Source organism: Lutra lutra, chromosome 16 (assembly GCF_902655055.1).
Source record: "Lutra lutra chromosome 16, mLutLut1.2, whole genome shotgun sequence".
Classification (NCBI taxonomy): domain Eukaryota; kingdom Metazoa; phylum Chordata; class Mammalia; order Carnivora; family Mustelidae; genus Lutra; species Lutra lutra.
In genome coordinates this window covers 4,874,314-5,014,238 of record NC_062293.1, presented here as the reverse complement: position 1 = coordinate 5,014,238, position 139,925 = coordinate 4,874,314, and the positions used below count along the sequence as shown (strand labels likewise).

The following is a 139,925-nucleotide window of genomic DNA, read 5'->3' as shown; positions in this document are numbered from 1 at the left end:
GTACCAACCCACGCTGATCCACTCTAGGTTGGGCCAAACCACGCTGACCTGCACCAGGTTGCACCAAACCATGCTGGTCCATACCAGGCTGCGCCATGCCAGGCTGACCTGCACCAGGATGCACCAAACCACGATGGTCCATGCCAGGCTGACCTGCACCAGGTTGCACCAAACCATGCTGATCCATGCCAGGCTGTGCCAAGCCAGGCTGACCTGCACCAGGTGGCACCAATCCACGCTGATCAATTCCAGGCTGCGCCAAGCCAGGATGACCTGCACCAGGTTGCACCAAACCACGATGGTCCATGCCAGGCTGACCTACACCAGGATGCACCAAACCACGATGGTCCATGCCAGGCTGCGCCAAGCCAGGCTGACCTGCTCCAGGATGCACCAAACCACGATGGTCCATGCCAGGCTGACCTGCACCAGGATGTACCAAACCACGATGGTCCATGCCAGGCTGACCTGCACCAGGTTGCACCAAACCATGCTGATCCATGCCAGGCTGTGCCAAGCCAGGCTGACCTGCGCCAGGTGGCACCAATCCACGATGATCAATTCCAGGCTGCGCCAAGCCAGGATGACCTGCACCAGGTTGCGCCAAACCACGATGGTCCATGCCAGGCTGTGCCAAGCCAGGCTGACCTGCACCAGGTTGTGCCAAACCACGATGGTCCATGCCAGGCTGTGCCAAGCCAGGCTGACCTGTGCCAGGTTGCACCAAACCATGCTGGTCCATGCCAGGCTGTGCCAAGCTAGGCTGACCTGTGCCAGGTTGTGCCAACCCACGCTGATCAATGCCAGGCTGCTCCAAACCAGGCTGAGCTGCGCTGGGTTGTGCCAAACCATGGTGATCCGTGCCAGGCTGCGCCAAGCCAGGCCGACCTGCGCCAGGTTGCACCAAACCATGCTGGTCCATGCCAGGCTGTGCCAAGCTAGGCTGACCTGTGCCAGGTTGCACCAACCCACGCTGATCAATGCCAGGCTGTGCCAAACCAGGCTGAGCTGTGCCAGGTCGTGCCAAACCATGGTGATCCATGCCAGGCTGCGCCAAGCCAGGCTGACCTGCACCAGGTTGCTCCAAACCATGATGATTGATGCCAGGCTGTGCCAAGCCAGGCTGACCTGCGCCAGGTGGCACCAACCCACTCTGACCAATGCCAGGCTGCGCCAAGCCAGGTTGACCTGCACCAGGTTGCGTGAAACCACGATGATCGATGCCAGGCTGTGCCAAGCCAGGCTGACCTGTGCCAGGTTGCACCAAACCATGCTGATCCATGCCAGGCTGTGCCAAGCTAGGCTGAGCTGCGCCAGGTTGTGCCAAACCACGGTGATCCGTGCCAGGCTGCGCCAAGCCAGGCCAACCTGCTCCAGGTCGCACCAACCCACGCTGATCGATGCCAGGCTGTGCCAAGCCAGGCTGACCTGCACCAGGTTGCACGAAACCATGCTGATCCATGCCAGGCTGCACCAAGCCAGGCTGTGCCAAGCCAGGCTGTGCCAAGCCAGGCTGACCAGTGCCAGGTTGCACCAAACCACGATGATCCATGCCAGGCTGTGCCCAACCAGGCTGACCAGCACTAGGTTGCACGAAACCACGCTGATCCACCCCAGGGTGCGCCAAGCTAGGCTGAACTGCGCCAGGTTGCACCAAAACACGCTGACCCATGCCAGGCTGCGCCAAGCCAGGCTGACCTGTGCCAGGTCGCAACAAACCACGTTGATCCATGCCAGGCTGACCAGCATGAGGATGCACCAAACCACGCTGGTCCATACCAGGCTGCACCAAGCCAAGCTGACCTGCACCAGGTTGCACCACACCACGCGGGTCCATGCCAGGCTGCACCAAGCCAGGCTGACCTGCGCCAGGTTGCACCAAACCACGCTGATCCATGCCAGGCTGCGCCAAGCCAGGTTGACCTGCGCCAGGCTGCACCAAACCACGCTGATCCATGCCAGGCTGCGCCAAGCCAGGCTGACCTGCGCCAGGCTGCACCAAACCACGCTGATCCATGCCAGGCTGCGCCAAGCCAGGCTGACCTGCTCCAGGTTGCACCAAACCACGCTGATCTATGCCAAGTTGGACTGACTCATGCTGATCTATTCCAGGTTGGGCCAAATCACTCTGACTTATAACAGGTTGAACCAAACCACGTTGACCTGCACCAGGCTGCATTAAAGTAGGCTGAACTGTGCCAGGCTGGAACAAAACACGGTGATCCATTCCAACTTGGACCAAACCATGTTCATCCATTTCAGGCTCCACCAAAGCACGCTGATGCATTCTAAGTTGGGCTGAATCTTGCTGACCTATTCCAGACTGTGTCAAACCAGGCTGAACAGCACTTGGCTGGACCAAACCAGATGGATATACGTTGGGCTGTACCAAGTCAAACGGATATGCCACAGGCTGTCCCCAGCCACTGGGATATGCACCAGGCTGTGCCCAATCAGGTAGATAAGCACCAGGCTGGACCAAACCACTTGGATCTACAAGAGTCTGGACCAAACCATGCCGATCTGCGCCAGGCTGCACCAAACCACGCTGACTGGCTCCCGCTGGTACCAAACCATGGTGGTCTGGCCCAGGCTGTATTATATCATGCTGATCTGTGTCAGGATGAGTGAACTCAGATGTTTCCAAGCTGGGCTGTACAAAACCTTGCCGATCTGCAACAACTCGTATCAAAGCAGGTGATGCCAAACCACGCTGATGTGTGAGGTCTGGGACCGATCCTTGTTGATCCATGCCAGGCAGGACCGATCCTTGTTGATCCATGCCAGATATTAAAAATCCATGCTGATCTGCCGTCAAGGGCACCAATCCGCGCTGATCCGCACCAGGCTGTTGGGCTGTGCCGTACTGATACGTGCCAAGTGGAACCGTACCAGGCTGAACTGTGCCAGGTAGCTCCCATCCTTGCTGATGTGTGCCAGGTACCACTGGTGGCACCATCCCATACTGATCCAGGCCAGGTGTTACCAAGCCCCACTCATCCGTTCCAGGTGGCATCATACCAAGCTGACCCATGGTGTGCGGTACCACAGCATGTGGGTAAGTCCTGGGATGGCTCCACGCCGGTGGGTCCATGCCATGTGGTCCCAGTCCATGCTGATCTAGCCCGGGCTGGATTCGACCCTGGCTTGCATCCACCCCCCAGTGCTGATCTGGGTGTACTTGATATTCATCTCCGGCCACAGGGCCTGAGGATAGATCCTGTAGGGTGGGACCAGGCTGTGCTTCTCGCTCCTCTTTTCTTAGATGGACTGAGCTGTGCGACGGCAGCTCTCTCGTCCTGGGGCGACCTGACTCTACTCTGGATTGGGACGCAGACAGGGGATGGGCCTTTGCCAGGCCAGCTTCGTCACGGGCCCTCGGGTGCTGTTCTCTAGCAGGGAACGCGGTAGCGGAGGCACCTCTGCCTCGTTCCCTGGTGACCCCTTCAGAGGGGTTTCTTATGCCACCGAGTCCTGAAAAGGTCTGATCTGAGCCATAAGCATGGGGAGAATCCACAGCCCGGTCAGCACTTGACCGCTTGATGGGGACTCCGCCTTGAAGTGTGTCATCTGACGTTGCGGAAGCATGCCCTCTGCGTTGCGGGAGTCCCGTCGTTGTCTCTGAGCCCTGGTTGAAGAGGAAGAGAGAGGTCAGCAGCTGCAGGTAGAAAGGACTCCCTCACGCTAAGACATGAAGGCAAGAACATCCGGGACATTGGACTAGGGTGACTTGGGGCTTTTGGAGGAGGACACCCTCTGGTCCCCAAAACTAGGCTGGACACAAAAACTCTGACATTCTTGAAGGATACGTCTCCAAGGCTTTGAGAATCTGCACATTCACAAATGGCATCATAATATGTCAATTGCCCTCGTAAAAGACAGTGGGAAAAGGGGCGCCTGGGTGGCTCAGTGGGTTAAAGGCTCTGCCTTCAGCTCCGGTCATGATCCCAGGGTCCTGGGATGGAGCCCCGCATCAGGCTCTCTGCTCAGCAGGGAGCCTGCTTCCCTTCCTCTCTCTCTGCCTGCCTCTCTGCCTACATGTGATCTCCGTCAAATAAACAAAATCTTAAAAAAAAAAAAAAAAGAAGACAGCGGGAAGTACCGGACGATACCAGCAATCTACTATAACTATTGCTCTGCCTACAAATAAAGCACGAGTCATTTATTAAGTTCACAACATAAAGTTTGTCCCATCATTGGCCCGTTGTTGATGGCAAAAGTATCACTGCCAGGCAAGTGAACCATGTATCCGAAATGTAAACGCATAAACTCTGGGGCCTGGAAGTTCCGTCGCTGAGGTCTCCGCTATGGACTCTTACAAAGGGCTTCCAGGACATTTGTCCAGTCTGTGGCACCGCTTATACAAGCAGGTTATCAATAGGGGACTGACAAATGTAGGGGGCATGCCCACAGAGCACAATACTCACAATCCGTTAAAAAATGATGGACTATTTCCATTTCTAGTCCAAACAGAGTAACAGGAATGGGACTTACCCTCCTCCTGTTTGTAGCAACTCAAAACCAAAAGCCAAACCAAAGCCAAAAAACCCCTGAACTATGAAACGGTGGTTTTCTACACACTGGATATGAGCTAGTGAAGGCCAGCCATCCCTGAGAAATGGGGAGACAAGCTATGGGAGCCCTCGTGTTGCCTCGGCTTGCTGCCATTTCAGTGGAGTTTCTAGGCTGTCGTCCCAGGAGAGGGATTCCCTGAGTTGAGGAGACAGACCTGACCATTCAGGCAGACTGAGGCAACAAGAGTTCACACGACAGAGTATCAGAAAGAAAGGAGGTGCACGGGGACGCCTGGGTGGCTGTTGGTTGAGAGTTTACGACTCTTGATTTCGGCTCAGGTCATGGTCTCAGGGTCCTGGCATCGAGTCCCGTGTCAGGCTCCACACTCAGTGGGAAGGGGGAGTCTGCTTGAGGATTCTCTCCCTCTTGCCCCTTCCTTGGCTCATGTTCTCTCTCTTAATAAATAAATCTTAAAAAAAAAAGAAAGAAAGAAAGGAGATACACATAGAGAGGATTCAGGAGATCTGTAGTGTTCAGCACAGAAATGATCAGCGTGTGTATGTGAGGAGACTACCCGAGGTTGGGACAAGAGCCATCTGCAAGGCTGGAGGGAACAGTGCCAGACTCTCACAGGGCTGGGAACAGTGCCTGTTTCTGTCAGCCAGTTTGGAAAAACCTCAGTTCAGGGGACAGTACTGAGAAAGGTGTTGCCTCAGAAGTGGAGAATCATCAGCTCTACACTAAACTCTGCTTTCAGAGCCACTAAAAAAACCAACCACGGGCGCCTGGGTGACTTGGTTGGTGAATCATCTGCCTCTGGCTCAGGTGAGGATCTCAGGGTCCTGGGATCAAGCCCCGCATGGGACTCTGCTTCTCCCTGTGCCCCTCCCCCTGATTGTGCCTCTCCCTCTCTCTCTCTCAAATAAATAAGACTCTTCAAAAAAATCACCCAAATGAAACATACAGTAAAAGAAACAACAAGGGAATTAAAACAGTCCCCTAGAATATACTTATTTAACACGAAAGAGACAAAATTGAGGAATAGAAGAACAGAAAAGACATAAGACCTATAGAAAACAAAGAGCCAATGGAAGATGTAAACCTACTTTATCAGTAATTAAATACTCCAATCAGAAGTCAGAGATTTGCAGAAGGGATTTAAAACCATGACCCAGGGGGCCCACGCTCACTGTGTACAGCCTTTTCTCTTCGGGCCTGGAAGCCCATGAGACCCTCTTCAGGGACGAGGCAGCCATGGCCAGGGAGGACCTGGTAGCAAGTACCAGCGTGGGTGTCCTGGTGGCAGGAGTGCCATTGGCTCAGGACATATTCAGCCTGAGAGAAACATGAGGCAGAAGCCTAAGATCATTGGGATCCCTATATCCAAGCCCTCCATCTCTGGATATTGCTTGCTGTTTATGCTGTTGTCCTAGGACAATCAAGAATGCAAGAACCCGGGGTGCCTTTAAGGACAATTGAATAACCAAGAAGTGATGAGCCAAGAATCTGCTGGATGTGTGAAAATGAGGTCAAAATTCCCAAAAAGTTCAGTTCACGTCAAGAACCCCATAAGAGAAGAAATGACCTGTGGTCTTATCAAAGAAGGACCTGCCACCCTTCAGATAATAATAGACTTCGGCATGACACTAAGTATATTCTCCTACAAAGGGAAAGGATGCCCAACATGTCATAATTATCATTGACAATCATAAGCTGGTTACAGATGGAGGCCAGAAAGAGTTACTGCAACTAAAGGACAAAGATCATGCTACTAAAGTTGATCCTGTTCCTACAACAGAAGTACCCTTATGTGGTAGAACCGTACCCTAACTCACAGGGTTTGCTTGTTGAACAGGCTCTACTGAAAGCTAAACTGAAAGGAATTGTGGCAGGATCTGATGTCTGTTCAAGGAAGGTACGAGAATGTCTTTGATAAGCTCCAACAACACAGTCTCCCTGTGTTCAAATTTTCAGCTGGCGTGGGTGATGTACTAGAAGAAGTTCTCCCTCAGCCTGGTGTTGATCATCCAATTGTCAGAGTCATGACCAACTTCATGGATTTTGATGAAAATGGGGTGTTCAAAGGACTTAAAGGAGAACTAGTTCATGAATTTAACAAACATGGTGGGTCTTTGAGCAACACAGAACATCTCAAAATCAATTGTTAAAGACAGTAACAACACAGTTCTGCTGGAAGACTCCCAAGGAGGCTTGAGAATGGCAGAAAGATGGGCCAATGTGGAACACATTCTGGAAACTGGATATCAAATGGAGTAGAAGAGGTTTTAGAAAAGTACATGGATGCTTATGATACTGTTTTAATAAAAGATGAATCATTGGAGGTAGCCAACGCTGTCTTACGGAAGATTCTGTAAGCAAGCCTTCTTTGAGTCCTCTTTCTTGTGGATACAACTGATAGAACTGTTTATCCATTCATCTTGCTTAAAAACTCTGATTTGTAATATATTCTTGCCCTTGAAATTTTCCTTTGCATTACCGAATATCTTGATACATTGAACCCACCAACTGGAAGCTTCTCTTTCTTCACCTCTCTCAATACACCCCGACCATATTTTTTGACAGATTAAAAAACAATAACAACAAAAAGAACCTTCAGAGCCAAAATTTGAAAGGTAACTCCTCTAACTTTTCCAAAATGTGTTTTGTAGTTTATGTTATTGCAAAGTTTTTTTTTAAGGTTTTATTTATTGGGGAGAAGCAGAGGGAGAGGGAGCAGACTCCCCACTGAGCAGAGACCCCCGATACAGGGCTTGATCTCAGGACCCTGGAATCATAACTTGAGCCAAAGGCAGAGGCTTAACCCACTGAGCCACCCAGGCACCCTGGAAGATATAATAGTTTTAAAAATATATATGAACCAAGCAACAATGTCCTAACAATCATAAGGAAAACCTGATGGAATTAAAGGGAGAAACAGTTCAACAGTAACAGTTGCAGACTTTAAGATCCTACTTTTGATAGGGATAGAACAAAGAGGCAGAAGATCAACGATAAAGTAAAAGACTTGAACCACAGACCAACTGGACCAGCAAACATCTGTAGAACATTCCACCCAACAAGATCTGAATAAACTCTCTTGCATGCACACACAACATTTTCCACAACAAACCATGTATTAGGCCACTAGAAAACAAAATGAAACACCAAAGCACAGGAAAAATAAAGGTGTTTCAAACATAAAAATACAGGCTGAAATTCATCAACAGCAAGACTCAGACAAGAAATGTTAAGTGAAATCCTTCAGGAAGAGAGAAAATGATACCAGATGGAAACCTGACTATACAACAAAGGGGTCACAAGCACTGGAACCATTTTTCTTGACTCAAATCCCTTTGGAAGATAATTGACTGAACAAAACAAGAACAATGTATTGTAGGGTTCATAACAAATGTAAAAGTAAAATGCAGGACAATAGCATAAAGCAGGCTTTAGCAAACAAGGGCCCATGGGCCAAGTCCAGCCCATCGTCTGTTTCTGTAAATGACACTTTATTACGACACAGGCAAACTCATTCATTTATGTATTGTTCATGGTTGCTTTCACACAGTAACAGTAGAGTTGAGCAACTGTGACAAAGACTGCATGACCCACAAACCCTAAAATATTTACTTGGCCCCTTGACAAAAAGTTTGCTGACCCCAGAAATAAAGTCCCTTGGAAATACTTTATTGTAAAGTCCTTATACTATTTGTGAAGGGGTAGAATATCACTTGAAGGCGAATTGTGATGTGTAAAAGAGGTATAAATCTATAAACCCTAAAGCAACCACTCAAATAACAAAGATGTATAGCTAATAAGCCGACAGAGGAGGTTAAAAAACAAAAAACACTCAAATGATACAAAAGAAGTAGAAAAAGAGGGAGAAAGGAACAAAAAGCAGATGGAACAAATAGAATACTAACAGCAGGATGACAGGCTCAGTCCTAATTATATCAATAATCACATTAAATGTAAATGATCAAGACAGACTGATTAAAAAGCTGAGATTGGGAGGGGCACCTTGGTGCCTCAGTTGGTTAGGCATCTGACTTTGGCTCAGGTCATCATCTCGGGGTCCATGTTGGGCTCCCTGCTCAGTGGGGAGTCTGTTTCTTCCTCTCCCTCTTCTTCTGCACAACCCCTGACTTGTGCTCTTACTCTCTGTCTTAGATGAATAATACATAAAATCTCTTTTTAAAATCAAAATTTGTCAGAATGGTTAAAGAAACAAGACCAACTACATGCCACTTACAAGAAAAAGACTTTATATAGACAGACACAAATAGGTAAAACATTAAAGAACAGGAAAACATACACCATCCTCACACTTGAAAAAGAAAAAAAAAAGCTGGAATCACTATACTAATTAACATAGATTTCAGAGCTAAGAATATTACTAAGGATAAAAAGGTCATTTCTTGGGATATCTGGGTGGGTCAGTCAGTTAAGTATCTGCCTTCTGCTCAGCTCATGATCCCAGGGTCCTAGGATCCAACTGCATGTCAGGCTCCCTGCTCAGCTGGGAGCCTGCTTCTCCCTCTCCCTCTGCCCTCTCCCTCTCCCCCTGCTTATGCTCGCTCTCTCTCTCTGTCTCTCTCTCATCACAAATATATAACATCTTTTTTTTTTTTTTAAAGGTCATTTCTTAGGAGATCAATTCATCAAGAGGGCATAACGTTCCTAAATGTCTCTGTACCTAATAGCAGGGCTTCAAAATATGTGAAGCAAAGCCTGATAGACCTACAAGGAGATAGGGACAAATCCACAGCTAGAGTCAGAGGTTTCAATACCTTTCTCTCACTAATTGCCAAGTAAGCAGAAAATCAGCAAGGACATTGTATTCATTTTCTGGAGCTGCTGTAACAGACTGGGTGACTTGAACAACAGGAATGTACTGCCTCCCGGCTTTGGAGGCCAGAATTTCGGGATCCGGGTGTCAGCAGGCTTGGTTCCCTCTCAGGTGGTGAGGGATAATCTGTTCCATGCTCTCTTCTGGCCTCTGGTGGCCTCAGGCATTCACTGATGGCTGTCTTCTCCTAACCATCTATGGATGGATGGCCGTCTTTTCCCTGCATGTGTCTTTCTGTCCAAACTCCCCCTTTTATAAAGACTCACTTATATGGGATCAGGGCCCACCCTAATGACCTCATCTAAACTTGATCGTCTGCAAAGACCCATTTCCAAATAAGGTTGCATTTACAATGGGAGTCAAGACTTCAACACCTTTTGGGAGGGGTGGAGACGGAAACACAGCTTAACCCTAGTGGATACAGTAAACTTGAACAACACTAGAACCTACTTGACCTGATGGACAGTTATAGGATACTTCCCCTAACAAAAGCAGAAGACACATTGCTCTCAAGTGCACACAGAACATTTACCAAGACAGAACATCTTCTGGACCATAAGATATACACCCATCAATTTAGAAGGAGACAAGTTGTACAAGTCTGACTACGGTGGACTTAAATTAGAAATTAGTGACAGAAAGATCCCTGGAAAATCCCCAAATATTTACAAAGAAAATAACAGACTGCTGAATAGATCGTGGATGTGAAAGAAGAAACCAAAAGGGATATAGAAAGTGTTCTGAACCACACACCAGAACGTGAGCGATGCTGCTGGAGCAATACTTGGGACATATTTAATATTTATAGCACTAAGTGCCAGTCCCGAAATAGAAAAGCCTCAATGTGCACTTCAGGAAACTAGCAAAACAAGAGCAAATTAAATCCAAAGCAAGCAGAAGAAAGGAAATGACGAAGATCAGAGCAGAAGGCAATAGACAGAAAACAGCAAAGAAAATCAATAAAAACAAGGTATTTGAGTACATCCATGTAACTGATAAAGCTCTAGACAGACCGATGAGGAACAAGACAGAAGAGACACAAATTGCCAACACCGGGGTGTCATCAAAGCCACGCAAATTACAACAGGACACCACTACACACCTGTTAGTACGGTCAAAGTCTGGGACACGGACAAGACCAGACACTGGTGAGGATCTGAGCAGCAGAAACTCTGCTCGTTCATTGTTGGTGGGAATGCAAAATGGTGCAGCCACTGTGGAGGACAGTGGCGGTTTCCTACAAAACGAAACATACTCTTTCTATATACCAGCAATCACAGTCCTTGGTACTCACCCAAAGGAGCTGAAAACGTACGTCCACACCGAAACCTGCACACGGATGCCGAAAGCAGCCTTATGCATAACTGCCCAAACTCGGAAGCAACCAAGATTTCCTTTAAGTAGGTGAACGGATGGACTAACTGTGGTCCAACCCAGGCCACGGAATATTATACAGCGCTAAAAAGTGAGCTGTATCGCATCATGAAAAGACATGGAGGAAACTTAAATGCACGGTGCTAAGTGAAAGAAGCCATCATACTGTATGATTCCAACTGTACGACATTCTGGAGAAGGCAAAACTGTAGGAGACAGGGAAAGGATCAGTGGTTGCGAGTGGGGAGGGAGGAGTGAAGGAACAGAGCACAGAGGACTTTTAGGGCCGCAAAATTACTGTGCATGGTGCTGTCTTACGGCATTACACCATTGTCCAAACCCATAGATTATATAACACCAAGAGTGAACTTGATTAAAACTACGGACTTTGGGGGCGCCTAGGTGGCTCAGTGGGTTAAGCCTCTGCCTTCGGCTTGGGTCATGATCTCAGGGTCCTGGGATCGAGTCCCGCATCGGGCTCTCTGCTCAGCGAGGGGCCTGCTTCCCCCTCTCTCTCTCTGCCTGCCTCTCTGCCTACTTGTGATCTCTCTCTCTCTGTCTAATAAAGAAATAAAATCTTTAAAAAAAAAAAAACTACGGACTTTGAGTGACATCATGTGTCCATGTGGTTTCACCAGCTGAAACCACGTACTGTTCTGGTGGGGTCCTCATTCGCGGGGAAGGTTATGTGTGTGTGTATGGGCCGAAGGTATAAGGGAAACCTCTACACCTTCTACTCAATGTCTTTAAATGTATTTTTAACTTTTTAAAGATTTTATTTATTTGAAAGAGAACAAGCAGGGGCAGGGGCAGCGGGAGAAGCAGATTCTCTGCTGAGCAGAGAGCCCCAACACGGGGCTGGATCCCAGGACCCTCAGATCGTGACCTGAGCTGAAGGCAGATGCTCAACCCACTGAGCCACCCAGGTATCCCTTTAAATTATCTGTCTATCTCTCTATTTATAGCAAGCTCCATGCCCAGTGTGAGGCTTGAACTTACAACCCTGTGATCAGTTGTCACTGCTCCACCAACTAGGCACTCCTCTTCCTTCCACTCGGTTTTGTTGTGAGCCTAAAACTCTAAAAACAGAATCTATTTCTTTTAAAAGTCAATTTTTAAATGTGTGTGCAGGGGGAGATGTGTCTCCATGAGCCACAGCCAGCAGTCTCCCCACTACCCTCTTTTAGCGGCTCACCAGCAGCTGTGCTGTCATCCCCATCGCCATCCTCTTTCAATGATTCACCTGCTCCCAATGATTATAATCTTTTTTTTTCCTTGATTTTTTAAAACATAAATCTCTACGTGGGACTCCAACTCACAACCCCAAGATCTAAGAATTGTATGCTCTACCAACTGAGCCAGCCCGGCACAACCCTGCCCCCGCCCCAATGCTTCTAATCTTAAATGTCGCCTGCAACTTGCTCCCCATCTCTTGGCCCGCCTCCATAAAGCCACGAACACATGACTGCTGGCAGGGAACTATGGCCAGGGGGACGCAGCCAGCACCGCAGGGTGAGCGCGTACTCCCCGGACACTGAAAGACCTCGAAATCTCAGCAAAGCAATTTCCTGCTACTCGCAAAGAACCTACAAGATCCCAGGAAGCAGGAGAGAGTCACAGCCTCTTTGGACCTCACCCAGCCCCGGCCTACCCAGCTTGGGGGCACAGTACTTCCCTCTGAGGTCCAGAGCTGCCTCCCTGGTAAGACGTGATGGCCCAGCTCTGCGACTCCTCGATGTTGCCCCAAAACCACAGACCAAAAATACACTAGTCCAGGGTCCTAGACTCATTTTCGACTGCTGTAGAACACGTTACCACGAATGCAGACGTCGACAGCCACACAAGGTTATGATCTCACAGTTTCCATGGGTCATGAGGCCGGCCACGTTTTATCTGGGTTCGCTCTCAGGGCCTCAGCCTGCAATCCAGGTCAGGCTGCGGCCTTCTCTGAGGTTCAGGGTTGCTGCCCGAACTCAGCTCCTCTTGGCTGGAGTTCTTGGCTCTATAGACCACTCTCAATCCCAGCCACGCGGCTCCCTCCACGGGGGCCATCCTCTGGTTTCACTTTCTCGAGGAGGGCTCGCCTGATTAGGTCAGGACCACCTGATCCCTCCTGTGATTAAACTCAAAGTCAATTTATTAGCGATCTTGTTACAGGAGAGATGTCCCCCACTCCCGCCCCCACCACCCGCCATATCTGCAGGTTCTACCCACACCCGAGGGGATTGTGTGTGTGCACAGCAGAGGGTAGGAATCCTGGCAGCCATCCTAGGGCTCTGCCTATCATGCAGAAAGGCCCACAGGACTGAAAACCAATCACTGCAAACAACTGCCACCAAAAAAAGAAAGGAAGGAAACGGACACCGCGCAGAGATTCTGAAAGCAAGCCCTGAAAAAGACTCTCCAGAGGCGAGTGCTGTGGACTTTGTGCCCAGGTTATTGCCAGCGCTCAGACCCAAGAGCAGCAGAAAATGGAAGGAGTTCTGCTAAACCGCCCAGCCCAGCCAATCATCCACGAACCGCCCCAAGAGGAAGCAGGGCGCTGTACTGTCCTGTCCCACATGGCTGCTGGGACAAATTACCCCACAGCTCAGCGGCTTCCACCAACACGAATCTGTTATGGTAACAGTTCAAAAGGTCAGAATTCCAGAGCCAGTGGGTCTGGGCTGAGGTCAAGGTGACGGGCAGCGCTGGCGATGCTGCAAGCTCTTGGCACAACCCGCTTCCACATCTCCTGCCGCTTCTTAAGGGTGGCTGGGATTCCACCCATGGCTCATGCCCGCGTCGCTCCTGTCTCTGCTTCTGCAGCCGCATCGCCTCCCCCTCTTCTGTGGTAGAACCTTCTGCCTCCCTCTCACCAGTACCTTTGTGATCGATGGGTTCATTTTGAGGCAAAATACGGTTAAGTCCCTCCTTTCTCACGAACCTGTTAGGTTGTCATCTGAACGGTGAGGTTGTACGATGAGCTCTTCTCCACGCCCGATGGATCCCACACTCCCTCCTGAGCCAGAACGTTCTATCCTTCCTGCCTTCACAGGATCCCCCTAGGTATGGAACCTGCTATTCCCATGACTCCAAGATGTCCTAAAACGTTTATTTCTATTTCCCTGGGGATGTGCTGTGGTGGGGGCAGGTAGTTGGAAGTGGGGTGAATCCTGTGCAGCCCCTTCCTAACTCGCTCCACTGTTTTTCGGGTTCCGAAGCCCAAGATATCTACATGGCAATCACAACGGAACAGGGGGAATCACCTGCCCTCAATGGAATCCTGAAACGAAGTTTTTAGTTTTGGCTTTTCTACGTGATAAAGTAGAGGCCACACAACTTCGAAGAGAAAATGCCCTTTAGCTCAGACTTGCTATTTCCACGCAAGAACGTCTGTGCTCAAGGTCTGCGGACCCGGTGTAATGGGTCACTGGAAGGTTCTCCCGTTGTTACGCCCATGGCCACGGCTCTCCCGGGAGACTCGGCTGCGTCTCCTTGATGACAGCAAAGTGAAGAAGCGTCTTCCTCCCTTAAGCAAACTTTGATTAGCACGACAGGGCTGGCTCTTCCTGGATTTGGTGACCTGGTCACCACGGGTGACCACAGGGTATGGCTCTTCCTGGTTCTTTCTGACCATTAGAGGTGCTACGAGGAGCAGCAGGAGGCCAGGCAGCAGGGGGACGCGGGGAAGCATCCCGGTCATCCTCGCTCGATCTGGCGAAACTGCGGAGAAGGCCCTGCTGCCCATCCGGTACGCGATTGGAAAAAGCACTGGCCCGTGTCCTCGCGTTCACTCACATCCTGGGACAGGCGTCTTCCACTGCTGTTCTGTCTGAGCTCCTGAAACTGCAGCCTTCCTCCTCCAGGGGGAAATACAACACCCTCCTCGGCCGCGGTTTTGCTGTGTTTTCTCCGCTCCAGACGGGGAAGTTCTCTCCCGCGCTTGTGATGCTCCGTACAGGGGCTGAATGTGTTCTGTTGCTTCTCAAAAATCTTTTAATATTTTTATTTATTCTCCCTTGCTCCTGGGGCTACCGACAAGCATGAGCAACTGTCAAAACAGACACTTTCTTACCTCTGGACAAGCGGGAGTGTCTAAAGGGGCTTCTGTCATGCTCATTTCTAGGTGTGGCAGGTGTCCTGCTCGCACCCGAAAAAAATGTGTCGTTCACTCAAAACAGGATACTGTTACAGTTCAAGAGCTTTGGCTTAAAAAAAAAAACAGCGAAAGCAGAGGCAAACTTTTTCTAGGCCATTCCTTTTGCTAGCAGGTTCCTCTTCCAAGTCCTTCTGCTGCTGCTTTCCTCTGAAGATGCCCCTGCCCCAATCAAAAAGCAATCACAGGTGTCTCGTGTACCCCTGTACTATTTGACATGCCCCAGATGGCCACTTGGTGGCGCCAAAAGGTCCACTCTCTTCCGCCTGTTGAGGTGGGTACTGACATAGGGAACTTTTTTGAGTAAAGGGAGGGGCCCGAAGCCAGAAGGGGAATACCCAGACCAGAAGGGCAGCTGATCCTTGCCTCGATGGCCATTTGATAATTGCCATTTTATTCAGATGGAGAAAGGGTGGGGATCGAGAAACGATTTGAGGCGCACCTGGGTGGCTCCGTAGGCTAAGGGTCTGCCTTTGGTTCAGGTCATGATCCTGGGGCCCTGGGATTGAGCCCTGCATCTCGCTCCTTGCTCAGCAGGGAGTCGGCTTCTTCCTGCCCCTCCCCCTGCTCCTACTTGTACTCTCTTTCTCTCTCCCTCCCTCTCACTCTCAAATACATAAATAAAATCTTACAAAACAAATAAATAAAAATGATTTAGTTATCCTGGGCACTGCCTGGGGAGAGACGCATGCACACATTTGTGTGTCCAAGTCATCGCCACAGGGCCCCTACAGACATTTTATTTCCAAAGTCGGTCATCTTTGTCCACTAAGCATGAAGGGACTCAGGCATTTCAGACCAGGCTATAAAGGAACTTTGAAAAGCTACAAAAGCAAATCAAAACTACAGTCAGGGGCTGCCTGGGTGGCTCAGTGGGTTAAGCCTCTGCCTTCAGCTCAGGTCATGATCTCAGGGTCCTGGGATCGAGTCCCACATCGGGCTCTCTGCTAGGCAGGGAGCCTGCTTCCTCCCCTCTCTCTCTCTCTCTCTCTCTCTCTCTCTACTTGTGATCTCTCTCTGTCAAATAAATAAAATCTTAAAAAAAAAAAAACTACAGTCAGGTACCATTCTTCCATCCAACTGGAAAAAAACTGGGTACAGACAGTGCTGGTGGGGACTGGAGAACCAAGCTCTCTCCCACGTTGTAGGGAGAATCTAAATTGGAGCCCTATCTGTGGAGGACAGTTTGGCAAAAGGAGCCAAATCACAAACCTGTATTCCATTTCTTAGGAATGCACCCTACCTACGAATATGTTTGCACATGTGAAGGTTACACGGGCGCACGGTTTTTTCTAAGACTGGAAAAAACACTTAAATAATAGGAAGCATGAAATTAGGAACATCCACATAATGGAACACTGTGCAGTAGCAAAGAGGGAGAAGTCCGGGGAAGCCCCACCCAAAACCAGGGCCCAGGTCCCCAGTTTGTTCACCCCTAGTGAGGCCCTCCAGCCGTCAGTAATGGCTTGCTCCAGCTCCTCCCAGGTGACCATGGTGACTTCTTCTCCAACAGGCATCAAACTCATCTTCCGGCCTACGAGGTCCTGACGGTGACAGACAACATGCAGGCAGACACACACACAAACACCCCAAGTTTAATCCCAGAAAGCTTTAGGAACAGAACTGAGCTAACAGAATCCACAGCCCTAGTCCCAAGGCAACATCACTGTCCTTCAAGTGACCAGTGAGTCCTGGGCAGCCAGTTCCCTGTCCCCTGAGGACCTCTGGGGGAACGCTGGGCTGGGATGGGAAGGATTTTCCCCCCATCCAGGGGCAGCACCCACAGGGGCAGAGGGCCTCATCCTATTTCGGAGGGACACAGACATCTGGGGTGGGAGCCTGGACATCCTCCCCTACTCCCCCTTGAGGGCCCTTTGTCACAGAACTCGCCCATATTACCAGGAATTCATCCCGTTCTCTGACTATCTTCTCTAGAGCATCGATTCGCTGGATGGCTGTCTGGAAGAAGAGTTCAGAGATGGAGGATCAAATCAGCCCCTCCTGTGGACCCTACACGCACGCACACGTGCATAGATACGCATGTGCGCACACGCACATGCGTACACGCATACATGCACTCCTAGAAAAGAAAGGAGGTGTGTGGATCTTACAGGAGAGGCGGGTAGAGACAGGACCACTGAGTCAGCTAAATCGTTTTCTTTCCAGCCACCAAGAGACAGGCAAGTGAGGTGTGGCGGTCCTGGGGGACACTGTGCCAAGAGCAAATGCAAGCACAGGGGTGGGAACCTTTGGTCCTGGATTCACTTCTCCTCCCCTCGAACAGAACATTCCCGCACTGCAGAATGATGCTGACTTTGCCCCTCAAGGACAAAAATGGTCCGGCGCTTCAAGGCGTCTGAATGGCTGTGTGGTTTGAAGAGAAAAGTGTCCCCAAAGAACCGAAACAAATTGCTAAAACTTAAGTTGTTCTTTATGACCCTTGCAAAGCTCCAGAATGTAGGAATCTAAAGGTGAAACAAGCCTTTGGTCTGAAAAAAACATCTAAAAGCCCCAAAACACCACATTTCAAAAAGAAAAGCTTTCCAGAGCAACGGTGAGTCCCGCTTGGGCCTCAGGCCTGGAATGAGGGGCAGAATGGGGTCAGGGGCCCTGAGGCCTCCCTGAGCCTCTCGCTGGGCGTCTTCTAACTGCCCCTCCTCCTCCTTCCAGCGCTAAGTCCCTGGGCGGCTTCCGGAGGGCCTGAAATAGGAGCACTGCCTAGTACTCTGGGCCCCTACTATCCATCTGAGGGGGATTCTAGATCTTTCTCTGAGAGAACAAAGATCCGAGTGAAGGTGTGGCTGCCAAGCACCTGCTGGTGTGACCGCAGAGCTCTCTCCATCCCAGCCCGCTCTCCTGGGCTCAGCTCTTTCAACACCCACCACCCCACTCCTTTATTCTTGTTTAAAGGAAATCCGCTCGAAGAATATTCTGAGAAGTTGTCAGCTCCCTCTCTTCCCCCCATCCCCGACCCGGTTCGGATCCGTGGGGGTCTGAGAAGGGGCAGTGGCGTGGCGAGGGACAGGCCCTGCATGGGAAGGGACGACTCCGCGATCCTCGAGGTGGGGTCCCCGCCGTCCTCACCGCTGGGAGCTTCTCCGCCTTTTCCTGGGCTTCTTTGAGGGTTTTCACGTCCTCCACGACGTCGCGCAGCAGCTCCATGGCCTGCAAGGTGGGGGCGCGGCGGTTCGGAGGACCGCCCGCCCGCGCCTCCCTTCCAGCCCCGGAGCCGACGGTGGGCCCCGGCCCCCCAAGCCCCGCCCCAAGCCCCGCCCCAAGCCCCGCCCCGCGCCGCGCTCACCTGGGAGACCTGGGAGACCTGGGAGACCGTGGCCCGCTCGCCCTTCGCGATTCTCAACGACCCTGCTCGTGCCCTGGCCGGCGTCGGCTGGGCCGTCTCCTCCTCCAGCCAGTCCCGGGCGTCCAGCTCGCTGATGGGAGCCGTAAGGTGCTGCACGTGGCTCACGATGCCCTGCACCTGGCTCGTGACGGTCTTGAGCTTCCTGCTGAGGTCCTGGACCTGCCCGCCCAGGCCCTTCACCTGGCTCTCGAGCGTCGCCGCGGCCGTCGGTGGCTCCGTCGGTGGCTTGGTCAGGCCGCCGCGCGGCTTCTCTTTGGACGCAGCCAGCTGCCGGGCGCTGAGCGCGGCCTGCGGGAGCTCCAAGGTGCGGCTCGTCTCCGGCGACGGCAACGGCAACGGCGACTGGAAGTCGATGCGCACCTCCTGCAGGTTGAGGCTCCGGAGCATGGCCACGATGAGCGTGTGCAGGGCCGTGAAGTTGACGGCGCCCACCTCCGGGGTGCCGATGGCCAAGTCCGCCAGCTCCCGGAGGGAGACCATGGTGGTGGCCGCCGTCGCGGGCTGCATCGTGCGCCCTCTCAGCAGCGGTCCGCGCCCTCGGCTGGCCAGGCGGCCATGTCCCCCTCACTGCCCACTGCGCCCCCGGGGGCTGTCCAGGGCATCAGTCACTGGAGGACGGAGGCGAAGCGCCTGGCCGCCGGGCTTCCCACCCTCCGCTCCTGGGGACCCGCGCCCGCCTCACCAGCGGGGTCCGGACAGCCGCCAACCCTCCAACCCTCCGCGGTCCAGTCGTCCGCTCTCCCAGCTACACCCTCCCCTTGCGCCGGCTGCGGCCAGCGGACGTTTGGAACCGAACCGACGGCCCCGTTCACTGCCCCGTGGTGCGGGGCCCCGCGCACGCGAGGGTTCTGACACCGTCCAGCGGGCACCCCGCCATGCGGGACCCGCCCATATGCGAAGTCACACACCCTCTCCCAACTTGCAAGGGGATCCTATCTTATCCGGGTCTGGGGAAGCCTTGGGCATACCCCAAGGCACCACTGTTACTATAAGTAAACGTTCCCAAAGGGGCTATGAGGCTGTGTCAAGGGACTGCTATGGGAACTCAGCAGTTTGGGAAGGGAAGGGGGGGCTCACCTAAGTTGCAGCCCTCACTTAACCTAGGAAGGTCTCCCATGCACTCAGCCATTAAGAACGGACAGATTTAAGGCACACCATGTGTGTCCTTAGCTCGTTCTATTACTCAGGGCAGTGGCACATGTCTTAAGGGATGCAGTCCTGAGATCTTGGCTTTTTGGGGACAGCTCTCCTCTCATTTTGCTTCATCAGAAAGGAGGGTAACTTGGAAAAGACCACTCGCCATCCAGGCAGCTCCAATCAGCCACCACATGACAGACCTTCACTGAGCCACCCTGGCCTAGTTTATCTCGAAACAGACTCATCTGGTCAAGTGCCAGCATTTCAGCCCGTCACAAGCCAGGATTAGACAGGACTAGAGGAATCTGGTGCTCTCAGCAACTGGGGCTTGACTTCCCCACACCAGGTTTTTCCAGAAAATGTGAAATGTCAGTGTTTACATTCAGGAAAGCTAAGGAAAACCTGAGCACAAGTCCTTACCGTGGACTCCTATTTTAACTACTTCTCAAATTCAAATTTTTAGTCTGAGCTGGTAAAATGTAACTGAAACCCTTCACGCCTCTCTTCCCCAGGTGTTGCCTGGGAGTGGAGTTAAATACCAGTCTAGAACCTACAGGAAGGTTAACACCCAAGGATTCTTTTTCACCGTCATAGCCCCAGCACCTGACACTCAGTGGGGGCCTCCCGCTTCCTGAAACCATCAAAAGAACAAATTGTTAGCAGCCTTGTGCATTTATGTTTTCACCCTATAAAACAGAAGTCTGGGTCACCAAATTAAAGCCTTGTGATGGGGCTTCCCCTGTCCTAGAGGGTGTGGAACGTGAGCTTCTCAATTCTAAGCTGTGACTTTCCAGAAGGATGTTACCCCTGCTACCACTGGCCAGAATCTCGGCTCCCTGAGTCCTCATGATTTCATCTGCAGATCCCTGAGACTTGGCATCATGCCAGACACAGGTTAGGACCCACTAAATGCCCATGGAAGGGCTGTATATGAATATATTCTAATTCTAATCCCAGGAAATATATTCTATGAAGTAAGTACATATAAACACCTCTGTTCTTACAGACATAGGAAAATAAACACCAACTGGATGTATACATGGAATTTTGGAGTTGAAAAGATCTCCCTCAGCTGTCAGTTCCAAACCTCCCTTTTTAGATCTGATGAGACCCAGAAAGGACTAGTCATCTGCAGGGTCTTACAAATAAGAACCAGATCTCCTGAGTAACAGTCCACAGCTCCGCCTCCCCCACCATGCTGCTGATAATTGAGTTCTTGCTCCAAATTCCCCTACTTGGACTATTAACAGAAGGCAACTTGTGTGCTTGAAAAAGCTAACGTGCTTGAAGTCTTGATTGTGGCTTGGGAACTTTTCAAGTCATTAGGAAAGGGATAAAAATGTCAAGGAAATGTCCCTGCAGAGAAAGACAATTGTACAAAGAAGCGGATTGTCCTTTACTATCCCTCAGGAACAGAACCAATTCCAGCTCATTGCCCAACAGACAGATTCTGTCCTTCCCATTACATTCAGTCCTGCCCAGAGCAGGCTGAAGGTCTAAAAGACCTCCCTGACAGATGTGTTACAATATAGAGTAATTTTAATTGCTGGGTAGGAAGACCATGAGCAGTCCTGAGAAATGCCATCCACACTGTCATCTATCACACAAGAAAAGTATAATTTGTTCTGTTTTTTTTTAAATTTAGATTTATGGGGTGCCTGGGTGGCTCAGTAGGGTTAGGGCCTCTGCCTTCGGCTCAGGTCGTGATCTCAGGGTCCTGGGATCAAGCCCCGCATCAGGCTCTCTGGTCAGCAGGGAGCCTGCTTCCCCTGCCCCCTCCTACTTGTGATCTCTGTCAAATAAATAGATAAAATCTTTAAAAAGAAAATTTAGATTTCTAAATCCATTATCCCAACCAGGATTTGATTTCGATGCTTAGGAAGGGGATGGAACGTACCGGTGGAGACTCCTGTCCGGGGTTTAGGACCAGCCCCGGACCTGGACTATCCTTTATTTTGTACCCGTTGTCTCCTGCACTGTCTGGACAGGAGTCAGCCACCGTGAAGGCAGGAGAGCAGGCGGTTCTGCAACATAGCCAACAGACTTGCAAGACAACAAACTCTTTTATTTGCCATTGAAGAGCTTCGCAGGGATCCAGAGATAGGGGGCTACTCTCTAATCTGACCTCCTCGCTGGGGTAATGCCACAAAGGCTTTGTTGTTCGGTGGCTGTAGGCACGGCAGCTTCTCAAAGAAAAACAGGGTTTTCTACAAAAGATGTACGTGAGGCTGACTGGGGAGAGGACAACTAGACTGGAAACAGCACCAGGGCACTCAGCTTCCCTAACCAAGTTCAACGTTGACACACATTTCCCTGCAGTGGAAATAGGCCAATATTAAAGAGCTCGGACCATCTGCCCTTAACTCCTTTTCAGTATCAAACAAAATTTGGGAATTCTTTTCAGGAAACTAACTTTTGTTTAAGGACCAGGATGGTGATGGCAGACATTTAAGGCCGTTTATCCATCAGCTCTGTCTTCCCCTTGACTATCTTAATGGCTCCTACCTACCCAACTGGGTGAGACAGACTGTCTGACTTCAGGCTACTTCCATGCCTCCCTTGAAACACTGTGTACGTAAGTTGATGGCACGGCTCTCCACACGTTTTCCTCAGGAGTTCGCGGTCACGGCAACGGCGACAGCTAGTCATCCACGGTGATGTTTCGGAAAAGGTATGCCATGGACTCCCCATTGTGGATTCTCCGAATCGCTTCAGAGAGAATCAGACTGATATCCACGGTCTTTATCTTGGGACACTGCAGCTTCTGCACCTCGTGAGGGACCGTGTTCGTCACCACTACCTAGTCATTGCAGTGACGGAAGATAAACACTGTTACTGATGTGTCCCTAAGACGGCCACCCAGAAAAGTCTGTCCCAGCTTTAGTTCCCACAGCCCAAGTTCCAAACTACAAAACCTTATTCCACCGAGTACAGTTTTTACAAACTAAACTTGATGGACTTTATACAAGAGAAAGGTTACATGGTTCAAAACATAAGGAGTATGAAGGTCATGTTCTATTTGGGCAGAAACGGTAGGGTGAGCCCCGGCACTGTGCAAAACTGGATGAATCCAAGTTGTGAGAGGAACGTTCCCACAGCACCAAACTACACTGAAGTATGAACCACATCCAAGTAAATAAGCTGAGCCTTTATGGAAAGAGGCATTCGTTCCTAACTACACATTTGTCGCAACACCCTGCTAGCCACCAAGGCTACTTCCGAGGTCCTCCAGAGAGGGGGTTAGGCAACAGTGATGGGGTCATTTTACAATTCACAGAAAAGAGAGCAGCAAATTCCAGGCCCAGTAAGTGCAGACAGACCTCGTCGATGGAGGACTCCTCGATGAGGCGGGGGGCCTCCGCTGATAGGATGCCGTGAGTGGCCATGACGTAGATCTTGTAAGCACCTCTCTCTTTCAGGATCTCTGCAGCAGCAACAAAACTTTCCACATCGTCAATAATGTCGTCCTGGGGAGACACCAGAGGTGGTGTTAAAGTGCTACCCCCTGTCTCTATAAACACCTACCTCTCTGCTCTTCTCTGCCCGTCGTTTCAGGAGATCTCCAACTGGAAATCAGAGCCACCTGCCTGGGCCCGAGACAGAACATCAGGCAGTGGCAACAGCCGTGTGGACCACACTTTGTGTGGCTGTCAGTACAAAGAACAGCAAAGCCTGACGGCCACGTGTGACACGCGAAGCTAGAGTTCCCAACTGCCAAGGCTCATCATCCTGTCCCACATTTCTGATTCATCCGACATAGCTGGTGTCCCATTTACTTTTTTTCAAGACCAAGTGAGATGACAAGAACACAGAAATAAAGCAAGCCATTGTAATCAGGCCCAGCAAAGGCATTTAGGGCTGGGAGCAAACAGCTCATGCTGAAATGCAAAGAAAAGACACTTGTTCTCACTAGTGAAAACGGAACCGCTCATCTTTGGTTCCTCTTGTGGCCCTAAAGCTGAAGGTTGAGTAGATCAGCGGCTCTGATAAAACAGAAACCCCTTCAGATAAAGGTTATTTATTGGGGTTGAATTTTCTTATGGGAGATCCTGCACTTTTTTTTTCCATCTGTAGGTTAAAGTAACCCCTGTTCAACTACATAAAGATTTCTACTAGTCCTGAAGGAGTTCAGGTGAGAAAGGATAGATGGATCCATTTAACTCCATCAGCTTTACTAGAAACATAATCCCAAAGAGGACAACCTACGAAGAGGCAGCAGGGTCAGCTGTGCACACGAAGGACGACATGACCATACCACTATGATCGCGATGCGCCCGCCAACATCTCCGACTACAGTTATTGGTGGCTTCTCTTTGGCCATCATCACTAACAAAACAAAACAAACAAGGCCCCAGTTAGTCACATGTCACTGAATAAATATAATTGCAACCCTATTCCCTGGAAGTGGTGAAAAAAAGAACATTATTAAAAAGCAAAACAAAGGGCAACCCTCTTGGGTCCCCTAGCTGCTCGGGAGCTTTGTACGATCATTTTTTTTTTTTTTTTAAGATTCTATCTACCCACTTGACACGGAGGGAGATCACAAGTAGGCAGAGAGGCAGGCAGAGAGAGAGGGGTGAACCAGGCTCCCCACTGAGCAGAGAGCCGGATGCGGGGAACGATCCCAGGACCCTGAGACCATGACCTGAGCTGAAGGCAGAGGCTTAACCCCCTGAGCCACCCAGGCGCCCCTGTTCGATCACTTTGCTAACGCTCAATAAACCTTTTCTGCTGCCACCAAAAATAAATAAATAAATAAATGAAAGGGGGACGGGGGATTCTCCAAAATGAACCTGGGGCTTCTCAGAAACAGACGGTCTACAGCAGTGGTTTATTTGTCAGAGAGAGAGAGAGCACAAGCTGGGGGAGGAGCGGCAGGCCGAGGCAGACGCAGGCTCCCCGATGAGCAAGGAGCCTGGGATCATCACCTGAGCTGAAGGCAGATGTTCAACCGACTGAGCCACCCTGGTGCCCCAAAAATAAAATCTTAAAAAAAAAAAAAAAAAAAGAAAATTCAGCAAACAGAGAGAGAGAGAGGGTATTTAAGAAGAACAGGCTATATAGTCTACTTTTAAAGCTTTTTATTATTCTGAAATAGTAAACCAGTAGTGGGAGAGGGACATAAGAATAAAACTCAGAATAACTCTTGAGGTTAGCAACTATCCGCAAACAAACCGTGTTAGTCCTAGCTACGGGCTCTGTGAATCTCCAAGAACAGGTGTGCCTTTCCCCATACGGCACACCAGCCAAGCTGAAATCCGCCGCTATGTAACTGATAAATTTTACTCAACGCTTCCTGATTTCTCATCCCCGAAACAAGGCCAATTTTTTGAACCTGGGCAGTCAAAAACCTCTGCATATAAATATCACCTAAAAGAGGGAGAAGATACACCAGCATTAGGACTGGCTTCCCTAAATTCTATCTTAAATTAAGCCCTGTGGGAGGTACCTGGGTGGCTCAGCCAGTTAAGCGTCTGCCTTCGGGTCAGGTCATGATCCCAGGGTCCTAGGACTGAGCCCCCGAGTCCAGTTCCCTGCTCAGCGGGGGAGTCTGCTTTTCCTTCTCTCCCTCTGTGCCCCATTCTGCCACTTGTGGTCTCTTTCAAATAAATAAAATCTTTTAAAGTATTAATTAATTAATTAAACCATGTGGGTAGATGGCTGTGTTGACCTACCCACTTCTCAAAGAGATGGGGCCTCTCCCTTTCCTTGACCATTTTCCTCTGTAAAAAGAGGAAAAGACTGCAAGCCAGTATCCCTCATCGAAGACCAATAAACATTCAGCTCTAGTTTGATGAGGGAAACATGCCACTAATGCTCTTGTTTACTTTTCTGTAACTCTGCATCTCCCAAAAAGCTTCTATTAGTTTGGAATGTAAAAACACAGGTCTGGCTAGGATAGAGGCTTAAAAGGCTTTTAAAAAGCAAGCATCTCTCCCGGTAGGTTCCTTCTCTGCTCATTACCGGTTTTAGGATCTGGATAAAACTGAACATACAATTTGGTAGCTACTTAAAAACAAAAAACAAAAAACAGGTTTTATTAATAGGATCAAGGGAAATGAACAGTACCTCACAGGCTTAAAAAAAGTCCCCAATTTTCTAATAGTTGCCCCCCAAAATAAAACACTGAAAATTCAAAATTTTCAGTAGAAGTAAAGAACATACTGGAGATTAAGGATAAAGGGTGCTAAAACTACCCAATATTTAAGGTTCTGTTCCCTTTCTTTATTTTCTCAAACAAAAACCAATCTGTTTAAGAATAAAATGAATTGTGCACTATTACTTACGGCCAGAAATCACAAACCATATTAACTTATTATAGTGGAAATGTCAATTCATCAAATGACCTCAAATCTTGAAGTAGGAAAATATCTTCTGGGTTTCCCAGCATTTTCCACGTAAAAGAATGCTGCATTCACAAGCATCATAAGTTTTACACACTCTCTTTTACTCTCTCCCCAGAGTCAATAAACAAACCTTCCTCTGGTAGAATACAGGACAGGAGAGGACCAAGAGGAATTAGTCATTCCTTATCCATTTTGATTTTGGTCTATTTGTAGTTCAATGGAAGGTCGAACTTTACTAACAGATTGACCCTAAAAAGAGAGTAAAATCAAGTCTCTGGGAGGACTGGAACTGCAGTTATTTTCAAACTCATGACTCTGCCCACACTCAAGCAAGTCAAAATGTACATTTAAGGATGCTCCAGAGGAGCTAACGTCTGTTTTTACCTTAGTGGTGAAAACCACATCTTCACTTATAAAATTAACAAGCCAGGGAAATCAAGCCCCAAAAGGTGACTTTCTCTCCTTTTTTTCGATCCAAACTCTTCATTTTCACCACTGTGGCAAGCACAGAGCAGTGTTCAGAGAACCACTGACACGTAATCCTTTCAAGTTCATGAGATGCCCTTGCCATAAGGATGGAATCGATTTTATCTTCTAGAACAGAAGACTTCATACAACTTCGCTTTTAATAAATTATTCTGGGGGTGCCTGGGAGGTTCAGTGGGTTAAAGCCTCTGCCTTCGGCTGGCGTCATGATCTCGGGGTCCTGGGATCGAGTCCCACATCGGGCTCTCTGTTCAGCGGGGAGCCTGCTTCCTCCTCTCTCTCTGCCTGCCTCTCTGCCTGCTTGTGATCTCTGTTTGTCAAGTAAATAAATAAAATCTTTAAAAAAAAATTACTCTGAAGCAGGGTTTCTCAGCTGTGGCACTACTGACATTCTGGACTAGATAACTACGCGGTACACTGGAGCGGTGTCCCCCAGCTTCTCCAGCGTCTGCTCACAAGACACTGGTGGTACCCGGCCCCTGCCCGGTGGCCGGACCAGAAAGGCCTTCCTTCGCGCATTGTGAAATATCCACCAGTGGCTGGGGCACAACCATCCTGGTTGAGAACTCCTGCTGCTCTCAAAGAACGGGTTCCAGAAAGATAAAAGAGTTCATCTTTCTACAAAATGCAAAGATTTGGAGAGCGAATACTTTGATCCTGTCCTAGCAGGGCAGTGTCTTCATCCCCATTACTCTTTTATTGATTTTGAGAATAAGAGATAGAGAGTGCGCATGCGTGCGGGCAAGCAGCGGGAGGGGCAGAGGGAGAGAGATTCTCAAGTGGACTCTGGGCTGAGCTGGGAGCCCAACCTGGAGCTTGATCCCATGACCTTGAGATCATGACCTGAGCCAAAACTCAGAGTCGGTACTGAGCCGCCGAGGTACCTCTTCATTGTCTTCACTGTTTTTTGGAAGATTTTATTTACGTATTTGAGAGAGGGCGCGTTCGCATGCATACAAGCAGGGGGAGGGGCAGAGAGAGGAGGAGAAGCAGGGACCCCGATACAGGACTGGATCCCAGGACTCCGGGATCATGACCTAAGGGGAAGGTAGATGCTTAACCGACTGAGCCACCCTGGCGCCCCTCATCCTCATTATTATGAAGTAAACTATTAAAAATACTGGAAGCAGAACTGATATATAAATATAAAGCATATTTAATTTGGAAAGTACCATTACACAAAACTAATATATTTTTTTAAAGCATTCCCTTGGTCAAATCTGTAAGAAGGAATCAGAGAATGACCTATGGCAACTGTGCAAGTTGTAAACACACCAACATGTCCCCGAGGGAACACACAGCTGCACACCACCTTATAAAGTATTACATTAATCTGGCAATTATCTATCAAAATTACCTTTGACCCAGTGATTTTATTTCTCGGTCTTTATCTTTTAAGTTCACTGAGTCTCTTATGGAAGAACGTGAGTCGAAGTTAGTCACAGGGAGTAACGTGTGGTGGCCGAGTGCACACTCTGGGACCGAGTCTCGGTGGTGAATATCACTTTCCGCTAAAGGAGCTGGGGCTGCTTGCCAGAATGACTGATTCCAGGGCTAAGGAAGAGCAAGATAAATGTGGAACATCTAGTGGTACCAGGAAGTAAGGAAGTATCAAAAAATGCTAGGAACACATCAGAAGAACACAGGGAGGGGCCTGAAGGGGCTCCCTTTGGCCAAGTCTAAGACAATTTGAACATTGCGATAAACAGTAGCGAAGAATGAGAACACCCTGAACAAATTAAGATTGTATGACTCCGCTCTGATAAGACTGAATGAACAGGGAAGAAGGGGAACTGGAAACATCACCAGCCGGTCACAGTCGTAGTGGTAACTGATTCAACCTAATATGAAGAAACAAACACGCCTCAGTAAGGGATATTTGTAGAACAATTCCCCTATACTCTTCAAAGTATCAAGGTCAGGGGTGCCTGGGTGGCTCAGTGGGTTAAAGCCTCTGCCTTCGGCTCAGGTCATGATCCCAGGGTCCTGGGATCAAGCCCCGCATTGGGCTCTCTGCTCAGCAGCAAGCCTGCCTTCCCCTCTCTCTCTGACTGTCTCTCTGCCTACTTGTGATCTCTGTCTCTGTCAAATAAATAAATAAATAAATATCTTTAAAAAAAAAAAAGTATCAAGGTCATAAGAGACCAAGAACAGAGCAGTCGTTCCAAACTAAATGAGACTAAAGAGAACGGTCAGCTGAGCTCAGTGTGTGATCCTTACTGGGTTCCGGGCCAGAAAGAAATGATTTTCCGCTAAAGGACACAGTGGGACCACAAACAGGAATAAGGTCTGCAGGTTAGGTAATAGTACCGTAACAGTGTCAGTTTCCGGAGTCTGATCATTACACTGTGGTTATGTAAGAGAGTATCTGTTTTTTGAAATATTTACTGAAGCATTTAGGAATCAGGACATTATGTCTACAGCTCATCTCAAATGGCTCAAAAGAAAAGAATATGGACATAAATGTTAAGTCTGGGGCCTCTGAAGACTCAAGAGGAATTCTGTCCCATTCTTTCACCTTTTCTCGGAGACTGCAATTTGTTCAAAATGAAAAGCTTCGTTCCAAACCCCAGCTTCACCTGCTCCCGGCTGGGTCTCAGTTGCCTCCCTGGCAGAATGAGGGGTAACACAAGTACCTACAAGATTGTGTGTCTCCACACCAAGTCCAAAGACCTACTGAAGAGCTTAGAAGAACCCTGGACACAACAAAAGATGTTTATTATTACTGGTGCTTTTTCATAGCCGAAGACTGGAGAAACTAAATGTTTGTCGACAGGGGACCAATTGAGAAAATTACTGTCTATCCATAAAATGGAACACTTAGGAAACTATGAAAGACCAAGTGATCTGTACAGACTGGTGGGGAAGGAGCTTTTGGATGAGAAAAGCAAGAGGTAGCACAATGTGGTTTAATATACTACCGCTCTGTGAAAATGAGAGAAACAGAAGCATGTCACTGGCTTGCATATATGCACAGAGCCTCTAAATGGTTACAAAAGGGGCACCTGGGTGGCTCAGTGGGTTAAGCCTCTGCCTTCAGCTCAGGTCATGATCCCAGGGTCCTGGGATCAAGCCCCGCATCGGACTCTCTGCTCATCGGGGAGCCTGCTTCCCCCTCTCTCTCTGCCTGCCTCTCTGCCTACTTGTGATCTCTCTCTCTGTGTCAAATTAAAAAAAAAAAAAAAAAAAAGTCTTAAACGGTTACAAAGGAACTGACTGCCCTGAGAATCAGAGTAGCTGTGGCAGGTGGGGGCTGGGGGGAGAGAAAAGCTTAGGTGGGGTAGGAGTGTTTTTTAAACTTTTAAAATTTTGTAAGAATTTTATACTTTTTAAATTTTTGAAATATGGGAATATATTGCCCATTCAAGAACTTTAGTTATGAAATCCTCAAATAAAATAAAATGTGGCAACACCAAAAATTTAAATTAAAAGGGTTTATTACTTGTTTCTCTTGTATAAAAACCTCCAGAGTTGAAAACAAAGTGATGGGAATTTGATAGGGTAAAAAATTAGAATGTTTACACCTTAGGAGCCTGTCTGAAGTAATCTATCTGAGGTATAACGATTCTGGTGTTCTCCCATCTTATTAATAATCTCTGTATGCTTCTGAGTTATGGCAAATAGATACAGATTTTAAAAAGAAATAATCTCCTTCCTTTCAAAAAGATGCCATTATCTTCTGATATAGAATGCCAGTTATTGGGGCGCCTGGGTGGCTCAGTGGGTTAAGCCGCTGCCTTCGGCTCAGGTCATGATCTCAGGGTCCTGGGATCGAGCCCCGAGTCGGGCTCTCTGCTCAGCGGGGAGCCTGCTTCCTCCTCTCTCTCTGCCTGCCTCTCTGCCTACTTGTGATTTCTGTCAGATAAATAAATAAAAATCTTAAAAAAAAAAAAAAAAAAAAGAATGCCAGTTATTACCACTCAAAATCCATGGAAATAAAAAGCCTCCACACTACTGAATTAGTAACAACTTAGTCAGGGGGCATCTCGGGGGTTCAGTCAGTTAAGCATCTGCCTTTGGCTCAGGTCCTGATCCCAGCGTCCCAGGATCCAGCCCAATGTCAGGGTGTGTGTGTGCGTGCATGTGTGGTGTGTGTGCGTGTGTGTGTGTGTGTGTGTGCGTGTGTGTGTGTGTGTGTGTGTGTGTCTCCCGGCTCAGCAGGGCATCTGCTTCTCCTCCCCACCGCCCTTTCTCTCTCTCAAATAAATAAATAAAATCTTAAAAAAAAAAAAAAAACCCTAGTCAGTTATCAGGTCAAAAGGTTGTATTACTAAGATAAGTGCTAAAAGTTACCCGAATCACCAAAGCCTGGTATATAATCAATGGTTGCTATCGCCCACCTTACCAACATATAAAAGCTTAAGATTTCGCACCTACAACTTTTTCACTGAAGCTAAAATTATTTCATACTCTCTGAATGCTAAGTGCCACCCAGATTAGTTCAACTGTCCTTACACAGTCTGTGAAGGTAACACATCTCCTCTTACAAAAGGGGAAATCAATGTCACACCATTCAATTATCTAAAAATACCAAGATGGGGCGCCTGGCTGGCTCAGTCGGAAGGGCATGGGACGCCTGATCTCAGGACTATAAGTTCAAGCCCCATGCTGGGTGTAGAGATTACTTAAAAATAAAAATCTGTAGAGGCGCTAAGTGGCTTAGTCGGTAAGTATCTGCCTTCGGCTCAAGTCATGATCCCAGAGTCCTGGGAACGAGTCCCGTGTCAGGCTCCTTGCTCAAGGGGAACCTGCTTCTCCCTCTCCTATCAGCTCAGTGCTCTATCTCTCTCTCTAATAAATATACAAAATCTTAATAAAAAAATTTTTAAATTAAAAAATAAAAATCTTTAAAAAATTAAAATAAATTTTTTAAAAAATTAACCAAAATAGCATACCTCCATTTACATATTAACTCCTAGCCATTCGTATCACTCAAGACCTTCTTCAACTTACAAGTGAAATAAAAACATAGAGCTCATCTTACACGGCAACTCCAGACCCGGATGGACAGTAGCATTTTTGACCATCGGGGGAGAATGGCGACCGTCGTCCATGTCCAGCTCTGTGCACTGAGCCTCTCCGTGGATCACGGCCAACCCCAGACGCAGTCTCTCAGCGTATGACTGGGCCCTATGAGAAAGCCAACGAGAAACAGGGAAATTCACGGGTGTCACTAGCTCATCACTATTAATCCTCAAATGAAAACATCATTCAAACGTTTAGGGACACACAATGATTTAGACAAATCTGAAGATGAGGCCCCGACCAGACTATAAACATCTCGAGAGGCATAGGAGGCACCAGAGTTGAAACGCGGGCCAGCATCTGATTCTAGACCATTTCAGTTCTACCCTTTGCCCAATCTTGTAACACGCATCTCTAGAAGATGGAACTTTGTTCAAAAAGGTCTCTTGAAAACCACTGCCTGGAAAACACTCCATAGCCCTCTGCCTTCCTTTTCCTGAGAAAGCGAAGGAAGAACTTCCTTTTCTCGCACAGGAAAACCAAGTAACGCAGGGACCGCCCTGTATTGTTCGGGGACTGGTGATAAAGCCCTGGTGGGGACAGGACAACAACGTGGGGGAAGCCCGAGCCAATGAGCTTTTCCAGGCCACGTGACAACAGACCCTGAGTTCCAAAACAGCTCATTTTGACCGGCGAAGCACTGAGAGGCCTTTTTTGAATGTCCAACTTACTTACCTTTTGGCAGCATCAGGAGACTTAGCTACAATGACTGCATTCCTGTAATTTGGAATCTAGATTTGAAGGGAAAATAAGAAAACACTGAGAAGTTATCACAAAGGAACACCCGAGTGCCGGTAGGACCCTTCTTCCTCTCATAACAATGATCCGTACTAGCAAATAACGCTAGAGTTTCATGGACACATTCAAAATTTAACACTTAACAATTTACATCATTGCCACAGTATGGCTACTTCAAGAAGATAAAAAAAATAATTACTTCTTAACACCTTCATTTCAGAAAACAGAAGCAAATTGCTAAAGATACTTGGAAGAAAATCCATTTTTAATGGCGTTAAAAAATTCGCTCCTCCACGCCTACATGCTGACCCTGTCTGGCTGCCTCAGGCATTGCGACTCAAGGGGAAGGTCATCGGATGTGCCTTTCAATACTGAAATCTGATACCAGAGAAAAACTACATAGGGTCTCTTTTGAGGACAATGGGGTGTTTGCTGGTGGCTCCTCACTTCTTCCTGGATATACTGAAGCAGGAAAGGTGAGGCTCTAAGGTTGTCCACGGGAAAGCTGAAAAAGCCTTGTATTTCCTTTTGATGAAGATCCATAGTGATAATGTGAGTTAAACCTGAAATTTTAAAACAAAAAATTACAAAGTTCACCCCTACAAGTTAATGCTTACAGTGGACACAAATTAGACGCCCACTCCTGGTCCCTAACCGAAGACGGAACGCAGGAAATGTATTGTGAATAAGCATGTTAGTTACAGACTTCGTTTGTAACCTTAACAATATTTAACGAATTTAAGAATGTGGTCGAACCTCAGGTAAAAGAGCTTATAATCTTCCACATGGACAGAGAGCTCAGGCAGAGAAACAAGGGCTCTCCCCTACTGTCATAACTAGCTTGGTCCTGAAAATTAAGAAAAATCAGGCAGAAGCAAAAATATGTATATGGAATTAATAACCACGGAAGAAGTAATGGGTATAAAAAATAGTAAGGCCTTGATTAAAGAATCTAGAAAGACATGTTAAAGGCCCGTGGCTAGAGCAGAAGGAGTAAGAATCCAAAAGCAAAGCAATTTGCGTATTAGAAGAAAACTCCCTATCGAAGGGTTTGGAACAATTTCTAAATGTCATAAAAGAATGAGTCAAGAAGTATTCTTATCTAACAACAATAAAGACACACTCTTATAAACAGTCGTGAACAAAAAAAAAAAAAAAAAAAGGACACACATAAAAATATCGCAAATGGACAAAGGTCACTGCAAACCTTCTAGAGCAAAGAACCAGTACTACCCGTTCCTCCCCAAACACCACGTATCATAGTTTTATCATAGAGAACAGAATCCAAATGTTTCTCAGGACTTGAACGTATATTCAAGTTTTTAAGTAAACCCACCCGGCAAATAAAATCCCAGCTGCTATCAAGTGTTACCAATTGGATTCAGACAGGCCAGAAAGTACATGACCACTACGAACACAGAATAAAAGCGATGAGAATGAGCTGCTGTACAGAAAGACGGTCAGAGAGTGGGGGGAAGGAGGATTATATAAACCGGAGAAGCAGTAAAAGAAAAACCCAGTTTTCATCTTATGTACATAAGCAGAATCTAGCTAATAACCAAGGCCAACACGTAACTGTATCCTGACGCTCAAAAGACCCCACACGGACACCAGGATCACAGCTAAAGTGTTCATGAGAAGATGAGGTGGGACAGAAGGATGGAGAAGTCCAGGATTAGAGCAGAGACAATGTCACTGTCGAGTAAGACAAAGAGGAAAGGAAAACATAAGAGTTTATACCTCTGCTCACACATCCCTAACCAGGACTACCAGAAGGAAACCGGAAGAAAGGAATTAGTGAACAGCACTTAAAGAAAACAGAGGCCCCAAATTAGCTCTCTGAGGGAGGGACTAATCTCATGCAGAAACAGTCCTGATGACAGGGCGGGAGCCCCGGGGCCCGTGTGCACACGCACCTGCCTTCGCCAGCATGGACGCCAGCAGCTTGCACACGATGGAGCCCCGCTTCCTCATCTTGCTCTGCTTGCTGTAGGGGAAGTACGGGATGACCCCGATAATGTTCCTGGCACAGGCGGTCTTCAGTGCGTACGCCATGATCAGAAGCTCCATCACAGCTGTGTTCACGTCTCTGAAACGGTAAAAATTTGTATTTGGGGTCAGGCCCATTTTTTTAACCCCTAAAAAAGACTGAAACGTCAGCCTTTTAACCTGGGCTGTCAAGATGGTTATCACAGGTGTTTCTGTCACCGCACGAGCCAATGACGGCACCTCAAAAACCAGGGGAAAAGCTTATTAGCTCTTCCTTTGAGCTGTGGTTTCCACCAGCGGTTACGGAAACCCGCAGCCCAGAGAGCCACACTCACCTCTGCCTGGATCCTCTGTCAGTGACATGTCACCCGGGTGGCACGGGAAGCAGACGTCAGTGGCTGGCCAGAGTGAGCCAACGCCTGCGGCGCTATCCCAGGGACCGCCGGCTCAGGCCAGCCCCTCGCTCCCTGTGAACGCCAAGGGAAACCCACTGCCCTGCTGAGCTGCCAGGGCCAGAAAGGATTGATTTTTCTCTTTGTTCTTCACGGGGGAGAGGGGAGGCAGGAGGACAGGGAAGTCCTGGAACTAAGTTTTCAAAAACTCTCCTCATCCCTTTTTCTCAAGATACACAGATGCCCGACAAAGATGACCCAGAGAGACAAAGAACAAAATATGAATCTGGAAGATAGTCAAAGGAAAGGCTACTTCCAGTTTTGTTTTGTTTTTTAAAGATTTTATTTATTTATTTGACAGCGAGAGATCACGAGTAGGCAGAGAGGCAGGCAGAGAGAGAGAGGGGAGGAAGCAGGCTCCACACTGAACAGAGAGCCCAATAAGGACTCGATCCCAGGACCCTGGGATCATGACCTGAGCCGAAGGCAGAGGCTTAACCCACTGAGCCGCCCAGGCACCCCAAGGCTACTTCCAGTTTTATTGAATGTGGATTGCTACCCTTTGCCAAGGCTGATGGAGCCTACAGTCCCCTTAAAAAGGGAGAGAACCGGGGCACCTGGGTAGGTGAGCCTGCCTCGGGGAGCCTGCCTCCTCCCTCTCTCTCTGCCTGCCTCTCTGCCTGCTTGTGATCTCTCGCTGTCAAATAAATAAATAAAATCTTAAAAAGGGGGGGGGGGGCGAGAACCTTAGGGCAGAGGAAAGGTCATTGGTCGGGCCACGAGCTGAGTGCCTTGTGTCACTCTACCCCATGTGGCCTGGGGAGGTGTGAGACTAGAGCCAAAAGTGGCCCTAACAGAGGCCACCTCCAAGAGTTTCCTGGAGGTGGGTTTTCAGAGAAGGCGGCTCTCTGCTCCTGAGGGCAGACTGGGTAGGAGACTCAGTGGACCCCAGCCCCTAAGGATGGGCCTGGCAGATGCCTCCTTAGCCTGACCTTGAACGGACTCACACAGCCAGTGAAGAGAGTTCAATGGCTGCGGTGAGGTACCCTGCCCCTCCCGGGAAGGTGGGGGGGTGGCGCTCAGAACCCAATTCAGACCACTCTCTACTACCCTCTGAAGAAAGAAAAAAAATGGTGAGGGTCTTAAAGCCCTTCAGGAAACTCTTCCAAGGCTCCACCTTTCCTCTCTAGCCTGTTCTCACTCCTGCCTGGATTATCCAAGTCCTGGGAACATCCCCCTCTTTTGGGCCAGGAGTGTATCTCCTTCACCTGGGAGAAGCAGAATCATTTCCCATGTCTTCGTTTGTATCTGTGTGAGGAGCAGACTCTCAGCGGTCCGTTCTGGAATCGTCCCTAGAGCAGCGAGGCTGCCCACGTGGAGAGCCAAATGGAAAGCTTGCCATGAACACAGCAGAGAACTTGCGGTGAGGAAGTGGTTACAAGAAACACTCGTCATGAGACCCCGCGCTCTCCGAGCGTGCCATCCCGAGCGCAGCCGGGGCTGAGAAGAGCAAAGCCATCCCTGTCCTCTGACAGTGTTTGCCTTGTCCACATTCAACTTAGAGAACTCCCAACCTCACCTTTGTCATTTGGGTTTTTGTAACTATTTCGGGCTTCTGTCACACAAGCATTTCTCCCAGAGGGTAGATATAATTGATTCAGGACTTGACTTTAAGAAAACGATGAGATTCCTTGCGGATTGCTCACAGGGTACACTCTTTTCCAGCTGCTTCCTTCCTCTGAAATAACCTGGAGGATTTCCCTCCTCACACTCCCAAATTAATAATGTCCCAAGTTTCGCTGGGCGGCTCAGGGGGTTAAGGCCTCTGCCCTCGGCTCGGGTCATGATCCCAGGGTCCTGGGATCGAGCCCTGCATCAGGCTCTCTGCTCTGCCGGGAGCCTGCTTCCCTTCCTCTCTCTCTGCCTGCCTCTCTGCCTACTTGTGATCTCTGTCTGTCAAATAAATAAATAAAATCTTAAAAAGAAAAAATAATGTCCCAAGTTTGGCATCGAAAGTTTAGAGGACACACAATCTTTAGGTAAAATCACGACAAGACACTTATCAAACACTTTCAAGGTGCTTAGGAATTTTTTTTTAAGATTTTATTTATTTATTTGACAGAGAGACACACGGCGAGAGAGGGAACACAAGCAGGGGAAGTGGGAGAGGGAGAAGCAGGCTTCCCACGGATCAGGGAGCCCGATGCGGGGCTCGATCGCAGAACCCTGGGATCATGACCTGAGCTTAAGGCAGACACTCAACCGACTGAGCCACACAGGCGCCCCAAGAATTCTTTATACTTGGTTGATTTTAATCCATTCATACATTCAACAAATATTTATTGAGCAACATGAACCAGGCACTGTGTTAGGTGGTGGAGACAAAATGGCAAACAAGGCTGACCACATCTCAAGAAAATGCCAGAGACCCATACTGGACCACCCTTGTGGTAATCCTTTGTCCCAAAGAGCACATCTGACTCAATGTTCCGCCTCCAAAGGCTTTCATACTTGATCCCACAGAGGGGAGAGCGCCCCTTCCCCCATCACATCACCTAAACTGATGTCCTGTGGGTTCTGAATGTTCAGCTGGAAGACCGCACAGTACTTGGGAGGTCAGTGTGTAAAGAACTCAGGAGTCCCCATCTAGACTGAAACCAGGCATCACATACACCATACTAAAAGTCCTCTTCTGCATACAGACTGTGTGACAATGCTAGACATACAATCAGAGCTTTCTTAACCTTCCACTGGTATGATAGCGTGTGGAGTACGGCACTGGCCATAGTTTCCTCCGTCAGATCTCAATGCAACAATTTATTTAGAGTTGAAGTGAGCTGAGCAGATTCTGGAAAGAAGGGAATCTGGGTATCTGTCCAGGCGGTGGGCTGTTAGCTGGCTTTGTGACAGCGTTTACACACAACCAAAGGCTACACCGAGGCTTCCACAGCTCACCATGAGGTGGGCCCAGACGGTAAGATGTCCACGTAACAAGATGAACGATTTCGGAAGGACCCTGATTTCAGCATAACTCTCCTTCCATTAATTACTAACTTCTGCCATGAGGTTTCATTTTCTACTTTTTCCTCTTCCTAATGACCTATGCCAAGGGATTCAACATCCTCCAGCCCAAGGCTAAGGAAAATCTCCCACACCCCACCCCTTTGGTCAGGAAGGCAACAAAAGAGCCTCTGTCATGCTGGCTTTCCCCGTTCACTGCCCGTCACTAGACAAACTGGACACCAGGCGGTTAATCTGCGGGCCAGCGGGGTGAAGAGAAGTTGGCCGGCAGCCTCTGCTTTGTTTATCTGTTCCCTAAGACTGTTCCAACTACATCCGGGCAACTTCTTGTAGCCTTTGTACCTAAGTAGGACAATCTTAATTGTTTACCAACTGACCAGTTTTTCTTTCTCCTAAGGTAAGCACATCCTATATTAAATTCGACCCTTACTGCTCTGTCATTTTCGATAGACAACGACAAATGTAAGGGAACAGACATGGTCTGCAGACATCAGCTGAACGGAGCCAACACCACAGATGGAAGCCATGATGACGCCGTGATGGGGTAGGATTTCCCCCATCCCCAACCCCAAGCTTTAATCATCTGCAGCAAATAAGTTATAAACGTGCTTTTGGTGACCCCTCTTGCGTGACATCAGAGCATGTAACATAAACAGGGAAACTGTCCTTCAAGAAACACTTGGGAAGCTTTGTGTCCATTTTATTTCCCTTGCTCAGTATCACACATGTCACTCATGCGACATGATCGCTTCCTTCAGGATGGCTTTGGGCCATTTCCAAATAATTAAATTCCACCCTCAACAACCAAAAATTTACCTTGACTGGAGTGGTCACAAGAAAGAGGCCGCGAGCTCTGAGGGGATCCAGACGGTGAGCCCCACAGCCCAGCCGCAGCAACAGGAGTGAGGACAAGGCAGCCTCACCCCTCGCCAAGGACAAAAGCCAGGGTGATAAGCAGCATGCCAGAGGGCAGCCTCAGGGGTGTCCTAGTGCCCTCACTACTCGCATTTTACTCCCAGACAAGACCTGCAGATTTTCCCCTCATTTCCAAGGTGCAGCATCGAACAAAGCACTAGGCAAGAAGGGGGCGACCAGCGTCCAACCCAACCTGCAGGAGGCCTAGACGGCGATCAACACTGCGCGCACCCACCAATGCTACAAAGGCCGGGACCCTTATTCCGTTTCTTGGAATCTTCCTATGGATCTCGGATCTCTGATCTCCGCTAACACGGGCAGGCATGCAGGTTGTTGCCGGGGGGCAGCTCTGTATAGGCTACTGATGGTTGATTCACACCCCCCAACCCCCACAACACCCCCTCCGGGAGAAGGGGGGAGGACGGGCTGAAAGTTCCAACACGAACCCGCTGGCTGGTTCCCCGGGCAACCAGCCCCCACCTCGAGGTTATCTAGGGGCTTTCCAAAAACCACCTCAGGTGTGGTTCAGAGGGGCGTTGTTAAATAACAGAAGACACCCTATACTGCTCTTATCACTTAGGAAATTCCAAGGGTTTTGGGAGCTCAGCACCAGGAAAGGAAGACCAAATAGAGATCTCTTTCTTTCTTTTTTTTTTTTAATTAATTCTTTTTATTTTAAGTAGTCTCCACACCCAAAGTGGGGCTCGCCCCACAACCCTGAGATCAAGAGCTGCATATGCTCTCCCGAGCCAGCCAGCTTCCCCCAAATAGACATTTCTTACAAGTCACATTGTCACTGAGGCTCCGAACAGCCTCCAAGCCCGAGGTGCTTTAAGGATGAAAGACGGTCGTGTAAGTGGGCGCACACTGCTGGCGGTCAGTGCCATTCTTACTACTGACTTGGTTTCAGGAATTGGAATTAACAGAGACGTGAAGGTCTGCATTTTTCAAAGACACACATAGCCTAACTACACCAATTCTCTGGGAGGGGATGAGAGGAGATAATCCCACATGGAAGGTCACCCTCAGGTAGGCTAGGATTTCCCCTAAGGGAAGGGGTGGCGCATGCTATCTCCTATAGGGACAGCTAGAAATGGGCTATTGGGCAAAAAAAATATAGTGCGATCAAAAGCTAATGATGTACGAGATGCTGGCTAACTAACATAATAAAAAATACATACATACGTACATATACACACACAGAGTGCAAAAACTGTCTTCATGGGTACACAACAACATTGCATCTAACAAGAAAGCTTTTTAGCAGAGCGGAGCAGGCATGGACTAGGTTCAGTGCGCATGGACTGGTAAGAAAGGTGTTTTTCCCCTCGAGTGGCTTAGGCTTGGAGAGGAAGATCCAAAGGAAAGCGTGACAAACAGGGCGGGAACGTCAAAAGCCTACAGCTAGGGGCGCCTGGGTGGCTCAGTGGGTTAAGCCTCTGCCTTCGGCTCAAGTCATGATCTCAGAGTCCTGGGATCGAGCCCCGCATCGGGCTCTCTGCTCAGCGGGGAGCCTGCTTCCCCCTCTCTCTCTGCCTGCCTCTCTGCCTACTTGTGATCTCTGTCTGTCAAATAAATAAACAAAATCTTTAAGAAAAAATTTTTTAAAAGCCTACAACTGGATTTGGGGAAGCATTCAGTTTAACAAGCAAACACATTTACAGTGAAAGAAAACTCAATCGTTGATTACGTGATAACACAGTGAATTACGTCACTCAGATTTTTAGAGGAAAAGGGAGACATGAAGTAGTGGTAACTCTTACCTGGGTATTGTCTGTATAATGAAAATATCTTGGCCACGAACCGATTCTTTTATTTCCACTCTTGTTTCTGAAAAATACGGAAGTTCTATAGTTTAAGAAAAGCACTTCACGATACAATAATCAGGCAGCGTTTGGAGGGAGTAGAGCGGACACTAACCAACATTCCACCTAGTGCGCCAAAATGAACTCTGAATAGATCACAATGGCAAGTGCGTATACAGAAAATGTGACGCTAAAGGGAAAATAAGCCAAAAATACACCAACAGGCAAAAGTAACGCCAACAGGTCCACAGAACATCTCAAGGTTCAAAAAGGAAAATCCATCACCAAAATAAAGATGAGAGGCTTGGGGGAAAGTCTACAGCAAATAAGGAGGTCAACAGTTAACATCTTTCTTTCAACAGATGCCAAGGCCTCCACTGTGTCGGGCCCTGTCCTTGGAGTCCCGAAGTGGAGGACGTGGGTCAAGCGGATGAAGACAGATCCGGGAGAGACAACACAAGGCCGAGGGCCGGCAGACTGTTCAAGCCAATGTGCCAGGAAAAGACCAAGGAGATGGGGAGCCTGGCGGGCTCGGTCAAGAGAGCAGAGAGCTCTTGATTTCAGGATCGAGAGTTCAAGCCCAGTGTTGGGCGTAGACTACTTGAAAAAAAAAAAAATAGGGGCGCCTGGGTGGCCCAGATGGTTCGAGGTCTGACTCTTGGTGTCAGCTCAGGTGGTGATCCCATGGGTCGAGGGATAGAGCCCTGCATCGGGCTTCCGGCTTGGGTTGTGGGGGCGGTTGTGGGGGGGGTCTGTTTGAGGATTCTCTCCTTCTGCCCCTCACTCCACTTCTGCACACTCTCATGTACTCTCTCTCTACTAAATAAATCTTTAAAAAAAGAAAAAGACCAGGAGAGAGAGTCATAGGGCTGGGAACAATGGCCTCATTGCAAGCTAGACCGTGGACCATGCGTGGAGCCACAGACTGAAGGTGTAATCGGGAGTCACGGACACATATGAGATAGGATGGACGATGGGCAGTGAGTGGGCACAGCTCGGATCCCAAAGCCCTGCGTGAACGCGGAGGAGACCAGACCCTAGCCTGCAAGATTTCGGCAGCACAAGTCAAAAACACTGGCATTTTGGGACGCCTGGATGGCTCAGTTGGTTGGGCCGCTGCCTTCGGCTCAGGTCGTGATCCCAGGGTCCTGGGATCGAGTCCCGCATCGGGCTCCTTGCTCAGTGGGGAGCCTGCTTCTCTCTCTGCCTCTGCCTGCCACTCTGCCTGTTTGTGTTCTCCCTCGCTCGCTCTCTCTCTCTCTCTGACAAATAAATAAATAAAATCTTTAAAAAAAAAAAAAAAACACTGGCATTTTGGGAACACCTTGGTGGAGGTGAGTAGAAGGGCCTACGGAGACTGAAAATCGAGGCAGGCAGGGGTGTTGGCAAACTCCTGCAACAGCAGGAGAGGGACGGAGGAGCAGGGGGAGGAAGGAAGAGGCCCAGGGCAGTGATGGAAGGATGGAGAAAAAGGTCCGCATTTTTTTAAAAAGACGTTTTAAAGATTATTTATTTCAGAGAGAGAGAGAGAGAGCGAGCACATGTGTGGGGGGAGAGGAGAGAGAGAATCTCAAGCAGACCCGCAGCTGAGCGGGGAGCCTGAGGGAGGGCTCAACCCCAGGACCCTGAGAGCATGACCTGAGCCAAAACCATGAGTGGGAGGCTTAAGTGACCGAGCCACCCAGGCATCCTGAAAAGGGTCTTCATTAAACCATCTTCTCCTCCTCTAGTGCTTATTTTCAGGATTCCCAAACGCCATCACTATAAATTAAGATCGTTATTGCTAAACAGACCAGCTCACCTATCTGCATTCACCTTTAGGGGTTTTTTGTTTTTAAAGATTTGAGAGAGAGAGAGGGCAGAGAGAGCAGGGGGAGGGGCAGAGGGAGAGAGAGTCTCAAGAAGACCCCGCGCACAGACTCGGGGCGAATCTCGCCGCCCTGAGATCCCAACCGGAGCTGGAACCAAGAGTCGGACACTCGATGGACTGAGCCACCCAGGTGCCCCCACCTTTAGGTTTTCAAATACCAACGTCTCCTGTCTTGGCAGGAAATAAAGGGTGAATTCTAGCCACCAAGTGAAAAGTTACTAAGTATAGCACCTGGCTGGCTCAGTCAGAGGAGCGTGGGATGCTTGACCTTGGGGACATGAGTTCGAGCCTCGCATGGGGTGTAGAGGTTACTTAAATAAATAAAACTTATGAAAAAAAAAAAGTTACTAAGTATGGAAGCTGACTGAAGGATATCTGGGGGTTAATTATAACAGGCATGGAACTTATAACATCCTGGGTACAAGTGCTTTCCACTGAACCATCCATTAAATTACCTTTCCCTTTTCAAATACCTTTTTTTAGATCCCTGAACATCATTAAGTCTTAGTAATTTATCATAGACAGTTCCACCGTAGAAAGAAAAAAGGAAGCACAGGGTCATAAACCGACGCTTTCAACTGTGCAAAAATAGCTCCGAATTATTTTATATTAACTTGTCTTCATAGGGCATTATAGTCTGAAGTACGGGGCCCCACTGGGGACAATGATGCAGCAGCATTCCTAGGACAATGGCCATCGGCAGAGGGCTTTCCAGCATTATCGTTTAATGTTACAATTATCCACAGAAATGCAGACGGCAGCAAAAATGGTTTATCAACCCAGGAGGAGAGTCTACAAGAGACTTGGACTTGAGAGAAAAATTTGCTGATGAAAGAACTCAAAGATGGTTTTCCAAAGATGGTTTACTACCTGGTACCAGATGGCTCTTGATGCCGTTTGACATAACGAGACAGGTAAATGTAAAAGGTATTCGTCAAGTGTAGCCCAATACAGAAGAAAAAACACAAGGTCTACATCTCTCCTTTCTTCATTGTAAAATGACAGGACATTTGCATTATCTTGGGAAAAGGGGAAGGAGACTAAGAAAGAGAAGAAAGAAAGAAATCAAGACTAGGAGCGAAGCAGAGTGAAAGGACAGACACCTGACCTTAAAGAGAAAAATGTCTGTGTTGCACGTTAGCATCTGCCTTTTAAATGAACGTGTACTGAGTAAACACAGAGAACAAAGGATGTGTAAGATACCATTTTCGCTCACCTCCATTGGTCTCTTGATAGACCACAGATTTGCCCAATTCAGCACCAAGGCGCCTATGGGGGGGAAAAAGGCAATTAAAAAATGCTCTTCAAAAAAACAACCCTCCAGTTCATATGGGTAATATTTAAAAGGCTAAAATAACTAGACCGGCATTCTTTCCCAAAAACAGAAAGTTCCGAAACTTAAACGCACTAAGGACTACACACCCGCTAGCCCTCCACAGCTCCAAGTGCCCACCCTATTGTGACACACTGCTCTACCGGGGTCCGTGGCCAAAGTGTCCTGTCCAGTTCATTGTTTTCTGAATTGTAACCGTCTTGCAAAATCTTTCCCAAACCCATGGTTATCAGCACTGGTTCCCAAACCACAAGCCAGAGATAGAGGCCCCAAGTGTCAAAAGCATATGGACTTCTGTGCCATTAACCAAACGCAGTGTGAATCTTGTTCGGATCCTGATTAGAACCAACCAAGTGTGAGAAGCCATTTTTGAGAGAGTGAGGGAACTACGAATAAGGACTCGATACTAAATGATGTTAAGGAGGGGCGCTGGGTGGCTCGGTAGGTTAAAGCCTCTGCCTTCGGCTCAGGTCGTGATCCCAGGGTCCTGGGATCGAGCCCCGCATCAGGCTCCCTGCTCAAGCAGGGAGCCTGCCTCCCCCCCTCTCTTTGCCTGCTTCTCTGCCTACTTGTGATCTTGTTAATAAATAAAATCTTTTTTTTTTTTAATTTTTATTTATTTATTTGACAGTCAGAGATCACAAGTAGGCAGAGGCAGGCAGAGAGAGAGAAGGGGAAACAGGCTCCCCACTGAGCAGAGAGCCCGATGTGGGGCTCGATCCCAGGACCCTGAAATCACGACCTGAGCCAAAGGCAGAGGCTTAACCCATTGAGCCACCCAGGCGCCCCTAAATAAAATCTTTTTAAAAAAATGATATTAAGGAATTAACAGCATCAAAGGTTTTTGTTTTGTTTTGAAAGATTTTATTTTTAAGTGAGCTCTACACCCAACGCGGGGCTTGAACTCATGACTTGGAGGTCAAGAGCTGTATGATCCCGGACTGAGCCAGCCAGGCGCCCCTGTGGAAGGTTTTTTTTTAATCAGCTGGCATTACCCCTTTGATGAGTGAAACACTATGAGGTAGGGTAGATCTGCTTAGAAATACTCCCGCCAACTATGCAGTGGAGCAGGGGTCAAGGACACTGGGACTGAGGACGATGGGGGCTTTCAGGGCTCTGACGGCACGGCAGCGGCAAGGCCTTCTGGCCCGCTGTCCGCCATTTCCGAGGTTGGACATTCTTGTACTCCGGCGGGTTGCAGCTCTCTCTCAAGTTTGCTTTGGCTGAACCAAGAAAGGAGACATTGCAGATTTCCAAAGAAATTATGATTCCGTGACAGGTTTTGAGATGAAGGAGGATGGGATCTTTCAGAGTACAAAGTGATGTTCGGACGCAAAGAATTTCTTTCCATGGAAGTTTGTCACTGACCTGTGTCCCCCAACTATGAAACATGAATGCTGGGGTATGAAATATTTCTCTTGATAAACAATTAAGAAATAGTGTGCACAGTATAAATAAGTAAATAAGTAAATAAACTTATTCCGGTCAGCCTTGGAATACTATTCAGCCTTAGAAATGGAATGACGGGGGCGCCTGGGTGGCTCAGTGGGTTAAACCCTCTGCCTTCAGCTCAGGTCATGGTCACTGGGTCATGGGATCGGGCCCCACATCGGGCTCTCTGCTCAGAGGGGGAGCCTGCTTCCCCTTCTCTCTTTGCCTGCCTCTCTGCCTACTTGTGATCTCTTGCTGTCAAAATAAATTAATTAAATTTTTTAAAAAATGGAATGAGGGGTGCCTGGGTGGCTCAGTCAGTTAAGGGTCCTGGGATGGAGTCCCACATCGGGCTCCCTGCTCGGCGGGGAGTCTGCTTCTCCTTCTCCCTTTGCCTGCCGCCCCCTGCCCCCACTGCTTGCACTCATGTTCTCTCTAACAAATAAATAAAATCTTAAAAAAGAAATGGAATGAACTTCTGATACATGCTGTAATATGAACCCTGAAAAAATTATTCCAGGTAAAAAGGTCAGACACAAAAAGACAAATGTTGCGTGATTCCATTTATAAGAGGTACTTAGAATAGGCAAATTCAGACACAGAAAAGTAGAACAGAAATTATCAGGGACTGGGAGGGAAGGAATTGGGAGTTAGTTGGATATGGAGTTTCTGTTCAGCATGATGAGAAAGTTCTGGAAATGGATCCCGGTAACAGATATACAACACCGTAGAAGTACTTAATGCCACTGAATTATACACTTAAAAATGGTTAAATGGTACACTTTATGTTATGAATATTCTACCACATTAAAAAAGAAAAAAACCTCCTGGGGTCCCTGCACAGCTCAGTTGGGTAAGCAACTGTCTTAGGCTCAGGTCATGATCCCAGGGTCCTGGGATCAAGCCCCACATCAGGCTCTCCGTTCAGTGGGGAGTCTGCTTCTCCCTTTCCCTCTGCCTGTGCTCTCTGTCAAATAAATAAAAATAAAATCTAAAAAAAAAAAAAAAAAAAAAAAAAATACTCCTCAGGGTACCTGGCTGGCTCGGTCAGTAGAGCATGTAACTCTTGATGAACTCTCTGACTCCTTGTGATCTCTGTCAAATAAATAAATAAATAAATAAATAAATAAATAAATAAAATCTTTAAAAAAAAAATAAAAAAGCAAAACCATTGACCTTTTAAATGTGCCCTCCTCCCTCAGCAAGGTCACTGTGGTAAAATATGACCCAAAATAAACAAATATGAGCTTTATATTTGAAGTTAGCATTTTAGTTGGCCTCAAAAGCCAGACATTTATCAGGGATTAGAAACAAACTAGGTAGTAGATTGCAAAAGGATTTACTCTTCTTATCTCACTTAAAACTCCAACTGAAAAGAACATAGGTCTTACTAAGAAAATATGTCCAAAGTTTCCCTCTCACATTTCCATCTAGAATCTAAAAACGGGTTCTTACAATTATTTATCAACTCTGAAAAATCCAGAGGAACACTAATGTAAATTGTTTAAACACAAAAATGACTTTTTTTTTTTTTTGGACAGAGAGATCCCAAGCAGGCAGAGAGAGAAGGGGAAGCAGGCTCCCCGATGAGCAGAGAGCCCGATGTGGAGCTCGATCTCAGAACCCTGAGATCATGACCTGAGCCAAAGGCAGAGGCTTAACCCACTGAGCCACCCAAGTGACCCCCAAAATGACTTCAAATGTTGAAAAACAAGCTATTCATTTTATACCTTACGCTTGTCACAAGTTTATCCGGAAAGAGTTCCTAAGACCCTTCCTTTACATTAGAGCTCTGGGACTCTCCAACAGAGCCAGCTAGAAAAAAAGTATTATTCAGAGGCCCACTGTGAGCCTCTGCTCTGCTACATGCTTTACCTACATTACTTTCTTCGTGCTTAGGATGTTCCTGCCCCGCAGACAGCTCGGTCCTTATCTCACCAATGAAATTCACCAAAATCAAGTCTCTCGCCCAGCGCCACAGAGCTAGTAAGGGGCAAGACCCAAAAGGCATCTCAGAGCTGTCAGACTCCAGAAGCCACTTGAGATCGCAGGCTTCTTTGGGTTAAAAACACAAGAAAAGGCAGACTTGACCTCAAATGATCGAATCTAAAGTCAACTTAGGAAACACAGTTAGACTTACTTCTACCACTAACTCCGACAAATCTGCCTTGCTCTCACTGCCTTCCCTTCCACCTCTGCTTCCTCGGTGCATCCCACACCCTCCACCTGCAAGGCCTTGCAGCCGCCCCCCAATGCCGCCGCCCCCCAAGTGTGGCAGTTCCCCTGGCGCCGCCAGGCCCGGTCGTGCGTGTCCCAGCTCCCGGACCTGCGGGCCTCGGGCCCACCGACGGGACCTGGGAGTGGCGACGACCGGTCTCCGAGGTCAACTTCTACCGTGGGGCAGGGAGCCGCACTCGGAGCCCCCCCGTCCAAGCGTCCCCTCCGGGGGTGATGACAACCTCCCCCTTCCCCGGCCCGGGAAGCGGGAGTGGGGTGAGGGAGGGAGGGCGAGCGGTGCAAGGAAGCCGGCGCCGGCAGAAGTCAGAGAGTCGGCGGAACGTGTCCCCGCCTCAGAAGGGCCACCCGCAAGGGTCGGTCCCGCCCAGAACCCGCAGGCCAGCGGCTCGACGGCCCCGGGTGCAGGGCAACGCGCAGGAAGGGGCGCCCCGGGCGCCCCCGGCCGGGGCCCCGCCCCCGCTCCCTTACTCGGTGATGCGCTTGGCCAGCTCGGTGCAGGCGGCCGTGGAGTTGGCCGAGAAGACTCGGTAGCCGGTGCGGGCAGCGTTCATGGCCGGGCGGGCGGCGGGGCGGGCTCGTGGGGCGCGGAGGGTCGAGGACGCGGAGAGCGGGGGCAGCAGCAGCAGCTTCTTGGGCATCGTCCGGCCCGAGGCGCAGTTACGGCCGGCCGGCGCCCGGGGCGGTTCTGCCCGAGGCGGCCGCGAGGCGCGGGGTCCGGCCGGGGAAGGCGCCGAGACCCCAGGCACAGCAGGGGAGAGGCCCGAGACCCTCACGGTCCTCCCACCCGAGGCCGCCAAGGGCTGGGGCGGAACCCACGCTCGCTGCGACCGTGTATCAGCCACTTCCCAGCCAGCGGCGAGGACACCGCCCCCTCTCGGACTCGGAGAGGCGCGGGCTAGAGCGTCCCCGGGGCCGCCATCTCAGATGAGGGCAGGGCGGTGGGCACCTCTTCTAAAGCTTGTCCTGCTCGGGAAAGCCTCACGAATCGCTCTGCCGCTTGCTTTTGTCGCTCCCACGGGAGCTCTTCTGCTCTCACATTCTTGGGCGGTGCGACCTGATTTGATAGTGGTCCCAGCCGTGGCCAGCTTTTCTGCCAGGATCCAAAATGTCTGCGTCCGAGGAGGCTGACGCTCTAGCTCTGCGCCTCTATGCTCACACAGCCCGAGCGCCTGGCGAGGCTGGAGCGCTGAGCTGGGATTGATTGGAAAAGTGGAAGCGGGGTGGTTTTCCGCGGGTTATCGCGCAGCCCCAGAGGTGATGCTTGGACCCGAGCCTCATCTTTATTCCCCAAACAGCCTCTAACCTCGTGTGGGCACCGGAGGCAAAGTTCCTTGAGCGGGTCCAAGGACTCGTGCCAGTTGCTGCTCCGCTCTCCCTCATGGAAGCCCTTCCTCCTCCTCCACGTGCTCTCGTCCCTCGAAGGCCTATTCGGAGTAGCATCCGCTCCTCAGGGTCTTGCTAGATCGCCTCAATCACAGTAACCCACCCTCCACCCCCGGACTGTACCGCGTATGCTGCCACGCATAGCGGCTTGTGTTTTATTTACCGTCGTGAACCATCTGTCTTCCTAACCAGGACGTAAACCCTCTTGGGGCAAGACTGTGTATATTTTGGGGTTCCGATTGCCTAGGGCCCAGGGCAGTCAGGGGTCTAGAGGCACGCAGTCAATGCATGTTGAACGAGACCCAAGAAGTGAAAGGAGGGGAGCCTTTGGGTCACCAGTTACCAGCTGCCCCAGGATCCAGGACGGAGGCTTGTGTCGCGCTTCTCAGCACACACGGTACCATCTGATGCAAATATCTTCTAGGGACTCTGCCTGCTGTGACATTGGGCCTGAGGGAACAATAGATTGTGACTTATCACCTCAGGAAGTCTCACAATCCTGAAGCTTCAGGATCTGGAAACTGAACCACCCTGGTGCCCATAGCTGCCTGATCCACATTCTGCTGGCTTTCCAGAATGACGGCCCAACCCTCCCCCTCCCTCGCCTTGGGACAGGTTAAATAAAAATAAAATAAAATGAAATGAAAAAAATTTTAAAAGCCCATGAGCTAAAACAGCCTAAGCCAAATTATTATTATTGTTTAAAGATTTTGTGTATTTATTTTAGAGAGAGAGAGAGTGCTTGAGTGGAGTTGGGGGTGGCAAGGGGCAGAGGGAGAGAGAGAGAAAATCTTAAGCAGGCTTCACGCCCAGCATGGAGCCAAATGTGGGGATCCATCCCACATCCCTGAGATCACGACCTGAGCCAAAACTAAGAGTCGGATGCTTAACCGACTGGGCCTCCCAGGTGCCCCCAAATTATTTAACCATAAACCTTGTCACCTTTTTTTTTTTAAAGATTTTATTTCTTTATTTGACAGAGAGAGCAATCACAAGTAGGCAGAGAGGCAGAGAGAGAAGAGGAAGCAGGCTCCCTGCTGAGCAGAGAGCCGATGTGGGGCTTGATCCCAGGAGCCTGAGATCATGACCTGAGCCGAAGGCAGAGGCTTTAACCCACTGAGCCACCCAGGTGCCCCTTACCTTTTTTTTTTAAGCTTTTTTTTTTTTTTTTAAGTAATCTCTACACCAAACATGGGGCTCAAACTCACAACCCTGAGACCAAGAGTCACAAACTCTACTGACTGAGCTCGCCAGGGGTCCCAAGCCTCAGTCCCTTCTAAAACAAAAGGAAACCACTTCCCTTCACATTTTCCTATCTGTGTCCCCCAAAACCCCTGTACCATGTTCATGTCCTCAACCCTCCTTAAACTGTAGCTCCTGCTCTATTTCCTCTGTGCATGAACATGACCATGAGGTTCCCAGCCAATAAATCCCACGATTTATCATCTTTTCCTCTTTTCTTTCCCTCACTTTCTACATCTACCCACTTACCCATGTGTTAACATTTACTCAACACCTGCTATTTGCCAGGCCCGTTTTCGGTGTTTGGGATACTTTAGGAAAGGAAAAAAAAAAAAAAAAAAAAAGACAAAAACTCCTACCCTGGAGGGGTACAATCTATCAGAAGAGAGATTTAAAAAAAAAAATGAACAAACATAATAAATGAATAACTTAGGTAATCTGATAGCAGGTACATTTTCCCCTCTTGCTGCAGTAACTGCCACAAATAGAGTAGCCTAAAACAACACAAATGTAGGACCTTCCGGTCCTAGAGGCCATAAACCCTAAAATCAAGGTGTTGGCAGGGCTGCATTCTTTCTGGAGGTTCAAGAGGAGAATCTGTTTCCTTGCCTTTTCCGCTCTCCAGCGGCCACGTGCATTCGTGGCTTGTGGCCCCTGTCTTGAAAACCAACATCTTCAAACCTCTCTGTGTCTCTGTCCTGTGCTCCCATGGTCATGTGCTTCCCCACTCTGACACTCCTGCCTCTGCTAAGGACCCTTGTGATTTCACTGGACCCAACCTGTCGAGGACCTTCACGTCACATCTGTGAAGTCCCTATCACCATACAAAGTAACCTCTTTACAGGTCCTGGGGAGAGGATGTCAGTGTCTTTCGGGGGCTCTTATTCTGCCTACTGCAGAAGGCAAAAAGCAACCCTGCGGGTTCCTTCGCAGTGACCTCTTTCTCATCCAGGACCTCCTCCACTTAACCTGTCCTGAGAATCACCCGATGGATGGGAGTCTATGCTTCCTTCTGCTGCTTCTGATTCAACAAGTTTGGAAAAGACTAAGTAATGGATTCTGCACATAAACTGGAGCGAGCTTTGCATATACAGGTGTGCTAGCGACTTCCCTCAAAACCTATCCATGGCTGCCTGGCACTTTTAGGATAAAGACACGCCTCCTTGTGATCATGCCCATTTCTGTGTCTTCAGTTTTATCCTCTTATTCTTCCAGTCAGCATCACCCTGACTGGTCTCGTCTAGCTCGGCATTGGCCTCGTCCCCTGCTGCCACAGGGCTTTTGCACGTGCTGTTCTCTCCCCTCCTTACCACCTGCTCTGCTCTTATTCGTCCTCGGCCCTAGAGAGCCTTCTCAGACCTCTCTGACCAGATCAAAGTCCCCTGGTATTGGCTCTCCCAGCAATATGTGCTTCTCTCCTAGAAGCTGGTCACAGGCAAATTTATATTTTATAAAGACCACCAGTTGTGACCCTGTATCCTTTCTCCCTTCTTCCTTTTACCAGCTCAGCTGGGGTCCTGGCCCAGCCTTCCTGATACAAGCCCCTTGACCACGTTGGGCCAGTTGAAGGAGAATAGAAGTGATATGTGCTATGCCCTGGCCTCTCCTCCCCTGGTCTTCCACTGTCAGGAAATGACAACCCCAGGGACATCCACTGTGCATCCTGAGACAGAAGATGTCACTGGCTGACCTGGCCAGCCTTAGACGACCCACCTCTGCTCTGTTACACACGCAGGTAAGGACAGGATGGCTGGGAGAACAGCTCAGCCTGTCCCCGACTGGTCCCCACTGGTTGGGTGATTGTTTATCTCCCTACTAGATTTAACTCCAAATGGCAGGGACAGCTCTGTTCATCCTTGAGTCCCTATCTGTGGACTGGATCCGTCTGAATCCAGCAGGTGTGGCCAGCCCATCTTGGTTGTAGGCGTCTCTGATAAGAAATCACAGAATGTAAGATTGCGAAGTACTCACCTTCCCAAGCCCAGTGCCAAAGTTCCTACAGACACCCCTTGTCCTCCACTGATGAGATGGGGAGGAAAGGCCATGAAAGATGAATTTGGGATAGCCATTTGGGAGCCATCTCACGGTCCCCAGAAACAGCCACGCTCCCAGACTGTCCCAGGATGACGCTGGGATTTGGGCACCTGCTGTCACCAGAAGCACCCTCAGGCGAGGTGGTTAATCTCAGCCTGGGATCAAGAAGAGCAGAGCCGGGGCGCCTGGGTGGCTCAATGGGTTGAGCCTCTGCCTTCCACTCAGGTCATGACCTCAGGGTTCTGGGATCGAGTCCCGCATCGGGCTCTCTGCTCGGCAGGGAGCCTGCTTCCTCCTCTCTCTCTCTCTGCCTGCCTCTCTGCCTACTTGTGATCTCTCTCTGTCAAATAAATAAAATCTTGGGGCGCCTGGGTGGCTCAGTGGTTAAGCCGCTGCCTTCGGCTCAGGTCATGATCTCGGGGTCCTGGGATCGAGCCCCGCATCGGGCTCTCTGCTCTGCGGGGAGCCTGCTTCCTCCCCTCTCTCTGCCTGCCTCTCTGCCTGCTTGTGATCTCTCTCTCTCTGTCAAATAAATAAATAAAATCTTTTAAAAATAAATAAATAAATAAATAAATAAAATCTTAACAAAAAAAAAAATGAAGATCAGAGCTGTTTTAACGTGATACTTCATGAAAAAAGAACATTTGGGGGGCGCCTGGGCGGCTCAGTTGGTTGAGCATCTGGATGTTGATTTCACCTTGGGCTGTGATCTTAAGGTCATGAAATCAAGCCCTGCATTGGACTCTGTGGTGAGCAGGGAGCCTGCTGGAGATTATCCCTCTGCCTCTGCCCCTCCCCGCCACCGTGTGTGTGTTCTCTCTCTTTAAAAAAAAAAAAATTAAAAATTAAATTAAATTTAAACCAAAAAAAGGCAATCCCTATGCCCGATATGAGACTCGAACTCACAACCCAGGAATCAAGAGTCACACACTCCACCAACTGAGCCAGCCAGGTGCCCCCCTCCCAACTTTATTTTCTTTTTTTTTTTCTTTTTCTTTTTTTTTTTTTTAAGATTTTATTTATTTATTTGACAGACAGAGATCACAAGTAGACGGAGAGGCAGGCAGAGAGAGAGAGAGGGAAGCAGGCTCTCCGCCAAGCAGAGAGCCCGATGCGGGCCTCGATCCCAGGACCCTGAGACCATGACCCGAGCCGAAGGCAGCGGCTTAACCCACTGAGCCACCCAGGTGCCCATCTTTTTCTTTTTTTTTTTTTTTTAAGATTTTATTTATTTATTTGGCAGACAGAGATCACAAGTAGGCAGAGCATCAGGCAGAGAGAGAGGAAGGGAAGCAGGCTCCCTGCTGAGCAGAGAGAGCCCGATGTGGGGTTCGATCCCAGGACCCTGAGATCATGACCTGAGCCGAAGGCAGAAGCTTAACCCATTGAGCCACCCAGGCGCCCCCACAATTTATTTTCTATATAAATAATTAATGTGGCATCCAGATGTCTCCCAAAATCTGTCTGGGAGAAGTTATCCCCAGTGCCTATCCCAAGGCCTGGCACATAGTAGGTGCTCAACATGTATTTGTAGACTCGGTGAGTGATACTGGCTGATAGCTGTTGGTCTCTCATTTTGGCCAGCAGCCTCCTTGCTTCCACCTTCCATCCTTCTCCTACTCCGGTAATTTGCATCCACCTGCCACATCTGCACCCCAGATCCCCCGGTTAAAGGCCTCCAGGGCTTTCCACTTGCCTACGAGCCCAAACGCATCAGCCTGACCTGGCCCAAGTCTCCCGGCCCATCTGCTTTCCCACCTTGGGCCACACGTTGGGTGTGTGGCTTTCTGAACAGTTTGCCGTTTGTTGAAAATAACACAGTTTCGTAGTTTCTTGTAGGTGAACATCTTCATCATTGCCGCTATGATTTCTTCTTTGTTCTGTTTGTAGAAGCGTGTCACGTGATTTCCAAACTTGGGGAAATTTCTAGTGATCTATTGTTGACTTCTCACATAATCCCATTTGGTGAGAGAGCTTCAAATGTTTCCTCTGCTGAGGTGCATGGACTTTCTGGAGCCTGTGATTGGATGTCTTTCAACAGATTTGAAAATTCTTGGCCAAGTTTCTTCAAAGATTGCTTCTGTCTCATTCTCTCTTCTCCTTCCGGGACTCCCTTTTCACCCTGTCCCATGAGTCTCATGCTAGTCTTTGCCCAGTTACTTGGAGTCCTGCCCGGGATAGGCGCCGTTTAAGAGTCAGTCGGCAACTGGAAAATAATTTGTTCGTGGATTTGGGCAGTTGTGACCTCTCCAAGGACTTTGACCCCTAAAGTCCCAGGCACTTTGGCGGCCCAGATTCTGACAGCTGTCGTTTTAGTTAAAACTGCTGCTTTCTGCTTTCTTTACCACCCCCCATGCCCAGCGTGGACGTGAAGACGCCCTCAGGGAAGAGGCAGGGTAACTGGAAATTTCGGTTACTTTGCTCCCCTGATGGATCATCACAGCTCTCAAGCTTGCTCTCCAGGGCCAAATATTTAACAGTTTTGCATATACAGATTCATCCCAATTTTCTCCAGTGGGGGTGGCAGCTTCTATCAGCTTCTCTATCTCGGTGGACCTGGAAGTCCTGACTGTCTTTGGATGTGATGTCTGAGCTCAGAAGGCCTGTTCTCGGGGTCATCCAGCTGGAAAGCTCCTTCTTATGCTTGAACACTCTGCTTCGGCTTTTCCTTTCCTTGGCTGGTCCTGGCTCGTGTCCCCAGCCTCTGTAGGACCACAGGGAGGACCCTCCCGGCTCCCAAGGCAGCTAACCTGCACCGGCTTTGGCCAGTGGGGGGTGCTGGCAGGAGGTTGGAGGTAGAAGGAAGGAAGCAGCCGGGGTCTGTCTTTCCTTGCTCACTGCTCCACCGAGGTCCTTACCATCAGCTGCTCCTTCTCCAAGGCTCCAGGGCCCATTAGACTTGAACTCCATGCTTTTTACCTTGACCTTGACTCCCACCCAGAGCTCTGCCTGTCATCCCCCGACTGTCACTCTGCACCAGGTTGCCTCACGGCCCCCTGGTTGGCTTCTCAGCCTCTTCCTGCATCTCTGTCACCTGTCAGCTACGTGCAGCTCCCTCCCTCCCTCCGTTTTGAACCTTCAGAATGGTTTCTCTTTTCCCAGTTGGACCCTAACCCTCACCCTCACCCTCCTCACGCTCCCGTATGGCCCTTGCATTGGAACACTTTGCCTGCCTGAGTCTTTGTTAAGGCAGAGGGTGAGCTGCAGGGATGGAAGGACCCCAGAAGACAGTGAGGGAGTTAAAGAACACTCGCGTTTCTCGTCTCTCGGGTAATGGTGCACCAGGGTCAGGCAGACTTTGCTCCACAAAGTCATCCAGGGACCCCGGTGAGCCGGTGGCCCTGCCAGTCTCATCACCCAGCTTGCCAGGTGCTCTGGGCAGCCCCTCTCCCATCCCTCAGGAGGAGTGGGGTAAAGTCCAGGCCGAGGCAATTTCTTTTAGACAGCTATTAGGAAAGTTCCACATGTAAATCTTCACAGTCCACTTTTTTTTTTAAGATTTTATTTATTTATCTCACAGACAGAGATCACAATTAGGCAGAGAGGCAGGCAGAGAGAGAGGAAGGGAAGCAGGCTCCCTGCTGAGCAGAGAGCCCTATGCGGGGCTCGATCCTATGACCCTGAGATCATGACCTGAGCTGAAGGCAGAGGCTTTATCCCACTGAGCCACCCCGGAGAGCCCCTTCTTCACATTCCATTAGGAAAACTCAGTCCTGGGGTGACCCCAGCTGCAAAGGAGGCGGGAGTCGGTCACTTCTAGCTGGGCAGCCGTGTGCTCTGGAAAAAGGGAGACAAGGTCTCCAGTTAACCAGTTAGTGCCTCCATAGTGCCCCCTACTGTCCTTGAGCTCCTGGAGCGGTCGCTGCCACATGGTCCCATTACTGGGTCCTGCGGGGTTAGCACAGCCCCTGGTGCACAGTCAGTGTTTGACAAAGGCTTCGTCGGAGAAGGGAGAGCCCAGCGCTCCTGGGGACCCATCTCCCAGCCCTGCCTGGGCTTTGCAGCAATTCCAGGATGCCTCGGGGCAGCTGGTGGTCGGTGGTCGCGCCTCAGCATCATGTTGGGTGGGGGGGCGCCCTCTCGGCCTTGGTCTGGTTTATCGTCCCCTCTTTCCCAGGTAGGCGTGTCTTCCTGCTGAGGGGCGGGGATGCTCACGTCGCCTCGCGCCTCCCAGGCCGGTGTCACATCTCAGGGGCTTCCCTGAGGAGAGGAGGGAAGTGACAGACAGCATGGCCCGCTTCTCAGTGCCCAGAGAAAGAACCCAGAACTGAGAGCAGCCACTCCCTTTAGCCGCAGGAAGGTGCGAAGCGACCCGAATGCCACGACAGCTGACGGAGCGACGGAACCCCTGATGATCTGCGGCTTGAACGATGCGGCAAGAAACCGATTCACAGATGCCGTCGGGGAGGGGGCACCCGGGAGGCTCAGCTGGTTGAGTGCTGAGCTCCCGACTCGGGGTCTCACGGTCGCGAGATGGAGCTCAGCGCCCGGCAGGGAGCCTGCTTGAGATTCCTCTCCTTCTCCCTCTGCCCCTCCCCGCCCAAATAAAATAAATAAATCGTAAAAAAAGAAGAAGAAGACGAAAAGAAAGGATCGGTGGGGGGGTGCTCCTGGGTGGTTCAGTTAAGCATCTGACTCTTAATCTTGGCTCAGGTCTCGATCTTGGGTCATGAGTTCAAGGCCCCTTTTGGGCTCCACACTGGGCATGGAGCCTACTTTAAAAAAAAAAAAAAAAGACAGAGAAAAAAAAATGACCTGTGTGTATTTTTGTGGAGACAAAGTGAGCGCTGACAGATCTCCCCCGTGTTTCAAAGTGGCCGGTGTCGAGGGCTGCCCCCTCCCAGGCCCTCTCACCGCTCATGGGGGAGGCTTCAGACTCCAGCCCCCACAGGCCTGGGTCCAGCGAGTCAGAGGGCAGCCCAGAGAGAGCCAGGGAGTGAAAGCCCAGCCCCTCGCCACTCCCTGGGGACAACTCTGAGGGCTCCCCCCCTGTCCTGGGCTACAACCTGCTCAGTCACACAGCCCCCCACCCTGTGCCATCTTCCTTCCCTTCCCGTCTCACCTCTCGCTGCTCCCTGGTTTCACTCCCCACATAAACTCCACACATTCTTGTCACGGTGCCTGCTGCTGGGGGACCTCAAGCTGAGACAGGGCTGTACCTACTAAGCTTCTGCTCATTTCTTTTCCTTGTGTGAATTCCTTGGGGTCTACATTGGTTCATCTGATGTGTCCACTTGGCTGGGCCGCTGTGCCCAGGCATTTGGTTAAACATCTTTCTAGATAGTTCTGTGAAGGTTTTTTTTTTTCTTTAAAGATTTTATTTATTTATTTGAGAGAGAGAGAGCATAAGAGGGGAGAAGGTCAGAGGGAGAAGCAAACTCCCCATGGAGCTGGGAGCCCAATGTGGGGCTCGATCCCGGGACCACGGGATCATGACCTGAGCCAAAGGCAGACGCTTAACCAACTAAGCCACCCAGGCAACCTTTTTTTTAAAAAAAATATTTTATTTTTAGTTAATCTTTACACCCAGCGTGGGTCTCAAACTCACAACCCTGAGATCAAGAGTCACCCATTCTACCAACTGAGCCAGCCAGGTGCCCTAGATGAAGGTATTTTTGGATCAGACATTTATTTATTTATTTATTTATTTATTTAATTTTTTAAGAAGATTTTATTTATTTATTTGAGAGAGAGAGACAGTGAGAGAGGGAACACAAGCCGGGGGAGTGGGAGAGGGAGAAGCAGACTTCCCGCTGAGCAGGGAGCCCAATGTGGGGCTCAATCCCAGGACCCCGGAATCATGACCTTAGCTAAGGGCAGATGCTTAACCGGCTAAGCCACCCAGGTGCCCCTCAGATTGACATTTAAACTGGTGGATTTTTGAGGAGATTACCTTCCGTAATGTGGGTGGACCACATCTAATCAGCTGAAGGCCTGGAATAGAACAGAGATTACCTCCCAGAACAAGAGGGAATTCTGCCAGCGGACTATCTTTGGACTCAGACTGCATCTCTTTCCTGAGTCTCCAGTCAGCCACCTTACCCCATCAGATTTTGGATGTCCATCTACATACAATGATATACATACAATGTTTATATTATATATAATGTTGGTTCTATTTCTCTGGAAAACTCTGACTGGTACAGGATCTGAAATTAGGAGAAAGGTGTCTCTCTCTCTTTTTTTTTAGAGAGAGAGAGTGAGCCGTAGTGGGGGAGGGCACAGGCAGAGGGAAAGGGACAGAAAATCTTAAGCAGGCTCCATACCGAGCATGGAGCCCAACATGGGGCTCTATCTCAGAACCCTGAGGTCATGACCTGAGCTGAAGAGTCCAATGCTTAACTGACTGAGCCACCCAGGCGCCCCCCTCTGCTCATTTTGTAAGGAAGGTCTTCTGAAGTTTGAAGTGAGGCTTCTTCCCTTGACCAGGTTCAGTTTTTCTGTTTCTCTGTAAGAGCCCTGTGATCCTTGAGGCACCAGAGGCACAGATGTGTTCCCGCAAGAACGAAACAGCTCTGCTCACCACAAGGTGACATTTTCCATATTCAACCTAATTTCAGTCCTCAAGTGTAAAACAACGACCGTGCTGTTAACGCACTGCCGATTCAGCACGAACAGTAGAAACAGGATCTCTTCTGTTCTAAAAACGTGAAGACGAGGCGGGTGCTGGACAGGTTCAGGTCGGGCGGGAAGAAGTGTCCAAGAAGGGTCCGAGTAAGACATAAGGGAGGGGTGTTCAGGATTGCTCAGCCTCATCCCCCGATGGATGAATGATTTGGAAGACAAGGTCATCTTTGGAACAAAAGAGAACAGTTCAGGCAATGATTCAGGAATTTTGCCTCCACGATGCACCACTCCAACTTGAACTTTGGAAAAATATGAAGCCGCTCTCTGTTTTCTTTCTCCGAACAGGCCTCAGCAAGCTGAGACGGAATGATCTTTGTTTCTAAAAATAATACCAACTTGGATCTCAGAGCTGATTCTCTCTATAGGACACCAGAAACCATGCTGGGGGCAAGAGCGAAATACTGAGCAGACAGAGCCAAGCACGCAGGGAGTGACCCTTCCCAACTTCAGCAAGGACAGTGGTAGGGAGCAGCTGCGGGGATGGCCGCTGGAAAACCTGAAATGGAATCACCGTGAAGAGTCCTCAGTAGGACCAAACCCACCTCTCACGGGGTTTTCAGTAACTCTTGCTGGAGGCCTTTGGAGGCACGACGAGGTCTCACAAATATCCATATGTCGTTGAAGACTTCGGTTCGAGGAGATACCCTCTGGTGCTTTCTAGTGCCTTCTAGAGCTTCTGAGGAAGCTCCTTCCAAACAAGAGATGATTCCTTGCCCATATCACCACATTTCTAGCAGCACTGGCAAGAGGGGATGAAAGAGAAAGACATGGAAGGAGGAAAAAAGCCAGAGGCAGAAGAGCCTGAGAAGGTAGGAGATGATCATTAAGGGCACAGGTTATAACAAGTCATGAACCAAATAATTGAGAAAGTCACGAGGTGCCTGACTCAAGTGTGCCACATTCCAGGTCCGAGAAGGTCTAGGCTCTTTAACAGCGAAAACCCCCAAATAGTACAAACACCCAGCGATAGCTACGGTCCATTCCCAAACTGGGACATTATGGGGAGTGGAGTCTCTTGTGGCCCCAGGGACTGTCCCAGAGGCGGCAGGTCGCATAGAATGGGCGTGGTCTTGGGACCCAGATTCTGGGAGCCAACTCTTATCAGCTGTACGACCTTGAGCAAATAATTATGTCTTCCTTTGCCTCCTTTTTTCTCCTATATGGCCGCGGTAGTAGTAATTCCTACTAGAAGGGTTTGCGATGGGTAAGCTTGTTAACACATGTCAGGCAGTTAGAACAGAGTCTGGCACATACGAACTATTACGTGAAGGGAGGTGGGAAATGTTTATATGTATTTATTCGTCAGGAGGCCATCGGGAAAAGGAACCACATTCGTTACATTATTTTTATTTATTTATTTTTAAAGATTTTATTTATTTTTTTGAGAGAGCGAGAGCAAGAGAGCACAAGCAGGGGGAGTGGCAGAGGCAGAGGAAGAAGCAGACGGCCCCCTGAGCAGGGAGCCCGATGCAGGACTCGATCCTAGGACCCTGAGATCATCGCCTCAGCCAAAGGCATTGAGCCACCCAGGCGCCCCCCACATCCATTGCTTTAGATTTATTTATTTATTTATTGAGACGTGGGGAGGGGCAGAGGGAGAGAGAGAAGACTTCAGTGCAGACTTCCTCTGAGCACAGAGCCTGACTTGGGTTTTGATCTCATGACCCTGAGATGGAGACCTGAGCCAAAATTGAGTCAGACACTTAACCCACTGAGCTCCCCCCAGGTACCCCAACATTCGTTACTTTAATAAAAAACTGAGTACTGAGAATCGGTGAAATGCATATCACACGACAAAAATGGGAGAAAACAGACCCTGAGGGGTGAAGGGAGAGAGAGGAAAGCCAGGAAACTGGCCTCAGCCTGGTGACGGTGGATTGGCTGGTTGGGGGGGGGGCACTGCCTGAAGCCAGAGGAGTGGGACCTTTAGCAGATGGTTTGAAGATAGGCCAAGGTCGGGGGCAGCGCCTGGGTGGCTCAGTCAGCGAAGCATCTGCCTCGGGCTCAGGTTGTCATCTCCAGGTCCTGGGATCAAGTCCCTCATGGGGCTCCCTGCTCAGCGGGGAGTCTGCTTCTCCCTCTCCCTCTGCCACGCCCCACCCCTGCTTTGTGTGCGCATGGGCGCTCTCTTCTCTCAAATAAATACAATCTTAAAAAAAAAAAAAAAAGGCCAAGGGGTGCCTGGCTGGCTCAGTCAGTAGAGCCTGTGCCTCTTGATCTCAGGGTTGTGAGTTTGAGCCCTACGTTGGGTGTAGGGATTATTTAAAAGAAAGAAACTCTTTAAAACTAAAATAAAAAATAGAGGTAGGGCTAAATGAAAGTGTGGCCATAGGAGGGAGGAGACAGGACAGATGGGAGAAACGGTGTAGTCTAGCCCCAGCCCTGAGAGTGGGGGCTGAGGTCAGCTGAGGAAGCAGAATGTTCTAGGCCAGGGAGAGATGGTGGCAGGGGTCCAGTTCTCAGATCCCAAGGTCCTCCCTGTTCTCAGAAAGAGTGGGAGCCGAGAAGATTGGAATTAGAGAGCAGAGTTGTCCCAGATAAGAGGGGAGCCTCTCCTGCCCACAGGACGGCATCAGAACTGGGAGGGCTTTGCAGGAGGAAGACAGGTGTTTTGGGAGGCTGTGTGGGGAGCTGGTGGAATGAGGACACTGTGCCTGTCGGGGCAGGAGTCAGGGCTCTCCCGTCCATGAGAGGGCAGCTCTGGGGTCTGATGCACCTGCAGTCCGTCGGGGTTCTGCTGGATCACCTGGGGCATTCCCTGTGTTTCTTCATCCATAAAACAGTGACCAGGACAACACCTGCTCAGGGTTATGAGGTGGTGCGTGTGTGACAAGCTGGAGGGAGGTACCCAGTGAGGTCTTTCCTGTCTTCCAAGAATGACTTACCAGACCCCACTACCAAGAATAAAATGCATCTTTTTTTTTAATTTTATTTTATTTATTTGACAGACAGAGGTCACAAGTAGGCAGAGAGGCAGGCAGAGAGAGAGGGAGAAGCAGGCTCCCCGCTGAGCAGAGATTCCCGATGTGGGGCTCGATCCCAGGACCCTGGGATCATGACCTGAGCCGAAGGCAGAAGCTTTAATCCACTGAGCCACCCAGGCGCCCCATATCCCACATTTTAAGTTCAGAGGACTACCAGCTGATGGGCTGGCAGGAAGGTGTCACTCAGCACTGACGCTGCAAAGCCTTCGTGTAATCAAGAACTTGGCTGGCCTTTGTCCCCGGGGCCTGAGAGGTCACCTCTAAATCCTTGGAATTTCCCAAGTGACAGGAATGTCTGCTATTCATGGTGGGCTCCCCCAGCCCTCCCCCGCCAGATCACTGATGATAAACCACGTGATCTGAGCTCGATCTGCAGGGAACAGAGCGGGCTGGAGATTGCATTCAACTGGTGGCCGGTGATTTAATCAAGGAGCCTACACAGTGAAACCCCAATAAAACTCTTAGATCCCAAAGCTCGGGTGAGCCTTGCTGGGTGCCAACGCTCTGCGTATTGTCACATAGTGATGGGCAAGAACGTGTAACTCAGGGGAGCCCTTTGGGAAAAAGTGTCTCGTGGGCAGGCCTGTGGGGCCCCTGCTTGTCCACATCACGTCTACAAGGCACTAGCTCTGAACCAGGTCGTTTGACCCCCGAGGGACATTTGGCAATGCCTGCAGACATTTTGGGTTACAAAGCTGGGGAGGAGCTACAGGCATCCAGTGGCCAGATGCCAGGGATATTGCTAAATTATGCCCAGGCCAGGCCCCCAGGACAAAGAATGATCCAGCACCCCAAATGTTAATAACGCTGAGGACGGGGAACTCCGCTCTAGAGACTGAGCTAGATCAGCAGGGAGTGAGTGTCCCCAGAGCCTGGGACAACCACATCACGGCCACCGGCCACGCACCACAGGGAACATATCCGGTTTCCTTCTCTCTTCTTGGCCTCAACCTCCTAGAAGCAAGCACAGAAGAGGGGAACACAGAGATAGCAGAGACATATGTGTCCCTGCTTCTTCCCACTGGGGCCTCAGGCCTGGCCTGGGGAGGGGAAGGATGGGGAACAATCTGAGAAACCTTTGACTTTTTAAAAGAACAAGTGTTAAACACTAGAGGGAGTCTGCCGTTAGCATCCAAAGATAGCGGGAAAGCAGACTGAGGTGCCTTAACCGGGAGCTTTCTGCCTGGTGAGAAGAGGGATTTTGACACAACACAGCTGGTGGCAGCTATTAGAAAAAAATAAAACCTTTTGCTCATGTGCAGGTCAACAAGACGAGCTTCCTTAGTGAAAGTGGCTCCTTAGTGAAAGTTAGCACACACTGCCTGGCACGGATTCCGAGCTGAATAAAAGCGAACCACTTGTATTAAGAGGAAAGTGGAAAGTCGGCAGCCCCCAGCAGAGAGAGCGGGTGAAGGATAAGTGGTTGTCATGCAGAGACCGCTGGTTTCAGCTCAAGCACAAAGATCAAGGAAGACGGGGCCTTGATTAACAAGGCACCCGAGTTCCTGAAAACATTCTGGAAAGAGTCTGTTCCTTTTTTTTTTTTTTTTTAAGATTTTTATTTTTAAGTAATCTCAACACCCAATTTGGGGCTCGAATTTATAACCCCCGAGATCAAGAGTCCCGTGCTCCACTGACTGAGCTGGATGGGGGGGGTGGGGGCGGAAGGAGTCCACTTTTAAGCCACAAACCAGTTTCCTTAAGAGCAAAGCAGTTCTCTAAAGTCGCACCAACTCTGGGGCAACTGGGTGGCTCAGTCGGTTGAGCATCTGCCTTGGGCTCAGGTCATGATTCCCAGAGTCTTGGGATCAAGCCCCACGTTGGGGCTCCCTGATCAGCGGGGAGTCTGCTCCTCCCTCTGCCTCTGCCCACCCCTACTTGTGCTCCCCTCCCTCTGTCTCTCAAATAAATAAATAAAATCTTAAAATAAAGTTGCACCAATTTTTAGTTCCTGAGGTAAGTAACCAAGACTCTCCAAGATGGCCGCCCTCAATTCCTTCTCTATCTAGAAGCTGATGCAGCTCCTCACGCCATGGGGTGGGGGCCCTGATCCTCTCGCCTGGAATCTGAGCAGGACTCAGTGATTTGCTTGAGCCCTAGCATGTGGCACAGGTGAGGTTCTGGAACTTCCAAGGCTGGGGCACGGGAAGTCCCCCCAGCTTCTGCCTGGGTCTCCCGGAATGTTTGCTCCTCAGACACTCCCCCTTGTAACCCAGTGGCCGTGTCACACGGAGAGACCACAGGGAGCTGCTCTGGCCCACAGCTCCAGCTGGACTCTTCCCTGGGCGCCAGCCACAGCTGTCGCCACACGGGAGGGCCATCTTAGACAGTGAGCCCCACTGCCGCTGTAAGCACAGGAGTCCCCAAGTGCGAATCACCCATCTGAGCCTTGTCAACCCACGGTGAACCCAGTAAGTCACTGCTTCAAGCCACCATGATTTTGGGCAATGTATTACTCAGACACAGATAAGTGGAACACTTCCCTAGGGAATCAGTGCTTTCAGACACATATGCTCTTTTCTTGGATGAAAAATTAATCATCTTTCCAGTGATTGCCCGGGAAGGTTCACACAAGTGGGCTCTCAGGGCTGGTGCAAAGACAGAAGACAGACACCAACACACGCTTCCCAGCTCATAAGCCGGGTCACCTTTGACGGGACAGCATTTCAGCACCTCCCTTCCCTTCCCCACCTGACAGTGTCTTCCTCCTTTCCATTCCTCCATAGATCTCAAACCCTGTTCCAAAACAGTCACTACAGAAACATGGTCAGGTTGTTCGAGATCTGACTGTGTGACCAGGTGCAGGGAGCCGGGAAATTCAAGGCTGGCATCCGAGGCTTAGCCACAGGGTGAAGTCTTTAAGTCCTCCTAATGGAAAGGCAACTTTATCGCTCACAGACACACAAGGGAGAATAGAATCCCCTGGTAATTAAATACCAATTAGACATTAAGAAAAAGCGTTTGTAAAATTGTATCACCATTCAACAGGGAAATAATTTTAATTGAGCTTTTTAATTCACGAGCGCTCCTGCTGACACCACCTGGTGAGGGCGACTGTAATAGCTCCAGAGAACCCTGTCCTTTCCTTTTTTTTAAGATTTTATTTATATATTTGACAGAGAGACAGCGAGAGAGGGACCACAAGCAGGGAGCGGGAGAGGGAGAAGCAGGCTTTCCTGCTGAGCAGGGAGGCTGGGCTCCATCCCAGGACCTTGGGATCATGACCTGAGGCAAAGGCAGAGGCTTAACGACTGAGCCACCCAGGCACCGCCCCCTCCCCTTCCCCCTCCCTCCACTGTCCCGTCCCTTGGGCAGCCAGCTTCCTCACCATCCCACATTCCCACGCCAGTGTCTGGGAGGATGTGGGGAGAGACTGTGATAGTACGCATCATTTCTGCACTCCGCCTGATTCATCCCCAAACATGAAGTCGTCACTGGGACTGTGACAGTTGAGGATGCCCTTCAAGAATTTTTCTGTGGCATTTGCAGACGGTTGTGAGTTCTTTGAGCTTGCCCACCTGCCTGGAAAACAGGCTACAGATCTCCCTTTCATGCTAAGTCAGCGGTTCCCAAATTTCTCTGCACTTTAGGAGATTCCCCCGGGGGGGTCCAATGTGTGCCTCATTGGAGAGCCTGAGTGCTGGTGACCCAGGAAATTAGCTCGGGCCATCAGCGGACCTGAGGGCTATTGTCTCTTGCCTCCTCTCTGCTTTCCATTAGGAATATCCCAAGACCAAACCCAGTTAGAAACCTCTAAGCACTTAGGTCTGTGCCAGCTGGTAGAGCCTTCACGGAGTAATAAAAATTCTGGATTTAAGATTCTTCCTTCTCTAGGGGCGCCTGGCTGGCTCAGTCAGTAGAGCATGTGACCCTTGACCTTGGGGTCGTGAATGCAAGCCCCGAGTTGGGTGTGGAGCCTCCTTAAAAAATTTTCCCCCTGTGTCCAACGTATTTTTACTTTGGTTAAATTTTAAGTATTTTTTTTCCAAATATAAAAATATATCGTGGATGTGGTTATCCCTGGGGGGTTGGGGAGCAGGGCTGGAAGGGGGCACGAGGAGTTTCTAGGATGTATTTGTTTTTACCATTATGGATGCATTGGCTCATAAATTCAGTGTTTATGATCTGTGTGCTTTTCTGAAGGTATTTATACTTCAGTAAGGGACCCAGCACACTCACTGCAGACCTGTTGGGAGAAACACAAAGAAGTAAAAAGGATATAGGAGTGTGGGACCGCCAGAGATCGGCACTGAGGGCCTTTTTGCTGGTGACACTGCTTTTTACATGAGGCAAAATCCCTCCCACTAATACCACCTCGATGCTGACTGTACCCTTCATCCTTGTAAGAAGCGGGAAGCTGCCCCTGGGAGTTACATGAGGCTTAAGGACCGGGCTTCAGTAACTCCATGCCCAGGGGGACTGGCTGGAGAAGACAGCGGGGTTGCCATACTTTCTCGCCGGCCAAGACTCTCTCTCTCTGATCTGATCAGGCTCACCTGAGTCCTCCTTTTGCTCAAGCCTCCCACCCTGGGCTCCCCGTGCCTCCCCTCACGGTTCCAGCAAGAATCCTGCTAGGTCGGTTTCACCAGAATAACCCACCCTCCATGTCTGATCACCTTCCATGTCTGCTGGGGTCCCTCGCCCTCCTCCACCCCCCAGGGTGGTGTCTGATCACTCTGGCTCCCCCGCCAGCTCCTTGGCTACGAATCCCCACTTTTCCTTTATTTGGAGTTGACTGTTGATCTCATGGTCATGAATTCGAGCCCTGCATTGGGTGTGAACCCCACTTAAACGAAGGTTCAGATGCCCATTCTAGATATTTCAAATAAATGAAATCACACGATAGATGGCCTTTGCACCTGGCTTTTTTCATGTCATATTCTTTTTTAAAAAGGTTTGATTTATGTATTTATTATTTGAGAGAGAGAGAGAGAGCCTGCATGTGAGCACAAGTGGGGGGGAGGAGCTGAGGGGGTGGCAGAGGGACAAGCAGACTCCATGCTGAGTACAGACCCCCATGCGGGACTCGATCTCAGGACCCTGGGATCATGACATTATGACCTGAGCTGAAACCAAGAGCCCGATACTTAACCGCCTGAACCACCCAGGTGCCCTAAGGAACCTCATTTTTTTTTTTTTTAGAAGGAAGCAAGGGCAGGAACCTCATTTTTTTAAAAGATACTTTTCTGGGGGCGCCTGGGTGGCTCAGTGGGTTAAAGCCTCTGCCTTTGGCTCAGGCCATGATCCCAGGGTGCTAGGATGGAGCCCCACGTTGGGCTCTCTGCTCAGCAGGGAGCCTGCTTCCTCCTCTCTCTCTCTCTGCCTGCCTCTCTGCCTGCTTGTGATCTCTGTCTGTCAAATAAATAAATAAAATCTTTTTAAAAAATAAATAAATAAAATAAAAGATACTTTTCTCAAGGGCCGGTGGGTAATCCTAGCTTTATTTTCCATCTCTGTTAGGTCCATTTTTTTCATGGTTGACGGGCAGGTCTTTATTGAGCCCCTCCAACACTCGGGTCTTGGTCTAGAATTAAAAGTAGCCCCTCCCCCCACCACTGCCCTTCACTCAGGGTCTCTGGCGTTTCTGAAAGGCCCGAGACTGACTGCAGGGACATGGCCCTCGGTGTCCTGGGCTTTGCTGTGGATCCCCGCTCCCACTCAGTCTTGCCCGAGCCCGTGTGGCTCCCGCGACGCTGAAGGCTGCACATCGGAGGAAGAGATCTACCCAGGACACAACCGCCTCTCCCCTTGTGAACGTCACTCGCGCCTGCCAAGAGCAGGAGGAGGCCGACCCAGCCCCGGCTAACCTCACTCTGCAGCTATCGGGTTCTCCCTCCTTAAGTGCTCAGTGTTCTCAGTCTGAGAACTGAGTAGTCCCGGATCCGTGTCCATGGCACCTGGAACTCAGGCCAAAATGATAGGATCTTTGTGCTTCTTGGCAAATGCCAAGTTCCGATGCTCTGGATTCTCCCCGGCCATCCGAGTTAGGAAGACTGATGCACCATTTTGACTCCGCGTCGGGACCATCTGTCCCTCGCTCCCTCGCTGCCGGGCCTGGCCAGGAGGAGGTGGAGTGTCGGGCCGTGCCCTTCCGGGCTCTGGGCATCAGCACAGCAGCCACCTGGCACCCAGGTGCGGCTCCTCCTCCGGGCCATCCTGCTGCCTCCGCCAGGGGCCTGCGGTCGGGAGAGGTCAGCCCGCAAGGCCTTCTTGAGGACTTCCGTGCACAGACCCGTGATGACTGCAGTTCGGGGAAGGAGACAAGAAGACAAAAGAGAAGAGGTGTTCTGCAGCCTCTTACAAGCTCCCCACAGCTCAGAGGCACTCGCCCGGCCCGGCCCTTTTTTTGGTTGGCTTCCAGTAAACAATGTCACTTAATTAATTAGTCTGTGAGCTTTGACAGGTGATCACTTGGTTCCCCATTCCATTTCGAAAGTGAGTTCTGGCGAAGGCTGCTGGGATTATCTGAGGAAGCCTTGAAGGAGAAATGACATCTTAACTCATTTTCAAGATGCTGGTCATGTGGCCGTGGCCAGGACCTCAAGGTGGTAAGCAGAGACAACCAGGAACTCTGCTTTGGTTATGGGCTCTCCTGTCGGATGCGCGAATCACTTCCCTTGATGCCTGGAGACTTAGGGGCACACGTGCGCAATTAGGTTACAGTGTCCCTGTCCCCTCGCCCCCAGCTCCCCTCCTCCACCCCAGCTGTCCGTTGCTTAGATAACCAGGGTTGTGTCTGGTAAAAAATCGAAGGGTTTGACCTTCAACAGGCAAGCCTCCAGGAAAGGGGAATTTCTGTTTTTAGGATGTGGGTAATGAGCAGCAGGGGTGAGCAAGGCCCCCTCCAGCACCCACGTCTTTGTGCAGCTGGACGAAGTAGGGCATCTGTGCCCTTCTTTTGCTCCTAAGCTACTCCCCCACCCTCGCACCCAACACAAAGGGCATCCATCTAGGGAGGGGGAAGGCAGAGCGGCTTCAGGGTTTGGATGAAAGAGGACAGGGACGCATCCCCCAGGTGGCCACCAGGGGTCAGTGGGACGCCTCCGGTGGCCGTTCCCAGAGGCCGCGTGTGCTTTCTCTAGGGTCTGGGTAACAAGGCACTTCACCTTCCCCTGGCAGATGTGGTCGACCCCCAGGTAGGAGGAACAGCCCCGGACCCCCAGCGCAAACGAGATGTCCAGCTTGGGAGTGTGTCCAGCCCACTGCCTGTTTGCTTTGGGAACAACCCAAGGACACATCTCGCTGGTTGAGATGTGAAAGTGGAAAACATTGCACAACAAAAAGCCCCCGGAAAACTGTGGACACACCCATCCCCTTGGCCTGGAAGCTGCCTGCTCTGCATGCCTGCTCCCCTACAGCCGAAGTGCCAGGGCCCTCATCCTGACTCTCATAAGTTTTCCTTTGGGCGACTTGCCTAAGGTGGTTCAACATGGTTCCTCTTCCCTCGGATGCCCCCGATCTCTAAACCAGGACAAATGAGCAAGGGGGCATAGCTGGGTGGGGTGGAGGGCTGGCTGCAGCCTCAGGGACACTCTCTCCCCTTGCAAGTATCCAGGATGTGGGGTTGGGCACTGGACATCAGGCCAGAGGCTGCTTTAGGCCCAGACCGGAGCTGATGTCAGCGACAGCCTGTGGAATGTTCCTAGCCACAATTTTCTGTGCGGCTGGCTGCTCTGGGGCAGCTTCACCACAGAGGACCGACTGGCAGATCACATGATGCGAGCTGAGAGGGCCACACATTTCCTTTGGGCACCCAGGGGGCCCGCGCCCTGGGGCAAACCCTTCCTGCAAAGCCGAGTGGGGAATTCTGCCGGGCCCAAAGAGGGTGGGTTGGTCCGCTTCCCAACCCTTCCTCAGGTGAAAAGTTGGGGTTTTGGAATCCTGGATTACTATGTTTAGCCAAGATGCCAATTTCTCTCCCTCGGGTAATTTTCAAAATTGGAAACCAGGTTTGTTGTTGTTTTTTTTTTTTTTTTGTAGGGACCTCTACCCACAAAGTCGACAGAATCACGTGTTGATGCCAGCAAAAATATTTTCACCTCCACATGACAGGTGCTAATTTGGGGGAAAGCAAGCTCCTGGTTTGCGTTCACTTGGCCTTTTACCACTCGGGAGGTGGGGAAGGTCAGAAAGTTCTGTGGCCCAGGTGCCTGGGTGGATGGAGGCCCTGCTCAGCGGGGAGACTGCTTCTCCCTCTCCCTCTGCCCTGCCCCCAATTGTATGCTCTCTGTCTCAAATAAATAAAATCTTAAATAAAATAAAATAAAGTTCTGTAGCCAAGAAAGGACAGTTTCCAGCCTTCATCTCCCCATCAGTAGCTGGCAGAGTAACAGCCCCTCAAATAATCCCTGGCCCCAGTGAATAGGTGACCTTATATGGCTAAGGGGACTTTGAGGAGGTTTAGGAAGCCCTACATTAAAGCTCTAGAAGGGTGAGATTATCCTGGATTATCTGGGTGGGGCCGGTGCGATCAAGGGTTCCTAAGAGGAAGAGAGAGGTAAGAAAATCAGAGAGACAGGGGCACCTGGGTGGCTCAGTGGGTTAAGCCTGCTGCCTTCAGCTCAGGTCATGATCTCAGGGTCCTGGGATCGAGTCCCACGTCGGGCTCTCTGCTCAACAGGGAGCCTGCTTCCCTTCCTCTCTCTCTGCCTGCCTCTCTGCCTACTTGTGATCTCTCTCTGTCAAATAAATAAATAAAATCTTTAAAAAAAAAAAAAAAGAAAGAAAGAAAATCAGAGAGACAAAGGCGGAAGTAAGTCAGATCCGAAGTCCAGTGCTGCTGGCTTTGGAGCGAAGGAAGATCCCTGAGCCAAAGAACCCAGGTGGTCTCCAGAGGCTGAGCAGGTGAGGCAGTGCAGCCCCACTGATCCATCTGAAACTTGTGACCTCTGGAGCGGTAAGATAATAACTCTGGGCATCAATGGGAACCTAATACCCTAACACACAACTCAGTTTTGTTCTTCCAAGAGCTGGGGAACAAACCCATCTTCTCAGAGAGCCAAAGACACCATAAGTCAAGGTGCAAGGCGAGATCTGAAAGTCGAGGGAGCAGTGTGCAAGCCTGGGCGTGCAAGGAAGTGTGGCAGCGGATGCAGACATAAACAGCTCCCCCCAACAGACTGCACCCTGACAACGCAGGGAGGAGGGTAGGTGCACCTTCTAGACACCCCTCTCCTCCAACACCTGCATGAGCATGTCCCCTTTTTCAGGACACCTCCTATCAGCTCATTTTTTTTAATTGAAAACATGAAACATTTAAAAAAATGTAATACATTAATTCACACTGGAGTCCTAATGACTCCTTGGTTCTTCCTCCTAGAGCAATTTGCATTTGCAAAACACCAGTCCCACAGAAGACCATGCAGACCCTAAGGGACAGATTCAGCCAGATCTTCCACAGGGAGAAGGCCACGGGCTGATGAAGGATGAAGGCAGAGATGGGGTGGTGCAGGGTCTAGCAAAGGAACAGCAAAGTTTGCTGGCCAACCATCAGGGCGGGGACAGAGGCCTGGGCCAGATCCTCCCCCACAGTCCCAGACCCTGCCACCATACTGGTCCTAGACTTGGGCCTCCAGGTCCGTGAGACCGTAGGTTTCTGGGAAGCCACTGAGTTTGTGGCACTTTGTTACAACGACGCCAAGAAACTAACAGAATGGCCTTCAGCGGCTGGGCAGGCATAGGAAATGAGTGGACGGCTGGTGGCCCTCGGGGTGCCCCCTGGAGGGGGCTCCGGAGGCTAAGCTAGAATCAGCAGCTAGAATGGGCAGGCCTGCAGGTGAGGGAGGAAGGCAGAGCCCAGATAAGCCGCAGCAAAGAAACCCAGGAGGACAAGGAAACCCAGGAGGAACCCAGAAGGCAGAGCGAAGCGGACCACACCACACGCCCAGAATCGATGAGCCACAGCAGAAACAGAAACTCCGAACACTCCCTGCGAGCAGCCAAGAATCCTGCGTGACCAGTCTGCCCTCCCGGATCGCCACCTGCGGCACACCACCCCCCCCAGATGCCTGGCCGGGTCACCAGCATCTAGGAAACTCTCAGAATGGAAAGCCTCACCCGGGGCTGTCCGAGAACGAGAGTCTTCAGAGCAGTTGGCAGGCCGGTCACCTCCCTTCTCTGCTCTTACAGCCTCCCGGAGAGAAAGGAGTCAAGGTCAAGAGAGGCCTGGAGGTCGGCTTGGGAGCTGAAACCTTGGGGGGGGGGTGGTGGAGACTGCTTCGGGGACCGGTGGGATGGTGGGAATCCTATCCTAATAAAAGCCAGTCACTTGCCATCTGGCGGCCTTGGCTCCAAATTTCCAGAGAGCTGGTGCCAGGCACAGTCAATTATTGCTTTTTCACTCTGAAGAAGAAAAGGGGCTCTCAGGTGTGTCTCCCTGGGGAGGGGGCTGTCCATGGGGAGGAAGGGGGTGGCTGGGAGAGACGGAAAGGTGGGCTTTTCGACCTGTGAGACAGGTATTACCTTCAGGCGGATCTACCCAGCGGCAATCAGGTTCGGTTCAGGCCTGAGGCCAGACCAGCGGTTGACGGACCTGCTGGGCATGGGGGCTGATGCTTAAGCAGGACCTGGGGGAGGAAGCCTGGAGAGGGCTTCAAGATGTTTCCTCTTTCTCTGGGAGACCCTGCACAGCCGGACCATTGGGGTGGCTCTGTGGCAAGGCACCTACCGGGTCAAGGGCTACTCAAACATCAGTGAGAAGCTGGGGTGGGCTCAGTCTCCCAGGCGGAGGGGCAGGTCTCCCGGGTCTGCCGGGAACTGGTTGGCAGATTGGGCAAGACCCTTCACCTCCCCAGGGTTTCAGTTCCCCCAACTGTCAAAGGGTCACAAACGTCCTGTTCTTGCCCAGTTCCTCTCTTGGGCCTCCCATACTGATGGGTGACTTGCTGGAGACAGATACGGTTCTTTAGAGAGAGAGGCTGGAGGTCAGTGCGTGCCTGGAGAGACAGAGCCTGGGGACCAGGAGGCCAATGACAAGAATGAGGGGGAGGCAGAGCAGTGACCGTGGAGGTGAGGGGGGCAGGGGAAGAGGCGGCAAGGAGCACAGAGGAACCATTGTGCGCACTGGAACCAGGGCCAGAGGGCTTTGCCCTTCACCTCCCTCCCACTGGGCCCCCGGAGGGGGATAAAGAAGCCAGCAGGCTGCCCCCCCTCCCCTCGCCCGCAGGCTTTCTAGTCAATCCCGCCCCCGCCCTGCGCCTCCAGCCTGGGGCGCTGGGAGAAAGAGAGGGACCCTGGAGCAGGCGAGATTTCTCACCACGAACTCCTGCACGGCCAGGTCTTCCCTTCCCTGTGCCTCAGTTTCCCACCAGACTCCAAGGTTTAAAGCGGCGGCTCTTCGGGCCTGATTGAAGTGCTCTCCCGAGCGGAGGACAGGGGAGGCTGCCCTGGCCTTCTCCGCAGCTACCTCCCTCCAAGGCTGAGCTCTCGGGGAGCACCACCCCGCGTCCCGCGTTTTCCGGGCGCCTAATCCAGGGTTCGACCGCAGCCTTCACTGGAGAGGAAGAGGGGAGGGGAGGAGGAGGAGGGGAGGGTGGGCTGGATCCGGCCCTCCCGCTCCCGCACCGAGCCTCCTCCGCCCGCAGCCGCTCGCGTCCCCGCATCGCGTGACCACGGCACTGCGGCTGCCGCGCTGCAAATCCCCTCCCGGTGCCGGATTCCTGGGGAGTGGGGGCTGGGGGCCCGGAGGTTCGAGACTGCGGCCGCGGCGCTGCGAGAGGGTGATGACGCCCCAGCTCCGTCCCACCTCGTTCTTAGTTTTGCGGAGTTTCTCGACCCTGGAGCGCGTCGCTGAGTCACCTTTCCGGAACGCTCTCGGGACGCTCAGGACCCAGCCTGGGCCGCCCGGGGACCGCGCCAGACGGAAGCGCGCACCACTGGTGACGCGCGCCGAGCCCCGGGGCCCCGCGCCCGCGCGTCCCAGCCCGCGCCGCCCCCCTGGCGGGGGACCTCGGACTCCGCCCCCCATGTGTTGGGTAGCAGCGCCCCCCGGAAAAGACCCCACGGAGGCGTGCCCGAGTCCCGGCGCCGCGGGACCTGCCTCTTGTGGATTTTCAGGGGCGTTGGGAAGGGCGAGGTGTGTGGGGGCTGGTGGCGGCAGGTGTGGGCGCTCGAGCACGCGGCGGTCCGGGCCCGGACCACCCCCGCCCCTGCAGGCGGTTCGGCCTTTTCTCGCTTGGGCCGCACCTGGTCAGGTCACCCAGTAGGCTTGGACAACTCCCTCCTCCCGGTCTCCGCGAACAACCCCCCAGGGCCTTAACTCGAGTTGGTGGCGGACACGTTCAGGTCAGACCCTTGTCCATGACACATATATCTCACACACTCACACACACACACACGCGCGCGCGCGCGCGTCCCCGTTTGTCAGCGTCGGGGTGAAGACTCCCGGGGCGCCTGCCTCCTCCCGCTGAGGCAGTGGAAGCGGCGGGGGCCGCTCCCCGGTGGTGTGGCTCTCCGATCCCGCCAGGGACCCTCTACACCTTGTTTACACCGCCAGGCTCCCCTCTGGCGGGTGAGGGGCGTGGGCCTGGGTCGCCCGCTGCGGGGCAGCTTCTCTCGCCCAGGTGAGCCTCGATGGTTTCCTCTGGGGAAAAGACCCAACTTTTAAGGTTCTTGACAAGGGCCCCTCCTCCGGACCGCAGTCCCCCGGCGGGTCACCTGCCTTCCCGGGGTAGGGCGGGGAGGGGGCGCCTGGCTGCCTCGGGCTCGGCGGCTGCGCGGCCGAGCTGCGGCTCCACGAAGCCAAAAATAACCCTCCAGGGGAGAACGGGCGCGGCTGGAGAGACGCCGCGGCGCAGAGGAGGGGTACCCAGGCGGGTCCGGGCCTCCGGTTCCGGCGGACTGGTGCTGGGGAGCGCCAAGGGAGAAGGCCCCGAGGCGGGAGGTCGCGGCGCCCGGGGGCAGCCTGGGGTCCGCCCCGAGCGTGCTGCTCCGACTCTGGGCGCCGCGGCGAGTTCGCCCTCGCGCGCCCCGACCGCTGAGCTCGCGGCGCGCCGCTCGCGGCGGGACCCAGGGCCCCGCGCCTCGCCGACTCCCGCCCCGCGGCGGCGCCGCCTCCTCCTCGCGGGTCGCCCAGTCCGAGCGGCGGGCGCGCGTGGCCGCGTCCCGGGACCCCGCCGAGCGTCTGCGCGTGGCCGAGCCGCGGGCGCTGAGCGTGCGGGAGGCGGCGCGGTGATGCCGGGGGCGGGCGGGCCCAGGCCGCGCCAGGCGCCGGTTCCACCCTCGCGAGCGCGGAGAGCGCGGGGTGTGGCCAGGCCGGGGCCGGGGCCGAGGCACAGCGCCCTCCCCGCACCGCGGCGCCTGGCGGCGAAGTTGAGCTGAAAGTTTGAGGCCAGAGGCGGAGAAGCCGCGCAGCCAGCATCCGTCCGGCGCCCCGGCTGTCGCTCAGACGTGGGGCCGAGCGCGGGGCGAGCCGAGTTCCGCCCTAGGCCGCTGTAGGAACGGAGGTGCCGCCTCCCCGGCAAACCGGACCGACTGGGTAGGGCCGCCCGCCCTGCCTTCTCGCCGCTCGTGGCTCCTGGGCGCCCACTCGGCGCTCCGCTGAGGGAGGCGGCGACCGGCGGCGGGGCTCGGGCTCAGGCCCCGCGCGACCCCGGCGCTGCTCCCACGAGCGAAGGGCGCGTCCCGGAGGCGCTGCCAGGCTTTAGGACCCCCGCCGCTCTGGAGCTCGGGGTGGTGGCCCCAGCCACCCGGCCGGCTCGGGGCGGCGATCGCTTCGCGCCGAACTTTGTGCCCCGCGATGTCCGCTCCACTTCTGGCATTTTTACGCCACTGGACCCCCCCTCCCCCTGGCAGTCCCGGGCCGGGTGAGGAGCTAGTGCGACCGAGAGAGCCACGGGGGGCTCTGACTCATCGTCGGGCCGGAACCCGACGCCCCTGAGAGGAGAGCCCCCAGGAAGAGACCTCTCGGCCCTGCGGGTGGGGGCTCAGTTCTAGGACGGGAGCGCCCTTGGTGGCACCAGACCTCGGCTCTCGGGACCCCTCGGAGGACTAGGAGATGCCGGAGCGCGCGGCTCCCCGAGCGTGGTCCGAGGATCTAGCTGGGCGCTCCCCAGCTCAGGGGGCTGCTCCGGACTCCGCCAGCGCCGTCTCCTCTCCCTCAGATCCCGCAGCCGCAGGGGATGACGCGGATGCCTCCACCGCCCCGGCTCCGGGCGGGGAGGGCGAGCCCCTCAGCCGGCACCGCGACGCCCTCCTGGGCAGCACCGATAAGGAGCTGAAGGCAGGAGCCGCCGCCACGGGCAGCTCCCCGACAGCGCCGGGGCCGCCCTGGCAGGGGGAGCCGCGGGTCGAGGTTATGAATCCAGGTTTGTGGGGTCCCGGTGGGGAAGGTCTGGGTGGTGAGGGGGGGTTCCCTTCCTCCCTTGCCAGGAAGAATGGCCGGAGTCAGCTGGGCAAAAGAGGGGCTGGGACAGTAGAAACACTTTTCCCTAGGAGGCCAGAAGCGGGCTCGGCCCCAGCCAGGGACTGGGACGTCAAGGGCACGGTGCTCCCTCCCGGAGCTCCCCACTGGAGGCCGCAGCCTCCTGCCCGGCTCGGTTGGCTCGCTTACCCGGGATTTCAGGCCCCACGTTTCCACCCCGGTACCCCCGCTGTGATCCGCGGCCCCCTGGCGGCCGTTTGGGGACGTGGCCTTTTGGGGCTTGTTTTTCCAGCGTGCGGCGCCTGGAGCCTGCCCCGGCCCAGCCGCGTGCTGGTCCTGTTAAACCCGCGCGGGGGCAAGGGCAAGGCGCTGCAGCTCTTCCGCAGCCACGTGCAGCCCCTGCTGGCTCGGGCCGATGTCTCCTTCACGCTGATGCTCACTGGTGAGTGCCTCCCCGAGGGGTTGCGGGGAGCATCCCCTGCCAGGGCCCCTCAGATGCCCCGTGGCCACCCTGTCTCTCCGCAGAGCATCGGAACCACGCCCGGGAGCTGGTGCGGGTTGAGGAGCTGGGGCGCTGGGACGCGCTGGTGGTCATGTCTGGGGATGGGCTGATGCATGAGGTGAGCCCCCCCCCCGCGCCCCCAGTTGGGGCTGGGTGTGGGTGGTGGGGGGCCGCACTACCCAGGCTGGCCCCCCGCCCCTCACACCCCATCCCCATGTTCCAACAGGTGGTGAACGGGCTCATGGAGCGGCCGGACTGGGAGACCGCCATCCACAAGCCCCTGTGTAGCCTCCCTGCTGGCTCCGGCAATGCCCTGGCGGCTTCTCTGAACCATTATGCCGGGTGAGAGCCCAGGGTCAGAGTGGGCCTCCGTTTCCCCTCAGTGCCACTCTCCTGCCAGGTTTTCTAAGTCACCAGGTACTGGCGTACCCTTCACCGTCGGTTCTGGGGTCCTCTCTGGGTGACTCCAGCTGGCTGCCTCCACCTTCTCCATCTAGGGACCCAGTGTTCCTCTGCACGCCTCAAGTCCCCAGGCAGAGGAAGGGGAGGGCAGGTGAGGCCTCCTGCCTGGCTCCCTCTGACCTCTCTCCCCTGCAGCTATGAACAGGTAACAAATGAGGACCTCTTGACCAACTGCACGCTGCTGCTGTGCCGCCGGCTGCTGGCGCCCATGAACCTGCTGTCGCTGCAGACGGCCTCGGGGCTTCGGGTCTTCTCTGTGCTGAGCCTGGCGTGGGGCTTCATCGCCGACGTGGATCTGGAGAGCGAGAGGTTTCGGCATCTAGGGGAGATGCGCTTCACCCTGGGCACCTTCCTGCGCCTGGCGGCCCTGCGTGTCTACAAGGGCACGCTAGCCTACCTCCCCGCGGAACAGGTGGTCTCCCAGGGGCCCGCCCCCCCTGCTGTGGAGCGGCAGAACCAGCAGGGTCCCACGGACGCCCACCTCGTACCCCTGCAGGAGCCAGTGCCCCCGCACTGGACTGTGGTCCCGGAGCAGGACTTCGTGCTGGTGCTGGCGCTGCTGCACACCCACCTGAGCAGTGAGATGTTCGCGGCCCCCATGGGCCGGTGTCCGGCCGGCACCATGCACCTGTTCTATGTGCGGGCGGGTGTGTCTCGGGCCATGCTGCTGCGCCTCTTCCTGGCCATGGAGAAGGGGAGGCACATGGACTACGACTGTCCCTACTTGGTGTACGTGCCTGTGGTTGCCTTCCGCCTGGAGCCCAAGGACGGGAAGGGTATGTTTGCCGTGGATGGCGAGATGATGGTCAGCGAGGCGGTGCAGGGCCAGGTGCACCCAGACTACATCTGGATGGTCAGTGGCTGTGTGAAGCCCCCACCCAGCCAGAAGCCACAGCAGAGAGCCCTTCAAAGAGAGCACTTATGACTGTGGGCCTCGCCGTGCCTTAGCCTCCTGGTCAACTCGGAGCTCAGAGCGCTGCACCTTCTCCCAGGCCTGGAGGGCCTGTCCACAGCTCGTGTGGTGGGAAGGAGGACCCCTGAAGACGGTGGGAAGGTGGAGGCTGTCTGTGCTTTGGAAGGAGAGGCTCTGCCTACCAAGGGCCAGAATGAGGCTCTGGGCCAGAAGCCTGGCTGGCTGGCCCTCCCTGCCTGTGGAGGCCACTCCCATTTTGTTTCTGGGAGCCTAACCCCATGAATCAGATCCAAATAAAGTGACATTCCCAGCGTACTGGTCTTATCCTAGGCGTGGGGGAGGGAGTGGGGTCTCGCTCTACAACTTCTCATTAGCAGTGCCCAGTGGTGTGCAGTGGATCGGCCAATGCGTGGCACTAACTCCTGGTGTCATTTCTGGCAGTGGGCATGAGACCAGGGCTGCCTCCGTTTGTTGTTGTTGTCATTGTCATCTGTTTTAGCAGGGGTTGGGGTCCTGCCCCAATGATTAAACCATCTGTGGCCTGGAAGAAGCTGGGGAGCTCAGCCAACGGCCTACCCCACGTGGAAGACAAACTCAGAGCCAGGATGTCTTACCTGGGGCCGCACAGCCAGCTGGCCTCAATGAAGGGGGAAAAGGTCTGATTTCAGGGGCATTAAGGAAATGAGCAACAAAACCACAATGGAGACAGTTGTTCCCTCCTGAAAGGAGTCTGTTGTCCCTCCAGTGAGGGCTCTAGGGCTCCCCCAGCCTCCTCTACCCGACCCTGCCAGGTCCTTGGTGGGGCCGGGGTGGGGGGAGGGTGGAAGTTAAAAGGAGAAAGCAAGGAGGGGCCGATACCAGGTCCCCAAACTGGAAACCATTTTGGCTTAAAGGCCTGGCCAGGTGCTCCCCCAGCACCGAAAGTCCCCGGGGACCCCAGCCGCTGCTGGCAGATAATGCTGGAAACCAGCGCTGGAAAGATGGAACACAGGCCGTCCCCACAGACAAGAGCGCTGACCCAGTGAACGAGACCCCGGTCTCCCAGGCCCCGGGACACCCACGACTGCCAAGGCGGAAGGCGCACGCGCAGACCGGGCAAGGTAGGAGGTGTTGGTGGCGTGAACCTTCCTGGCCATGGATCTTGCCACCTCCTGGGGAGGGATGTACGGGGTGCCCCAGAGGGGAAGAAAGGCGACAGAGCCCAGATGAATGGCAGAGGCAGGTTTAATGGCGCCACCTAGTCTTTTTTTGTACATTGTAATGAGCCAAACAAAAAAAAAAAATGCAAGTAAAAAAAAAGTTTAATCACACAGCACTTTATACAGACATCTTAAGCAGTAGGCATTCACATCTCCACATGAACAACGCACTGGGAAGCACAGCCCCACCAGTTACTCCGGATGTTTCTCAAACAAGATACCGACTTGGGGCTCCAAATGCCGCAGCCCGTGGCGCGGCTCCGTCCTCGCACGCCGGGCGGTTAGGGCACAGTGCGGGCGCGGAGCCAGCTTAAGGCGGACAAGACGCATCATGCTTTGGCTTTTTTTTTTTTTTTTTTGTCTTTTTTTCTAATAAGAGTTAATATCTTTGCTTTTGAGATTTTCTTCCAACCTTAAATATTACATACATACACCAAAAATTACACAGCTGTGATGTGCTCAACAGCAACCTCTTAACCTGGAGCTTCACATTATCAAAAGCTTAGAAAACCTGTAAACCTCTGGGCCTGTCTGCAAGGGAGGAGAACCCCTGCTGGCCGCCCCCCTCCCCGCGGATGAGCCTGCAGTTTGTAAGGGACCAGAGGCCGCATGGGGCTGGCTCCTTCCTTCTGTGTTCAGTGAACTACAGGCCGCCTCCCAGGGTTAGCATTTGAGTGGGGGGGGGCAGAGTGTGCGGGAGAGGCCCCGCACCGGCCCGGGCTCGTCTGCGCTGCTGCTCCGCCTCCTGGGGCCCTGGGGTGCGGCGGAGGCCAGAATGCCAGAGCAAGGCACCTATCGCTGTTTTTCCAGCAGCTCCCCAGTCCTCATTCCGTGTCACATGTGAGGGGCGCCGCCTTTCCTGGGTATCCCCCTGAACCCAGCCTGGTCCCAACCTCTCTTAGAGAGCAAGTTCAACAGGCCTGGGAGTTATCCTGGGGTCTAAATGGTCCAGAGCAGAGCCAGGAGTCGGTGACAGCAGCTACAGCTCCCCAGCTAGGGGGACAAGGAAGGGCTGGCGGCGGTGGCAGCAGGGGGGCCTGGGAACAGGGAAGCTACAGGGGCACGGGAGAGGTTGACAGGGGCGGGGGCGGGGGGACTTCTGGCGCAACCCACACTTCATGCAAGGCACGGCCACTCGTCCTGCTGCTGGGCTGCCCGCCACGTGGACCCCCACGGAGCCTTTGTGTCAGGCCCTAGGAAGACCCCACCTCCAACCCGAGAAGGGGATGGCAAGGGAGCTAGTGCCGGGACCCTCTGCCTGGGTGGCAAGTGGAAAATCAGCAACAGGTTTCAGATCCTCTTTGCCACTGGGGGCCGGCCTGTTGAAAGACTGCTTCGGGAAAGAAACGGCAGCATCTCAAGAAACTTCTTGCACTTCAGCGTCAAACTCACCTTGGGGAGAGGGCGACGAGGGGCTTCTGCATTGGGGACAAAGGAAAAGTCGGGAAGACGGGCGATTCCAGGGGAGGGAGTGAGCGGCAGCAGCTGACCTCTCCCGAGACGTTCCTTGCTCGAGGCGGGTGGCTACTTGTCCTCTGTGCTCTCGGGCATGCCCGCCTCCAGCAGAGCGGCCCGGAACTGCGTCAGGACACCCCGGATGCTCTTGATGAAACCCTTGGAGAGCGGGAAGAGTGGGAAGCCGATGTCGGGGTAGCCGCTCTTCTCGGGCAAGAAGCTCCGGTAGCTCTTCCTCCGCTTCTTTGGTTTGACGCTGGGTGGCACCGGGGCGTCAGGCGCTGCCTCCGAAGTCTGGTCTGGGCGGTCCCTGCTAGCTGAGGCCAGGCCCTGGGCGCCGCCCTCCGAGTCTGAGCCCTGGGAGGCCTCTCCGGGGCCCAGCCCTCCGTCCTCAGGTTCTTCTCGGCCGTAGTCGGAGAGCTCGGCCACGGCCGGCGGCTCCGGGGAGCGGCTGTCCTTGGGGATGCCGTTGGGCAGCACCTGGGCGCTCTCCAGCAGGGCGTGGGTCTCCAGCCAGGACTCGATGCGGCTCACCAGCCTCCAGCCGCCAGCGCGGAAGTGCTGCCGGATCTCCTGCTCAAACACCTCGGGGGGCCGCCGCACCAGCTGGGTCATGGACTGCACCACGCGGATGAGCGCCATTTCGTTGTAGCAACGACTGTTCTCGTACCCCTCCTGCAGGCCCCGGTCGCTGTCGAAGCCCGCTTCATTGTAGTACGGTTCATTCACCAGGATCAGACCTGTGGGAGTGGGGAGCCCACGAGAGCTGGCCTGAGGACCCCCTGAGGGCGGCCAGAGCTACAGGCGGAGGTGGGGGACATAAAGGCCAGAGTCACTGGACCCTCCAGCGGTTTCCCCACCGCCCCCATCCTGCGCACTGTACCTTGGATGGAGATGAGCACCTGGAGAAGGCTGGACTTGCTCGTCCACCTCTCTGTCCCCTGAAACACACACACAGCACGATCACCTCTGCCCCAGACACCCACCCCTGACCCGCTGTCCTTCCGCCCTGGCTGGCTGGCTGGCGCCGGACTCACCTTTCCGATCCAGGTGCCCAGGAGGCTGACGCACACCTTCCCATTGTCATACAGGTTGGGGTTCAGGCGGCCACTGCACTGGGAGAGGTAGCAGAAGTGGGGGGGCACGGCTGGGTAGATGTTGGGGAGCTGGATGTCAAACAAGTAGAGGCCATCCTCGTAGGGCGTGCGAGTGGGGCCCTTGATTAGGGCCGAGAAGAGGTCCTATAGGGAGGGAAGGCTGAGGTTGAGGGGCGCTTCTGCACATGGTGCCTGCTTGGATCAGGGGGCAGGGGTGTGTGCATGGGGGTGCGGGGAGAACAGCACCCAGGGACTCCAGACACCACCAGAAGCTAAAGGGAAACAAGCCTGTGTGGGCCTACACAGCATCTTTCCACTCTGTGGTATTAATGGAATTATCCCAACGTGTTTTTAATTCGCCAGGTGTTTTTCATCGAAGTCATTACTTTAAATCTGACTCCTTCACACACCTGCCCTGAGCCCCGCCCCACCCAGGCCAGCAACAATTACAACTAGTTAGAAGATCAAAGAACATTCCAGAGTGGCAAGGCTTCACTTGCTTTTAGGGAACCAGAGGGACAAGGGGATCTGGAACTCCTGTGGCAATGCTGGCAGACCACCAAAGAAACTCAGGTCATTAAGTCATCGGGGAGATTCCCCACAGATGTTCGATATCTGTCAGGTGTGGGGGGTGGTACCAACTGCGAGTAGCAAGGCATGTGACACTACAGGACGTACAGACAGCGAAGGCGGAGGACCGACTGGAAGGACAGAATCCTCTCGTGTATGTTTTTATCGGTGTCACCCTGCGGGCCTCAAGATAACGCACTACTTCCCTGTCCCTCCGAGTGAGACTTGGAAAAAATGCCATTCCCTCCTCTCAGCAGAGCTGAGACTGGAATTTTCAAAATTCCAGTTTGGAATTTTGGCTGGAATTTTCAAAAGTTTTACTAAAACTCAAGAAAAAGCAAAAGTGTCATTAAGAACCCTGAGCAGCCAGGGTGGGGGTGTGGGGGGATGGGGGGCCTGGGTGCCCGGCATTCAGGAGGGCCCGTGATGGATGAGCACTGGCTTACATGCAACTGATGAGTCACTGACCTCCACCTCTGAAACTCAGTGCAGCCTATGTTAACTGAATTTACTCATTCGTTCATTTACTTTTTTATTTTTTAAAGATTTTATTTATTTGACAGAGAGAGATCACAAGTATGCAGAGAGCCAGGCAGAGAGAGGAGGAAGCAGGCTCCCCGCTGAGCAGAGAGCCCGATGTGGGGCTCAATCCCAGGACCCCGGGATCATGACCTAAGCCAAAGGCAGAGGCTTTACCCCACTGAGCCACCCAGGCACCGTTAAGTGAATTTAAATAAAATCAAGAGGGGCGCCTGGGTGGCTCAGTCATTAAATGTCTGCCTTCGGCTCAGGTCATGATCCCAGAGTCCTGGGATAGAGCCCCACGTTGGGCTCCCTGCTTGGCGAGAAGCCTGCTTCTCCCTCTCCCACTCACCCTGCTTGTGCTCCCTCTCTCACTGTCAAATAAAATACTAAAAAAAAAAAAAAAAAAAAAAAAAAAAAAAAAACCTAAAATGAAGGGAAAAAAGAAAAAAGAACCCTGAGCAGTCCCACCCTGGGGCCTCCAGCCTGCTGCAGGCAGGGCCAAGCAGCGTCTGTCTCCCAATCTGTGGCCCCTCTGACCAGGGCTGGGCTGCAGCTGGGGCCGGGGTCAGACTCAAGTTCAGTGTCTCGCACAACGCGCAGCGCCCAGCAGGGGCCCGGTGGAGGTGTTGACTGAATGAGGTGACAGGCCGGGCTTGCCTGTGCCTGGGCCACCGAGAGAGGAGCGGAGAAGGCAGTGGGACATGGCCACGTTGGGGAGTACTAGCCTGTAGCCAAAAGAGAAGGAACCAGGTCACGAGGCACCGACATCAGCAGGTCTCAAAAACGAGCCCACTGAGCAAGAAAAGCAAACTGCAGACGACGCATATGGTGCCGGACCGTTCATGTGAGATAAGTCACAAAACGATGTTTCTGGTGACACAGGACAACGTGAACATATAAAAGAAGGTCTTCTGCAGGGAGACCCACAAAACTCCTGAAGTCATGACACCTAGGGGCTGGGTGAGGACTGGTCAAAGGCAACGTTAGCTTTTTCTGTGATGTTCTAGTATTTCAAAAGAACAGTACTCAGGTAATAACTGTGTACTTTAAAACTAACTTTTAAAAGGAGGGAGAAAAGAACACACCATGTGGTCTAGACACGGGCCTGGGAGTCCTCCCCCCTGCCCCCGCCCCAACTGAGCCGGGCTCCCAGCCCTGTAAGGGGTGTGGGCGGCCTCTCGGGCTGCTCAGTCCTGGGGCTCCAGGTGCCCAGAGCCGGCCGCCTCCGCAGCACCAAGCGCCCACGCAAGCAGGCCCACACCTGCCTGCACCGAGCCCACTCCAGGCTACTTGCCATTCTATCCTCAAAGGTCTTGACCATGATGCCATCAGGCAGCGAGGTAGCCAGCAGGGCCATCTCCTTCCGTACCGTGCTGAAGAATTTCTTGGCTTCCGGAGGCTGGAACTCAATTTTCTTAAAAGAGTGATTTGCTAGAAGGGGAACAAAGAGGGGTCAGTCCGTAATGGCAAGCCCTGAGGGCTCTTTCTGGCTGCCGCCCCTGGGATGCATGGGCCCGGAGGGAGCAGCTGCTGGGTGTGCTCCCCAGATAGGCGAATATAAGCCCACAGGCTTCGCACCCACCAGCCTGGCATCTGCACCACTGACCACACCAGGGAAATGGTTTCCTCCCCTCAGGCGGCAGCCGGGAGCAGGGAGGGGACTGGCACAGAGAAGGTGAACTCACAGGGCGCGAACTCTAGCACTGAGAAGACCTCGCCCTTAGCACTGGTGAAGGTGACGCCCGGCTTGCCGCCGCACTGCTGACAGAGCACCGGGGTCTCGCTGGGCCACTCGGCCTTCACAGGTGACTGCCCTTCAGGTTTGTCCTCCTTGCGCTCTGTGTCCGGCATTGCCTCCATCTTCTCCTCCTCCGCAATGGCCACATTGTCCAGCGTCTTCTTGAGATTTTCCTGCAGTTTCTTGATGTCATCTAGAAACTTCTTCTCCCGAGTGGGTTTCTCAGGCTCCACTGTGGGAGAGGTGGGGGAGCCTGTCAGAAGCTGCTCCACGGTCATGTTCTTGAGGCTCTCCAGGATCTTGATGGCCTCTTTCAACTCCCGGAAGCTCTTTGGGGGCCCATCTTTGCCAGCCTTCTCCATCAGCCCCGCCACGGGGGCAGCCATGGCCACAGCCCCCTGAATGGCGGCTGTAGCAGCCTCTTCGCTGATCACCACCCCCTTGTCCTCCTCGGGGGCTGCCGGCTGCTCAGCGGGTGGGATGGGGGGCTCCTCGATCTTGGGGTGCTCGTCCTCCACCAGCCCGTTGTCAGTCTCCCAGCTGTCGCTGTCGTCTTCCCACTCATCTGACGATGCCCCGCTGCTGCTGCCTTCCACTGAGTCATAGTCTGACTCCTCGATCTCAGACTCGATGTTGTACAAGTGCTGGGGGCAGAGGGGCACAGGCAGCTCAGAGAGGCTCTGCCGGGCTCCGGGGCAGACCCCGACCCTCAGAGCTGGCGGTGCCGGGGTGCACTGAGGCCTCAGTGGGCCCCCTCCAGCTTTTCCCCACTTCCTGCTCTGGACTCTTGCTGTTGGGCCTCTCCGTGTCCCTGGGTCTCTGGGAGGGGCCTCTGCCTGCCCCACACCCGCCTGCAGGGCTTGAAGCCCCAGCCCGCAGCCAAGGGCTGTTCTGGGCTCCTCTGCCCCTGTGTATACTGGCCACCATTAGCCCTCGGTGGCAAATCCAACCCCGCCCCCAGAGGATTCGGGGCAGCCCCCTCTGTGGCTACTAACATGCATTAGCAGTGGGAGGTTCAGCAGAGCCGGACTGTGTCACATCCTGTTACCGTGTTCCTGGAACAGCTGCCCAGACCAAGGGGTGAGCCACTCCCTCCCACACCCTATAAAGGGGCCAGGAAAGGGGGGCTGGGAAGGGAGATCAGTTCAAAGGGGCAAAGAAACAGTACAGAGAACAGCTGAGCTGGGACTGGGACGCCACCTCTGTTCCTTTCTCGTTCTGATCTGGGGAAGTTTTCCTAGAAATGTTGGTGGGAAAGGCTCTGTCCTAGAGCAAGCTAGCTATACTTCTTAGCATGGGGAGAGGGGATGCAGCAAACCCAGAAGGCTTGTGACAATCTGCACACACCTGGCAACCTGGGGAGCCTTCCAGGTGGGGCAAGACTTGGGCCAGCTGTGGGCGGCCCCCTGCTCTCCTGCTCCCGCCCCCACCCCAGCACGCGGCATGTGATGCCCTCTTCCTCTCAGGCTCTCCCTGAGACCCACACACCCAAAAGAGAGACCCTCACCAGGAAGATCTGTGAGCCTGTCCTCCTGTTCCTTGAGAAGGGACAGGGGATAGGCCAGGGCTCCCAGCACAGCTGCCACAGCTGTGAGCCAACTGGTGTGGGTCTGGGCCGGGGCTCACCTGGGGCAGGATGATAGTCTTTGAGTTGTCGGCCCACACCACCTCCACCTTGCTGCTGATGTCCACACGGGCCACTTGGCCAACCGACGGCTGTAGGGCAAATGGGACAGGGTCAAGGGAGGAGCTCTCTGAGGGGGCAGGGAGGGCCAGAGCACCTCCAAAAGGGAGCTCTGGCAGTGGGCGACAAGGGTGAGGCAATGAGAAGGGAAGGGACGTGGGTGCCAGCCAGAGGCCACACGTGGTGAGCAGCTCAAGCGTGGGACCCTCTGGTTCCAACGTGGGCAATCACGGGCACAGACCTGTTAACGCCCTTCCTACTCGTAGCATCTGCTCTCACCAGACTTCCTGATCCTCTCAGGATGGGGTTCCTGCCATGGGACTTTTGTTTCTACTCTTCCTCTGCTTGGCCCCAGGCAATGTTCCTACCCCCTCACCAAGGCCCATGGTGAGGCCATGGACGCCCCCTCCTCCAGCCGCTCCCACGCCCCTACAGCACTCAGGACCAGAAGCAGGAGCCATAGGGGCTCAGGGAGCAGCTACATGAAATCTGACCCTGACCGGCAGAAGAAACCCTGGGGAGGCCGTCAGGCAGCGGCCCTTCTGGGGAAGACACTGGAGGCAGACCAGGAGCCCAGAAGACTTCCAGATCTGGTCTCCTGGGGCCACCTGGTGGCACCTCCAGGGACTGCAGATGCTGGATGGGATGTAGAGAGACAGCCACCCGCCCTCCAAACCTCCCACCCCGAACTGGCGGGAAGCCCTACCTCATCCTCCTTGTGAGGAGCTCCGTCCTCGGTATTGCCAATGCGGATGACAATGTCGGTGGTGCGGAACCGGAAGTCAGGGTGGTCAGCAATGTCGTAGACGCTCACGTCCTCCTCTTCTCCGATCAGCTGGAGGACAGGATGGGTTGTCACGAGCGCAGAGGCCGCACACCCAGCGCACCCCGAAGAAGCAGGGGGGCCTGCACACACTCACCTCCACGTCATCCCCACTTGGCCGCAGCTTGAACCACTTCACCATGCACGTACGGCCCACGTGGTCCCCAGACTGCACCACACCGTAGACAGCGGGATCCGGACAGCTCTGGACTGGGGAACCAGAGCAGAGAATGTCTCAGGAGCTGCAGTGGTGCCACCTACCACCCGACATCCCAACCACAGCAGGGCACAGAGCCCCGATGCTCCCTGGCTAGGCTGGGGGAGGCCGGAAAAGGCTGTCCCAGTCCTTGAAAAAGTGAGTCACCTTCCGAGAGAGTCTCCTCCCTGCCCCTGAGACCTCCGGCCCATCCTTCCTAAGCCCGGCCCAGGCCCTTGGCCAGGCAGCCTTCTAGAGCCGGCACTACCTCGTTTATCCACCACGAAGTCTCCGGGGCAGAACTCGTTGTTGTCCAGGTGGTGCACAGGAAAGAGGTCGTTGGAGCGAATGTTGCACTCCACGGAGCCATCCTGCCACATGACGTCTGCCGAGGTCATGGTGGTCACCACCTCCACGGCCACCCTGCGGGCGCGGCACAACCAACCAGCCAGGCCACACGAAACAGGCAGGAAGGAAGACAAACAGGTCCCTATGTGCTCACCTACACCTCCTGCGCCCAGCCCCTCCTGTGAGAAAGGTCTCACTTGGGAGAGCTCAGCGAATGTGGTCCCAGAGGCCAGACTCGGGGCCAGGGCCACTACGCTACCTGCCACCCCCACTCCCAGATCTCTCCTTTCTACCCAGGCCAACCCTGGGCACCCCCAAGCCTGCTGAGGGCTCGCAGCCCGTGTGTGTGTGTGTGTGTGTGTGTGTGTGTGTACACGTGTGTGTGTGTACATGTGTGTGTGCGTGCACGTGTGTGTGTGTGTGTGTGTACATGTGTGTGTGCGTGCACGTGTGTGTGTGTGTGTGTGTACATGTGTGTGTGCGTGCACGTGTGCGCGTATAGGTGCCAAAGGGACGGCCTCAGGCTGGACCCTCGGCCAGGAGGGAGAGGGTGCCCTCCGGGTTTACCTGTCCCCTGGCTTGAAGTCACGAGTGATTTTATTCTTCTTCCGCTTGTGTTTTCGCTTTAAGTTCTTGATCGACAAGGGGATACTCTTCTTTCTGCTCGTGCCGCTGCCGCTCTGGGAGGAGGTGGTGGAGCTGGCCGAGGAGGTCACCGAGCTGGTGTCGTCCGTGTCGTCAGCAGCCTCATCATCTGCGTCCTGCTCTGCCGAGTGCAGCCTGTCGTCCCCGCCCTCCTTCAGCAGGAAGGGGGGCAGCGGCTCACCCGCATCCTGGGCCTCCTCCGAGCCCTCGTCCTGCATCTCCACCGGGCTGGCGGACCCATCGGGCGTCTCCTCGGGGCTGACGGACCCTGCTTCGCTCTTGGCTCTGGCCCCTCCTTTCTTTCCTGGGTCCTCCATGGAATGGTCTCTGGGGCACTGCGCGTCCGGGGGGCAGGACATGATCCTCACGACCTGCTTCTTCAAAAGGCGCTTCACCTGGGAGGGAGGAGCAGGGAGGACGGGCGCTGTGGAGCCGCAGGGCCAGCACGGCCCCACCCCGGGCATGGGGGACACCCAGGCGGCTCAGGGCGGGGGGGGGCAGCTATACACACCTAGGTGGCCTGCAAGGGTGATGAGGGCTGCCCCCCAAGGCCTAAAGCACAGACTGTCCTTCCTGGCTGTGAAAATAGCTCAAGGCCAGTTCCTCAAATGCCCACCGAGCCCAACCCCAAGGACATACCTTCTTGGCCATAGAGCCCTCCCCCTGGGCGCAGTGTTTTTCTGGACATTCACAGGCAATCTTGGCCGGCTCTACCTTGGCTGGGAAGACATACAGACAGCGCTCCCCCAGCTGCCGCTGAGCATGGTCAAAGCATCCGAGACGCTTCACCCTGGGAGGCAGAGAAGTGGGGACTGGGCCACGGCTGAGGTCAGCGCCCCGCACGCCACCCTCAACCTCGGCTCCCCTACGACTCTGGCCCAGAGACCTGCTCGGGCATGCCACTGGGGTTGCTGGAGTGGGCACGCTGGGGCCACTCACCTGCCTAGGTTTTCCTGAGTAATGACAGAGGGCGGGGGGCTGACGCTGTCCGTGCCCCCTGGACAGAAACTCTTGGTAATCCATGTGACTTTCAGCTCTACAACCTGCACCTGGGGACGGTGGGTGGGAAAGGGCCTTAGCCAGCAGCTGAACAGCTCTCAGTCAAGCAGCTGCCCAGAGCCCACCTGACCTCCAGAGCAGGAAGCAGGTCGTCAGAGTACAGCGCCCCGAGCAGGACACCCCCAGAGCAGGCTCCACTGGTAACTCACCCCAGGGACCCCCACCATGTCAGGGCCCAGCGGATCTGCCACTCACCACCTTGCTCTGGCAGGGTCTGCCAGGCTGGGAGTCATGTGCCAGCAGTCACCCCATGAGCACACCCTGGCTTCCCTCTACTTAGAGCCCTTCTGATCAAAGAGCTAAGGAGTAGGGCTCAGCCCTCGGAGCAGACAAGGAGGGAGCGGGCTGCAGCTCAGCTCTGGGGCACGGAGGCTGAGGAGGTGGCCCCACCCCAGCCCCTACCTCTTCCACCACCACTCGGAATTTGCTCTTGGTGCTGAGCACAGGCTTGACCCCCGATAGCCACTGGACGCTGGAGAAGATCTTGGCGGGGCCAATGAGCACCTGGCCCGGGTAGAAGCCATAGGAGTCATCAAAGAAGAGACCCTGCAGGGTTTGGCACCAGAGGAAAAGTCCTTGTGAGTGGGACCTCCTCGAGGGCCGGAGCTCTCCACATCCACCCCTTCCCTTGCCTCACCCCTGCATGCTCTCCCCCTCCCCAAGCTGGAACAGACCCTCGGGCTCCAGAGCAGCAGCTCTCAAACCAAAGTGCACGTAAGTCAGCCAGCGAGCTTATGAAAAGGCACATTTTGAGACTCATTGTAACACACTCTCAAGGCCATGTCCATGTTGTCGGTCGGGTGACACTTCGAGGACTCTCGAAGGCAGCAGTCCCCAAACCTGTTTCCTCTTGTAACCCCCACACTGCCAAACTTATTTATAAAGCAAGGTCACGTACGACTGTTCTAGAATATCCCAGCGTAACAACAAGTGTACAGACTCTACTACCATAGATATTTTTTTAAAGAGTGAGCTCAAGTTAACAAAACGCAAAGAAAAGTTCCAACGCCTCCTGCCCACACCCAGACTTCTGGACATTCTGGTGCGCACGCACCCCTTTTGTCGGAAACCACTCGGCCCAGAGGCAGCACCTGCTTAGCCTGGGCTACCTCCAAGCTGGCTGCTAAGCAGTCCTCCTTCCCGTGCAGCCCAGGGGGCTGCCGCCCCAAGCCCGCCCCCCTCAAGCCCGCCCCCCAAGAAGCCTGCATGGGTGGGGCACACGTACAGAGTCGCTGACGTGGGGGCAGACATCGTAGAGCTTGGCGCCATCTTCTGTGTTCATGGAGCACCTGAAATGGCGAACAGAGGTTCGGTTCATGGGGCACAATGACAGAGCCCCAGGGGAGGCATGGCCGCAGGACACACAGCGGTGCTGAACAGTATCACAAGGAGTTACCCGGAGGCACTGATATGCTGGCAGGCCCTGCGATGGCGTGATTTACCCCTACCCACAGCTCGGCCCCCACATTTGCACATGTAACTCCCTCAAAACAAACCAGACCCTATCCCATACGGGAGAGCTCGCTACCATTAAAGAGTGTCTAAAATAAAGCATCAGCCCCTAGCAGATACTCTAAATGAGGCCAGGGCAACAGGAGACCAGTCCATGGTCAGGCCCCAAGCGCTCCCCAAGTGCTTGCAGCACATGTCCTCATGGGCCCCAGGAGAAAACACACTTGGCTCCTTGTCCCGGGGCGGCCCCTGCCCAGCGCGGCCCCATGTGGTGAGCTGCGTACCTGGCACCATTGGACAGCTTCAGAATGATCTGGTTCTTTAAGTCATAGACCTTCCCCAACCAGCAGTCATAGGCGATGTAGTCCCCATACATGAAAGGCTGCAAATGGAGGGAACAGGGCGTGAGAGGTGGCAGGTGGCACTGGTGTGCAGCACACCTGTCCCTCTCTGTACTGAGACACAGGAGGAGGGATCCAGAGGGTTTCCCGCCTGGGCCAGTCGGCCATGGCCTAAGGGGCTGGCTCCCCACCAGGAGTTCTGGGCCACAGCCCAGCTCCCCTTCCCAGGGTGGAGGAGGCCTCGGTGGGCAGCTGACTTGTGGCAATGAGACAATACCAGAATACCATTCTCCTCTGAAAGGAACCAAGGCTCTTTGGACAAATGATCCAGGGCTGGATCAGGAAAGGTAGAAAGTCAGAAAGTGCTTAAAAAGGAAAGAAAAAAAAAGAGAGAGATAGGGTATAAAGGACACCAATGTCAGCTCGAAGGGGCTCTTACTGGCCCAATCTGGGATAATTTAAGCAACAAAACAGTGGTAGTCACGAATTACAACCGATTGGACAAAACAGGAATCTGAGTCCACCCAGATATAAAAACAAATGAATAAATCCACAAATGAGGCTGAAGGCACAGCTGTTCCGCACAGAACGCCGACTTCTCCACATGAGGAAGAACACGGGCTTCATACAGCCCCCCAGAGACCGTCAGAGGCCGTCAGAGGCGGGGGCAGGGGAGGCTCACAGAGGCCAGGGCCAGCAGACTAGGGTTTCACAAGCGACAGGTTATTGCCGCCATCTCAGAGCACCTCGTCACAAAGCAGAATCACTCCCAAAGGCCTAAGAGGGGACTTCGTGGGGAGGTGCGGCAGACACGGCTAGGATCAGAGCCAAAACCCCCGCCCCCGGCTGCGGCCACTGGACACGTGGGGCCAGGCAGAGCTCAGGGTCACTGGGCGGCCCTGCCGAGGATACAGGTGCCTGATTCTGGTCAGGAGGCGACGGCACAGAGCTCCGCGCTCAGGGTCGGCCAGTGTAAGGTGCCAGAGGGTGGACGACGAAGCGAGACTGGGGAGCCGTTCCACTTGATCTTAGCCAAAAGGCCGAGAAGCGATGGGGAGCCGTTCCAGAAGAGGAATCGAAGCGCTGACAGCTACAAGCAGCATGTGCTCCTGAATGGAATCCTGGGTCGGGGGGGGGGGCGGGGAGAAAGGGTACGGGGGGGACAGCTGCACGGAGTCTGGGGACGGGATAGCCGTGCCCCAGTGCTGACTTCCTAAACTGGGGGCCAGGGGCCACGGGGCATTCTATCCGTAGCCGGCTTCCCAAGGCTTCAGAGAGAAGAGCAGGCAGCGAGAAGGAAACGTGGGGACAGGAGAAGGAAGGTCATGATGGGGCAAATGGAGGGAAAGGCTCACAGCCAAGGAGCCCGAGGACTCAGGGAGCACAGGAACTCACAGCTTCTCCTGAGTCTGAAATCACTTAAAAAAGAAATGAATGAAGAAATTTGTTTTTCAAAAAGGAAGCAACAGAGAGGAGAGGAAGCGAGGTAATGAGACCAACAGCAGCCGGCCACGCTGGAGGCACAGGGATGTGCCCGACCTCACACCCCAGCAGCCCGAGGCACTGCACCAGGCACACACAAGCGGGCTGCCCCCTGCCTGAGTGCCAGGTGGGTCCGGCAGGGGTGCGGGGGCCGAGGGAGGGGGGCTGTCAGGCGGGGCCTCTCACCCAGATGTGCTGGAGGTCCTTGCTGTTGACGGGGTAGATGATGCAGTTGGTGCCGATCAGCTTGACCGCACAGTCGATGCTGACGTCGATCACGGTGCCGCACTGACTGTCCTGGGGAGGAGAAGGCATCCAGGCGCGAGGAAGTGCACGGTCCCCGCCACCAGGGCAGACCCGGCCCAGACCATTCCCAGGCCACCCCCGCACCAAGACTCACGGTGGATCGCATATGCCGGACCACGTCCCGGGGCACCACGGAGCGGTCCTCGAGCTTCAGCTGAGGAGGAGAGCACAGTGTGACACAATGGCCTCTGACGTCTGCAGAAGCTGCATCCTTCTCCCAACTTCTCACCCACGTGTTCACATGCATCCAGCTGGCCGCACAGATCCTGGGGGCGGCTTTGGCACGTGCCACAGCCTGCTCTGATCGCACCCAGCCCCAGAGGCCGACCCTCAGACGCCACCTCCCCCCGCCTACCGCAGAGGCAAGCACGATGGTGACGGACGGTCACTGCAACCGTATGGAGAAGCGGTGTGAAGTGGCAGGTGGCAGAAGGGCCTCGCTCTCATGAAGGGTTCAGCAGCCCCTCACAAGGCAAAGCACTCTGCTAGGAGTGAAATCCTTTTTCTCCTTTCTCCAAGCGCCTGCCTGGCCCCTGCTGCTGAGCGCTGAGCAGAGGGGGCGGAGGGCAAGTGTGACACGGGGCTGAGCAGGTCACCCCGAGGCCTGCTATCACCCGACACGACCTTCTAATCTGGGCTATCCTCTCTGGCCAGCCGCGGCCCCATCCGTATCTCGTGCGCTGCAGAGGCTGGGCTGAGCTAACGTGCACGGCGAGCACCTGACCCCCTCCAGCTGCAAACACCCCGCAGCAGCAGCCTTCGAGGACAGCTGGGACTCTCAAGAGCCCTCCCCTTCCTCTGCCAGGCCCAGGGGCGCCCTCCAACGGTGCAGATGGAAGACGGTCCTCTCAGGCCAGTGTGTCTCCCTTGATGGCTCCACTAACCCAGGCGCTGCTCCGGAGTTCTCCATGGAGCCGTGGGTAAGGCTCTGCGACTGCCCATCTCCTCAGGACGGGCACCTCCAACACCCCAAACCACAGGGAAGCGAGAGCTGTTCTCTCAAACAACGCCCAACCCAAGACCCCTAAGATCACGGCCCCGACTCCAAGGCCTGGGGTATGGAAAGGTGACTGCCATGGAACGAGAATGGAGACATTAAAAAGAAGACCCTGGCTCAAGGTCCCCAAAACTGTGGGGATGACGGCTAAGACAACCCTGCTATCAGGAGGATAGAACTTTCAAAAACTAAAGGGGAGGGGCGCCTGGTGGGCTCAGTCAGAAGAGCGTGGGACTCTTGATCTCGGGGTCTCAGGGTCATGAGCTCAAGCCCCATGCTGGGTGTAGAGGTGACTTAAATAAAACTTAAAAAAAAAAAAAAACAACCAAAAGTAAAGGGGGAAAAATGGGCTCCACCATCAACAGGTGATAGAGGTTTTTCTTACGTGGGAATATAGCCCACGAGCCAGACAAGAGCAAGCCCAGGTGTTAAACTCCAGGGTCCCTGAGCCAGACACGGAGATGTGCCCACTCCAAAACCTCGGGCAGATCGCTTGCGCCCACCTGTGCAGAGTGGGGTGGGGGCAGCCATCTCTCAGCGGGTCAGGGGTTAACAAGGCAACGAAAGCACATATGGGCCCGGGGCACCGGGCACACAGTAAGCACTCAGCAAATGCCAGATGTGACCACTCCTCCTGACGCCACTGGCCCCCAAGTCACAGGCGGAGACCCTCTGAGTTCAGGCTCTTCTCCACTCTGCGCAAAGATCCCAGGAGTCGGGGGCGGGGGGCACACGGAACTCTGCTAAGGCTCTGCTGGGGTGATGGTGCCACTTTTCTGACTCAAAGAACTTCCTGACCCGTGACCCTCTGTGCCCATAGCTCTGGTCTGGGACATGGTATTTTCAGTGCTATCCCAACCTACCTCAAACCTCTGCTCCCAGTTTAGACTTTAAAAAGCCACAATTGCAAGTCTTTCCAAGTTGCCATAGAAACCAAAGTTGCAGTGCCAGGAAATCCAGTGGGAGAAGGACTGCTGTGCAGGGCATGGGGGTGCCATCCTCGCTGGGAGCTGTGACCTCAGGCACAGGCTGCCTCGTCTGCTCAGGCATCCCTGAGAAAAGTCCCCAAGTTGAGCCTGTAGATCGTGTTCCTGCCTGGGGTCTGCGTGGGTCCCTGACAGAGCTGCAGGGAAGGGAGTGGCACAGGCACGGATCCTGAACGGACGGCACACTGCCCAGCCTCACGGCACCCTGGCCATGGGACTCTGCTCCTGAGTGCACAGGGGAAACTGAGGCTCCCGCTCGGAGGCTGGTACAGGAACAAGGCAGGAGTGAAGGCTGGCATCACCACAAGGCCAGAGGCAGGGTGAGGGGGCCTGGTTAGCAAACACCGTCGGACGTGGCCCTCTGCACCTGTGCCTGACCTTTGGTCAGAGTCCACTCCAGGGTGAGGCCTGGTCTCCAGGCTCTTCTAACAACCTTCCGTGACAAGAAGGGACATTTCTCCAAAGCCCTGACAGTGCTGAGAGCGGAGCAGAGTGAAGCAACGAGGAGGAGAGAGGGGCGTGCACGGTGGCCATTCTTCTGACGAATTCCCCTGGGAATTCCAGAAAAATTACAAGAGCGTCTAGAAGGGCTTTGGACAACGTGCAAGGCTCTCCCTTCTCTTTCAACACTTTCCTTCCCAAATCCCTATGTCCCACCCACACAGGGCACTACCTTCATTCAAACAAGCCAGTCCTCTCCCATCTGTGTGCCTCTCCACTGCACAGTTCCTTCCAAACGCCCCCTTCCTCTCCCTGCTCCCACCATGTGCTACCACATCACAAAGGCTCCCCATGTCCCCACTTGGAGAGCACCGCTGTGCTCCTGGGGGCTTGGGAGCTCGGTGTCCTCTGCCTACAGCAACTGGTGCTTACTATGTCTCAAGCAGTCTACTTGTACTTGGTGGTGTGTTTTATCCACAGTGCTGTGAAGTACATACTATTACTGTCATCCCCATTTTACAGATGAGTGAACTGACATGGAGAGCAAATGAGGAACTCTGGTCACATAGCTCCACATGTGGACCTTGACTTGAACTCTGACTGGCTGCAGAAGCCATTCTCTTAACCACACGACAAGCTCACCCGTCTCCAAGCTGCAGAGATAAGAGCAGAGTAAAACCTATTCCTGGCGAGAATTCCTGTAACAGACAGTGATTCTTCTCCTGATTATAAAGGCATTCAACGCCCTATTCCTTTCTGGGGCTGAAGAGGAAGACATCAGGCACCCAGACGGCAGGTGCCAGAGGCTGGAGGCTACCCCTTGAGGGCGCTGTGCCTGCTCGGGGAACACGCCATACTCTGGAGCTCGACTAGTCCGCATACAAAGCCATGTGCGTCTCATCACCAAAGGCAAGGGAAGCAAGGGCAAACATGAACTATTAGGACTTCATCAAGTTCGGAAGCTTTCGCACAGCAAAGGAAACAGTCAACAAAACCAAAAGACAACTGACAGAATGGAAGAAGGTATTCGCAAATGATATATCAGATGAAGGGCTGGTATCCAAAATCTTTAAAGAACTTATCAAACTCAACACCCAAAGAACAGATAGTGCAATCAAGAAATGGGCATAAGTCATGAACAGACATTTCTGCAAAGAAGACATCCAGATGGCCAACAGACACATGAAAAAGTACTCCACATCACTCGGCAACAGGGAAATACAAATGAAAACCACAATGAGATACCACCTCACCCCAGTCAGAATGGCTAAAATTAACGCGTCAGGAAACGACAGATGCTGGCGAGGATGTGGAGAGAGGGGAACCCTCCTACACTGCTGGTGGGAATGCAAACTGGGGCAGCCACTCTGGAAAGCAGTGTGGAGGTTCCTTTAAAAGTTGAAAACAGGGGCACCTGGGTGGCTCAGGGGGTTAAGCCTCTGCCTTCAGCTCAGGTCATGATCTCAGGGTCCTGGGATCGAGCCCCACATCGGGCTCTCTGCTCAGCAGGGAGCCTGCTTCCCTCTCTCTCTACCTGCCTCTGTGCCTACTTGTGATCTCTCTCCTTCTCTCTGTCAAATAAATAAATATATAAAATCTTAAAAAAAAAAAAAGTTGAAAATAGAGCTACCCTACAACCCAGCAATCACACTACTATTTACCCTAAAGATACAAACATAGTGATCCGAAGGGACATGTGCACCCGAATGTTTACAGCAGCAATGTGCACAATAGCCAACCTATGGAAAGAGCCCAGATGTCCATCAACAGATGAATGGATAAGGAAGATGTGGAATATATATATATACAATGGAATACTATGCAGCCATCAAAACCCCCAAATCCTGCCATTTATAATGAAGTGGATGGAACTAGAGAGTATTATGCTGAGCGAAATAAGTCAATCAGAGAAAGACAATTATCATATCTCTCTGATATGAGGAATTTGAGAGGCAGGGCAGGGAGGGGGATGGGGGGATAGGGAAGGAAAAAATGAAACAAGATGGGATCGGGAGGGAGACAGACCATAAGAGACTCTAAATCTCACAAAACAAACTGAGGGCTGCTGGGGGGAGGGGATTAGGGATGGGATGGCTGCGTGATGGACACTGGCGGAGGGTCTAGGCTATGGTGAGTGCTGTGAAGTGTGTAAGCCTGACGATCCACAGACCTGTACCCCTGGGGCTAATAATACATTACATGTTAATAAAAATAAAAAATAAACAAAATAAATGAAGTGAATGACTTCAAACAAAGCCATGTGTTTCTGTTACGTGCACCCCGATGGCAGTTAAAAATCAAAACAAAACAAACAAAAACAAAAAAAAAACGGTTACCAGGGTGGCATCTGAGGTGGCGGATGGGTAGATTTCAGGGTCATTACTGGCTCTACAACAATGAACCACCTCTGAGGCGGTGACCATCAACATTCTGGAGGCAGAGTGTAGCTGTCCGAGGATTCTGAATAGAAACAAACAAGATACCAAAACAAAGCATTCCCGTGTCTCTCAGTGGGAAGAAACCATGGCTGGCTTTTAAAGGGGGCATGCGTGGGGGCACCTGGGGGGCTTAGTCCCTAAGCGCCTGTCTTCGGCTCAGGTCACGATCTCAGCGTCCTGGGATCGAGTCCCGCATTGGGCTCCCTGCTCAGCGGGGAGCCCGCTTCTCCCTCCTCCACTCCCCTCGCATGCGTCCCCTCTCTCACCGTGTCTCTCTCTGTCAAACAAATAAATAAAATCTTCAAAGGGGGCATGGGTTACCTCAGACAATTTGGGGACAGAACTGCGGGACATCCTTTGCTGCTCCTGCCTGTTCTGGAAACAAGTGTCAGACAACACCTCTGCCCCCAGGGACAGGGATGCTGGCACAGCTCTGGAGGAGGTGACTCCTCTGAACAACGATGACTGGCACCTCCTGTGTGCCTGCCCTCACAAAGCTTGCGTTCCAGTGCGGCAGAGGGGACGCACACGACGCACGTATGCACATGTACACACACACACACACACACACGTGCGGGACACACACACGCACAGGCCAGGTGGTGGTAAGTGCCATTGAGAAAAAGAAGGCAACATGAGGGCTGGGGTGAGAGACAGAACGGGAGGAAGCAAGGGTGAGCTATTTTACACAGCTGGTGAGGAAAGGCCACTCCAAGGTGACATCTGACCGGAGATCTGGGTACAAGAGGGGAGTGAGCTTTCCAAGCAGAGAGAGGTCTGTCTTAAAGACCCGTGTGCCTGGCGTGCTGGACGACCGGAGAGGAGGGCAGCAGAGGTGAGGCTGGTGCCAGCGAGGAGGGCAGCAGAGGCGAGGCTGGAACGGAGGGCAGGAAGGACTTGAGGTTCCATCCTCATGGAGATGGAAGCCCCTGGCAGGCTCAGAGCAGAGAGCATGCAGGACAAGGGTATTAAAAAGATCCTCTGGCTGTTGGGTGAACATGCTGTAGGGAGAGGTAGGGAGATCAATGAGCCTGGCGGTTCTCGGGGCGGGCAACCTTGCCTCCCAGACAGCATTTGGAATGTCTGGACACGTCTGTGGCTGTCAGCCACTGGGGAAGGGGGTTTCTGGGAGGTGGCAGGTATGGATGCCGCTAAGCCTCCAACAGGGCACAGGACGGCCCCCCACCCTGCCCCTGGTGCCACGACAAAGAACCATCCAGCCCAAAACATCAGCAGCCTTGAGGCCAAAAGCCCTGAGGCTGCCCCCAGAATGGTGGTGCGAGGACCAGAGTGGCGGGGAAAAGGATCACCCTGGACGTGTTCGGAAGGCAGAGCTCATGAGGCGCCTCACACCGTCGGGAAGCAATAAAGGCACAGGGAAAAGGCGACCTGGCAGCGGGGCCGGGCGGTTCCACTGCACCCCCAGGTCAGCTCCAGGAGGACCAGGAGGGCCACTCCCCTCTCCCTGCCCTCACCCCAGGTGCGCGCTGCTCCCCTCAGCCGCCATCTCAAGGCCCAGCACTGACAACACAGCAGGCAAGAGAGGTCCTGCAACCCTTGGTCCAGGCCGCCCCTCGTAACGCTGCTGCTCGCTGACCTAGAGGAACCCAAATTCGCTGTGCAGAGACGTTCCATGAATAGCAAAATGCAGCTGAGGCTGATCGATAGGTTGAAAATGAAAGGAAGCGGATACAAGAAGCAATGTTCAAATGGATCTGAACATCATGTCCATAGGACTGGGGAGGCCCTACGGGCTGGCCTCCTCAGCGGAGGCCAAGCACCCCTCTGGGGAGAAAAGCTGGCTTCATTCCTGGTCAGTGGCACCAGCACTGGGCTCCGTGTGAGAGGGGAAGGGGCAGAAGTCCCCAACAAAAGGCAAAGAGGGGGTTAATGGTGCCTAAGCCTTTGTGTCAAGGCTAGAATGCACGCACCGACCACTGCCATCGCCCGGCGGGCTCCGGGGAAGGCCAGACTGGGAGATGTCAGGGTTCTCCTTCCGTCCCACCGGCAAAAAACCAAGCAGGTCGTTCCTGGGAGGTAGTGATGTTCTCAACGCCACACCCTCAACTTACAACCGGGAACAGCTTCAAACTCAAAACCTCAAAAGGCTCATCGTGCCGAGCACCCAGGGGGACTTCATGAAGTCTCCACTGCTGCAAGGCCAGCTGAGGGCTGGCCCTACCCTGCACCCCTGGTGAGCGAGTGGAAAACTGGGGACAGCCTAGAGCGGCCCAGGTTTGGCTTTGTATTCAGAGGGAGGCTTTACTAAACTTGGCCGGACTGAGCCAGGCCCGAGAGGCCTGGGGGAGACCTCTCCGAAGCCTCACGGTGCTCAGCGAGGAGAGGAGACCAGATCTTTCTCAGGAGAAGAAAAACCAGCCGCCCTGCTGCTTGGCCTGGGGAGGGGGAAAGTGGCCCTGCAGACACACGGAGGAAGGAGGCTGTTTACCTAGGCCAGGCCTCTGAGAACAGAGTCCTGAAAGGAGTATGAGATCAGACCAGCACTGGAAATTTCCGAGGGCTGACTACGTCCACGGGGTAGGAGTAAGCTGCACGACACCGTCCCTCCCGCCCACCGGACGGCCTGAGTGTGCTCTGAGTCCAAGGCAAACCGGAGAACGGTGAAACAGGTCGACGGTGCTTCCACTTGTGTTGGGGGCCCCGGGGCCTCCTAACCAGACCCACGTCCCTTCAGCGGAGGTCACAGACTCTTCTGTGCTGCCCGTGGGTCCGTGGTGAGAGCCAGACTGGGAGGGGCAGCCCAGCGGCCCTGCAGTAGAAGGGGGGGCACCTGGGGGGCTCAGTAGGTTAAGCCTCTGCCTTTAGCTCTGGTCATGATCTCAGGGTCCTGGGATCAAACCCTGCATCGGGCTCTCTGCTCAGCGGGGAGCCTGCTTCCCCCCTCCCCATCTCTGCCTCTCTGCTTACTTGTGATCTCTCTTTAAATAAATAAAATCTTAAAAAAAAAAAAAAAAAAAGAAGGCGGGGGTCTGGCTGCACATACAGGAGCTCCTTCGGCTAAGAAGCCCCGCAGCCCAGCTCCGTGCGTGGGGATGAGGACAGAGGAAACCACTGCATACGAACTTCACTGAAACCTAGAATTGAGGTCAATTAATTTCTCTAGCGCTTCCTGCAGATTGAGGGCTAGGGAGGAACATGCAAATACAAAACATGGAGCACACACTGCCTTTAAAGAATTTACACGGACCTGCTACAGAGACCTTAACCCTTTCCCCTCCAGTGCCAATGCAACCGGGTAGGCAGAGAGGCTACTCAGGTCCGCCTGAAATATGGTAGCAGCGAGGAATTCTGGAGAAGCTTTGGAAGTCCTAGAATGGAAAGCTCCCTCGAGCAGTGTTTTTCAAACTGTGGCTGTGACTCATTAGTGGGTTATGAAATCAATTTAGGGGTTCATGGCCACTACCGGGGAGGGGGAGAAAGGGAAGTATCTATGACTTGACAAAGTGGCATGGTACCGTTCAGAGAAAACCTTTCCAGCTGCGTCCAGCTGACGCGCGTGTCCTCAGTCATGATGTAAAACGTACATTCTACGGCCGCTCACTTTTGAGAAGTCTGAGAGTCCCACCCCACCTTCCTCTCTGCCCAGTCCCCATGACCAGCTCAGCCGGTTCTCGGGCTAGGGTTTTGGCCAGCTACATCAAGGGGAGAGAAACTCCTCTTCCCATCAAAAGTTGGTCTGGAGCCAAATATTAGCAAACAAACAAAAATCCCAGGATCTATATGTTCACACATAGACACCGTGGGGATGGGCCACCTTGGACTCTTTCCACATCATTTCCAGATGTCAGTGTGGGGGCTTCCAGAACAGGAAAGCTGGAGGGGGCAGGAAGTGGCACTGTAGGTAAAGCCAGGCTCCTCTTCTGGCTCCTTCTTAAGCCTGAGTTCCCAGTTCACACTGGGTCCGGGGGTATGACTGGTCAGGGATTCTAGCGTATGCCCGGGTAAGAACTTTCTCAGAGCAGTTGACTGTCATGTGGCCAGCCCCTGACAACGCCTGACAATAATCAGCGAGCTGCCCACCTGAGCATAGAAGGTTTTACCAGCAAAACACAAATAACCAAATTTACCAGCAAAACACACATGCCTGGGGAGGAGAGAGGACAGCTGGAAATGTCTAGGCAGTATGGAAGAAAGACAAAGGTCAGGGCCCCGAACTAGAAAATTCTGTCAATCATGTGCTACAGAAACCATTCACCAAAAGTTCTGCTAAAACCACAGACTCAGGTCAATTAATTCCATAATTTTTTAGTGTTTCCTATAGATTCAAATGAAAACAAGAATAAAAAATCTGTAGGAATGTGCCTTGTATTTAAGGAATATACATTTAAGTGGGGGGACAAAATGAAAATACGTGAAAACATTTATACACGAGTACGTGTACTGCTTAGCTGGGTGGGGAGACAAAAGTTCCTGCTTCTGGATGGTCGGTGGGGGAGGGTGGAAAGGGCCAGGCTGCACAGGAACTAAGGGCAAGGGATGTCCACCACCTCCTCGGCTTCAGTGAACACTGGCCAGGCATCTGTACTCTCCGGCCCCAGGGGCAGCACGGTCCCCAGCGACCCCCCTCTCTGATCACACATCCTAGGCCAGAAGCTGCGGTGGGGCTGGGCAACACAGCATGACCGCATCATTGCCTGGAAAACACAGCTGCAGCCTGCCCCTTGCTGGGACATCCTGGAGGCGCAGCCTGCCCCAGGGGACAGAACAAGGGGCCGGAGTCCCACTGCTGCTGAGGCTGGCAGCAGGTCAGCAGGCGCCTGGGCAGTAGAACTGGGTCTCTGCAGATGCCGCGATGTTCGGGGGGGGGGGGGGGGGGGCGGTTCGTGCATTCGGCGGCCAGAGCGGCCTGGAGAAGGACACTGTCCCCCTCGTCTTGGCCCCAGGCTTTCCGACCTGACTCAAAAAGACAAAACAGCCGGGGCCTCCTGGACTGGAAGGGAGGGTACAAATGGGAAGCTGTAGGAGGAAAGCTCCTTCCTCAAGAAGTATGACTAGAAGGTAGAAAAGTAAACAGTAAACATGACTGTGTGGGCTTGTGCTCTGTTCCCAGGGCCAGGCCACCGTCCTGGGGCTGCCGGGCATGCCTGGGAGGAAGCAGGCAGCCCGCCAACTGTCCAGGCGCAGAGAGGGCTCAGGGCCTCACCGCCTTCTAGACCTTCAACCTTCCCTTCCATGGCCTGGTGTCAGGTGAGCTCAGGGAGCCATGACAGACCTTCACTGCGCTCGCACAGGACGGGGGGGGGGGGGGGGGGGGGGGGGCTGTGCTCTGCCTCCTCCACACCTCGCAGCCTCCGCAGGGGCCCCACTCCCTGTGCTCTCACTCCACCCAGGGGTCCGGGGGCTCTCAGAGGTGGCGGAGCTGCCCAAGGCCACCCTGGCCATATCACTCCACAGGTCTGGTTCTGCTAGCTTGTCCCTCCTCACTGGGCACACACAGGCCACGGCACGGCCCGCGGGCACAGCCCTGGAGCGATGAGCGCCGTGCCCACCCTGACAGGGTGGCCTGACGACAGCCCCACCATCTTCCCAGAGCCCCCTGCAATGCAGACTCCCGGGCCCCACCCCAGCCCTGCAGCCTGGGAATCCACATAGGAACAAAGTCTCCGGTCTCGGGGTGACCCATCTGCACGGTCCCTGGTACGTAACAGAGGGTCTTTTTTTTTAATTTTTTTTTTTTAAGAGTTTATTTATTTGACAGAGAGAGAGATCACAAGTAGGCAGAGAGGCAGGCAGAGAGAGGAGGAAGCAGGCTCAGTGCTGAGCAGAGAGCCCGATGCGGGGCTCGATCCCAGGACCCTGAGATCATGACCTGAGCCGAAGGCAGAGGCTTAACCCACTGAGCCACCCAGGTGCCCCCATAACAGAGGGTCTTAACAGAGAGGTTATCAGGATAGAGGAAGGGAGGGCCCTGTCCCCGTCCAGTCCCTAGGAGGTCATTCCGAAAAGACGACTCCAACCCTGCCTATTCTAACTGTCCTCTGAAAACGCAACAAGGGAGAAGTAGCTCAAAGGGATGGTCTCTGAGTCCTTTAGCTGCAGGCCAGGCCCACCCTCAACTACAAGGAACCCCACGCGGGAGAAACACAACCTCCCTGAGCCCACAGCAGCCCCGCTCGTTCCTCCAACACCTGCTCAAGGTCACCATCTCAAGGCAGATGACACGAAAACACATCCTGCCTGGCGACCGTGGCACAGACGGAAGGGCTCCTGGGGTTTGGTCGTTAATCAGAAGAACACTGACTGCCCACCCCTCAGATACCAATTACCCAGAGCTCACCCACAGCAACTCGGGTCGGGACGCGATGGTTCACCGGGCTGGGACTGCAAATGCGCGTGAATGGACAGGAGTGAATGGACAGGAGAAGTGCCGAGCCACCTTACTGTCACAGCGAGGGAGCGTGCCCCAGCCCATGCCCTGAGGACATGCTCTTGCCTCCCTGGGCCTGAGACGCCTCACCTGGAAAGCAGCCCTGGGCTGGACAAGGTCTGGTGACCGCGTTCCCGGCACCATCTCCAGGGGCCTAGCCACCACCACCGAGGGGCCACACGGGTGGCCTGTCTGGAGTGTGCGTCCCCCCAGATCCCCGAGGAGGCAGGCTGAACGGAAAGATGTCCCCAGTCCACCCGGTGTCTGAGGAAGCCTGTGCCGGGTGCACCAGGGCACAGGCAGAACCAGGCTCCTGACAGTTTCTCCTCTGAGAAACTTATGGCTCAGCTGGAAAAAGCAATCACATGGTGTTTACCAAGATTGAAACGAGGCAAAAATTACCATAAGGGTGCATCTTGATTTAGATGCCATTACTAAAAAGTCTTTTATAAATTGAAGGGATCTTAGGTACACCGGGGGAGCTATTTCAAGAAAACCGACAGGAAATCTTACAGTATGCAAATAACCATATTCCTGTTCACATGGTCAGAATTCTCCCCGCCTTTTAATGCGTGTGGACACACCCACCCACGGTGATGAAGAGATCCCACCGAGCGTGAATCAGAGTGTGGGACGGCGTGCTCTCAGCTGGGTCCGCAGGCACCGCGCTAACACCGCCACGTTGTGCCTCGCAGGCTCCAGCGCGCAGCAGGAAAACAGCTGGGACCAAGCACACGGATCCAGCAGGCGGGTCATCTCAGGCCTGGGGACCAGGTGTTGGGGGGGCAGGGACAGAGCACGGCGGGGGGGGGCGTGTCTAGGTGCTTCACAGATCTCATTCACCCCCCACTGCCGCCTCAGGGGGAAGGGCCTCACCCCACTTCAGGAAATGTGCAGGGACAGTCACAGAGCTGTCCCACCTCCCGGACAGAAGAGCCTCCCCACTCCACGCTGTTCCAGGGTGTCCCTGCAGGGTCAGGGAAGGGTAACTAGTGGGCAGACACCAGCACACAGAACCAAGGCCTCCTAGTGATCTTTTCTGTACAACTAGGCATGAAACTTCCTTCCCTCCTCTGGACCCCTCTAGGTTTCATGGAGGAAGGACCTCTCAGTTAGAATTCATATGATCACAGACCTGAAGGAGGACATGGTCCCTGAGAGCAAGAAATCACAATTTATTTGCACTACAGGACACCCACTTTTAGACGCCAGGCCTTACCATCAGCAGGTGCAAGGTGGTGTTCTGGTTGACTGCACTCCACCGGCTGGTCTTTGAAGGGCCACTGGTGGAAACCAACAAATGGCCCCATAAAAATAGAGTGGAAGAAGTCTAGATATTTAATTTAGCTGTGTGGAAATAGCAAAAGCTTATGAGCAAAGACAGAGGTGGCCTCAGCAGGTCTTGTGGGAGGAGGACTAAGTTCTAAGGCAGGTAACTCCTCAGTGCTCTGTAAAACAGACTCTAGGGCGCCCTGGGGGGCTTAGTCGGTTAAGCGTCCAATTCTTGATTTTGGCTCAGGTCACGATCTTGGGGTTGTGAGATGGAGCACTGAGCTGGGCTGTGCTGGGCGTGGAGACTGCTTGGGATTCTGTCCCTTTCCCTCTGCCTCTCCCCTCATCCAAATAAACACACACACACACACACACACACACACACGACTTAAATTTTTTTTTTTAAACCCAAAACCTACCGGATAAATCTGAGTGAAGCCAGAAATGTACTTAACATTCCCTTGGTAAGTCTGATAATCAGCGGTTGAAACAGTTCTGCCCCAACCAGTAAGCTTCCCTTTCTCCTATGACAAAGCAGAACCCCAATGACGTAGGACGCTTGTTTTTAATTAAAACAGTATTTGAGACATATAAATGAGGACGCAAGAACAGGTGATTAGAACAATTAACAAAGCGAGTTCTGCCTGGGGGCGGCTCCTCCCCCTGGCTTCCCCTACACACCCGTGGTTCAGGCCTCGAACAAACTCAGTTACCAGGTCATGAAAGCGTGAGCGACCTCTGCTCAGGTGGTCCAGGCCGGTTACCAGACAGATGCCAAGAACAAAGCCCCAGGCTCTGTGACAGCGATTAGCATGAGATCCCCCACGGACCGGACACAAAGGACCTGACCCAGGCCAGCGGCTATGACGGCGGCGAAAGCAGATTCTGCCAACGCGCCCTCGGGCACCTGGGGGACACAGTTTTGCCTCCTTAAAAGACTTTCAGGCAGGAAGGCAGCCAAGATAACCAGATTTTTTTTTTTTTTATTTTTTTTTTTTTTCTTTTTTTGACAGAGAGAGATCACAAGTAGATGGAGAGGAAGGCAGAGATAGAGAGAGAGGGAAGCAGGCTTCTTGCTGAGCAGAGAGCCCGATGTGGGACTCGATCCCAGGACCCTGAGATCATGACCTGAGCCGAAGGCAGCGGCCTAACCCACTGAGCCACCCAGGCGCCCCAAGATAACCAGATTTTTAGGCCACACTTCCGGATGGCACGAGCTGGTACAGAAAACGTGGCTCTGTCCACATGTAAGAGCCCCAAATCTGAGAAAGAAGGGCCCTGGCGTGAAGGGCGTGTCACTGTCCCGTGCAAATCCTCCAAGACGGCCACTAGGACCTCAGCTTACAGATGCCCCTGCTCCCTTTCTTCGCCTTCTTTGAGCCCACAGGAACATGACGTCATCTTCAAGATGATGTAATCTGCAGTCAGCAAAGAGCCGACACCTCACTTCCACAGCGGCCTGTGACATCCACCTTTACCTCCACCCACGACACCTGCATCCCCTTCGGGCCACGCTCCCGAACACCGAGAACAGCCACACTCTGCAAAATGCATCCCACCTTCTGAAGCAGACTCCGACTGAAAGGGATCCACTCAGCACTGCTATTTTAAAAAATGCAAATACGGTAGGAGAGGCGGTAAAAATAACACATCAGGGCCCTGATCCAGGGCTGCTTTTTCGCTGAGGGGCCAGGTTCTCACGAAGTAGGGGTGGAGCGTGTGGGGCTCAGGGTGGCCGATCTTCCCACGGAGTTTTGTTTTTTATCATCCCTGTGAATGCAGAGCCCAGAAGACCACACGGACTCCCCCTCCCCCACCCGTCTCTCCCCAGACACACAGCTGAGCCACCCCACAGCAGGTAAGCTGGCAGGAGGGGCAGGCGGCTTCTCAGTCCTTCCCAGAACGACTGCGCCAAACACTGATGGCTCTCCGCTTTCCTCAATTCTAAAACGACATCTTTCTGAGACACACTGGGGTGGGGTGTTACGAACATCCCCATGCACCCAGGAAAGCAGGACCTTGGTAAAGGCACAGCGAGCCAAGGAGGAAGACACACAGGACCCTGGGCGGGAAAGCAATCTGGCTCTTGCCTCGGTCAGCGATGGTCCTGGACTATGGACCGCCGTCCGAACTGATGCACACCGTTGATGCCACGGCCACAGACGGCCCCACAGACAGGCAGACCCCGCTGCTGGGAGTCAGCAGACACGGCCTCGTCAAGGCAGTGCCAACCACGACAATTGAGCCTTCCTTTCCTCAGCTCCCCAAGTTACCAGAATTAGGAGAGAAGCAGGTAGCCTGCCTCTGAGCACAAATACTTAGCAGCTGGGTTCTGGGCAGAATTCATCGTCAACTGGCATGGCTGGGAGAGGGGGAAGGACTCACCAGCCCGCACTGGAAGAAGGCGCCAGGGGGAATCACCTGCTGGTACTGTAGACGTCTTTCTAACACGCCCTTCGACCCTCTACCGGGAAACAGGAAGAGTCACAGCTACCAGCGCCCCGCAGCCACGCCCAAGGGTCTGCATGGGCTAGAGACCTTCCAGGGTATGCGTTACAGCTTCTATGGAACAAACATCTCATCTCTCCTACTCCCCTACCTGGGCTGCCTGTTTCCCTCAGTCCCCGGGTCCTGGCAGCTGGCCAACAGGCTGCTTGAGGGACTGGGAGTCTGAAAAAGACCAGAAGGCAAGGCCAGGATGGCCTCAGAAGATCCTTTGCTCTCGCAGGCTGTACCCAGACCTTCTCAAGGACAACCAGTTCTAAGTGGAGGAAGACAGGAATAGGTAGACGAAGGTATCTCAAGGGCCCGGCTATGGCCCTGCACGGGCCAACGAAGCCACGTGAGGGCAGAGGCAGGCCTGTGGTGGTGGCTCTAAGGTCCCATGTGGAGTAAGCCATGGGAGGCACAGGACACGGGTGGCAGGTAGTAAGTAATCAAAAACGATTTCTCTCTCGCGCCCCCTGCCCGGGCTTTCCCAGCCATTTCTTAGTTTATTTCAGTGATCAGGAGTCTGAGTTGTCCCCAAACAGCAGACAACGTACAGAAGCTGTTGGCGAGCTACACAGGGAGAGGTGCGATGGGGGCGTCTCATGTTGACCCACTTTCCTCGGGCCGCAGCTCCAGTCCTGTCTCTCCTCTCGCAGGGGTGGGGCGGGCAGGGAGCGCCAGAGCCTGCGCTGTGAAGTCCGGCTCCCGATGACCGACAGGATCACCTGTCCCCTCAGCCACTTATGCAGACAACCGAGCCGCTACGGGGCTGTGGACACAGTGTCTGGTGCCGGTGGAACACCGGGAAGCAAGAGAGACTCGGCGCGGGCAGAGCCAGGAGAAGCGCGGGGAGCACAGGTAGCTCCACAAGTAGTCACACCGCGACAAGTGCCAGGCTGGGGGCCCTAGAAACTGCCACGGGCAACCATCGCGGCGTTTATGTTAACCCAGACGGCTGCACTCGTCTCTGCTCGGACGTTACCTACTCAGAACGGCTTCCTCTGGCTGCCCGTCCGGACGGGCTCCTGCTCGCCCCCTACGCTGTCCACACCCCCCGCCCCGCTCTCCACAGCACTCGCCAGTCCCTGCATCTGCCACGATCCATCTGCCTCGGCAGAACAGGAACCCCAGGAGGGCAGGACAGCACCAGGAATGCCCACGGGGATGACAGGGTCCACCCAAGGAGCAGCGGTGGAAGGAGAATCTGAAGATTCAGGCCCAAAAGGGGAGCCACTGGGGCAGCCCGCCCGCAGCACACCGTCTACGAAGGAACGAGAGCCCAGCGCCCCGCACAGCAGAGGTTCTGCTCGGAAACCCCGCTAGTTCTGGAAGGTTGGGCTTCCCAAACAGCAAGCCTGAGTCCATTTCCTAGGACCCCCGCCTTCTCTTGGTGGTGGGCAGTGCTGAAGGGCCCCCTCCCCGTGCTCATGAGCCTGGCCCAGTGGCTCAGCTCCCCACCCCCAACACCAGCGGCCTTCTGGTCTACCGCGACCGGCCTGACGGGTGTCCGCACCGGAAGAACCACGACATAGGTGGCCACGACCTGAGAACCAGCACTTGCGCTGAACAGGCCGGAGCCGCAGGAAAAGAGGCGCCCCTGGAAGGGCGAGGCGGTCTCACTGCACGGAGGCCTGCAGCCCGTCAACAACATTTTTAACCCAGTTTTGATTATTACGCTCACGGAACGTACAGAATTTTGAGAAGATTCAGAGAGGCCCTAGAAACAGGATCTATGAGGAAAGAGGGAAATACATTCTAGGACAGGCAAGAGAAGCCCAGGACTGTTTCTGTCTTCGAGTCTAGAGCTTCCATGACACATGACGACTCCAAATGTCTGTGGAGAAACTGAAGGAGGAGGTGGTCGTGCCGAAGACAGACCCAGGCTCAGGAGCTACCCGCCAGATGGGGTCCTGCACCGTTCCTGGGTCAGACCTGCACTGTCCCACGGGCAAGCCACTGGCCACCTCTGGCTACGGAGCACGTGACACGGGACCCAGCATGGGAGAAGGTGTGCAAGGGCACAGACAGGAGTCAGAGACGGAATACGAGGAACGCAAACCCCCTGGGGAGTAGGTTCCATCCTGTTCGCGAGGAGATGACATTCTGGATCTACACGAGCTTGAACAAAACATCGAGATTAATTACACCCGCTCCTTTTCTGCTTTTTCTGATGTGGCCACTGAAAACAATCTCAAGTGACAAATGTAGGCTTATACTGTATTTCTCATCCTCCTTTTTTTTTAGAGAAGGGGGAAGGAGCAGAGGGAGGGGGAGAGAATCCCAAGCAGGCTCCACGCCCAACACAGAGCCGGATGTGGGACTTGATCTCACAACCCTGAGATCATGACCTGAGCCGAAATCAAGCGTCGGGCACTTCACTCACGGAGCCCCCCAGGCGCCCTGGCTTGTACTGTATTGCTACTGAACAGTGTTGGTTTAAACCAGTAAATTCCTAAAAGCAACAACAACAGCGTACCAAAGGCATAACACAGAAGAGCAGTTTTTACTGTTCCAACAGTGTGCCCCTGAGGCAACCACTTTCTACTTTCTCAACGGGAAGAATATTCGGCCACATCTATGAACAGTATGCCTGCGTCTCTCATTCCTACCTTGTTAACAGCAGACCTTACCTACAGACCGTTCCCCACCCCCCTCCTACAGCCCCAGACCCCGAGCCCCGTCCTTCGACAGTTCTGCTGCTCTGACGGAAACCACACAAACATGCCAGGAGAGGGCACAGAGCAGAGCTGACCCAAGGCGCACTCTGCCAACACACACAACCCGCGTGTCTGCTGGTGATTCTGCCAAAAACCTATCCCTAACTTCTCCAAACACGCTCAAGGAATCTGTCAGGTGTTTTCTGGGTTTCGCCTCTCTTGGAAACCATCCTCCTGTGGGGTTCCACCCTGCCTTGCCAACACGGACTTCCCTTTGCAGCAAGGAAACAAGGGATCTCGTTTCCCAGATCGCAGAAAAACCCCTTGTTTGGGGGAAGCACACCTCCCACCAGCTTCTGGAGAAAGGGTCCATGGGAAGCACTCCCCCCCCCTCAAGTCCTCTTTTGCCTGAAAAAAACTCCTTGCTGGGTAATCTTCCTGGACTCAGAATGGCCTCAGAAAGTTGAGGGCTTTGCTCTACTGTCCTCCCACCTGTCCTAACTGACATGTTTACTCTGTTTATACTCACGGTGACCATGTGGATTTATTTCTATTACCTTTAGGGCCTTCTACCTACCGTATTTTTTCTTTGCTGACTTTTTTGTAGAGGAATGACCTAGTTTTTATAATTCTGAGTATTTTGCCTCTATTGGTTTGAAAGCTTGCAGGCCTGTTTCTACTTTTTTAATGGTTAGTTACCCTTAATATCTTAATACCTCTACTTGACTCAGAGCACCCCTCCTACTTTTTCCAAACAGGTCAAAGATTTCAGGATGTGTTCATTAATGCTCACTGTTTCCCAAGTTCATGCTTATTTAGATCCGCCCACGCATTCCCCCAAGTCCTGGTACACCTTTTTTTTTTTTTTTTAAAGATTTTATTTATTTGACAGATCACAAGTAAGCAGAGAAGCAGGCAGGAGAGAAGAGGAAGCAGGCTCCCTGCTGAGCAGAGAGCCCGATGCGGGGCTCGATCCCAGGACTCAGATCATGACCTGAGCTGAAGGCAGAGGCTTTAACCCAATGAGCCACCCAGGTGCCCCACACCTTTCTTTTTTGTCCCCCTCCGCTCTCGTGGGTTTAGTTTCCCTCTTCCTGAAGCACAGCAAAGGTCTGCTAGAGAATAAACTCCATTTTTTTCTTTCTGTGAAAACGCCTTTATTTGGTCTTCACTATTGAATAAAAGGGGGTTACTGAAAACTAAGTTAACGTATTTTCCTTAGCAAGCTAAAGAGGTTATTTGATTCCGGTCTGGCCTCTAAGCTGCTACTTTTAGACCGCTGCTGGACCTCACTGTTGAGCCCTGGGAGTAATCTGTATTTTTCCCTCCAAGCTGCTTTTCAGATGCTCTTTTTCCCCAGAGGAACTCCCATTAGACACAGGTCTCTTCCTGTGCTCTCACTGGTTACTTCTCTCCCTTGTGCGCTGCCCTCCTCCTATCTCTCAGCTGAAATTCACTTCATTTCTTCAGATCTCTTTCCCAGTTCACGTGATTCTCTCTCAGGGTGTGTCTACTTCCACTGGGTTTTAAATTCAATTACAATTTTTCATTCTGGAGGTTTTGGGGGTTCTTTAAAAAAAAAAAGCCCCTTTAAATGTATTCTCTTATGCTTTCCTTCAGCCCTTCACGCACTTTAAACATCTGTATCGTACCGTCTCCTGTTACCTGGAGTTTTAAAATGTTGGAAATCCTGTTGTTGTGGCAGCTCACCCCTGCTTATAATTTCTGTATATTTAGTAAGTTCCTGGCATGAGCTCATCATCTGCGGAGGCGGCAGGAGGTGGTCATTCAGCTCAAGTTTTCCTCCTCCTTCTGCAAGGAGCTCCAACAGCATCAACAGTCCAGGGCCAGGCCCGTGCGAGCGTGGGGGTTCCTCACACACGGGGGAATTATACACACAGAATTCAAACCTGGATGTTTCAACTGCTCATGGGAGACCTCCCCCAACACCTCAGAGTGTGAGGCGATGCTAAACCTCCTTGCTGGGCTCCTGGCTGGCTTGGTTGAAGAGCATGTGACTCTTGATGCTGGGGTCATGAATTCGAGCCCCACAATGCATATAGCAATTAAATAAATAAAACTTTGAAAAATTAAAAATGAATGAATGAATGAATGAATGAACTTCCTCTCCATTTCTCAGCCCCACAGGGGAGATCTTGAATTCTTTATTCCTCCTACCAGAGAATAGCCCTTTGAGGGGATTTCTATTTCAATTCTATACATGATCATTAAAATCCAAACCTCGATGATTGTGACGGTCTGTTTTAAGGGCCAATGAATGGTCCCCAGAGATGCCCCAACCACTCTGGTTTTAAATTTCCTTGTTGATTCTGGTTTCTTGCTACCACTTTTCTTTCTTCTAAGCTTAGTTCCAGATCTGCAGTCTTTATTGTATTTGCTATGGCGTTACTGAGTGAGCGAGCGGGAGCGGTTCTACATGAGCTCCAGCTACCATGTGAGATTAGAAATCTTCTCCACCGCTTTCCAGCTTCCCATGATGTTGAAAAATCAGGATGTATCTTCATTGCCAATCTTTTGTATGTGACCTGTTTTCTCTCTGTGGAAGCTTCATCCCCAGTATTCTGGAATAACACAATGTGCCAACTAGAACTTTTTCCATTTACCATCCTGGAACCTTGTGATCATCAATTCTGGAAACATTCCTGATTTCTTTGCTACATTTCTGTCCTTCATTTTTCCTTTGTTTACAGACCTTGTAGACGGCAGATACTTCCATTCTATTTCCTGTGAGTCTTTGTCAATGCTTTTCTCTCTCCTAACATTATGTTTTAATACCAAGAACTCTTCCTTGTTCTGAGTTTTATAGCATTCTGTTTTATTTCATTAACAAAATGCCAGCCCTTATTTCTGGGAAGATGTTCATGGTGTTCTGAGGGTTTCTTCTGGTCTACCTTTCTCTCTGCTTGGTCTATTCTCTACCCTTCATGTTGGGAGGGTTTTTAATCCACTCAGTGACCCCTGGCTGTCCACTCCTATTTGAAATGAGTCAACAGATCTTTATGGTGAGGGAACAGTTCTGTATCTTTTAAAAAAATATATTATTTATGAGAGAGAGAGAGAGAGAGAGAGAGAGAGAATGAGCAGGGAGAAGATGGAGAACTAGACTCCCCCGCTGAGCAGGGCGCCCGATGGGAGGCCCGATTCCAGGACCCCGGGATCAAGACCTGAGCTGAAGGCAGACGCTTAGCCGACTGGGCCCCCCAGGTCCCCCCAACAGTCCTGTATCCTGACTGCTGTGGCAGGTGACAGAATGGCAGAGAACTGCACACGCATCGTGTGTGCACCAAAGTCAATTTCCTGACTCTGATGCTGTGGTTGTGTAAGCGTAACCACGGGGCAAACTGGATGAAAGGTGCAGGGGATCTCTCTGTACTGTTTTGCAACTTCCTATGAATCTCTAATTATCTCAAGATAAAAAGTGAAAATAAAAAAAGTTGTGTCAATAATCAGATGACGGAAGCTTTGCAAATACAAGCAAGGCTTTGGATTGGTAGGGATCACGTTATCTAGCTTCTGTTCTGAGGGACTGCCAAACCCTACCAACGGCAGGTCTGTCTCCTACACTGTTCATTTTTTCCAGAAAGAAATCCTCCAATCCCACGCCTCATGCCTGGTTGCAGCACTCAGGGAGCAGGCAGGGAACTCAGCTGAGACTTCCCCTTTCAGTGCACAGACTTTCCTGAGTCCCCGTTTCATCTCAGCGTGACACTGCCCTTTGCTCTGTCTGAGCTCTCACTCCAGCGCTGTCTCCGGCTCACCGTCTCCAGAGCACACACCTCTGCTCCCTGGGGCAGGGCTCACACAGGCGCAGAGGCTGACCTTCCAACTCCTCTCTCTGTCTTTGGGCCCGCATCTCACTTGTGCCTGGGTCACCACCAGGTGCCTCCATCCCTAAGACCTTCTGCAGGGCTCCTCCTTTGTCACTACGAAGGGCACCGACTTCTTAGCTTCCTCTGCTCTGTACACTCTTTGTCCCCCTTCCATCTTCTAAAACTCGAAATCTTTGTCTACTATCTTCCCTCCCATTCTCCATCCTCACAGGTTTACACATTAAAAAAATTCATTTACTGGGCTGCCTGGCTGGCTCAGTTGAGTTGTGAGTTCGAGGCCCACGTTGGGTATGGAGATTACTTAAGTAAAGAAATTTAAAAATTCATTTACAACATTTTAGAAGGACCTCTGGAGGAAGTGGAAATAAATGAATGTGTTCAATCTACCATTTTCACCTGAAGAATGCCAACCAGAGATCTTGAACCTTAATTTTGCAAAATACTTACCTACAACCATGGGACATATTTGAAGATGGAAAAATGGTAAGGTTACAAAAACAAGAAATCACAAATTCAAAAAATTAGAAATCCGGGGTGTCTGGGGGGCTCAGTCGGTTGAGCACCTGACTCTTGATTTCGGCTCCGGTCATGATTTCCGGAGCGAGAGAGTGAGTCCCATGACGGGCTCCTTGCTCAACGCAGAGTCTGCCTGAGATCCTCTCTCCCGCTCCCTGCTCCCCTCCCCCGGCTCCCCACTGTCCCACTCTGGCACACTGTCTCTCAAAAAAATAAATAAATAAATAAAAAGTAACTTAAACAATTAGAAATCCTTAGTTCTGACATTCACCTATTTAACTCAGAGACCAGTTCATTTCGGAGGGGCTCTCCCAGTCCTGCTGCTCTAAAATGCAAAATGATGGGGAGGGAAAAGAAAGCTCAACTCCGTCAGAAACCCCCCAGTCGCCTGCAGGGGCCTCCCATCCGTGCAGACATGTGGCTTTCTGTGGCAAACATCAAAGAAACTTTCAACTGCATAGACTGCTGGGATCTCGGTGGAAGAGACTGTCAGTGTCATACGACAGGCCTGGGGAATCGACACTTCACACACTTACAAAATTAAATTAGATTCTTAAATGCCAAACTAGAAACAATCACTGAGAAAGTCACCAAACATAAATAGCACGTGTGCCCCTCGGCAGACAGCCGCCCCGCTCGAGGACGGAGGGTCTGCCAAGCGCTGGGAGCAGAGATGCACTCGGCCAGCCACCAGTCTCTGTTACCAGGCGCCACGTGTCACCCGCACGGCACCCTCTCGCGCAGCTCAGCACAGCCGTGTCTCAGACCTGCCACACGGCCACAGACACGACGCGGTTACCAAGGTGCATTCATGTCAAGCAAGGGGCACGCCGTCAGCTGCTGCACGAAAAGGACTGCAATCCGCGCTAGCGGAGGGCAGGAGGAGGCTAGACGGTCCAGGCTCTGCTTGCAGACCAGCTCTGGCTGGCAGCCGGTGCAGGATTCCCGAGACCGGTGAACACCTGAGAGCTTGCCCCACTGCGACGAAGCCCCGCTGAGCAGCCCCTTTCTTATACCCGGGGGTAGAGGAGCCACAGATGTAAAACAATGAAACTTATCTAGAAAGTTTTAGAATTAACAGCCCTTTCTTTTTTTTCTTTTTAAGATTTTATTTATTTATTTGGCAGAGAGATCACAAGTAGGCAGAGAGGCAGGCAGAGAGAGGGGGTGGAGCAGGCTTCCTGCTGAGCAGAGAGCCCAATGAGGGGCTCGATCCCAGGACCCTGAGACCATGACCTGAGCCGAAGGCAGAGGCTTAACCCACTGAGCCACCCAGGCGCCCCTAGAATTAAGAGCCCTTTCAGTTTAAAAGGGTATCAAATCCTCTGGAGTATATTTAAATAGGAATGAAAGTTAGATCCCAATGTAATGCAAGACGCCTGGCAGAGACCCCAGTGACACAGACGCACCTCCCGCGGCAAGCAGCCCACCTGCCCGACTCCGGATAGAGAGCAGACCCAAAGGCACCACCTACTAGACAAGCCAAAAAGTAAGTCAATTAAAAAGTGGGCAGATGATTTTCTGGAAAAGACATTTCTCCAGAGCAGATTTACAAACGGCTACTAGGCACGTGAGAAGCCTCTCAAGGTCACTGGTCGTCAAGGAAAAGCCCACCACGCCCCAATGTGGTCCCACCCACACCACACTCGCCCCCCTTCCTGGGGCCTCAGGTCCCAGACTATAAAGGAGTCAAACCAAACCCTCCTAGCTCCAGCACCGTGGGCCCAGACACACCCTCAAGCCCAGTATCCAGCCAACGCCCATCATCTCCGAGGCTCCTGGAGACTCGGCCTCGCTGCCGGAGAGGAGCCACTGGAAGCCTCCCGCACTGCAGTCCAGGTCCAACAGCGAGTCACCGCACGACCCGGCAATTCCAGTCCCCGGCATCGCAACCAGGAGAACCGGGAACTTACACCCCCCCCCAACCCAGTACTCGCGGCAACGTCATTCAAAATAGCCCCGAAGGGGAAACAGCCCAAGTGCCCACCAGCCGGTGCACGACCAGCAGGAAGGGCCGATCCACACCGCAGCGGCCGCGAGAAGCAGGGACGCACAGATCTGAGCCACAACCCAAAGGAAACCAGGAAACACGCTCAGTGAGGGGGGCCAGACCCCAAGAGGTCACATATTACGTGTTTTCCTATGACATATATAGAATCAGCAAACCCACAAAGACAAAACCGCAAATACACCAACACAGAATGTGGTTTCCAGGGCCTGGAAAGTGGGGGGAATTCAGCGCAACGGCCAGGGGCTAGAGGCTGTCCTTCCCGGCTGGAGATGCTGAAACTGCTCTAAGTTTGCACAGTGGGGCACAGACCTCTGAATATGCTAAAAGGCATTTGCACTGTTTAATCTAAAAGGGTGAATTTTACGGTATGTAAATTATATCCCCCAAATGCTGGTGTTGTTTTTTTGTTTTTTGTTTTTTTTTTTAAAGGCAAGCCGAAGGTTACGCTGCACTTAAGGGACTCTGGCTGGTTCCTCTCTCTCTCTTTTTTTTTTTTTTTTTTTTTTTTTTTAAAGATTTTTTATTTATTTGTCAGAGAGAGAGGGAGAGAGAGCAAGCACAGACAGACAGAATGGCAGGCAGAGGCAGAGAGAGAAGCAGGCTCCCCGCCAAGCAAGGAGCCCGATGTGGGACTCGATCCCAGGACACTGGGATCATGACCTGAGCCGAAGGCAGCCGCTTAACCAACTGAGCCACCCAGGCGTCCCAGGCTGGTTCCTCTCTTGAGCATGTCTCCTGACTCCTGGTGTGTGTAAATCCTCTAGATCCTCTGTGTTACAGATTTTACTTTTTAAGTCAAGTACCAGGACCAGTCTCAACTGTAACTAAGTCACCAGAAAACTAAAAGCAGCACCACTAACATCTTCTACTTCTACTCCTAGAAATCAGATGGTTGTCCTCCTGCGAACTTTTCTTTGCTCAAGTCTGAGTGTCTCTGTCCATCTGCGGCTTCCACCAGCTTTAACCTGAACCGTTCAGCCTCCTGGGGCCTCAGATCCCAGTCTATAAAGGAGTCAAACCAAACCCTCCTACTTCCAGCACCATGGGCCCAGACACACCCTCAAACCCAGTATATGGCCAACGCCCATCATCTCGGAGGCTCCTGGAGACCCCTCCTTCACTGGGCACCTGATAACCGGAAACTCCTGATGTCACCAGCACAGGAGAGGAGAGCCTGAGGTGCCGGGGTCTATAGGAGAGATGGAAAGGATGGAGACCCCAACATACCTCAGGTATCGCCATACAGGACACGTCATTGTCCCGCTATGAGCTATGTCATCAGAAATGCCTCAGTGGAACCACATGAAAGAGACACAGAGGCCTTCTAGAGCCTGACCTCTACCACTGTCAGCCCATGTCTGAGCCACCCCTCCCCCCCGTCTTACTTACCAGGGCCCAGCCCAGCTCTCTGTTCGGGGAACAAATGCAGGCCTGAGCTAAGGGATGAGAGACTGGCCGGAGGTCCTGCGGAGCTCACGGACACCCCTTGGCCACAAGAAGGGCTTGTTTTTTGGCAAGAGCGGAGTACCGTGAGAAAAACGCCTATAGCCGAATGACCTGAGTTCTAGCCCTCCAGATGCTGCCGGTGACTTGGGACTCCTGCCTCTGTCACCAAAACCCTCACCATCACGCTGGGAAAATAGGCATTCTTTTTTTTTTTTTAAGATTTTATTTATTTGACAGAGATAGAGAGAGAGAACAAGCAGGGGGAGCAGCAGAGGGAGGGAGAAGCAGGCTCTGCACTGAGCAGGGAGCCCCATGTGGGGCTCGATCCCAGGATCCTGGGATCATGACCTGAGCCGAAGGCAGACGCATCACTGACAGAGCCACCCAGGCGCCCCCTAAACAAGTTCTGGTTATTGGTATTTTGTCGCTCTCTCCTTAAAGATTTACTTCTTCATTTGAGAGAGAGAGAGAGCGCGCGTGCATGAGTGAGGAAGAGAATCTGAAGCAGACTCCCTGTTGAGCCTGGGGCCCAACGCAGGGGCTCAATTTCACAACCTGGGCTGAAACCAAGGGTTGGTCGCTCCACCGACAGAGCCACGCACACGCCCCTGGTGTCATCTGTTCTCAAAACACAATCCGAGGGGCGCCTGGGTGGCTCAGTGGGTTAAGCCTCTGCTTTCGGCACAGGTCATGATCTCAGGGTCCTGGGATCGAGTCCCGCATCGGGCTCTGCTCAGCAGGGAGCCTGCTTCCCTGTCTCTCTCTGCATGCCTCTCTGCCTACTTGTGATCTCTCTGTCAAATAAACAAAATCTTAATAAATAAATAAAATATAAAATATAATCCGAGAACAATTCTTTAGGTTTGAGATTCAGCATATCATTGAAGTGAGGGAAAATGTCTGGTAGCTCAAGAAGTCCGGTCATAGGGGAGCCTGGGTGGCTCAGTGGGTTAAAGCCTCTGCCTTCGGCTCAGGTCATGATCCCAGGGTCCTGGAATCGAGCCCCCCATCAGGCTCACTGCTCAGCAGGGAGCCTACTTCCTCCTCTCTCTCTGCCTACTTGTGATCTGTCAAATATATAAATAACATCTTTTAAAAAAATAAAATAAAAAAGAAGTAGTTGTTTCCTAGAACACCTGCAAAGGTTGTCAAGGAAGGATCACCCGCACAGCAACAGATCTGATGAAGTTGCAATCAGGAAAACAAAACAAAACTATAAAGCTAAGACAAATAAAAAAATAATCCCATCACTTCTCCTCAAGGTGAGATCATCCGGGACTGAAGAGGCCCCCCAAGCCTGCAGACTTTCCCTACTTCCCTGACCTACACGCCCACGCTCCCATGCCCCCCACTCCCCGCATTCACCCGTCCACCTGCTGCTCTGGCTGCCAGCCACCGTCCCTTTACTCGGACCTGTCCGTGGTGACGAGTCACTTCCAGACTGCCTCATGTTAGAGAGCGCCTTGCTTGACCTCTACTCTCTGGCATCAAAAGCTGTTAATAAAACTCTTCAGAAAGATAACTCATAGGGCAGAGGATGAATTGAGGATTACATCAAGTGAGAGCTCAATTAGAAGGGTTTCTCCAGACACTGAAAGGCAATTATGCAAAATGCAATGTAGCATCGTGAACTGGAGACTGAAACAGAAAAAGGACTTCAGAGGAAAACTAATCTAAATGAAAGTGTGCAGTAGAGTTTATCGAGTGAAACCAATGTTAATTTCTCACTTTTGACAAACATACTGTGTTGCGTAAGATGCTAACATTAGAGGAAGCTGGGGTACCTGGGTGGCCCACTCAGTAAAGCATCCACCTTCGGCTCAGGTCATGATCTCAGGGTCCTGGGATCAAGTCCCGCCCCGCATCGGGGACTTACCGGGGAGCCTGCTTCTCCCTCTCTCCCTTCTCCTCTGCTTGTGCGCTCTCTCTCTCAAATAAAACCTCTATTAAATAAAAAACATTAGAGGAAGCTGGCGAAGAGTATACTAGGATCTTTGAAACTTTTCTGTAAATCTCAGAAGTGTTTATTTTAAAAATGGAATGATGAGGGCATGAAATAGGATGACAATAAGAATAAAAGAAAGATGGGGGACAGACTGCACACACGTTTCCAAGGTAGGCCTCTCTCTTCCCATGGATGCTGCCAGCCATCTAAGACTCTGAACTTCCAAAACTGAATCCCCCTCACACGTCCCAGTCCGCACTGCAACAGGCCGGACTGTCACCCGGGAGCGCACTCCAGAAGCCTCAATCTCTGCCCAGCTTCCCGCCCCCACTCCTGGGACGTCGGGAGACTCCATGCCTGCAGTGAACATATCGGTTACTTGCCTAAAAGGTTACTGCTTAATGGGGACAGAGCGTCAGTTAGGAAAGATGAAAACGTGCTGGAGACGGACGGTGGGGATGGTCGCGTAAGAGTGTGAAAGCACTTCGTGCCACTGAACTGCACACTTCGAAATGGTGAATTGTGTTCTACTTTACCACCATCAAAAAACAAACATACCAGGGGTGCCTGGGTGGCTCAGTGGGTTAAAGCCTCTGCCTTCAGGTCATGATCCCAGGGTCCTGGGATCGAGCCCTGCATCGGGCTCTCTGCTCAGCGGGGAGCCTGCTTCCCCCGCCCCCCACCTGCCTCTCTGCCTACTTGGGATCTCTGTCAAATAAATAAATAAAATCTTAAAAAACCAAAACAACAAACAAACATACTGGCTCTCCCACCCACCCGATCGTCCCAGCACTCTGGGTGTGCAGACAGCCATGGCTCCTGCCCCATCAATGTTACACCTGCTTTCCCTGCACCCCCTAGATGGCCCTCAAGGCTTGTGCCTGCCACCCCGTCTGAGAAGCCATCCACGACCACCCTCCACCCCTACTGCTCGAACTCAAGGAAGCACCGGCACTGCTCTGATTCAACAGTCCCAGCTCCACTTGGGCGTCTGGTCCCAGGGTCAAATGGACCATCATCAAAATTATCCTTAAAAAGGCCCCTAAAGCCATCACGAAGTCCAACACGCTGTCTTCCCCCGAATGGAACTCGTCGCTGCTTTGTCCACTGAATCCTGGTGGAGCTGTCAGTTCACAGGCAGGGCCGCTTTTTTCTTTTATTTAAGACTATTTATTTGAGAGAGAGTGAAAGCGAGATCACAGAGGCAGAAGGAGAAGCAGACTCGCCGCTGATCAGGGAGCCCGACACGGGACTCGATCTCAGAACCCTGGGATCGTGACCTGAGCCAAAGGCAGGCGCTTAACCAACTGAGTCACCCAGGCGCCCCACGCAGGGGCCATTTTGTATGAAAACAGAGCACTTTCAACACTCTTGCGCCGTGCGTGTGAGTGTGTGTGCATGCGCGCGTGTGCGCTGTCACGTAAATTACACGCTCAAAAATACAACTCACCTGCCCTGAAAAAGACTCCTACCTGGCCCCGGCTTTCCAGCGCCCCACCCCCTCCAGCGTATGAACTGCTACCAGGTCCAAGTTCAAAGTGGCTCCTCAGTACTGGGAACAACAACAACACAAACCCAAACTCCTTCACACCACAGAACCAGCGTGATGCCAAGTCCCTCGGGGGGCAGCAGACCACGCGGCCATGGGGGCGGCTGCCTGGGTTTCACCCACACTCTTCCCTTAGGACGTGACCTTGGGCAGCCTCATCTGTAAGACACACTAAATAGTAACACCTACTCCACAGGGCTCTCCCAGAGAGGGCTGAAGAGCCCCCCTGGTGAAATGCTTCTCATAGGCCCAGATCCAGACCGGCCAACGGGTCCCCTCTCTCGCCCGCCTTTTCCTCATGCCCTGTCAGGAGGTTCAAAGCCAAACCTTTCCACAGTCCTACTGGCTGGAATCTGCCTTTCCTGCTCTCATCCTCTCCAGAGTCTCCCCTGGATCTTCCCAGAGGCTCCTTGGGGTAATGAGGTCGTTGCTCTGAGAGCTAGGGCACCCGCCTGCTTGTTCTTGGTTTTTTTTTAATATTTTATTTATTTATTTGAGAGGTAGAGAGAGACGATGAAAGAGAGAGCGTGAGAGTAGAGAGGTCAGCGCGAGAAGCAGACTTCCCACTGAGCAGGGAGCCTGATGTGCGACTCGATCCCAGGACCCGATCATGACGTGAGCCGAAGGCAGTCGCTTAACCAACTGAGCCACCCGGGCGCCCCTTGTTCTTGGGATTTAAGTTTTGTTTCAATTTCTTACCTATAAATACTGATACACATAATAAAAGCTCACCAGGACCTTTGATTACATGTTAAGTGTAAGGGAGCTCTAAGGCCTCAGGGAACTATTTCTCCCAAATGTCATGCAAACCTCCTGCATCTGGCTTCGATCATGCTGTTCCTCCTGCTCAGGACACCCTTCCGTCCCGCCACCGCTGTTCCAAATTCTTCTCCCTTTCCAGACCTAGCTCAAAAGCTACCTGCATAGAAACTTTTCCTAATGCTCTCCCACTAACCCCCTCAGAAATGTGGTCTGTGCCTCCCAGACAGGACTCAGCACTTTCTGCCTCATGAAGACCCCATTAGCTCATCAAACAGGGAGCCCCGGGCACGACCTCTGGGCCCGGACCTGTTCAGGCACGGAGAGCAGTAAACAGTTCGTCCTGCCCTCTTACCTTCTGGTCAGGGAGACCGTAAACAAGGACAGGAAGCAATCAGATCTCGAATAACGCTGCTCTGAAGAAAACAAAGCTGAGTGAGGCACTGAGTGAGGGGTTTTCTCTCCCACCAGACGAAGTTTCTGAAGCAGTGCTAGCTAACACATGAGCCACTACAGAAAGGAGACTGTAAAATATTTCATTCACAATTTTTAGGGGCACCTGGCTGCTTCAGTCGGGAGAACGTGCAACTCCTGATCTCGAGGTGATAAGTTCGAGCCCCACACTGGGCATGGGGCCTACTTTAAAAATAAATAAATAAAATCTGTAAAACACAACAATAACTTTTATAGTGATGACACGCATATATGGCATCTTACATCTTGGATGTAATGGGTCAAGTCCAACTTAGTAAATGTAACTTCACCTGTTTTTCCTTTTCCCTTTTTTAAAAAAAAAATATTTTATTTATTTATTTGACAGAGATCACATGTAGGCAGAGAGGCAGGCAGAGAGAGAGGAAGGGAAGCAGGCTCTCCGCTGAGCAGAGAGCCTGATGTGGGGCTCGATCCCAGGACCCTGAGATCATGACCTGAGCCGAAGGCAGAGGCCCAACCCACTGGGCCACCCAGGGGCCCTGTTTTTCCTTTTTCAAATGTGGCTCCTGTCAAGTGTGAAATTACAGATGTGGCTCACCTCCTATTAGCACTGAGCAGGACTCTTCTAGAGCGGAGATCGGCAAACTATGGCCTGCAGGCCAGACCCAGCCTGCTGCCTGTTTGAAGTAAGATTTTACTGGAAACACCCGTTCGTTCACTTGTCTCTGAATATTTTCACACTACAACGGCAGAGCTGACTGGCTGTGAAGGAGATAGTACAGCTGCTAAGCCTCCACTATTTACTTTCTGGCCCTTTCCAGAAAGAATGCTGGCCCGGATCGAGGGTGCTCTCTGGAGGCCCGCAGCGCCCCACCGGGGGCCTGGGACAGCGGTGCAGCCGGGGGAGCAAGCGTGCGCTTGTGCAGCACAGACCACAGGCTCTGGCCCTCGCCGGCCGTGCGGCGCTGGGCGGGTTACAGGCATTCTCCAGGTTGCAGGCTCTCCCTCTCTTAAATGGGGACACAGGCCACTCTAGGGACGACGTAAGACGATAATGTAAAGCATGTGTTACACTGCCTGGCACACAGCAGGAATCCGCTGATGGTGGATGGATAAAAAATAGCGAATTTCAATCATTTTCCTCTTGGACCGGCTGCACTACACTCATATCAACTCCCATATTTTCCTCCTAGAAGACATGAAAGCCCATGGAAGTCTCAGCAGCGACTGCGCATTAATGCCGGTCCGCAGGCCATGGGGGGCGGGGGGAAGCAGGTCTTTCAAACAGGAACACTATGATCTGAAAGCACTATCCAGTTATTAGGGGCACTTAATGTCCCTTTCCTCCTGTCGTCCCCTCTTTTGATCATTTCTGGCATTAACACTGCTACCAGAAGACGAAGGCAGAGGGGAGACAAAAACCTCAAACCAGTTACACCCAATAAAACTGGGGGGGCACACACAACAGAACCTACTGACATCAGTGGGGTTTTTGAAGGACCTACAGGTCAGTCCCAGCCAGCAAATTGGCCTCCCCTGAAGCTCGTAAGACATGCAGAGTCTCAGGCCCACTCCAGCTCTTTTGGCAAGAGCCCCAGATGGCGCCACACACATCAGCCTTTCAAAGTTCTGGTCTGGATTCCACGTCTCTGTGCTCTCCCCACCCTCCTGCCACCCCTGGTGAGCAGTGTTGAGTGGATGGTGCCCGACTCCTTCAGAGAAGTGGGCCGGGCATATGCACGCCAACTCCAGGCTGGGTGGGCAGGACGCCCCCCCCACCCCGAGAGCGGAGGCCAGGAGAGCACGAAGCCACGAGCGTGTGCCCCGTTACCGTGCAGCTGGGGCAGCCCCCTGTCTCCAGCAGAGGGGCCTCTCGCGAAGACGCCAGCATCTCCACTGCCGAGCTCACACGTGTGAACGAACGCAGGTCTGGCCAGTGCTTCCACCTGCGTGGTCAGAGCTGCTTCTCGTGATAGCCTCGAGCGATGAACATGAACCCCATTTCAGAATCTGAGAAACTGAGGCTCAGAGAGACCGAGTGCTTCCACCAAGGTCTTAAAGCTCCTATGGACACAAACTCGGACGGCTCCTAAACGCCGGACTGGTGTTTTTCTTCCGGATCATTCAGAGCTTGCTCTGAGGACTGGAAGGAAACCCAGAATGGCACCAACCAGGGGGCCTTTTCACCGGCTTCATGAGGCACAGCCTTAGCTCTCCTCCCAGCCCAGGCTCCTGGAGAGCCCACGGCTCAATTTCTGCTAGGTTTTAGCCTCAGACACAGCTACATTTCGGCCACAGCTGACACTGGCTCTGACCAGCTTTACCCTTGCCTACTGGGCTCCCACTCTACCTGGAGAGCTTCACGATGGAAGTTGCTGGAACAGTCAACTGCTGTTGATAAATCTGCCTTCCTAGTGTCTGGACACCCACATGTCTCAGTCCTGGAGCAGTTACTCACAGTGCTCTCAGAAGAGCCCAGCTTGGACAATAAATGACACGGTCAACTTACCTAGAACCCTAAGGGGAAGTGTCAGCCGGCCAGGTGCCCACATGGCTCTGCACCCACCACAAAATGCCTGAGAAAAGGCGCAGAACACTCTTTGGAGGCGAGTTAACTCCAACACCTCCCATGAAGCTACACATGAGCCATTCAGAACAAAAGCTTTCACCGAACGGAAGGACACACTTGGTTTCTCAAGAAGCTTCCAAGCCAAGGAGAGAGAACTCGCGTGTGTCAGGTAAGTGCCGTGGGGCGTGAGAGGCAGAGAAGAGCGCACATGGGCGGGGGGCGCCCAGGAGATGCAGGCTACCCGAGGGGCAGGAGACCGAGCACGCAATGTGGGCGAGGAGCCTGGAGTGACAAGCTAAGGCACGTCAGGAGGCTGGGTCCAGACACAGTCCAAGCGGTCTTCTGGAAGGTCAGCCCGTGGCGCCGCGTGCTGGGCTGAAGGAGGGCCCAGAGGCAGCGAGACCGGGAGAGGTCAGCTCAGGCACGAGGCCGTCGGCGAGCGAGCCCGTGCTGCAGCACGGAAATGCAGAGGATGTGAGAGGCTTTCTGAACAAAGATCTGATGACATGACAGAACGGGAGCCGGGAGCCAAAGGCACAGGCAACAAAGGAAGAGACAAACCGGACTCATGGAAACCCACGGAACGGGAGAGAACACCCACAAAGCGTATGTCTGATCCGGGACTGATGTCCAGCACAGAGACAGCACCTACAGCTCAGCAACAACCTCCCGGAACAACCCGATTCAGAAATGGGCGAAGGACTTAAACATTTCTTTCTTTCTTTTTTCTTAAAAGATTTTATTTATTTATTTATTTGACAGAGAGAGAGAAAGAGAGGCAGCGAGAGAGGGAACACAAGCAGGGGCAATGGGAGAGGGAGAAGCAGGCTTCCCGCCAAGCAGGGAGCCCGACGCGGTGCTCGATCCCAGGACCCCGGGTTCATGACTTGAGCCGAAGGCAGAGGCTTAATGACTGAGCCACCAGGCGCCCCAGGACTTAAATATTTCTCCAAAGCAGGTATTTAAACTACGAAGCAGCACAAGAAAAGATGCCCAACGTCACCAGTCCTTAAGGAAACACAAATCAAGACCACGGCGAGATACGACCTCACACCCACTAGGAGGACTACCACGAAAAAAATCCGGAAATAACAAACGTTGGCCAGAATGTGGAGAAGGCGGGATCCTTGCGCACTGCTGGCGGGGACGGGCACAGGGTGCAGCTGCTGTGGAAAAGAGATTCGCAGTTTTTCAAATAAAAGTAAGAATACATTTACCATATGATCCAGCAATTCCACTTCTGGGGATATACCCAAGAGAACCGAAAGTAGGATCCCGAAGAGATCTTGTACACCATGTTCACAACCTGGGTCGTACACGACAGTTGAGACGGGAGAGCTCCCCAAGTGTCCAGATGGAAGGATATGCCAGAAGCTGTACATATAGCTTTTGGCCTTTAAAACGAGGGATATTCTGACCTACACTACCGCATGGATGAACCTTAAGGCTGTTACATTAAATGAAATAATATCTCACGTGAGAAAGGAGAACGGTGGCGGCCAGCGGCTGGCGTGGGGGGAGTCAGGGCACTACTGTTCAGCGGGCATCAAGGTTCAGTTTTACAAGACGACAAGTGGTCTGGAGACAGGGGACGGGGATGGCTGCCCGTCATGAGTATGTTACCACCGCTGAACCACACGCTTACATCAGCATGGGGGCCCAAGAACGTACATTTATTTAAAGATTTATTTATTTATTTATTTATTTGACGGACAGATCACAAGTAGGCAGAGAGAGAGAGAGAGAGAGAGGAGGAAGCAGGCTCCCCACTGAGCAGAGTGCCCGATGCGGGGCTCGATCCCAGGACCCTGGGATCATGACCTGAGCCGAAGGCAGAGGCCTTAACCCTCTGAGCCACCCAGGCACCCCCCAAGAACGTACATTTAAAACGATCCCAAATATTCTGAATTTCAGAAGATGCAAGCTTAAGTACTTAGAGGCGCCTGCCATCGTGCCTGCTTCTAACTTTGTAAACGGCTCGGGAGATGTTATTTACACACACTCACACGTACGGGGAAAGCACAGATGACAGAACGCTAACCGCTGACTCACGACGGTTGGTAATCAGCAGTGACTGGCCCAGTCTTTCAACTTCTCTGTATGTGTGAAGATTTTTCATGATCCAAAGTTGGAAAAAGGAATTTTTTAAATGCCACACATCTGGGGGTGGGAAGGACAGTTACACTCATCAGACTTCGCAGCCAGAAGGTCCTCAGTTGGGAGAGGACAGGAGGGAGCCGTCAGGCCAGGGGCGGGGATGTGGTGCAGGTGGAAGCCACCGGACTGGCGGCAGCCACGCGGGTGAACCAGAGCGCTGAAGACAAGACAGCAAGGCGGTGAGGGGAGTGAGAACATGATGCGGGAAGAAGTCTCACGGAGAGAAGAGGAAAGAGACAAAAGGCTAAGGAGGAAAATTCAGAAGAGTCTGGTATAAGGAACCCAGCGGAAGGAAGTCTCTGGTCCGAGGTCAGGACTGACCACAATCAACAAAGGACAAGGACTAGGGAAAGGTGGGTAAAGCAGTAACCGGGAATCCACCAGTCCTCTGTGACCTTCAGGAGAGCCCCTGGCACCAGTGGGGAGAGTGGCCAGGGACATGCTAAGGGGCTCGTGGGTCGTGAGGAAATGGGGCAGACACCCCGGCGACCAGCAGAGGACTACGGTTCCCCCAAAGCAAGCTGCGCGTAGGGAGAGTCGGTCTTTCTCCCTGGGCTTGAGGATATCATCAACCTTCAGGGCCCTAAGCTCCCTTAAGTAATTAAACAGGCAGAGCAGACGAATAAGGGGATGCTTTCAGCACGGAGTACGAGTACGTCTGCTCCCGACGCTTCTGGAAGCCACGCAAGACACAGAAGTGTGTGTCTGCTTCTTCCCACCTGCACCTACGAGGGCCAGCAAGTCGTCCCGCCAACATGCCAGTCACAATGGCGTCACCGACCATCACCACAGCAGCAGCTCCCACAAAAAAAGGATCAAAATTCAAGCAAGGGGGAAGGGCCTCATCAGAGCTGCGGAGTGGGCAAGGCTCGCGCTCGCTCGCATTCTCTCTCTCTCTCTCTCTCTCTCTCTCTCTCTCGCAGGATGCAAATGAAGAACGCTCTTTTTAAGACTGCAGGAAATCTCTCCTGCTAGCTGGGGGCTTTCATTTTATTACTGGATGGGATTGACGACTTATTCTTTCTTTTTCTTTCTTTTTTTTTTTTTTTCTGGAAGCACCACTCAGTACCTTAAATTTAAAGATTTTTAAATTGCCATAGCTAGAATGAAATCTTCACCAGATACAGCTTTGTTACTGATTTACAAAAAATCTAATGTGTCAGTCTCGGAATATACAAAGCCTCGACCAGTCAACCAGCTTTGACCCCAAAAGGCCATTCATTCCAGTACATACCGCCAAGCTGAATACTTCTGGACAGTGAGTGTATCATTTGCCTTAATGCTTATTTTATTTTTTAAAAGGATTTTACTTAGGGGCGCTCGGGTTACTCAGTCGTTAAGCGTCTGCCTTCGGCTCAGGTTGTGATCCCAGGGTCCTGGGATAGAGCCCCTCATTGGGCTCCCTGCTCCGAGGGAAGCCGGCTCCTCCCACTCCCACTCTCCCTGTTGCGTTCCCTCTCTCGCTGGGTCTCCCTCTGTCAAATAAATAAATGCAATCTTTTTTTTTTTTTTAAAGATTTTATTTATTTATTTGACAGAGAGAAATCACAAGTAGACGGAGAGGCAGGCAGAGAGAGAGAGAGAGAGGGAAGCAGGCTTCTTGCTGAGCAGAGAGCCCGATGTGGGACTCGATCCCAGGACCCTGAGATCATGACCTGAGCCGAAGACAGCGGCTTAACCCACTGAGCCACCCAGGCGCCCCAAATAAACGCAATCTTAAAAAAAAAAAGATTTTATTTATTTGAGGGTGTGCAAGCGAGCGTAAGCGTGTAAGCAGGGGGAAGGAGAGAGGGAGAGGGAGAAGCAGACTCCCCACCAGGTAGGGAGCCCCAAAGGCCCCAGGGATCGTGACCTGAGCCTAAGGCACATGCCTGACTGACTGAGCCACCCACGTGCCCCTGCAAAATGTTTAAGTGGAACACCTGCTTTTCCCGATCCTGCTTCAGAACAGAGTGTATCAACTGTGGGCAGAACTGACCAAAGGACCCATCCAACTCAGTGAGCCCCGGACTGAAGGCAGGCCATCACCCCTCAGCCTCGGAGCACAGCTGAAGAGCAAAACGAAGGCAAACAGCCTTGGAGTATGTGAGTTCAGAGGGCTATCCCCTAACATGGTTCAATCTTATTCTGAACTACAAAAATTTCCAGAAAGCGTTCTGCTCCTCCCTGTCTGCAACCACAGATAATATGTCAGGGGGTTCCTAATACGGCCCCCCGAGGCCGGCAGAAATGTCAGACACAGGAGCAGTTCCCACCGTGCGCCCTGCTCACCGGAGCTGCGAGCACTGGAAAGCGCGACCCTCGTCCATTGGGCAGGTGGGGCCGCAGAAGGCGCTGCAGCTAAACACACCCAAATCCTAGTAGCTGGAAGTGAGAGCATCTTGTAAATGAAAAGGCACATTTTCCTCTTTCGAGCATCCACTTGAATCAGCACACCCTCCCTCCCCCACGCAGAAGCGGGCTAAGCTAAGCTCTGGGCAGGGAAACGGAAAACTGCCGGCAGTCATAGTCAGTCACAGTTGCACAGCAGCACAGATCAGTCCTCCCTGCTGGAACTCCAGGATGGCTCTTAAAAGAGATCACCCCACAGCCAACTCCGAAGGGACCACCAGGGGCAGCTGAAACGGCGCCTGGGCCCAGCACTGTTGTGATGGTGATTCAGGTCACACACTACAACCACGCCCCTCTCGCAAAACCCTGGCCCCGTGGAGGTTCCACTGGACAACATGAGGCCCGGGGATCAAACAGTAAAAAAGCAAAATTTTTCTAGATGGAACAGGAAAATTAAAAAAGAAAGAAAGAAAGAAAGAAAGAAAGAAGAGCAGGGATAACAATGAAGTGGGGATGGGGAGGGCACAAAAGGGCCTTTAATGTCCTACAACAAAACCAAGGTGGAGAGCACAGTCAAGTTCGGGGCAACGAAAGGGGAAGGAACCGAGTGGCACTCAGCCTCTCTCCAAAGAGTCCTTCAGAACCTGTCTCATGACTCAGCATTCCCAGCGGGAGGGTGACAACAGCAGCAAGAGAGGGGACAGGTCTTTGGGGGCAGGAGGTGAAGCGGGATTTCCTAATCCTGACCATTTCTGAGACAACACCGACATCCCAGTTCCTCGGACTTTGGGACGGGGGGTGGGGGGGTGGGGGGGGTTAGAGGGGGGATGAACCAGAGCTGGAATGAGTCACGCTTATAGAGACTGCTTTCATTCAACATCTAGGGGCACTCACAGGTTCTCTAGAAATAAAATGCGCTTTTTGACAATTATTTTGAGAATGAGTGTGGGGCCATGGAATGAAAGGTGCAGAACAGAAGCTCACAGCCAGTGTCAATCTGGTGTCTTCCCTGCTGGCACCCCAGTGTGATTTCCCTCTCTCCTTCCACCCATCCCGACACCCTGCTCCTTCCTCTCTCCTTACCTGTGGTTACAACCTCTCCTACTAAGACTTTCAAGTGTTTGAAGACTGGATGATTAATGCCAGGCACAGGGTCTGTGACTCATGTTTAATCAGGGTGCTTGATACAGCAATGATCTATGAATCCTGAGCTTAAACATTCTCAGGTGAGAGCAAACTACATCTACTTCAATCTGTAGTCAGGTTCCTCCACTTATTAGCAGTGAGACACTGGACAAGTGCTCCTCCTCTGAGATACACGAGTAACAGTAGCACCTAATTCACAGGGTTGCTGGGAGCACCGAGTAATACACGTAAAGCACTCAGTGCCTGGCACATAGTAACACTACATAATGCTTGTCCTTATTACTGTTGTTATTTTAAAACACAAAGCAATACTCTACCATCCTTGTCATTCATTCTTTTGGAAATTTCAAAAGATGTCTTCCAAATTCTGGAAAATATATACACATATATATTCATTCCAAGTCCCCCTCTACCCTGGAGGTTAGTGGACTTTGGCAGGTGTTTCTTTTCCTTTTCCTTTTTTTTTTTTTTTTTAAGATTTTATTCATTCATCTGACAGAGATCACAAGGAGGCAGAGGGGCAGGCGGGGGGGGGGACAGGCTCCCCGCTGAGCAGGACCCTAAAATCATGACCTGAGCCGAAGGCAGAAGATTTAACCCACTGAGCCACCTAGGCACCCAAGATAGGTGTTTCTTTAAACGCGTATAAGTAACAGAGTGGGGAAGTTCACGAGTGTTTCTAGAAGAGGCTCAATAAGAAGTATATCTAGGGGGGCGCCTGGGTGGCTCAGTGGGTTAAGCCGCTGCCTTCGGCTCAGGTCATGATCTCAGAGTCCTGGGATCGAGTCCCGTATTGGGCTCTCTGCTCAGCGGGGAGCCTGCTTCCTCCTGTCTCTCTGCCTGCCTCTCTGCCTGCTTGTGATCTCTCTCTGTCAAATAAATAAATAAAATCTTTAAAAAAAAAAAAAAAGTCATATCTAGGGACTCCTGGGTGGCTCAGTTGGTTGGACAGCTGCCTTCGGCTCGGGTCATGATCCCGGGTCCTGGGATCGAGTCCCATATCGGACTCCTTGCTCGGTGGGGAGCTTGCTTCTCCCTCTGCCTCTGCCCCCACGCTCTAACAAATAAATAAATAAAATCTTAAAAAAAAAAAAAAAGTCGTATCTATAATCTACCAGGTCATGAGCAACAATGTGATTGAACAGTAGGACTCCTCCAGCACTGAAACAAAGCCCTCTGGGGCACCTTTGGCCTCTGGAGACACAGCACTCTGTGATGCACAAAAGTGATGTCCTGAAGGGGCGGGGCTGGCTCCGTGAGATGGCCATCGGGATGAGGGCTGCCAACAGCCCAGAGGCCGTACCACCCACCTTCGCTTTTGGTTCAGGCTCGTTCCAGGGGCTAGAAAGACAGACCTTGTCTTTTATCGCAGAAAGAAATGAGGCAGTGACTAGGCCAAGGTCATTCAGAGTAGGCGACGGTTGAGAAGAGTACCCAAGGCTTCTGACTTCCAATCATAGGACACAAACACACGTCCCGCATCTGGTGAAAGTGCCCTTGAGCGAAGGGGCAAGTCAGATGGAGACACCTTCAAGGCACTGAGTCCCCAGAGTTAGAAGGGGGAACCAAAGGACAAAGAATAAAATCACACAACAGCTGTGTGAGTCTGCAAGTGCTGTGATCCTATCTGAATAAAATGCAATTAGACACACTCAGTCCTGCATCTTGGTTAACCTTACATAACTCCTTCCTATTACATCACTAAGAACAATTGTTTTTAATGGGCCCACACCTGGACAAGCGAGGCAAGCACCCTTCACATGCGGTGATGCCGAAGCTAAAGAGTTTTCCCCAAGGAAACGCTGGCTTGAGTAGAAGCCAAAAATAAACCGAAAAGCCCATTCCTAAGGGACCTGTCATGAGGGATGCTACACACACACACACACACACACACACAGCCTTAAAAAAGCAGAGTGACCCAGACATAGCTTTGATTTAGAGACATTAAACCTCAAATCAGGAGCGGCTCTGGATGTTGTGGCAATTTGAAGCAAAAGACAGTGCACACGATGGGAAAACTAAAGCATAAACAGGAAGCCCCCGAACCTGGACTGACAGACAGTCTTTTCTCTTCCGAACAGGGGCCGTTCTGTCCAACCATGACAGGTGGAGACCGGAAGGACCCACCATGTCTAGCCAGTGCTCAAGAAGGCAAAGAGACTGCGGCATTTGGCTTTATTCCAAAATGCTACTCAAGGATGGCCACTGATGGGGAAGGGGCAAGTCTCATAGAAGATCTGCGGCCAAACGGGGAAAGTTGCAAATGGGTAGGTCAGCTGCCACGCTGAAGGGGACAAAAGATTGAGGAAAGGAAGGAGCACAAGGCACGTCCTTGTTTTAAGTCCTAAAAAAGCTTAACTATGGCTGCTGGAAGCCTCAGGAACTGGACCATAAACTCTGCAGTTTCAAGGAAGAGCTACTTTTTTTCTCTCTTTCTTTCTTTTTAAGATTTTATTTATTTGACAGAGAGCGAGAGAACGAGCACAAGTAGGGGGAGCAGCAGGCAGAGGGAGAAGGCGGCTCCCAACTGAGCAGGGAGCCTGATGCAGACTCGATCCCAGGACCCAGTGATCATAACCTGAGTCAAAGGCAGACGCTTCACAACTGAGCCACCCAAGCGCCCCTACTTATTTTACTTCTGTTGATAGTTTTCACTGAAGTGGCCAGGACGGGGTAGACCTTATTGGCCAGCCTCTTCATCTCTTTATGAATCGTTCATTAAAAACTTGAGACTAGTATTAGGCCTTTACTCATTGTCCAATAAATTAACCTGAAAACTACAAAGACAGTCCACAGCCTACTAAACACTCCACATTAAAAGGGTACTATTTAAAAAAAAAAAAATCCAAGAGGTGGCAGCTTTAAAAAGAATTATGTTTCTCGATACTGTCACCACATTATACTATCAGTAACTGGGCTCTCAAATCTCACAACCAAATTAGTGATGCAGTAGGAATCAGAACCTAAATGCTCAGCCTTGGTCTAGTGGCCTTTCTTTTACCGCACACTGTCACCGCCTCGGATTTATAAGGGGTGAGACGTGGGAAGGAAAAAAATCTTCCTACCACTTCCTAAACTGCAAGGTCCCACTCAGCACCCTAGGTGGGGTCACCTATGCCTAGGGTTCAGGGTGACCTACAGCTACCTATCAGGTATACACCCCAAACATACTTTTTTTTTTTAAGATTTATTTATTTATTTGACAGAGAGCACAAGTAGGCAGAGAGGCAGGCAGAGACAGAGGAGGAAGCAGGCTCCCCGCTGAGCAGAGAGCCCGACGACGCAGGGCTCAATCCCAGGACCCTGAGATCATGACCTGAGCCGAAGGCAGAGGCCCAACCCACTGAGCTACCCAGGCGCCCCCCCAAACTTATTCTTAATTCCTAAAAGGACTGGGTCTTGCCATCCACACATGGACACTACACGCCACCACTTCCTAGAGTTCCTACGCCCCTTAGCCTTTGCTAAGCTCGGAAGCTGGACACTCCAGTGGCAAAGAAAACACCCGCAGTGGAGCCACAAGAGAGTTCAACAAATTCAAAGCAAATCACAAGAGGGCAGCTTCCAAATATGTTCACACTGGTGCCTTACGATTATTTTCTATTTAATTCCTAGACAAGTCTTTTAAGTCAAACTTGGTATAAGTACACACCGTGGGAGGAGGCAGACAGAACATAACTGTAAATAAAGTTAGCCCCCAAAGTCAAGATGAACAGGAACAACAACTGATAAACATGGCAGCTCCCGGCTGTGGAGCTGGGCTGGCCTGCTGAGTCCCAGGGCAGGGAGGCCATGACACAGGGAAATGAGTTGCATTCCAAAAGTCACCAACCTTTGGAGAAGATGGTTAGGGAAAAACATTTTTCAAAAGCCCACAGAAAGACATCAGCAGCCATTCGTTAGTCCAGACAATGCAGAAACACTATATAAAGAGCAAAAATCTTCTCCTTCCGATGTAATGACACTGGTGGTAATGTTTAACAAGCATTCCACTCTAAAAAGTACAATTTTCCACACACTTTTGCACATGAACTTGTAATCTTCTTTCCGGAGTCAGAGCAGCTAATGCCTGATTTGCATTTTTCTGAGGGGAAGCCAGGGGTCCTGTATGCGGATTTCTCTGTCTGTGGATGCCTGCACACTGGCAAGGAGAAAGGCCCTGCTGGGGGCGCCTGGGTGGCTCAGTGGGTTAAAGCCTCTGCCTTCGGCTCAGGTCATGGTCTCAGGGTCCTGGGATCGTGCCCCACATCAGGCTCTCTACTCAACAGGAAACCTGCTTCCCCTCTCTCTGCCTGCCTCTCTGTCTCCTTGTGATCCTTCTCTCTCTGTGTCAAATAAATAAAAATCTTAAAAAAGAAAGACCCTGCTGGTATCAAGTCATTTCTGCCACTAGGAAGTAGATCACAGGCTCTTCTTGGGAGTGGGGCCTTTCCCCTGCCAAGAGCCATTATCACAGACCCCCTTTGTAGCATGGCAAGAAGCCCTATTCCTATGTGGCCTTTGTCTCCCAGTGTGTGAAAAACCCAGATTAACTTCTCAAGTGCACTCCCCTGAAATCAGACCTGTCAACAGCCCAGGCCTGATTCCTGCTTAGAAATTTTTTCCTCAAGGGGCGAAGGAGAAGCAGACGAAGAAGGGGTGAGAGATACAGGGGTGTGTGCCTGCGAGTGTGAATCACTGATAGGAATTCGCACTCAGGAAAACAAGACAGAAGCAGCAGACACCAAACCAACCCCAGTTCAAGGTTTTAGGTTCAAGATGATAAACCCCTTTGTCTATAGGACTGCAATATTCACCAGCCTTACCCCAATACCTTAAGGGAGTCTGATGTTTGCATGACATCCTCAGGTCAGGAAAAAACCTTGGGTTTCCAGATGGGTGGCTCTTCTCCAACCATGGTTCCATAGTAATTTTTTTTTTCTTCAAGAAGTCCCACTGCACTTGGGAGTCCTGGGTCCCAGTCGCAGCTGTCCCATCTCCCCCACCCTGTACTATTAATATCACCGCTCTGATTGTTAATGATTTTACTCACAAAGTTCCCCGCAGCAATTAAACGAGACAACGAGGTAAAAAAAAAAAAGGGGGGGGGGAAGGAGGTGGGTTTCTTTACCCATAATAACGCATTCTGCCATCTAGGGAACTTCTTGGGTTTTTATAATGCCCGAGATTCCCCCTCTATCTTTGTTTTGGAACGCCCACAGCCCTGCCCCGCACGGACCCGGCCCGGCCTTCCTTTCTGGATGCACAATGCAGTGTGTAGCTCCTCGGGGGTCAGCAAAACGCCGCACTGGTGTAATGCCGAGCGTGCCTCAGCGCCCAAGGAGTTCCCCACCGTAGTGGGTCCACGTACAGGATCTCGAGGCCGACACCCCGGCACCTCAAGGCTTGGGCGTCCCTTCGCGTGGGGAAGCCCGGGGCCCGGTGGCCCGCGGCTGGTGCAATGACTTTGCACCGGGGCGTCCCCTCCGCGGAGGCTCGTCCTCCCGCCTCGGCCCACTGCAGTTGCACCATTCCGGCCAGCGCCACGCGCGCCTCCCCTCCCCGGCCTAGGGCTCCTGCAGCAACTCCGTCCCTGCGTCGGCCCCCGTCCCCCGGCCCCCGGCCCCCGACCCCCTGTCCCCGGCCCGGCCCGGCCCGCCGCACCTTGGTCTCCTTCACGTGCTGCTTGACGCCCTCCGGGTACCACTGGACGCGCACGTAGCCGCGGCGCAGCGGGCTGGCCCGGCCCTCCTCGTGGCCCGCGCCCCCCGCCTCGGAGCAGCCCGAGCTCCCGCGGCCCTCCTCCTCGCCCTCCGAGTCCGAGTCCTCGCCGTGGATGAGGCGCACCAGCCCGAAGTGCACCGAGCCGCGGTAACGGCCCGACACCAGGTCGTGAGAGAACAGCAGCCGCTGCGAGCCGGCTTCGGGGCCGGAGTCCGAGGACGGCCCGGAGGCCGAGTCCGGGGCGGGCGCCGCGGCGGGGGCCGCGTCCGGGGTCGGGGGCGCGTCCGGGGCCTGGACGGGAGCCGGAGCTGCGGGCGCGGGCGCTGCGGGATCCGCCATAACTGCTCTGCGCGAGTCTCGGGCGGCGGCGGCGGCGCTGCTGGCGGTGGCGGCGGCGGCGGTGGTGGCGGCGGCGAACGCGACACGGGGAGGCGGGGCCAGCAGGCGCGGGGGCGTGGCCGCGGCGCGCTGACGTGGCCCTGCGTGCCGCCGTCGTCAGGGAACCGAGATGCGGTTGCTAGGAGCTCCTGCCTCGTCGCTAGGGGACGCTGGAGATGCTGCCGGGGGCGGGGGAAGAGTGGACCCCGCGAGGGAGGGGCGGGGCCGCAGGGGGTAAAAGTTAGGGGACCCGGGAGGAGGAAGCGCAGTGGGCACGAGGGAAAGGGGAGTGGCCGAGGTGGGGCGGAGGATGGTCCCGAGACTGTCAACAACCTTTAATGAACCTCCTCGGCGTCTCCAGCCCAGTCCTACGCGCTGGGAGGGGTGAGGAAGAGCCGGACACCGTCCCCGTCCTCTAGGTGTTTACAGCCTAGCCCGAGAGACGACACATATGCATATTAAATAGCTAAAACCAACTCCAGGGCAGCTTGTAAGCAAAGCTATAAAAGATTTAGAGAGAGAGCCTATCTGGAGTGTATTGTATTAGGAAATTACACACAAAGTTTGGAAGGTCATGACCCCGAAGGATCAGAAAGATAAGCAAGCATTAATGGCTTCTCTGGTTTGGGTTTCAGCGGGACTCAGAGCTCCATGAGGCTTAGTATACATGGCGAGAGGTGGGATAGTGGGGTAGGTGGGAGTGGGGGCGGTGGATTCCAATCCTTGCGGCTGCCACTTACTAATCTTATAAAGGTAGGGAAGCTGGTAAACTTCTTTTCACCTGAATTTTCTCATCGGTAGAAGAGGGGTGATAATACCGAACACGTCTCTTCCGGCAACTGGGAGAAACGAAGGAAACAGAACCGTGCCTGACGTAGTTCCCTCCATGAAGCTTAACCATTGCTGGAACGTTTCAACCCTCCTTCCTAGACCAAAATTCTAGACAGGCAGAACTGTTATACTTATGGTTTGCTCCATATTGCCATTTTAAAGTATAAAAAGGAATTATACTAATGTGTCCCTTAAGTAAATTCCAAAAGATTTAGATTAACATTCTCAGAGGACAGATTCATAATGGGTTGTTAGAAGGAAACTAAGAATACTCAGGCGATGGCCCTCATCTTTCTCAGTCAAAATAATTTTTTTCCCCACATTTTTCTGTAAGACCATCAAAGATACACTGGTAGGATGGTTCAATATTACGATATTTGGGTTCTTTTTAAAAGGCGGGATCCCCGTTCTTTGAGTAGTTTACGGACTGCCAAGGCTACAGACGACACTCCTGGAAAAGTGTCAAGAACAAACATGAAGCACGCGTGGCAGCCTGAGTATATGATGGGTCTTGAGCCAAGCACTTCAAGGATATTGATGTAATATTGGGGTTGGGGTGGTTGTCAATGGATCCAGATCTTAGAAAGCTCACATACTAAGGTATAGAAAAAACAGTGGCTAAATGAGCTGAAGGGGAATTAGGATACAATTCCGGGGCAAAGCTTGGCTCACAAACCACAGCTTTTCCATCCCAGACCACCGTGCAGAGTGGCCATCTGGAATCACCGCTGGGAGGACTCCGTTCCCCACTCTGTCCTCCATAAAGACCTGGCAGGCTGAACAGCAATCATGTAGTAGCTTCAATTCTACTTACCATGCCCCTGTCTCCTTAGCTCCATAACCTAACACCTCTAATTGACCGGGTGCTATGCCAGACACATTCACATATATTATCTTATTACCACAATTGTCGAGACAGGTGTGCGTTTTTTGTTTTGGGGGAGTTTTTTGGTTTGTTTGTTTTTTGCTGTTTTGTTTTTAAGTTAAACTCTAGGCCCTACCTGGGGCTTGAACTCATGACCCCAAGATCAAGAGTTGGAGGCTACACCGACTGAGCCAGCCAGGCACCCCTGGATATAGGTGTGCGTAACCCCATTTTATCAATGAGGAAACAGGGTCCGGGAATTCAGCGTCTAAGGTCACAACATAGTAACATGCAGGGCCAACTTGGAATCCAGTTTTCCTGACTCCAAGTGTAGGGGCTTTTCTAGTTCCTCTGTCTAGCAAGGGTTGGGGGAGGGGGTGAGCAAGTGGGGTGAAGGGGCAGGGCAATGCGGGCCCCAAATCCTCGATGTCAAAAATCTAGTGAGTTTTGCACTCTACTCCACCTTATGCCTGTGTTCATTTTAATATAAAAAGAACGTCCTTCTTCCCTAATCATTGAGTAAAATTGGCTCTCCAGGAAGACGTGCCATGTTTATTCTCCGGCTTCTTGTAATAATGGCTAATAATAGCTCCCAGTCATTTTGCTGTAACTTAATACCAGGTACTGTACTAAGTGTTTTGCATAGATTATCCACCTTTACATAGATTAGTCCTGGGTGAGAGAACAAGCATGAGCCCCCCTTTTGTGAAGCATGCTCTGCTGCCTGCCCTCCCTCACCCAGGAAACCGCTAGGTTGTAGGTAAGATCCCTTGGTTTCAAATGCTGATCTCTCCCTCACTAACTAACCCCCTTTTGAGCACGTGGGTCATATCCTAGGTATGCGTGTCACCCCAGTGCCTAGTACAGCGCCTGGCACAGTCCTAGTGCTCAGTGATGTGCCGTATCAGCGGTTGTCAAAGGCCTGAGATTCCTGTCCCTCCTTCTGGTCCATTTCCCATCCTTCCCCTATATACCCAAGGAGCTGCCCCACACTATCTCTCAGCCCTTTTGTCACCCCAGTTTGAGCTGCATCAGAGTCCTTCTGGAAGAGGATCAGTATATTCCTCCCCTACATTCCCCCCCTCACTCAGGTCTAAGATGCTCCAGTCAAAGTTTTTGAATAAATAAAATCTTTTTAAAGATTTTATTTATTGGGGCGCCTGGGTGGCTCAGTGGGTTAAGCCGCTGCCTTCGGCTCAGGTCATGATCTCGGGGTCCTGGGATCGAGTCCCGCATCGGGCTCTCTGCTCAGCAGGCAGCCTGCTCCCTCCTCTCTCTCCGCCTGCCTCTCTCTCTACTTGTGATCTCTCTCTGTCAAATAAATAAATAAAATCTTAAAAAAAAAAAGATTTTATTTATTTATTTGACAGAGAT

The 139,925-nt window shown here is 52.6% G+C and overlaps 4 protein-coding genes and 1 pseudogene across 31 annotated transcripts in view; 2 read left to right on the top strand and 3 right to left on the bottom strand.

The window, feature by feature from the left end:
- Nucleotides 1-19,638, bottom strand: part of QRICH2 (glutamine rich 2) — a 33,155-nt gene extending 13,517 nt beyond the window's left edge. Inside the window, exons 1-12 of one of the 24 annotated variants that reach the window (XM_047707346.1) lie at nucleotides 18,196-19,638; nucleotides 17,961-18,041; nucleotides 16,776-16,835; nucleotides 16,310-16,420; nucleotides 1,850-3,628; nucleotides 1,519-1,564; nucleotides 1,249-1,308; nucleotides 949-1,068; nucleotides 589-888; nucleotides 469-528; nucleotides 319-378; nucleotides 154-273 (exon numbers count right to left, since the gene is read on the bottom strand). In XM_047707346.1, coding sequence (XP_047563302.1) covers nucleotides 154-273; nucleotides 319-378; nucleotides 469-528; nucleotides 589-888; nucleotides 949-1,068; nucleotides 1,249-1,308; nucleotides 1,519-1,564; nucleotides 1,850-3,628; nucleotides 16,310-16,420; nucleotides 16,776-16,835; nucleotides 17,961-18,041; nucleotides 18,196-18,744 — 3,346 coding nt within the window. In that variant the 5' untranslated portion in view covers nucleotides 18,745-19,638. Of the gene's footprint in view, nucleotides 1-153; nucleotides 529-588; nucleotides 1,069-1,248; nucleotides 1,309-1,518; nucleotides 1,579-1,644; nucleotides 3,629-16,309; nucleotides 16,421-16,775; nucleotides 16,836-17,960; nucleotides 18,042-18,177 lie in introns of all 24 variants that reach the window. The other 23 variants (XM_047707343.1, XM_047707347.1, XM_047707345.1 and 20 more) reach the window with 23 other exon arrangements.
- Nucleotides 5,688-6,996, top strand: LOC125087234 (cytosolic 5'-nucleotidase 3A-like; annotated as a pseudogene).
- Nucleotides 19,639-21,418: 1,780 nt separating the features above from the next.
- On the bottom strand, nucleotides 21,419-48,011 carry PRPSAP1 (phosphoribosyl pyrophosphate synthetase associated protein 1). The gene is made up of 10 exons (XM_047707905.1): nucleotides 47,433-48,011; nucleotides 43,179-43,231; nucleotides 40,051-40,117; nucleotides 33,887-34,059; nucleotides 32,418-32,533; nucleotides 31,908-31,963; nucleotides 31,192-31,337; nucleotides 23,630-23,700; nucleotides 22,695-22,841; nucleotides 21,419-22,174 (listed from the first exon to the last, which is right to left on the bottom strand). The coding sequence occupies exons 1-10, from the start codon at nucleotides 47,600-47,602 to the stop codon at nucleotides 22,016-22,018; spliced, it is 1,158 nt and encodes a 385-aa protein (XP_047563861.1). The 5' UTR covers nucleotides 47,603-48,011; the 3' UTR covers nucleotides 21,419-22,015.
- A 25,324-nt stretch (nucleotides 48,012-73,335) lies between these two features.
- Nucleotides 73,336-77,785, top strand: SPHK1 (sphingosine kinase 1). Of its 4 annotated transcripts, none has more exons than XM_047706337.1 (6): nucleotides 73,336-73,516; nucleotides 75,334-75,537; nucleotides 75,886-76,035; nucleotides 76,119-76,213; nucleotides 76,322-76,437; nucleotides 76,693-77,785. In XM_047706337.1, the coding sequence occupies exons 2-6, from the start codon at nucleotides 75,528-75,530 to the stop codon at nucleotides 77,480-77,482; spliced, it is 1,161 nt and encodes a 386-aa protein (XP_047562293.1). In that variant the 5' UTR covers nucleotides 73,336-73,516; nucleotides 75,334-75,527; the 3' UTR covers nucleotides 77,483-77,785. The 4 variants fall into 4 exon arrangements, with proteins under 4 accessions (XP_047562293.1, XP_047562292.1, XP_047562290.1 ...); XM_047706336.1 differs by lacking the exon at nucleotides 73,336-73,516 and adding an exon at nucleotides 74,493-74,708; XM_047706334.1 differs by lacking the exon at nucleotides 73,336-73,516 and having other exon boundaries at nucleotides 75,155-75,537.
- An 891-nt stretch (nucleotides 77,786-78,676) lies between these two features.
- UBE2O (ubiquitin conjugating enzyme E2 O) lies at nucleotides 78,677-136,907 on the bottom strand. 2 transcript variants are annotated; one of them, XM_047706333.1, is made up of 18 exons: nucleotides 136,418-136,907; nucleotides 92,485-92,544; nucleotides 92,271-92,381; nucleotides 90,546-90,643; nucleotides 90,035-90,098; nucleotides 89,212-89,355; nucleotides 88,690-88,799; nucleotides 88,465-88,540; nucleotides 87,673-88,145; nucleotides 87,026-87,180; nucleotides 86,659-86,771; nucleotides 86,445-86,573; nucleotides 85,681-85,770; nucleotides 84,002-84,698; nucleotides 83,611-83,747; nucleotides 81,162-81,365; nucleotides 81,008-81,065; nucleotides 78,677-80,864 (listed from the first exon to the last, which is right to left on the bottom strand). In XM_047706333.1, the coding sequence occupies exons 1-18, from the start codon at nucleotides 136,814-136,816 to the stop codon at nucleotides 80,194-80,196; spliced, it is 3,789 nt and encodes a 1,262-aa protein (XP_047562289.1). In that variant the 5' UTR covers nucleotides 136,817-136,907; the 3' UTR covers nucleotides 78,677-80,193. The 2 variants fall into 2 exon arrangements, with proteins under 2 accessions (XP_047562289.1, XP_047562288.1); XM_047706332.1 differs by having other exon boundaries at nucleotides 88,390-88,540; nucleotides 136,418-136,906.
- Between the last annotated feature and the right edge of the window lie 3,018 nt (nucleotides 136,908-139,925).

What these genes read in the sequence shown, in the direction of transcription:
- PRPSAP1 (XM_047707905.1), bottom strand. Translation starts at nt 47,602, where the DNA reads ATGCCCAAGAAGCTGCTGCTGCTGCCCCCGCTCTCCGCGTCCTCGACC. An exon ending in ATTATACAGACAATACCCAG is followed by an intron (nt 34,060 to 40,050) that starts GTAAGAGTTACC and finishes TTACCGTTTCAG; the next exon opens with AGACGTGAACACAGCTGTGA. An exon ending in TCTCCTGATGCTGCCAAAAG is followed by an intron (nt 31,338 to 31,907) that starts GTAAGTAAGTTG and finishes GCTTTCTCATAG; the next exon opens with GGCCCAGTCATACGCTGAGA.
- SPHK1 (XM_047706334.1), top strand. Translation starts at nt 75,228, where the DNA reads ATGCCGGAGCGCGCGGCTCCCCGAGCGTGGTCCGAGGATCTAGCTGGG. An exon ending in CTTCACGCTGATGCTCACTG is followed by an intron (nt 76,036 to 76,118) that starts GTGAGTGCCTCC and finishes GTCTCTCCGCAG; the next exon opens with AGCATCGGAACCACGCCCGG. An exon ending in GGGATGGGCTGATGCATGAG is followed by an intron (nt 76,214 to 76,321) that starts GTGAGCCCCCCC and finishes ATGTTCCAACAG; the next exon opens with GTGGTGAACGGGCTCATGGA.
- UBE2O (XM_047706332.1), bottom strand. Translation starts at nt 136,816, where the DNA reads ATGGCGGATCCCGCAGCGCCCGCGCCCGCAGCTCCGGCTCCCGTCCAG. An exon ending in CTCCTCACAAGGAGGATGAG is followed by an intron (nt 85,771 to 86,444) that starts GTAGGGCTTCCC and finishes TTTGCCCTACAG; the next exon opens with CCGTCGGTTGGCCAAGTGGC. An exon ending in GGTGCTCATCTCCATCCAAG is followed by an intron (nt 80,865 to 81,007) that starts GTACAGTGCGCA and finishes CCACTCCCACAG; the next exon opens with GTCTGATCCTGGTGAATGAA.